The 130455-nt window shown below is 44.7% G+C and overlaps 1 protein-coding gene across 1 annotated transcript; it reads left to right on the forward strand.

The window, feature by feature from the left end:
- The first annotated feature begins 59974 nt into the window (after positions 1-59974).
- ndfip2 (Nedd4 family interacting protein 2) lies at positions 59975-121043 on the forward strand. Its single transcript, XM_084323219.1, is given in 10 exon segments — positions 59975-60204; positions 78807-79023; positions 95986-96003; positions 96006-96037; positions 96039-96116; positions 103442-103529; positions 109021-109145; positions 110574-110640; positions 115834-115939; positions 117221-121043. Coding segments are annotated over 9 exon segments (756 nt in total). The 5' UTR covers positions 59975-60177; the 3' UTR covers positions 115938-115939; positions 117221-121043.
- The last annotated feature ends 9412 nt before the right edge of the window (positions 121044-130455 follow it).

A 130455-nucleotide genomic window follows, 5' to 3' on the forward strand; every position in this document is an offset into this window, starting at 1 on the left:
ATCAGACACATGCCTTTTCATCCATATATACCTATCTCTTTATCAGACACATACATTTTCATTTACGTACACACTATCTATTAGGGAATGTCAATTTCTTTGGTTGAAAATGTTGTTTTACCACGATTTTGAAATGACATTTACTATTCTCCTGCTTAACATGTCTGGGAAGAGAGTTCCATTCCTGCATACCACGGAACAGAGAATCAGACGCATCCTCATCCGGCTCCAGCAACTCACCAAAACCAGGCCGTTCGCGTCTACAAGCCACCATCTTACGACGGGAGCGAGCAGACGCAAAAAGTTTGCGTCTCAAATCCTCCGCCACCAGAGGAGCCGGCCGCCCAACAGCGGACATCTCTCCGGCGGCAAAGGAACCAGAGCAGGAACCAGGCCATCTCACAGGAGACGGCGCTGGTGCACCAGCTCCTTGGAGAGGCAAACTACCTATCGGACGCCTACCGGGCGCGGATGCCGACCACGACAGTGGCCTCAACCCCGCTCCAAGACGCACGACAGAGGAGGAAATGGAGAACCGCTGGTGAAGGGTAACGTTGCTAGCGCGACCCTCCGAGGTAAACATTATGACTTTGGCTTTTTTCTTTGTAAAAGTTTGAGAGAAAGAAAAAAGCAAGAAAAAAATTTAAACACGTAACTCAACTTTCTTCAGCTTAACAACCTCATCAAGTGATGTATATACAGGCACTTCCTTGTGGTGAAAGTGAAGAAGGAGGTGAGTGTGTGGCCACACACCTGCTTATGAAGGTAGCGGATAGGGGTGTGGCCAGACGAATGTTGGTATGTAAAGGTACATTGTGAATTCTTATTCAGTGCAATGCACAAAGTGAGGTTAGTGCAGATGACGCTGAGCGGAAGCTAGTATGATATAGAACTGATGTTAGTACACTAACACTGCCCTCTCGCAACTCTGCTTTCCGGAGTCAGTGAGAGAAAATAGGTGATATAGATAATGGTAATTTCTTATCTATAGAATTTATGGCGCGTTATGCGCACAATTTAAACCATGTACTAAAACATTTACGGATTAGATTCCAATTCCAATGTAACCTGTAGCCTACTCGTACTGGTTATGGCGAATAACACTTTCTATTATTCTAACCTGTCTGGGCGGCTGTAGCGTGGCTGGGGGCCTGGCTGGGCTGTGTGTCTGCTGTCTGCCTGGACTTGGAGCTCACCGGGGGGTTGCTAGCAGGGGCGTCCATTTGGTATGGCAAGGTATGGCACTCGCCATACCTTGGCAAATTAAAATGTTAAAAAAAAAAAAAAAAAAAAAAATTACAATTTTTTATGTTGATTTAGAATTCGAATGTCAACATTATGAACGAAGCTTCGAACTATTCGGTACAGCCCTAGCATGTTTTGATATTGTCAATTATCTCACTTTTACTAGGTGACGTTTGCTGTGACTAACTGAAATATGCCAAAAAAAAGGAAAATGGACATAGGGACGTTTCTTTTTATCAAAGGGCAGCAGAGACAAGTGATACAGGGACACAGGTAAGGTCTGGCTTAGTGATTATAATAGTGCAGTTCAGCATTCAGTAACCCATACTTTTTGTGAATGTGTTTTTGATACTACATTCTGTTGAACACACACCTCAAAACCGTACCTAAGGAAAATTGGCTCAATTGCAAGAAAAGTAATAGACAGTTATGATATTACATTCTGCATAATTCGTATGCAAAATATTGTGGTTCCCTGCTTTAGTCTGTTGACACATTTCTATACTAAAAATGCTTGTGTAGTCCTGTGTCATACCTAAATGTCATATAACTGAATTGTATAGAAACAACTCACCAAAAGTGACTATTGCACCCCCCTCCTCGCCATACCTTGCCTTTTAGTGAAAGGACGCCACTGGTTGCTAGTGGTGGCCGGGCTGGGTGAAGAGCTTACTGCCGATGCATCTTCAGTAACGTTAGAGTCAGTCTACCTTTGCTGCCTGCTGGACCAATGATGTTGTTTTTGGTAGCTTTGCCGTCTCCTGTTCGGCTTTCGCTCTCATCTTGTTTTTCTGAGCACCACTTGGGTATTTGTGCTTAATTTTTACCGGCGCTTCCCGCTTTGTTTTGAACGCTGCCCAGCCTGCCAATGAACATTAGTTATCAGCCGACTAGCCCTATCGCAGGTGAGCAAATAATTATAATGATACACTGTTGTACTACAGCGTACACATGACGGGGACGGGGTGCCTAGCAACATAGCAGGGATGGGGGGGCCCCGCCCTCTGCGCCCTGTTCCCGCGTTACGAAATCTAAGAGGATAGCCTACAGTCGGGGCGGGGCCCCCTAAGCTCCGGGGCTCCCCCGCACCACGGGGGATGCGGGGGCCTCCCCTACGCCACTGTGCATGTTATTTAAGCACTGGGACATGAACATGGAACATCAAACGCCCCCCCCCCCCCCCCCCAATCCCCACAATAAATACATAAATACATACAGGACAGTCACATATAACAAGTGTCAGTTAGTGTCAGTTCAGTTCATGTTCATTTCAGTTCGGATGCTTGCCCGTCTGTGCAAGGGGGGGCAGGCCAGGGTGTTTAGTGTTTGGACTGCTGTGGGGAAAAAGCTGTTTGTGAAGTGTGTGTCTGGTTGAAATTGACCTGTAGCGACCTGAGGGCATGTGCTGGAATAAGTGGTGTGCTGGGTGGGAGGGATCGTTGACTATTTTACCAGAGCGGGTGTGCGTGAGGTGTAGATGGAGTCCAGAGAGGGGGGCAGCCCCCCCCCCCTCGCCTGATGACGAGAGATACCTGATGACTACAACGACCTGATGACTACAACGACCTGATGACTACAACGACCTGATAACGAGAGAGACCTGATGATGAGAGAGACCTGATGAGGAGAGCAACCTGATGAGGAGAGAGACCTGATGAGGGGAGCGGCCTGATGACGAGAGAGACCTGATGAGGAGAGAGACCTGATGAGGGGAGCGGCCTGATGACGAGAGAGACCTGATGAGGAGAGAGACCTGATGAGGGGAGCGGCCTGATGACGAGAGAGACCTGATGACGAGAGAGACCTGATGACTACAACAACCTGATGACTACAACAACCTGATGACTACAACAACCTGATGACTACAACAACCTGATGAAGAGAGAGACCTGAGACTACAACAACCTGATGACTACAACAACCTGATGAAGAGAGAGACCTGAGACTACAACAACCTGATGACTACAACAACCTGATGACTACAACGACCTGATGAAGAGAGCAACCTGATAACTTTAATGACCTGATGACTACAACAACCTGATGACTACAACAACCTGATGACTACAACAACCTGATGACTTTAACGACCTGATGAAGAGAGAGACCTGAGACTACAACAACCTGATGACTACAACAACCTGATGACTACAACAACCTGATGACTTTAACGACCTGATGACTACAACAACCTGATGACTACAACAACCTGATCACTACAACAACCTGATGACTACAACAACCTGATGACTACAACAACCTGATGACTACAACAACCTGATGACTTTAACGACCTGATGACTACAACAACCTGATGACTTTAACGACCTGATGACTACAACAACCTGATGACTTTAATGACCTGATGACTACAACAACCTGATGACTTTAATGACCTGATGACTACAACGACCTGATGACGAGAGAGACCTGATGACGAGAACGACCTGATGACTGCAACAACCTGATGACGAGAACGACCTGATGACTACAACAACCTGATGACGAGAACGACCTGATGACGAGGACGACCTGATGACTACAACAACCTGATGACTACAACAACCTGATGACTTTAACGACCTGATGACTTTAACAACCTGTTGACTACAACAACCTGATGACTTTAACGACCTGATGACTTTAACGACCTGATGACTACAACAACCTGATGACTTTAACGACCTGATGACGAGAACGACCTGATGACTACAACAACCTGATGACTTTAACGACCTGATGACGAGAACGACCTGATGACTACAACAACCTGATGACTACAACAACCTGATGACTTTAACGACCTGATGACTTTAACGACCTGATGACTACAACGACCTGATGACTACAACGACCTGATGACTTTAACAACCTGATGACGAGAACGACCTGATGACTACAACAACCTGATGACTACAACAACCTGATGACTACAACAACCTGATGACTACAACAACCTGATGACGAGAACGACCTGATGACTACAACAACCTGATGACTACAACAACCTGATGACTACAACAACCTGATGACTTTAACGACCTGATGACTACAACAACCTGATGACTTTAACGACCTGATGACTACAACAACCTGATGACTTTAATGACCTGATGACTTTAATGACCTGATGACGAGAACGACCTGATGACTACAACAACCTGATGACTTTAATGACCTGATGACTATAACGACCTGATGACTACAACGACCTGATGACTACAACAACCTGATGACTTTAATGACCTGATGACTACAACAACCTGATGACTTTAATGACCTGATGACTACACCAACCTGATGACTACAATAACCTGATGACTTTAATGACCTGATGACGAAAACTGACAGAATTCCTGGATGCCAAGGGAAGAGTAAAACAATGTTTTCATCTAGTTAGTTCATGTGCCTGGATACAGTACAGTTAGCTTATGTACCAATGCATGCAGCATGACTAAGGCAATTACTAATTTGGCGCTTTCACCTATTTTCTACCCTTGTTCTGTTGTTCTATATTCCTGGAAAGGGGCACAATTTGTCGTTGTTCCGTCCTGCATGCTGGGGTAGACTATAAATTAAATATCCATCCAATAAAATACGATTGTGGTGTGGTGGCCAGGGCAGGGCTAATTGGCAAGTCTCATGGCAAGCACAGAAAAACTCAGAAGAAGCTTCTATCCCCAGGCCATCAGGTTGCTCAACGAACAATAACACTATGCAACAACCATCAAATGTACTCACAGCACACACATCCACAAGCACACACTTACTTTAAACAAACAACACACTGCAGCACCCACTCTCCACACTTTAGAACACCTAGACACACTTTATATTTATTGGCAAAGAATTTGCACTACAACCCATACCTCAGTACACCTTACTGTAAATTGTACCTAAATTGTACCTCATCCCATTTCTGCTTTGCACTATATAGTATATTGTATATTAGTATATTGCATAGTATATTGTATGGTAACTCAGTTACTTCTATTCTGCATTGAACATTGTACATATGTACATACTGAACACTTGTGTCTACGTACGTGACTTCTATTTTTTACATTCTATTTTTTACATGCTATACTTTTATATAATTCATACTTATCTTTTGTCTAGCACAGTCTCTGGAGCGTAACAGAAAGAAGCATTTTGTATAAAAGTATTCTGTACTTCTGTATGACAACTATTAAAGAAACTTGAAACTTGAAACTTGATTTAGGCGGCTATGCCTGCTCTGGGTCAAACCAATGAGTGCCTGGAACAGGGGTGGCTGCACACCATGTAGTGCACATTGAGGTAATCAGAAATTGAAACCACCCCCTTCAATACACTGATCTGCCTGTGTCCCTGTGTCGAAAGGCACTACCGCCAAGTGATGATCATCATCACTTTCTTCCTATTGGTCCTTAACCATAGAATCAATGCTAACCTCACTGTCACTCTCCATTGGGCCTTATCATTGGTCATTGTTCATGAACAGTTCCCTCTCTCCCGGTGTTCAATTCCGCCTGGAACAGCAGGTTTAATTCCGAAGCGCGTCAAATCACGGAAGCAGAACCCGTTCCTAATGCCATTGTTCAGGCACTTTAACTGTCATCGGGGTGACTGGAAGCCCCCTGCCTCACCTTTATATAGATGTAACACTTCTAGAGCCTGGAGAGGCAGGGGTGTGTATATCATCACTAAACATTAATCCTCAGTGATTTTAATGTCCAGGGTCCCCGAAAGGCCACAGCTCAGCCTCTCTGTAACCTACTGATGAGGGATAATGTATCTCGAGGGATGGGAAGACACACAGACACATATGTGCACACAAACACACACACACACACACACACACACACACACACACACACACATACAATATACATACATTACAAACATGCACACAGGCAAGTCTGGACGTGAGTGCTCACAGACTCTCACATTGATAAGCAAGTCTGGACGTGAGTGCTCACAGACTCTCACATAGATAAACATACATCCAAGCACACACACATGCACACAGGCTCATAGACATGCATGCGCACACGTATAATAATAATAATAATAATAATAATAATAATAATAATAATAATAATAATAATAATAATAATAATAATAATAATAATAATAATAATAATAATAATAATAATAATAATAATAATAATAATAATTATAATAATAATAATAATAATAATAATAATAATAATAATAATAATAATAATAATAATAATAATAATAATGAACTTTTTTTGTATAGCACTTTTCATACAGAAATTGCAGTTCAGAGTGCTTCACAGCAGTAAAAAAAAAATACAGGCATAAGCGAGCATAAAAAAGATAAAGAGGTAGCAAGGTAAGGTAAATCACAGTGTTTCACATTAGGATCTAGCATCCCAATAGGCCTCTCTGTTTACGGTTTCATTCTGTAATACAAATAATAAAATAGAATAGACAATAGTTCAATAAAAATAGGCAATACTAAAAATAATAAAATAAAAGACAATAGTTCAATAAAAATGTAACTGTGGCCATTATATGGTTTCATCATTTATATGATATTTCAGTTTGTAAGTGTACTATTTGAGAATGTATTTATGGTTCATTTCTTATTTTCTTTATTATTTAATTTGCTACAATTTATAATATATTCATTTTGACGTCTGGTCATATATGGTGTCCCGTTAGGCTGCTGTTGTGTTTTTATATTTGGGTCTGATTAAAGACACCTGCGAGCAAGCGGCAGGGATGGTCTGAGACTGGGTCTGATTAAGACACCTGCGAGCAAGCAGCAGGAGGACAGAGACGAGTTGTACAGGCTCTCTAGATTCGAAGAGTGTACGACTATGTGTAGTGTACCACTAAGACTGTTACCAAGAACAGAAGAACAAGACCCCTTTTTTATGTAGCATGCAGCCAACGAGGTAATTAATGTTTGTTTGTATTTTGCTTTTCTGATGTATTGTTTTCATATCGTGTATATTATTGTTTGTGTTGACCTGACGCAACGTATATGTTTCTGTTTAAGTTTTCATGGTGGATTGGAGGTGGATTGGAGGACCAAGCCTTTAATAAACCCGTCGAAAGGAAACCACTTGTGTCTGCAGTGCTTGAAGGAGTTATAGTGAAAACTCGACTGTTCATTTACATTTACATTTACATTTAGTCATTTAGCTGACGCTTTTATCCAAAGCGATGCAAGTGGGCGATGAAGCAAGTCCAAGTTTAAGGCCGGCGTCCAGCGGACCTTCCCCGACAATTGTTTGCTGCGCTGCCTGCGCGCCGACATCAAAGGACAGATGAGTCACAAACAATACGCACTACACGCATAAACACAAAGAAGTAAGAAGATGCACACAGTATAATGAGCAGCGTTTCAAGATAAAGCCATAAAGGACTTGGACATTATAAGTTAAGAGTGGTCAGGTCAAGAAGAGTGCTTTGTAAACGTTTCTATAATATATTTGACTGAATTCTAATTACTGTGGTGTGCGTGCTAAAAACGTTTTGACTTATTTGCCTATATAATTTAACTGAAGCTAGCCATTTGTACACATTAAGGTGTCAACGTTAAAGTATAAATATTTTCTGATTGAATTCATTTCTAATTTAAAGTGTGTTTTGGAAATTATAACCTATAAAAGGCACATATAATTTATAGGTGAAGGCTATTATTGGCATCTAATATTTATGTTCCTAAGCGTTCTGAAGCGCTTAATATATATATGTGGAGGTTATTTTGAAAGCCAATTGAATTAAGCAATTTGATTTGCTCGGAGAGTACTGCATTTAATTCAAATTTGAGTACAAAACAGGCTAAAGGTTTAAAGGTGTATTTACTATTTTTTCTTTACAAATGTTGGTCAATTTAAAGTAGTGATTTACAATGACAGAGCCAATTAGGCCTGCAATTGAAGTAGGGGACAGTGTTAGGGATAGTGCAAATTCCCAAGACCGACCTGAAGAAGGTCAGGAAGAAGGTGCTGAAGCCCAGCAAGAGGTACCAAAATGATCTCAAAGAACCAGAACTCTAACAGAGAAGGGTAAAGCAATGCAGGAGGATAAGATCAAAGCGCTTCAACAAAGATTTAATTACATTTACAATAAATGGAGGACACAAGTTAAATCTTCTAAAGGTCCGTTATCACAATCAACAGAACATTTGTCTAATGAGCTGCTTACTGATATCATTACAGATGTCACAGGTCTTTCTAATGATGTGCAGCATATTTATGATGAACTACGTGACATCTCAACTCCAGACCAGGACACGCGTCTAAGAGTGGATCTGTGTGCAGGGATTTCTGAGATAATTGTGTCCAGAGCCACATTTAGACTGGGGGGAAGTGTGTTAGAAGAAGGAGAGAAAGAGTGGCCAGAAGCAGGCTCTCTCTTTGACTCAAGCACCTATAAATCTGGTTCTGCCACTTCTTCCAGGAAAAGTGCTTATAAATCTGGTTCTGCCACTTCTTCCAGAAAAGGCACCTCAGTGCATTCAAGCAGTTCTTCTGTAAAGCGACGAGATGCTGTCGCTGATGCTGCTGCAAGCCAAGCTGTTCTGGAAGTGTTAAAAGAACAAGAAAAAGAACAATTGGAAATGCAGTGCCTAGAAGCAGAAGCTAAAAAGAAGATAGCTGAGCAAGAGGCAGCGGGCATAAAGCGTCGTTTAGAGCGTCGTTTAGAACAAGAGGAAGAGGAAGCTAAAATTAAAGCTCAACTGGAAGAAGAACATGGAGCTATACAAAGGACTCTGGAGGAAAAGCGGAGAAAGATACAGCATTTGGAGGCAGTGAAAGGTCTTAATGCAGCACGAGCAAGAATTCTTGTGTACGATCAAGTGGAGGCCACAGAAGAAGAGCGGAAAGACGTACTAGAACATGAGAGGGTAGCAGACAACAAAGTGCCTGCTCCCACAAGTCCTCTGTCCCTGTATACGTCTCCCGTACCACAAGTTGTGACCACCTCCTCAAATGACAGTACAGCAGAGCTTGTTAAGATGCTGGCAGGTGCTTTGAGTGTCAACAGAATTCCAATTCCTGAACCTTCATCATTCAGTGGGGACCCATTGAAATACAATGACTGGAAACTTTCCTTTGAAATACTGATTGATCAGAAGAGCATTGAAGATAAGGAGAAGATATACTACCTCCGTAGGTATGTAAGTGGACAAGCTAAGAAAGCACTTGATGGCTATTTCTTACTCGGAACCAAATCTGCCTATGTTGCAGCATGGAAGATTTTGGAGGAGAGATATGGTAATCCATTTACAATAGCAAAAGCATACAGAGACAAGCTCCAAGCATGGCCCAAGATGGGATCTAAGGACAGCTTTGAGCTCAGAGAGTTTGCAGACTTTCTCAGAAGTTGCGAGGCTGCCATGGTCAACATCAAGGCATTGGACATTTTAAATGACTGTAATGAAAACAGGAAAATTCTTTTAAAGTTGCCTGATTGGCTAACAGCGAGATGGAACAGGATGGTTATCCAAGAAGAAGAAGAGCGTAACCAATTCCCCTCCTTCAGCCAATTTGTAAAGTTTCTGACAAGAGAAGCAAAAATTGCCTGCAACCCTGTTACATCACTACAGTCACTGAAACAAGGTGAGACTGAAAAACCAAAATGCCCAAGATATCAAAGCTTTGAGTAAAGACACTAACCACAGGTTCCAATGAAAATACTGTTATAACATGCATTTTCTGTGAGAAGTACGGGCATACTTTGCATAAATGCAGGAAGTTCATGGAGAAACCTGTTACAGACAGAATCAAATTTGTTCAAGCTGAAAAGCTATGCTTTGGTTGTCTCAAGTCTGGTCACTACTCAAAGAGCTGCAACAGTAGGAATGTGTGCGACGTGTGCCACAAGCAACATCCTACATGTCTGCATGAGGAGCGAGCCAAAGAAGGACAAAGGCCACCACAAGCTAAGCTAAATGAAGACAAGCCAAGTACAAGTCAACAATGGTACAAAGAAAGACCTCAATCAACACAATGCAAAGAAACAACCACAAACTCTACTTCACATAGAGTAATACTTCATGAAGCTAACACACAAACAACTGCAATAATTCCTGTCTGGCTTTCATCCACGACTCAACCAACACAAGAAGTCCTTGTTTACGCTCTGTTGGATTCTCAAAGCGACACAACCTTTGTTATAAGGGAAGTAGCAGAAGCGTTGGAAGCAACCAAAGTCAAGGTCAAAGTCAAGCTCTCTACTATGACCTCAAGAACCACAGCAGTAAGCTCTGAAAGAATAGACAACTTACAAATCCGTGGCTTTTACTCTGGTAAGAAGATATTGTTACCACCAGTCTATACTCGGGATTTCATTCCAGCCAACAGAACACACATACCAACAGATGGAACTGCAAAAGCGTGGTCCCATCTAGAGCACCTCCAAGGAAAGATTGCACCTATGCAGGACTGTAAAGTAGGTCTGCTCATTGGGTACGACTGCTCACAAGCCCTGCTTCCAAGGGAAGTTGTGTCTGGCGAAGAAAGTCAGCCTTATGCACAGCGTACAGACCTTGGATGGAGTATTGTTGGCCATGGGAATCCCTGCGTAGACTACGGCGACGCCATCGGAATCAGCCATTGCATAGTATTGAGACGAGTAACAGCAGGTGTGAAACGTTCTGTTAATCTCAAAACTGAAGTACACTATGTGAGCCGAACCCAAGTAAAAGGAATGACTCCCTCAGACATAAGAGTTCTTGAATCAGACTTCTCAGAAAAAACTGGAGAACATGACCCTGTGTCTCAAGAACATATCAAGTGCCTGTCGAAGTTGAGAGAGACCATCACGCAAAAGAACAATGGTCACTACGACATACCGTTACCATTCAAAGAAAAGGAAAAGAAAAGAAAAGGGAAAAGAAAAAAGAAGAAAAAACGACCTGTCGGAGAACTCAAGGTGGGAGAAATTAAGGAAGATGATCTTGAACTCCACAAGGCTTTTGTGTGCAACACTAAAGCAAAGGAAAACAGATCATCATTGGATCGCCTACAGAGATTCTCGGAATGTGTCAAGTGTAGAAAGTACAGAAGATGTACTGAAGGACAAAGAGGGGGTGACTTACCACAAGATCGGAAGCAACTCCACCCTTCACTTACGCTGGCATAGACTGCTTGGCATAGACTGCTTTGATCCGATCTATGTAGAAGGTAGGAAGAATCTCAAAATACATGATCTCTTACTTACCTGTCTATGTTTAAGGGCCATACACAGGGTCAGATGGTAGGGTGAGAAAATTTAAATTGCTGGTGAGTGACACCACCTTAAAAGGTAAACCTACAACTAAAAGAGTGTTCCTTGATACCTGAACAGAAGGTTATAACACTACTCGAAGCAGACTAATTTAATGTTTTGCCTAAAACTTATGTTAATAATGATATTTACATTTAGTCATTTAGCTGACGCTTTTATACAGGGCGACTTACAAGTTCTGTACAAGTTCCCAGGAGGGGCACAACTAGCGGCTGAATGACCACAAGATATGTTTAATTTAGAAGATAACCAAATTATGTTCAGAGAAATCCCACGTGTGTGCGATTTGGTGGGAGTGTAACTGTGGCCATTATATGGTTTCATCATTTATATGATATTTCAGTTTGTAAGTGTACTATTTGAGAATGTATTTATGGTTCATTTCTTATTTTCTTTATTATTTAATTTGCTACAATTTATAATATATTCATTTTGACGTCTGGTCATATATGGTGTCCCGTTAGGCTGCTGTTGTGTTTTTATATTTGGGTCTGATTAAAGACACCTGCGAGCAAGCGGCAGGGATGGTCTGAGACTGGGTCTGATTAAGACACCTGCGAGCAAGCAGCAGGAGGACAGAGACGAGTTGTACAGGCTCTCTAGATTCGAAGAGTGTACGACTATGTGTAGTGTACCACTAAGACTGTTACCAAGAACAGAAGAACAAGACCCCTTTTTTATGTAGCATGCAGCCAACGAGGTAATTAATGTTTGTTTGTATTTTGCTTTTCTGATGTATTGTTTTCATATCGTGTATATTATTGTTTGTGTTGACCTGACGCAACGTATATGTTTCTGTTTAAGTTTTCATGGTGGATTGGAGGTGGATTGGAGGACCAAGCCTTTAATAAACCCGTCGAAAGGAAACCACTTGTGTCTGCAGTGCTTGAAGGAGTTATAAAAAATATACAATAACATTTACAACAGAGCATCACTCATTTAATAGAACAATAGAGCAGTGCATCGCTCTTAACACTTTGAGTTTCTTTACAAAGTTCTAACCTACAACAGAGCAGTGCATCGCTCTCAACTTTGAGTTTCTTTACAAAGTTCAGTTTTGAATGACAACAGAGCAGTGCTCTTAAAATTACAGTGCATAAGAGGTAGTGAGATAAAATTAGCATAGAACTGACATGAATTTGATAGGAAGTGTATAAAAGTAGGCAGAATAAGAATAGTGCAGGTAAAGTACAATTGGTGTCAGGATATCCCCCTGAGCAAAGAGATGTATTTTGAAGATATCTAGCGAGTTGGCTTCCCTGATGTTTTTGGGTAGTTTGTTCCATAGTTTTGGGGCGTAGTTGATAAAGGCTGCATGTGCGCACGTATATACACACACATACTTACTTACACATGTACACACACACATGCATACATACATACGTACATGCATACATATGGATGGATACACACATACAGTATATGCAGGGCCGCCTCAGGGGGTGTGCGAGCAGTGCGGTCGCACAGGGCCTCGCGGGAAGGGGGGCCTCGCAAAATAAAATAATTTTTTTTTTTTTTTTTTTTTTGCGAGGCCCCCCTTCCCGCGAGGCCCTTTTTCATCACAGACCTAAAATCTAGTTTTGCTTATATGCTTATATATTTCACATTAGACACGTTTGTAGAATGTGTCTGACTTGTTCCTGCCTCTGCGGCTCTGCAGATTGCAGTTTTCCGGTTTCTGCGGCTTTGCTGCTCTACAGATTTTAGGATAGTGTTTCCGGCCCGGGCTCTTCTCCCGTCCGCCGTAATACCAAATAGAAGAAGAAGAAGACACACGAGGTAGATAATTCAGCGCTATTCAGAGGAGCCAGTGGATGTCTTTTCAAAAGCAGCATGGATCAGAAGAAATTACACCGTGGGCCAAGAAAGTCTCCTTCCAACTTTACCATTGGCATTGATACTGCGTTATGGTGAGTCAAGCTATTATTATATTCCCGCCGTGGACCTATCTCTCTCTCTCTCTCTCTGGAGCCAAACTGGTCGACTAGCTAATAGTACTACTAGTAGCTAACGGTGTGTGCCTGGTGTCAGCACCTGGCTGTATGTAGCCGCATAGCTTGCTTCTGCGTTAGCTAATGGTTAGCACAAGCTAACAGCTAACTCAAGGCTAACTGATAGCATCAAACGAATGTTCCCAGCCGAGCGCAGCCGGCAGTTAACGTCGAAGCTAAACAGCTAACTGGCTAACAGTTAGCTCAATCAGCTGTTAGCTAATTAGCTGTTAGCTTGTGCTAACCATTAGCTAACGCAGAAGCAAGCTATGCGGCTACATACAGCCAGGTGCCTGATTGAGCTAACTGTAACTGAGGGGTACAATTCCCTGACTGTATTGATAAGTATGGTATCATTAAACCACTACCGCTTTATGTACTTTAATTACTGGCCATACAGTACATGATATATAAATATGATGAACACTTCCCACATTGAATCGGTTCCACACAAAGGTATAATCAAGTATTTATTGCAGCAAAAGGTACATAATATACTTCTCTATTATACTTTGGATGCGCTTATAAGGCAAAGGAATGTGCGTAGGCAAATCAATAATGAATGTCCATTCTCTGGTTACGCAGGAGGTAATTATACAACCTGAATCTTAGGGAATTATATCTATGGTACACTAGTAATATATAGCGGGAGATACTGGAAGGGTCCCCCCGGTTGTAAGCCAGCAGGGTAGAGGATCTGTCGGTAGTAGAGAGTCTGGTCAACGATGACTAAGGAGACTCCAAGTACAGGAGACGGTGCAATAGTCTCTTGATCCACAGACGAATACAGCTGTTCTCCGTAGACTGTAGCTCCACAGTGAAGAAAGCTAGCCGGCCTCAGGCTCTCTGAGGCGCCGACTCGACCTGGCTCCTCACAGGGTAAATCCCACACGTGTAGGCGTCGGCGATTCTCCGCTCCATAAATCACAGGACCAAAACAAATATAATCCAGCCGCAAAGGGCTATGTAGTCGTCGGGTAGATTAATCCAGTGTACATGTCCACACGGTTCTCGTCTAGGTCTCCTTGGGTGAAAGCGCCATGAAAGCAGCCCAGCCTGGATAAGCACTCTAGCTGATACGAGGAAGCGTTGGTGATGCTGGTCACTGTAGAACTTTAGCCGCACGATACACTATACACAAATAGACTATTACTGACTTAATAGAAATATGTCGCACTCGACGGTATAGCGCCAAACTCTGACAATTCAGTTATTAATTCGCACGCGGTCTCAATGCTCTATTTTGGGGCCAAACAGGCCATACTTCACCGCACGTTGTATCGTGGGTGAGGCTTCAACTTATTGGGTAACTCGAACTGAACTACTTCTGTATTCACCTGCGCCATATTTATATGTACGGGGAATAATCTAGTGCCAGCCTCATTTCTGTCTCGTAGTCCTGGGCAGAACCGGGCATGTTGAGACAAGCCTTGACGGTAGCTTTGAACTCGACTCTGGGGGTAAGACCCTGGCGCCTGTGGACCGCTGTCCAATAGGAGAATGAAATATTATGGTCTGTACTAGGCTAAAGGGACATTCCGTGTATATGTACAAGGAATATACAAGGGATATCAAACGATATACAAATACTATGCAATATATATCAATCAATAAATATATATATTCGGTTTAATCTGATCCTTTGTAACAGCCGCCTCCTAATTAGTCCCACCTAATTAGCTAAGCAGAGACAGATTAACCGCACTGTCCACTACTCAATGTCTGTTGTGAGGGGTCGGGCAGTTCACAAAGTCATGGGGTCATGGTCGTCATCGATAGTATCGGGGAGCCTTGGCAGTTCTATTAGCCTCGCCACGGGTCGGGTGTAGATCCGTCCTTGGACGAGCACTTCGGCTGCTCGGACCTTTCCGTCGGCACCGGTGATCACTTTGCTTACGCGGCCAGCCGGCCACATAGCTCGGGGTAGTGACTGGTCGATAATCATGACGACTGTTCCTTCTGTCAAATTGTCTCTCTCTTTCACCCATTTCTGGCGGGTCTGTAGAGACAGTAGATAGTGGAGTAGGAAGCTGTTCCAAAACTTGTCAGCCAATACTTGACTGTACCTCCACATTCTTCGGCCGTTCGCTTCTTCAGGCCTGTACATTGTCTGTGGTAGCGCGGGGTCCAGCCGCCCCATCACGAGTGTGTTGGGGGTGACTGGGTCGACATCTGCTACATCACTTGAGACGTAACCGAGGGGCTTTGAGTTCAATACTCCCTCGATCTCCGTGAGGACTGTCATTAGAACTTCTTCCGCCACGGTCTGGGCCCCAAGCACGGCGTACAGGGCTGTCTTTATTGAACGTACTTCTCGTTCCCAAGTTCCACCGAAGTGAGGTGCGTTCGGGGGATTAAACTGGAAGTCAATCTGGGATGGAGCGAGGTGGGTCTTAAGTTCTGGGCCCATAGCTTGGAAGCTCTCTCTCAGCTCTCTTTCTCCGCCTTTGAAGTTTGTCCCGTGATCAGACAATAATATAGACGGTTTGCCTTTCCGCAATGTGAATCTTCGGAAGGCCATAAGGAATGAGTCTGTGCTCATGGTTGGAAGGAGTTCTATATGCATCGCTCGGGTGGTCATGCATTTGAATACAATACCCCACCGCTTCTCGGTTCCTCTTCCTTTCTTTATATACAGCGGGCCGAAACAGTCCATACCGGTGGAGTGAAAAGGCTTGTCGCCGAGTCGGAGGCGACAGGGAGGTAGGTCAGCCATCCGGGGTATACTGGGCTGCGCTCGCCACTTACGACAGTCTAGACAGGTTCGCTGGAAGCGCCGCACTGCTTCTCTCCCTTGCAGTATCCAATAACGACGTCTGATCTCCGCGAAGACTCTCTCTGCCCCGGCGTGATGCACATCCTCGTCGTATTTCTTTATGATCAGCTCTGTGACCTTGTGTCGGCTGTTTAAGACTATCGGGTACTTGACGTCATCCGGTAAGTCTGGAGCTCTCCGCAGACGACCACCCACTCTGATGAGACCATGGGCGTCGCTCTCGGGGGCTAGGTGGAGCAGTCTGCTGTCTGATGAGACGGGCTTTGCTCCCTGTAGACAGTCTAGCTCATCGGGGAACGAGTCTCTCTGGGCTCGTTGTAGTAGAAGAAGTTCTGCTTCTTCGTAGTCAGCTGCTGTAATGTCAGTAGTGAGCTGAACCTCTGGGTGGTGCCACAGGAATGTCTTTAGCTGCGCACTCTCTAGGGTGAGGCAATCGTCTATGTCGGGGTCTGTGGAGACGAGTGTGTTCAATCCACAGAACATAGATTTCTTGTTTTCTGCCTCCTCTTTACTCGCTTCCCGTGGGGTGGGTGTAGGCCACTCTTCTTCCGGGAGCTTGAGGAACTCTGGCCCGTCACTGTATAGGTTGTGACGGGTGAGGTCATCCAGGGACATTCCCCGGGTGATGACGTCAGCTGGGTTGTGTTTTGTGTCCACATACCTCCAGCTTGCTACTTCTGTTAAATCTTGAATCTCTGTGACTCTGACTCCCACGAAGACCTTGTATCTGCACGAATCAGACCGGATCCATGTGAGTACTGTCGTGGAGTCTGACCACAAGATTGTTCTTTGCACCGGAATGGTGAGTTCACGTTGGACGCTCCCTCCTCTCGGGCACGCAAGTAGGCCACCGAACCGTAGGCTACTTCGGAGGCGTCGCTGAAGACGTGCAGGTCCATCTGGCACGTCTCCGACCTCACTGTGGGTGGGAAGTAGCTGCGGCGTATGTTGACACCTGGGAGTGAGCTGAGTTCCGTCTCCCACTCTCTCCATGTGGATGCAAGGTGTTCGGGTATGGGGTCTTCCCAGCCCTGGTCCTTGTCCCATAACGCTCTTACAATCATCTTTGCCCTGGTGGTGTAAGGTAGAATACATCCCAACGGGTCATATTGTCTGGCGAGTGTTCTGTATACACTCCGTCTGGTGGTCGGTAGTGCAGTCGACCTTCCCTGCTCCTTGGTCAGGGGTGTGTGTTTATAATGGAGCGAGTCTGTTTTGAAGCGCCAGACTAGTCCTAATGTCATTTCTTGGGCTTCTCCTGGGATGGTCGCCATCCAGGTCTCGCTGCTTGCTGCCTTGTCCTCGGGGGAGAGGCTGCGCAATACTTGCGGGTCGCTGCTGGCCCACTGCCTGAGATCAAAGCCGCCTTTGATCAGGGAGGCGCGGAGCTTGAGTAGAAGGGCCTCGGCTTCTTCTGGCGTCGAGACGCTTTGCAGACAGTTGTCCACGTAGAAACTATTTCCTACACTTTGTCGGACCTCTTCATCAGCTGCTGGGTCCTCTGCGACGTGTTTTTGCAGTGCAAACGTAGCACAGCATGGGCTGCATGTGGTTCCGAAAGGGAGGACTTCCCATTGATAGATGGCTGGTTGCTCATCCTCGATCCTCTCTCTCCATAGGAACCGCAGCAGGGGCTTGTCCTCCTCCACTAGTCTCACCTGCAGGAACATCCCTTTGATGTCGCCGCTGATGGCCACCTTGTCTTGGCGGAAACGTAGTAACACGCCTAGTAGAGAGGGGCCGAGTGTTGGGCCGGGCAAGAGCTCTTTATTCAGATTTTGTGATCCGATCTGGTAGCTGCAGTTGAACACAATACGATCCTTGCCATTGTGGTGGACTTTGACTCTCTTTGTCCCCTGTTCGAGGAGGGCTATAGCGTAAATGTCTTCCTTGGAACGAATGTCTTTCTTTTCGTTCTTAAAGGGCATTGTCTCTAGTGTCCATAGCCTCTCGACATGCTGTAGGAGGGTGGTGTCTTCTTCTGTCACTCTGGAGTGGAGGCAGTTAGTGGCTGCTGTTCGGTTAAGAGACTTAGCGAGGGGGCCTTGTAATGTCCATCCTAGGCGGGTCTCGACTGCTGCAGGACAGCCTCTGGGCCCTGTGTGGACCCGGTCAATCGGGACGATGAGGTCTGCATGGTCGGAGCCTATCAGCAGGGTCGGGGTGGCACCGTCTATGAGCGGTATAGGTAGTTGACGCAGGTGCACATATTTATCCATCAGCTTGGCGATGGGGTAGGTGTACTGCGACAGGCCTATTTCTTGGCTGGTGAAAGCATTAGTAATCCTATACCGTCTCTCTGGCTGCCCGCTTGCTGCGATAGTGAAGGAGACATTCTCGCCCTTTATCGTCTTTAGATCTCTTCTTATTGTCCGAATCGTCATCTGGTTTTCGCTCCCCCGCAGCCCCAGCTGGGCCGCAGCGGACGCGAGGAGAAGGGTCTTCTCTGACCCGTCGTCAAGGACGGCGTAAGTGTCCATGACCTTATCTTGGTAACTCAGTGTTACGCGGACCACCTTTAAGAGCACCCGGGCGCCCCCGCTGCTGGCGGGGTCAATGTACATAACACTTGCCTTTGTGCTGCTTGACGGTGCAGGCTTTCTTCTGTTACTATCGTGTAGGACATCTAGGTGGGCTCCGTCACACCGACTACACCTCTTCTTTAAGCAGCAATCGGCTGCCATGTGACTGCGCACACATCGGTAACAGCGTCGGTTGGACTTTATCCATTGACTCACCTCGTCGGCGGTCATCTTCTTGAACGTGTCACATTGTGACAACCAGTGTTCCTTTTCGCAGTACGGGCACACCATCTTCCACTTCTCTTTCATCGAGGGGGTACTGTGGTTCTTGCTGCTCGGTACTGATTCTGATTGGTGCATGACGGTCACCAATCTTCGGCCATCGTTTGCTCTCCTAGGTCCCTCTCTGGAGCTTGGGGTGCTCCGCATGAACGTATCCAACCGTAGGCTGTTGACTTCTCTCGCCAGGAAGTCGGCTAGGTCTAGGAGGGATGGCTCGGGACCGTTAGGATCACGGTGGTCTCTTTGCCGCCTGAAGCGCTCTTGTCGGGCGGGCGGAAGCTTCTCTAAAATCCTCTCGACATTAGAGTTTGCGTACAGTTCGTGCATACCCTTTTCTCTTTGCGCCCCCAGCATCCCTACCAGGGATTGTACCTTGATAGACAGGTCATCTAGTGAGCGATTGTCTGTGGCTGGGGGTAGGCGGTCAATATGCCTTATCTCTTGTATTACGTAGTCCCATATGCGTCCATATCTTTGGTCGAGTGCTGCTAGAGCCGCTGTGTATGGGGTAGTAGAGGTGGCATAGGCCAGCGCTATATTGTGCGCTCGGGGCACCTTGAGGTGCTTCAGTAGGATAGCATACTTGTACGGTTCATCAGCTACATCGGACATCATTGTCTCTAAGCACATTCGTAGCTCCGTGTACTGTGCTCTGTTCTCGTGGGTGAAGTCCGGAAACGTCGGTGTGCCAATGTATGATGCCATGGATGGCTGGCACATCGGTGAGCGTTGGAAGAGAGGCCTCCTAGGCGAGTCTCCTCTTACGCCTCTTGGTGGGCTGGTACCATGGCCCGCGTATCCAGGTGCTGTTCCTCGGGGCTGGTCGTGCGTCAAGCTCACCCGTGAATTGAGTCGGGGGTCTGTAGCGCAGAGCCGCGGGGGTAGAGCCTGGGCTGTACTGGACCTCCTGGTCCTGTGGAGTACTGTGCTGCTGTCGGGCTTGATTCTCCTCCTCTCCCTCTTCTTCTTCCTCTGGCAGGTCCTCTAGATCCTGTAGTCGTCTATTTAGCCTCTCCGCGGTGTAGACCGTTTCTTCCTTGTAGCTGGGTCTCGCGTGGACCGGTCGGGGAAGGAGTTCGGAGGGGGGTATAGGCTCTCTCTGGTGGTCGGGCTCAGGGTCGCTTGATCGGGTAGGGGAGGGTGCCCTTGACCCTTGTCTTGACGAGGCCCTGGAACCCCGTGCGGAGGGAGGGGGTGTTGCCCTGTTGATCAGCTGCTCCATTATCTGCGCTTGTAATCGGTCGCGCTCGGCTTCGCGCTTGGTGAGAGCGAGGTCGCGCTCTGCTTCTCTTTGGGCACCGGCGGCGGCGCGCTGGGCTTCGGCCCGGTCCCTTACCATATTCTCTTCCGTCTGAAGGCGTCTAATCTCTAGACGTATACGATCTTCGTCGCTCCGTTGCTGCGCCTGAAGGCGTTCTCTTTCCATGGAAGAATGTTCGCGCTCACTAAGCGTCTGTGCTTGGAGTCGATCGCGCGCTGTTGAGGCTGCTAGGCTGGCGAGGAATGCCTGTGCCAGCATCTTGTCCGCCTCGCTGGGGGAAGACGCTGTAGAGGTGATCCGCTCCTGGCAGTACTCGTTGGAGATCTGTTCTCCTGTGGCGAGTCCTGGAGATCCATCTCCGGGGTGCTCTCCTCTTCTTGTAGCGGGTAGAGTTCCATCCCTGGAGGGCTGTCTTTATCCTGGAGCTCTCCGGGGACTACTTCTTCGGTCTTGGCGGGGGGTAAAGTCATGTCGGGTCCCTCCTGGTCCCTACCGTGAGCTTGGTCAGTTACGTTAGAACCCACTAGGGCCTCTATTGGCGGAGTAGCCTGGTCGATAGGGTCGGACATAATTTTACTATCTACTTTTTCCGCGTTTACCGTCTGTAGAAGGCTAGGTAGTATATTGGCAACGTAATCCTCTAAGTACTGAGGTGTCTGCCGTCTACGCTGCGGGCGATCTACTTTAGGAGAACCGTTTTGTGGAGTGTTCATCATAGGCCATGTCAATATTAATACCACTATATTAATATTACACTAGTTACCCTCCGGCTCGAAGGACCAATTGTAACTGAGGGGTACAATTCCCTGACTGTATTGATAAGTATGGTATCATTAAACCACTACCGCTTTATGTACTTTAATTACTGGCCATACAGTACATGATATATAAATATGATGAACACTTCCCACATTGAATCGGTTCCACACAAAGGTATAATCAAGTATTTATTGCAGCAAAAGGTACATAATATACTTCTCTATTATACTTTGGATGCGCTTATAAGGCAAAGGAATGTGCGTAGGCAAATCAATAATGAATGTCCATTCTCTGGTTACGCAGGAGGTAATTATACAACCTGAATCTTAGGGAATTATATCTATGGTACACTAGTAATATATAGCGGGAGATACTGGAAGGGTCCCCCCGGTTGTAAGCCAGCAGGGTAGAGGATCTGTCGGTAGTAGAGAGTCTGGTCAACGATGACTAAGGAGACTCCAAGTACAGGAGACGGTGCAATAGTCTCTTGATCCACAGACGAATACAGCTGTTCTCCGTAGACTGTAGCTCCACAGTGAAGAAAGCTAGCCGGCTTCAGGCTCTCTGAGGCGCCGACTCGACCTGGCTCCTCACAGGGTAAATCCCACACGTGTAGGCGTCGGCGATTCTCCGCTCCATAAATCACAGGACCAAAACAAATATAATCCAGCCGCAAAGGGCTATGTAGTCGTCGGGTAGATTAATCCAGTGTACATGTCCACACGGTTCTCGTCTAGGTCTCCTCGGGTGAAAGCGCCATGAAAGCAGCCCAGCCTGGATAAGCACTCTAGCTGATACGAGGAAGCGTTGGTGATGCTGGTCACTGTAGAACTTTAGCCGCACGATACACTATACACAAATAGACTATTACTGACTTAATAGAAATATGTCGCACTCGACGGTATAGCGCCAAACTCTGACAATTCAGTTATTAATTCGCACGCGGTCTCAATGCTCTATTTTGGGGCCAAACAGGCCATACTTCACTGCACGTTGTATCGTGGGTGAGGCTTCAACTTATTGGGTAACTCGAACTGAACTACTTCTGTATTCACCTGCGCCATATTTATATGTACGGGGAATAATCTAGTGCCAGCCTCATTTCTGTCTCGTAGTCCTGGGCAGAACCGGGCATGTTGAGACAAGCCTTGACGGTAGCTTTGAACTCGACTCTGGGGGTAAGACCCTGGCGCCTGTGGACCGCTGTCCAATAGGAGAATGAAATATTATGGTCTGTACTAGGCTAAAGGGACATTCCGTGTATATGTACAAGGAATATACAAGGGATATCAAACGATATACAAATACTATGCAATATATATCAATCAATAAATATATATATTCGGTTTAATCTGATCCTTTGTAACACTAACTGTTAGCCAGTTAGCTGTTTAGCTTCGACGTTAACTGCCGGCTGCGCTCGGCTGGGAACGTTCGTTTGATGCTATCAGTTAGCCTTGAGTTAGCTGGTAGCTTGTGCTACGACCATTGACATTAGCTGTGAGAATAGCAGGGGGTTCTGGCACTCTGACTACGACATCATCTTTGACAGAAGATGTAGTCGGGCCTGCACCATGACAAGGCTCTGGCAGCAGCTTATTTTGTCCCGACAGCGAGAGGCCTTTCGTCAACGTGGAGACCTGTGTTACGGCCTTTCGCCCTGCGTTCCTTGGTGCAGGTAAGATTAATGAAAATGTCATGACATTACCCCACTCTTCCTTCCTTCCCCTCCCGAATGTTTTGTTAATAACGATGTTTTTTTCCAGGCAAAACATATGCTACTTCACAACATTTGGAGATACGACATGTGCTGTGTGTGAATGTCTTGATCGTTTGTGTAGCTTGGGTAGCGTTGGGCCGTTGGCCAAAGCTGTGTGTGTCACAGTACCTGGCTAACCTATTTAGCTGATGTCGGCCATTGGCTCCTTGCTGCTTTGGTTTCTCTATAGACCCTCTTCTCTTTGGATTTAAGTGTTGATCTTTGTCCTTTTTGATCTCTCATACATGCTCTCTCTCTAACACACACACATGCTCTCTCTCTCTCTCTCTCTCTCTCTCTCTCTCTCTCATACATGCTCTCTCTCTAACACACATGCTCTCTCTCTCTCTCTCTCTCTCTCTCTCTTTCTAACACACACAGTCTGCCTATGGCGGCCTTTCTCGATGGCTAGGCTGTGCTCGCTGAGTCTGTATATAGTCAAGGATCTTCAGTCACAGTGCTCAGGTATTCTGCCACTGTGTACTCTCTGTTTAGGGCCAAATAGCATTTCAATTTCTTTCCAATGTGTCTCTCTCTCTCTCTCTCTCTGTACACTGTATATTGACTGTAGAACGGGAGCTCTCTCTCGCTCTCTCTTTTGCTATATGTTGACTGTATCATGCCCCGCCTCGGGCAGCGCTATTATTTAAGAATATGTTGACTGTATGGGGGGAAAAAAAAAAAAAAAAATATATATATATATATATATATATATATATATATATATATATAATTTAAAAAAAAAAAATTTAACCTTTTGGGGGGGGGGGGGGGGGGGCTCGCGTTAAATCTCGCGCAGGGCCTCGCATTTCTCCCAGGCGGCCCTGAGTATATGCACACACAGACACATGCATGTATGATCATAGACATAGGCCTACACACACCCACATGCATTTCTGAATGCACACTGGAGCGAGCACACACACACACTCTCTCATTCCCCCTACAACCCCTGTCTCTCTCACTCTCTCTGAGCTGCTTAACTGATACATGCAGTACAGTAATCCCTTCTAAGCAAATGGGATTAATGTTTAATGCAAGAAGAGCTTTTTTTTTATCAATACTTTACTGTGCATCCATTGTTCACAGCTTTTAACCCTTTCACAACCACTACAGAAGGTTAACCTTTCACTAACACTACAGACGGTTAACCGTCTGTAGTGTGGTAGTGAAAGGGTTAACCATTTGTCATGTGGCAGTGAAAGGGTTAACCTTCTGTATTGTCACAGTGAAAGGGTTTAAGATGGCTTTGGCCAACTCTCCAAACTGGGGAATAGTAAGAATGCTGATCTGATAGATGTTAAATAGAATCTCTAATCATACTTATATATACTGTATACTTTGATGTGTTCCAACCCCAGGTCCTGTATTCATTCAAAGCCGAGATGTGATTGGGCAAACACACAAGAGAAGGGAATAACAGAGAAAATTCAGGAATTACCAATGGAGATTTAAGGGGAATGCCAGCTATTTTAATTCATTCTCATGTGTTATTTTGTGCCCCGGGACAGTTCCGACAATATTTGAGTGAAAACCCTAAAATGTGTGGTGTCACCTAGATGTGTTTCATTCTACACAATGAATTTGACGTTGACTCTTTAAACCTGAAGTCCTGAGAAAACCTGAAAAAGACACATTCCTGATAAAGGTTCCATGAACTTGTTGTTTAAATACTGATCCTCTCAACAGCTGATCCTAGCTTACTGACCAGGTCACATGACTGTTTGTACACCTCACTAGCCTAGGTTTCAAATATGTGTGTTTACATGCTCACCAATATCCAGTTTATAATCCGTGACACTGCAGTATTCCGTTTTGGAGTTGGAACATGTAAATATCTCAATTACAATGACCCTGATAATCTCTTATCGTGATTACAAAGCAGGCTATTCTCTGTCCTGGCTCCACGGTGTAACATCCCACCGGACCATGGACTGTTCTCCCCTGCTCAACCTCTCCCCGTCCCTGTATGTGTGTCCCTTGTATTTCTCTCCCTTAGTGTTCTTTCCCTTCTCTCTCTCTTGCTCTCTCTCTCCCCTTCTCTCTCTTGCTCTTTTTCATGTTCCTCTGTTAGTCTAGTGTTACTGTCTTGTATTAGGTTCTGTATCATTAGGGGATCCGCTCGGCATCACTCATGCACTCCCTCGCGTACGTGCACGCGCACTGAATAAATTCCACAAATGTACCTTTAATACCAGTATTCGTCTGACCACACCCCTCGTTAGCTTACCTTCATAAGCAGGTGTGTGGTCACCTGCTCTCCTCCTTCTCGCTTTCACCACAAGGAAGTGCCACGGTAGTACCCCACTTGACGTGTTGTTAGTTGAAAAGAGTTGTGACGAGTTTACATTGTGCTTAGTTTTTTCTTCTCTCATAAATATTCGATAGAAAAAGCTAAGTCATAATGTCTTCTTCGGAGAGTAGACCTACTCTTCACCTGCGGTTCTCCATTCCCGCCTCCGTCGTGCGTTTTGGTGCTGGGCTGCTGCCACTTTCGTGGTTGCCGACCCAGCCCAGGAGGCAGCCGATGGGTAGTTTGCCTCGCCGAGGAGTCGGTGCCGTCGCTCCGGCGATGGCCTGATCTCGACTCTGGTTCCTCTGGTTCCAGGGAATCGTCCGTTGGTGAACGGGCGGTTGTTTTGGAGCCGGAGGATTTGCGACGCAAACTTTTCGCGTCTGCCCGTTCACGTCGCAAGATGGTGGCATGCAGGCGCGAACGGCCTGGGTTTGGGGACTTGCTGGAGACCAGCGAGGATGCGTCCGGCTCTGGATTTCCGATGGAAACTGAGGACTTCATGGAAGAGTCGGACGGATTCTTGTTTGAAGGTCCTGTGGAGGCGAGTATCCCTCCTATCCAGGAAACACCGGAGGGGGGAGAAATGGCTCCTTGGGACGCCTTGTTTGAAGATGTCGAGGAACCACCTTGGCCTCATCAGCAGGATGCCCTACTATCAGCCACATCAGACTGTGGCTCCTTAACCAGTCGCAGCCTGCTGCATGTGAGGGATGCGGGTTCGGTGGAGGAAGGTCAGCAGGGGGAACTGCAGGCTTTGTTTCCCGAGCTCATGGCGGTAGCCGCTGCTGCAAACGGCGTGCCGCTGCCGCTGCCATTGCCTGCTCCTGTCCCTGACGATCTCATAGGTCATCTCTGGCAGCGTCGCCCGGTGAGAGGGGTGGATGTTGTCTACCCATTTTTCCCTTCAATGGGGGCCTATGTTCGTCAGGGTCAGGCGGTGTCTCACATCATGGGACTTACCCCCACCTACGTACCAGTTACGCGGGTGTCGGGGTTAGTCAAAGGTATGAGGGAGGGCGTGCCTCGGCTTGATAGTCCGATGGCCGCTATCCTCTGTCCGGATGTGGTGTGGGAACCATTATGCAAGCCGGTCCTCCATGGAAGATCGGCTAGGCGATTGGCATATTGGGGTGACCAGTCATTTATCGCTGGTACACAATCGCTGGCTGCGGCTTCTAACATCGCCCACCTAGCTAGATTTGTATCGGGGATTATGACGGGCGGCATGGATCTGACCGAGGTAAAATGCGATCAGATTACCCAGGCGGCAGGAGCTGTCCTGCACCTTACCCAGGTGCTGGCCATAGCCTCGGGGAAAGTGCGCGCCCTGGCCACCCCGAGCCAGCGCCACCTTTGGCTGGAGCAGGCCTGTGTGCCAGAGAAGAAGAGAGCCCCTCTTCTGACGGCCACCCTCTCCGATGCTGGTCTGTTCGGGAAGGCCCTGCGGTTGATGACCTCAACATGCAGAGAGATGGCAGAGGAGAGATCCATTCTTCAACCCCATTTTCCGCCTCCCGTCCTTGCCGGTGGAGTCAGAAGGCTTCCACGACGTCGAGCTGCCTCCGTCGTCCCTACCACTGCCTCTACCGCCGCTGCTGGCCCCTCCAAGAAGGCCAGGAGAAGAGACGGCGCTTCTGCTACCGCCGGCCCATCCACGACCGGAGGAGACGGTAGGGAACGTCGAGACCAGCAGACTGTTAACTACCGTCCCTCCGGGGCTCCTCGGGGTGGCAAGACTCGAGCGGCGTGAGGTGGCAGATGCCGCTAAGAGTGACTTTTCCCCCTCTGTGCCCCCTCTCCTCTACACCCTCCCCGGCCCCTTATGATTGTGTTTTTGAGCCGTATAAAATAAAAAAAGTTCCCCGATATAAGGGGAACTATGTTTTTGGCCAAACAAACTGTGTATTTCTTCAACAAATCATATGATGGGGTTGCGTAAATATGAATCTGCACTGTTACGTTGAGAGATGAGTCATGTTGTGTTTACGAGATTAAGCAAGGTCTGCAAGCATACACTCAGTCGTAGGAGGTTCTATTAGCCTGACGCTCCACATGCAGGTAGAAACTGGTGGTGTTCCATTGCTTAAACAAAGTATATGTGTTCCACGACGCTGTTGTGTTAGTTGCAGTAATACTCGTATACACACTTTCCACGGCCTAGCCGTTACTCTCGGTTGTAGGATTCACACACATACGACTTGTTTTGTTGTAAATCCTGTTCACATTTTGTGGGTAGCGGGCATTGTATTAGCTTACGCTATACATTAGCATTCTACCGGAGGTTTCAAAATGCTACAGTTGTTCTGTATCGTTAGTGGCTTAGCTTGGCATCACTACTGCACTATCTCGCGTACGTGCACGCGTACTGAATAAACCACAAATGTACCTCTAATACCAGTATTAGTCTGACCACACCCCTCATCAGCTTACCTTCATAAGCAGGTGTGTGGTCACCTGCTCTCCTCCTTCTCGCTTTCACCACAAGGAAGAAGTGCCTCGGTAGATCCCCACACTTGACACCATGATGGAAGAAATTGGATTAGGAACAGCTTGGGAAACAAGGATACGTTGACATCATATCTTTATTTTCTCTCTCACTATTTTCGAGAAAATACGGCGATATTGTCTTCGTACTGGAGTGTCTAGAAGATGATGATCATTCTAAAAACCCTCCACCGGTTTTCGTATTGGGAGCACGCCGCTGCATGCTTCTCAACTGCAGTTCCTTGCTGTGTTTGTTGGGGTGAAACCTGTCAGGCCACAGCTGAACTGTCGGACATGCCGCTGTTGTGAGGAGCGGTGCGTTCCAGGTTGGGTGAGTAGTGTTTGCTGGCGGGCTCCACTTGTCTGTTAGTGCTATGGGGGCTACTTGACAAAGTTTATGGAAACCGGCCCCAGGCTAGGGTCCTTTGTTTAGCCGCCTAGGCGACAGAAGGCCTTGGTCTGGAGACCATTATAGTTTTAACTAGTGGGCCGCGACCATTGACACTGGTGATCCCTGTGTGTTCTGGACGAGTGGATTCTCTCTGTCACCGTGTTAAGGCCCCATCTTTCATATCCAAATGAGAGTATTCCTTCACGAGGGGATATGTGCATGTAATGTGCGATAGCGGCAGATTCATGTTCAAAGTCAGCTATACAGGCCAGTTGGTACTGTGCTGATTCCGCCGGACGTGGTAATGTCACCGTTGTGAAGCGGTGTTGACGTCTTGTTTTCTCTTTTCTCTTAAAAAGTGAGGAGAGGTTCAGAACGGCGGCCTGTCTGGGTGAGTGTTATGTCATTGTTTACATGTTCATAGCTTACGGTTAGCCGGTCGGTGGCCTGGCGCGGGGTAGCTTAGCTTCTCGCGCGCCGCCGGGAGCTCGCTTCTGATCGCGTGCGTCGTTAGATCGGCGTCTCGCGAGCGGAAGCAATAGCACCCGAACGGTTGGAGCAGCCGTTAGCTTGATGCTATTCTGTTGAACGTGCTTTGATTTTAACATGTTTTACACTCTTGACCACGACGTCATCCTTGACAGGGGATGTTCGTCGACCCTGCCCTGAGCCTGGACGGGGATTGCGTCAACAAAGAGGACTGTAGCGACTGGTTGGAGCGGCGACGCTGCCCGGATCGAACAACACGGGACGGCTGTGTTCTACGGTGTCTTGTGACTGCACTTCGCTGATCTGCGTTCCGGGTAGGTACGGGGTTGGCCAGACCTCATAACACGTCTTCTGGTTTTACTTTGCTAAATGTATTGTGAATAACGGTGTTTTTTCCCAAAACGTGTGTTGTTGCAATGCATTTGGGATACGTTGCGGGTTATGTGTGAGCTGTTTTTGTCACTGGCAGTTAGCTTCTCCGTGCAGATCGTGATGTATTGATCTGGTTGTTGTGTGAGAAACATCATGGTGTTTATGTGTACCGTGTACTCACTACTAAGGCAACTAACCTATGAAGCTATGCTTGGTGACAAGTGAGTAAAAGAATGTTCTTTCTCAGACTGTAATGACAATGAACAGTGAGTTCACACATTAACAGGTTTTCCTGTTTTAACTGGCCGTATTGAGGGTAAAATAGGAGGATTGTGTTTTCCCCCCCGGTTCCCTGGGGACTTTATCACCTCCTATCAGACATGTTGTGCATTAATTGTGTCTTTTGTGTGGTAGGGATACGATGTAACTCTTAGCTTGATTGCTGAGGTTGTGCTAAATCTGCTGGAGAAACTTATTTCCTAAAGGGAAATTGGTTTGGTTGCTGTCATGTGTGCTTAGCAAGGCCTGTGGTCGATACTAATCGAGAATGATGTATTCTCTCATTGTGGAAAAAACGGCGTTCCTCTGTTGAGTGTTTTTGCCATTTTTTGTAGGTGATGATGGGTTGTGTGTGTCATGTGACCTACAACTGGGTTGTACTGGCCACAGAAGCACATGTGTATGTTGGACCGGGGTTCTTGGAGCCCTCTCTATTCTGTGTTTTTTCCTTAGTAAAAATCAGATAGCAGGTTAGCTCATGCGCTGTGTGGAGCTGTCAAACGCTTCATAGAGCTGACTATGACTGTGTCATATTCTCTTTTTGTCATTACATCGTATCATGGGTGTGGGGTCGTAAAGGGGTGAACTGGTAACCTTTCCTCTCCCCCTTGTTTCTGTCGGTCAGGGGTACACCCCCTGTCCTTCAAGGTTCCCGTCACGTGGCGGTTCGGCACGTTGGGGGGGGGGGGGGGGGGAGGGAGTTCCTGGTCCCACGGCCTGGTATATTGGGCGTGTGCACCGCAGGAATTCCCCCGCCATAGAGTACGTCACCGTGCGCGTCTCTGTTGGTAGGACTTCCGTGTGCTGTTCAGGTCCATGTGATGGATCTGTTTCAGGGGGGTGGTCAGGGCTCCTCCTCACGAAGCGCCTATTCGGGCCTTCTGTGAGTTCGGACTCCTTCTTCCATGTGAGGGAGCCTCCATCGGAGTACAGAGCCTTCCTCCTCAGATTGTCAAAGTGAGTGGACCCTCTAGAAGGGTCCTATTCTATTGTATATGTATTCGATTCAATTCGATTATTGAGTGTGTATGGGTTCAGTGCCTCTTCCCCGGAGAGCCCTAAAACCAATTTTTTACATGGCTCAAGGTGCAATATATTCTTTTCAATCTGTACAGCTCGCGTGGGAAGTCTCTCTGGGGATCCCCGTCTCCTTCCTATGGGAGGGTGGTGGGATGTAAAAATGTGAAATTTTTTTACCCCTGGCTGTGTATTCTACACTGTCGTAATGGCTTACGGCCGTGCCAACCTGTACACGCCCGATCTCGTCGGATCTCGGCCGCCACGCAGGTTGGTCTTGGTTAGTACTTGGTTGGGTAACCTCCTGGGAATACCAAGTACGGGGTGTTGGGGCTGGTTTTCCATTCTTGCGCTCTTCTCTTACGCGTCGCGAAGAGGGGTCTGTTGGAGTGGTCTTTTGACCTCCTCGGGGGACCCTGTGCTCCCCGTATCACCGGGCCCGGTCCGAAGTAATGTTTTCGTTGACCCGTAGGCCCGGGATGACCCTGTTGGAAACTGGAACACGGTTACTGCGGCAGTGCCGCAGGTGTGTTTTGGAGTTTTTTCCTGGGGGGTTATGGGACCAACCACTGCATAGGGTAACGACTAGGTGGTTGGTTCTCTGGTGTGTTGGGGCAGTGTCAACTCCCGGGTTAACCGGTTGAGGGTGCCCCTGCACGTTCATGACGTCTGCCAATCGTGTCAGCCTTCTCTGCCTCCACCCTCTGGGTGGGGGTTTTTAAATGGAGGCTTGGTCATGCAACAACGCCAGCATGCGCCCCTTCCGCCGGGGCGGCTGTGTTCAGCTGTCCCCTCTGGCGCCTGTCTCGTCCGCAGTCTCCAGGCTCGGGTTAACAGCCTGTTGCCTGGTTTTTTCCCCGGTGCGCTGCCTGCTTCCGTTGGTTAACCTTTTTTGTGTGCTTAAGGCCATGCTGACTGCCTGTTCTGCAGGGTCAGTGTGCCAGGCGGTGTACTATTGGGGGGACAGGGCCCGCTCGGCTGAGGGGCCTTTGTCCGAATACGCTGGCGATGTGGGGGGCGGGGTCACTAAGTGCCCACCTGGTGGGGTCTTGATGCTGGCATCATGGACTTCCAGGGGGTCCAGTCCTTTTGGTGGGTCTGGGTCTTCCTTCGCGCTCCGCTGCTACGGCCTTGCCATGGGGTTGGGTTTGCCCTTGACCCCGTGATTCTGGGGGCAGTAACGAGGTTGTTCCCTCCGTTCGTTCCCGGGTGGCATGCGGGTTGTGCGTGTGTGTAGTCGTGGGGTCAAGCCACGGTCTGCTCACCCTGTGCGTTGAGTTGCTTGAGTGCCTCTTCGCACGGTCGGGTCCGTCGCCCTCCCGGGAAACCTCTAATAGGGGGGGTGCCCTCCATTAGGGGGGGTCGGGGGGGCTCGGCCCTCCCTGTTCTGATGGTTGTGGGGGGCCTTCAGCGGGGTGTATTTGTCGGCCGGTGGCTCCGCTCGGCCTCCCTATGTGCATGAGTGATGTCGAGCGGATCCCCTAATGATACAGAACGTTAGGTTATGACTATAACCAAGTTCTGTTAATTAGGGGTGACGCTCGGCATCCGACGCCGCTGCAGCCCTTGACCTCACCTTGTGGTGAATGCTTGGTAAGGAGGAGAGCAGGTGACCACACACCTGCTTATGAAGGTAAGCTAACGAGGGGTGTGGTCAGACGAATACTGGTATTAAAGGTACATTTGTGGAATTTATTAAGTGCGCGTGCATGTACGCGAGGGAGTGCATGAGTGATGCCGAGCGTCAACCCTAATTAACAGAACTTGGTTATAGTCATAACCTAACGTTAACTGTTTAGTCTTAGTGTTTGTAGTTATTGTCTGGTATTAGGTTCTCCGTTTTGTGTCTGTAGTCTGCTTGTTCTGTTTCATTAGGGGCTCTGCTTGGCATCACAACTGCACTTCCTCGCGTACGTGCACGCGCACTGAATAAATTCCACAAATGTACCTTTAATACCAGTATTAGTCTGACCACACCCCTCATCAGCTTACCTTCATAAGCAGGTGTGTGGTCACCTGCTCTCCTCCTTCTCGCTTTCACCACAAGAAAGTGCCTCGGTAGTACCCCACTTGACGTGTTGTTAGTGGAGAAAAATTTTGTTTACAAGGAAGGAGATACGTTGACATCATATCTTTATTTTCTCTCTCACTATTTTCGAGAAAATACGGCGATATTGTCTTCGTACTGGAGTGTCTGGAAGATGTTGATCATTCTAAAAATCCTCCACCGGTTTTCGTATTGGGAGCACGCCGCTGCATGCTTCTCAACTGCAGTTCCTTGCTGTGTTTGTTGGGGTGAAACCTGTCAGGCCACAGCTGAACTGTCGGACATGCCGCTGTTGTGAGAAGCGGTGCGTTCCAGGTTGGGTGAGTAGTGTTTTGCTGGCAGGCTCCACTTGTCTGTTAGTGCTATGGGGGCTACTTGACAATATTTATGGAAACCGGCCCCAGGCTAGGGTCCTTTGTTCAGCCACCTAGGTGACAGAAGGCCTTGGTCTGAAGACCATTATAGTTTTAACTAGTGGGCCGCGACCATTAACACTGGTGATCCCTGTGTGTTTTGGACGAGTGGATTCTCTCTGTCACCGTGTTAAGGCCCCATCTTTCATATCCAAATGAGAGTATTCCTTCACGAGGGGATATGTGCATGGATGTGCGATAGCGGCAGATCCATGTTCAAAGTCAGCTACACAGGCCAGTTGGTATTGTGCTGATTCCGTCGGGTGTTGGTAAGATCACCGTTGTGAAGCGGTGTTGACATCTTGTTTTCTCTTTTCTCTTAAAAAGTGAGGAGAGGTTCAGAACGGCGGCCTGTCTGGGTGAGTGTTATGTCATTGTTTACAGGTTCAGTTGATAGCTGCTTAGCTTACGGTTAGCCAGTCAGCTGTTAACTGCTGCGTTAGCCTGCTGGGATCGCTGCATGGCCTGCTCAGGTTGGGCCTACTGTTAGCCAGTCAGCTGTTAGCTGCGGTGCTAGCATGTCGTGATCGCTAGGTAACGTTAGCTTGCTGCTATAGGCCATGGCCTGGCGCGGGGTAGCTTAGCTTCTCGCGCGCCGCCGTGAGCTCGCTTCTGGTCGCGTGCGTCGTTAGCTCGGCGTCTCGCGAGCAGGAGCAGTAGCACCCGAACGGTTGGAGCGGCCGTTAGCTTGATGCTATTCTGTTGAACGTGCTTTGTTTTTAACACTCTTGACTACGACGTCATCCTTGACAGGGGATGTTTCGTCGACCCTGCCCTGAGCCAGGACGGCAAGGTTGCATCAACAAAGGACTGTAGTGCAGGTTGGAGCGGCGACGCTGCCCAGTTCGAACAACACAGGAGCGGCTGTGTTCCTACGGTGTCTGTGACTGCACTTCGCTGATCTACGTTCCGGGTAGGAACAGGTTTGACCAGACCTTATAACACGTTTTCTGGTTTTACTTTTCTAAATGTATTGTGAATAACGATGTTTTTCCCAAAACGTGTGTTGCTGCAATGCATTTGGGATACGGCGCGGGTTATGTGTGAGCTGTTTTTGTCACTGGCAGTTAGCTTCTCCGTGCAAATCGGGATGTAATGATCTGGTTGTTGTGTGAGAAACATCATGGTGTTTATATGTACCGTGTACTCACAACTAAGGTAACTGACCTATGAAGCTATGCTTGGTGACAAGTGAGTAAAAGAATGTTCTTTTCTCAGCCTGTGATGACAATGAACAGTGTGTTCACATATTAACAGGTTTCCTGTTTTTAACTGGCCGTATTGAGGGTAAAATAAGAGGATTGTGTTTCCCCCCGGTTCCCTGGGGACTTTTTCATCCTCCTATCAGACATGTTTGTGCACTATTTGTGTCTTTTGTGTGGTAGGGATGCGATGTAACTCTTAGCTTGATTGCTGAGGTTGTGCTAAAACTGCTGGAGAAACTTTATTTTCCTAAAAGAAAAAATGGTTTGGTCGCTGTCGTGTGTGCTTAGCAAGGCCTGTGGCCGATACTAATCGAGAATGATGTATTCTCTCATTGTGAAAAACGGCGTTCCTCTGTTGAGTGTTTTTTCCATTTTTTGTAGGTGATGATGGGTTGTGTGTGTCATGTCACCTACAACTGGGTTGGACTGGCCACAGAAGCACATGTGTATGTTGGACCGGGGCTCTTAGAGCCCTCTCTATTCTGTGTTTTTTCCTTAGTAAAAATCAGATAGCAGGTTAGCTCATGCGCTGTGTGGAGCTGTCAAACGCTTCATAGAGCTGACTATGACTGTGTCATATTCTCTTTTTGTCATTACATCGTATCATGGGTGTGGGGTCGTAAAGGGGTGAACTGGTAACCTTTCCTCTCCCCCTTGTTTCTGTCGGTCAGGGGTACACCCCCTGTCCTTCAAGGTTCCCGTCACGTGGCGGTTCGGCACGTTACGGGGGGGGGGGGGGGGGGGGGAGGGAGTTCCTGGTCCCACGGCCTGGTATATTGGGCGTGTGCACCGCAGGAATTCCCCCGCCATAGAGTACGTCACCGTGCGCGTCTCTGTTGGTAGGACTTCCGTGTGCTGTTCAGGTCCATGTGATGGATCTGTTTCAGGGGGGTGGTCAGGGCTCCTCCTCACGAAGCGCCTATTCGGGCCTTCTGTGAGTTCGGACTCCTTCTTCCATGTGAGGGAGCCTCCATCGGAGTACAGAGCCTTCCTCCTCAGATTGTCAAAGTGAGTGGACCCTCTAGAAGGGTCCTATTCTATTGTATATGTATTCGATTCAATTCGATTATTGAGTGTGTATGGGTTCAGTGCCTCTTCCCCGGAGAGCCCTAAAACCAATTTTTTACATGGCTCAAGGTGCAATATATTCTTTTCAATCTGTACAGCTCGCGTGGGAAGTCTCTCTGGGGATCCCCGTCTCCTTCCTATGGGAGGGTGGTGGGATGTAAAAATGTGAAAAAAATTTACCCCTGGCTGTGTAGACTGGGATACATACTGTTGATGCTTCCTTCTTTTCTATTCCAGAAGTGTTGGAGTTAGGGAGTGTCACACCCCTCTTGTCGTTCCCCTGGGCGCCTTGGGGATTCAATGACAGGTCTGAATAGCCTGTTCATTGATGGGGGTGTGTCCCGATGCACGTATAGTGCTAGCTCGCTGTAAACAGGCGACTGACTGGCACGCCTTGGTTGCTTGTGGTTGAAACGGCGTTTTTATAAAGCAACTGAGATGGGGGTTTTTCCTCTTCCGACGACCAAGTCCCACGACCTGGGTTGGTTTTTCGACGGATTCTCGTTCATGTCTGGGGGATGATGACGGAATGGATCTGAACATATGTAGAGGGGTCTCACGCCCTTGGGGTGGGCCACCAGGCGCGGTTTGGCCGAACGTCTGGGTGGCGCCTTCTTTTTCATGTTAAGATCGACACGCATATCTGCCCTTTCTCCTGGAGTTGGCATGTCGGCGTGGTTAGGGCACGGGACTGGTTCTGGTCACGCTGGACCGGATCAGTTGGACCCGTTGTCCGCCGGGGATGCAGATCTGCTGTTCTGGTACCCTGAGGGACTTGCGCTTTTTTCAGGGGGAAAAATGCCAGGTCGGTCCGGGTGTCACAGGGTTAGGCGCTATGGAGACCCTGGTTGGGTACGTTTTTACTCAGCACTGTCGTAATGGCTTGCGGCCATGCCAACCTGTACACGCTCGATCTCGTCGGATCTCGGCCGCTACACAGGTTGGTCCTGGTTAGTACTTGGTTGGGAGACCGCCTGGGAATACCAAGTACGGTGTGCTTAGGGGCTGGTTCTCCATTATTTTTCACTCCTCTCTCACGCATGGCGAAGAGGGGCCTGTTGGGGGTGGTCTTTGACCTCCTCTGGTGACCCTGTGCTTCCCGTATCGCCAGGCCCGCTCCGAGGTAATGTTCGTCGACCCGTAGGCCTGGGTTAACCCTTTTTTTGGAAACTGAGACACTTGTACTGCGGTATAGCCGGTGTATACCCGCAGGTGTGTTTTGGAGTTTTTTCTTGAGGGGTTATAGGAACAACCACCGCATTGGGTAACACCGAGGTGGTTGATTCCCTGGTGTGTTGGAGCAGTGTCAACTCCCGGGTTACCCGGTTGAGGGTGCCCCTGCACGTTCATGACGTCTGCCAATTGTGTCAGCCTTCTCTGCCTCAACCCCTCTGGGTGGGGGTTTTTAAATGGAGGCTTGGTCATGCAACAACGCCAGCATACGCCCCTTCCGCCGGGGCAGCTGCCTGGGGCAGGGTTAACAGCCTGTTGCCTGGTTTTTCCCCGGTGCGCTGCCTGCTTCCATTGGTTAACCTTTTTTGTGTGCTTACGGCCATGCTGACTGCCTGTTCTGCAGGGTCAGTGTGCCAGGCGGTGTACTATTGGGGGGACAGGGCCCGCTCGGCTTACGGCCATACCGACCTGAACACGCCCGATCTCGTCCGATCTCGGAAGCTAAGCAGGTTCTGGCCTGGTTAGTACTTGGTTGGGATACCGCCTGGGAATACCAGGTGCAGTAACTGAGGGGCCTTTGTCCGAATACGCTGGCGATGTGGGGGGCGGGGCACTACGTGCCCACCTGGTGGGGTCTTGATGCTGGCATCATGGACTTCTCCGGGCCCCCATTCCAGGGAGTCCAGTCCTTTTGGTGGGTCTGGGTCTTCCTTCGCGCTCCGCTGCTACGGCCTTGCCACGGGGTTGGGTTTGCCCTTGACCCCGTGATTCTGGGGGCAGTAACGAGGTTGTTCCTCCGTTCGTTCCCGGGTGGCATGCGGGTTGTGCGTGTGTGTAGTCGTGGGGTCAAGCCACGGTCTGCTCACCCTGTGCGTTGGGTTGCTTGAGTGCCTCTTCGCACGGTCGGGTCCGTCGCCTTCCCGTGAAGCCCCTAATAGGGGGGATACCCTCCATTAGGGGGGGTCGGGGGGGCTCGGCCCTCCCTGTTCTGATGGTTTTGGGGGGCTGTCAGCGGGGTGTATTTGTCAGCCAGCGGCTCCGCTTGGCCTCCCCTTGTGCAGTTGTGATGCCAAGCAGAGCCCCTAATGAAACAGAACGTTAGGTTATGACTATAACCAAGTTCTGTTAATTAGGGGTGACGCTTGGCATCAGACGGCCGCTGCAGCCCTTGACCTCACCTTGTGGTGAAAGCTTGGGAAGGAGGAGAGCAGGTGACCACACACCTGCTTATGAAGGTAAGCTGATGAGGGGTGTGGTCAGACTAATACTGGTATTAAAGGTACATTTGTGGAATTTATTCAGTGCGCGTGCACGTACGCGAGGAAGTGCAGTTGTGATGCCAAGCGTCACCCCTAATTAACAGAACTTGGTTATAGTCATAACCTAACGTTTTGTCCCAGTGTCTGGTGTGTGTCTTGTCATCCATAGTTGTAGTTCATTGTGTTGTTTCTTGTAGTTCTTTGTCAGTCTGTTTCCCCTCCCAGGTGTCTCCAGTTGTAATCATCCCAGATTGAAACAGTTTGGATTGAAATCTTATTTGAAAGGGCGAAATCAGTACTAGTAGGCACAATCTATAGACCGCCAGAACACAGTGGCTTCTATGACACACTTGATGGCAGGGCCGGACTGGGGAAATAATTCATACCACGAGATATAGCGCGAAATATAGCCCCAATCAGGCCACTTTTTAAGCGGGGGGTCTGGGGGTCCCCCACCCGGAATTTTTTTGTTACAAAGACTTAATTTCCTGCATTCTGGTGAATTTTAGTGCATGTGAATCACTAACTAATGAGCCAACAATTGCTTAGTACAATGTACTGTTATGAACCTCACTAGCAATGGTACTCTCTCCACCTTCAAAAAGAAAAAAGCAAGAGCACAACATATTTTTCTATTTACTATTATAATACAGTTAACCACTCTCTCCACCTATTCAAACAGAGCAAGAGCACAATACCATATTCACTTTACTGATGCACTACCCATCAACAGTTAAAATAGCCCTTTACACAAACATTAAATAACAGACCTTTCATTACAATACTATAATAACAGTAGCCACTGCCAGAATAGTGACACATGTATCGCGTGTGGTGAGCACACGCATGCATGCACAACAAAGACAGAAGATTGCGTTGTCTCAATCATTTTAACTATTAAATGAGCTCAAAGTATGAGCTCACTGACTGAAATTTCCAACAAAAAGCATCAATTGTCAAATAATATTGATCACATTAACTAGACTAGATGTTTTTGAGGAAATTAGAAAGGGAACAACAACTTAACCCTTGTGTCTGATCAGATTCTTATTTCTTCGATAACGTTGCAGTGATTATGTTTGTAGCCAATGTGGCAAAGGTGTGTAATTGCAAAGGTGTGGCAAAGGTGTGAATTATCTCTCTCTTTCATAAATTGTTTATTCAACTTCAGCCCCAATCATAACCACCACATATTGTTTTTTGTAATGTCAGATTTAACAACTCCTTCCAGAAAAGTGGGAGTGTGCATCTGCCATTCCATCAGTTGTATCGCCTGGTCCCGCCTCCACCAATCACAAGCGGCAGCACGGCTCCATTGTGTGTGTGTGTGTCCGCGTGAGGAAGAGAGAGTCAGATAGTTCTCCAACTCTGTCGCAGACAGTGACCTCCTGGTTGTTCCCCACCCATCTAGGTTATCTAAAAACTATCGCGCCGCACTGCCGCCACAACTAGAAACAATGGCCTGGCAAATAAAATTCAAATAAAAAATTCAAATAAAAAAAATTATGAATTCTTCTTTTATATATACATTTTTTTTTTTATATGTGCAGGCCAGGCCACCGGGAAAACTCCCGGTGCTCCCGATGGCCAGTCCGGGCCTGCTTGATGGGTGTTTAGCTGGGGTGGAGGGCATAGAAAAAATTCTTATTGGGGACTGGAACACGGACATGCTACGTAAAGCAGCACCCGTCTTCAAGGCCTTCAGTAGGTTTTGTGATCTACACGGCCTCAGCCAGCTAATCACCCAACCCACAAGGGTGTGTGAATCAACTCAGACTACCATTGACCTCATCCTGACCTCTGACAAGTCCAAGATCTCCAATAAAGGGGTTATATCATGTGGGTTAAGTGATCATTATATGATATTCTGTACCCGAAAAAAGCTAAAGCAAAAGGCTGGCTGTCACAAAACAGTCACATCTAGAGACCTCAAACCCTACTCTAGCGAGGCCTTTAACCTTGAACTGGAGAGCCTGGACTGGTCAGATGAGCTCAATGGTACACTGGTTGAAGAAACATGGCTTGGCTTCAAAACCAAATTTTCAACAATACTAAACAACATGGCCCCCCTAAGAACCACCAGGGTAAAAAATCGCGCTGAGCCGTGGATGCACACTGAAATACTGACCGCTATGAAAGCCAGAGACAAAAGAAATTCAGAGTTTCGTAAAAGTCAGTCAAAGCTTACCAAAAGCACGAGCAGTGAACTCCAAGCCCACGTGACTGAACTCAAACTAGAAAGAAACAGACTAAGAAATGACATAAACTCCATGATCGAAACTGCAAAAAAAAAATGTATCAATGACAAAACTGAGAAACTAAAATAAACCATGTGAACTTTGGAAATTACTCAATAATCAACTAGGCTGCAGAAAAAAACTTAAAACCACGTTCTCAAACATAAACATAAAGACGGACAACACGCTCATCACAGACAAGCTGGATGTAGCCAATTACTTAAACAGTTTCTTCACAAACATAGCCACAACACTGGTAAACAAACTACCCTTCCACTCAGGGCATTATGGGGTAGAACACATAGTAGCATACTACAAGAACCTAGGCGTCCACAAAGACGACTTCAAGCTGGAAATTCAGATTCAGATTCAGATTCAGATTCAGACAACTTTATTGATCCCGCGTGGGGCTATTCATATTTGCAGCTTCACCAACAAGCAACAAGCAACAAAGACAAACAAACAACAAAACATCTCAACGACAGCACGGCAAAAAAAAGAGAAACACTCCATGTGATACACAATCCAGCAAAGTAAAAGTAAAAACAGACAACCAAGTGCAAAAGGCTACTTAAAATGACTACTGTCTGTGTTTAAAAGTCTGATAGCCGAGGCGACAAAAGATTTGGCGTAGCGGTTGGTCCTACTTGGTGGGACGTCATAAGGGTGGCCAGAAGGCAACAGTGAAAACCGCTGAGACAGAGCATGGAGGGGTTGATTAGTGATGCTCGTCCCCTTCTTGACCACCTGGTCCGTCCAGAGAGAACATAGGTCTCTCTGTTTTACTCCAATTATTTTGGAGCACACTTTCACTATGTACTGTAGGCTGTTCCTATCTTTAATAGACAGGCCACTGAACCAGCAGATAAAAGAAAAAGTTAGGAGGCTTTCAATAAAAGAACTATAAAAACCAAATGGTAACTACAGATGAGGTACTCAAAAAACTGAGCGCCCTCCAACCGAACAAGGCCACTGGCCATGACAACATCCCCTCCAAATTCCTCAGAGACTCAGCAGCCGCCATCACCCCAGTCATCACACACATAATAAACCTCTCCATAAAACAGGGACACGTCCCCAAGGACTTCAAAATTGCAACTACCGCACTGTTTCTATCCTTACATCCATCTCGAAAGTCATGGAAAAAATTGTATACGAACAGGTCGAAAAGTACCTGTTGAAGTCCCACAAACAACTAGTGACACTTTTTATTATAACATCCTGTTCTCTCTGTCACTTGTAGGATGTAAAGGATTAAGCATATGTTTATTGTATATATCTGTTTTAAATCTAAGCATATGTTAAGAGATGACTTAAGCGTCAGTGATTATGAAGAATGTCTTTGTGTATTCTTCCTCCTACTTGTGTAAAACTGTAAGAACTATAACTATAGACTCTAAAACAGTAACTTGTGTAAACTACCATATCTTGTGTAGTCCTAGAGAATGGAAAGAGAAGGGGCCTTTTCTCTTACAGTTCTTGAAGCCAGGAATGTGACCTTGATGGTGGGTGAATCGCTGCTGCAGGGTTAACCCTTGCAGTTATGGGGCAGAGAGCTATTATACACTTTAAAAAATTACATATATGATGTGTGAACATATCAATCAGTGTTTAAGTATATGAGTATTGAATTGTACATGTATATATATGCTATATCTGCTTTCTGTAAAATTTAGATCATTGCAAACATACATAAACATGATGTAATAGGGGCTTTCCACAGCCACAAGGAATCTATTACTTTCCCAGTTACTGTAACAACTAGAAGGGGAGGAGAGTTCATCCTTGCTGAATTGTGTGTTGATTGGCTGGTGGAGTAGACAGGAGCCAATGGCAAAGATACAAGTTGGAAGGAGGAGTGTTTTTCTGTGCTTACTATATGACGCTACGGACCTGTGTATATAAGTGACTGCTCCAGTCTCGTCGAGTCAGATTTTAGATTTTTCACTTTGAGAGGAGTTTTTATAGCCCCAGGCAATGTCGAGCGGTGTATGGGACATAGCCTGGGAATTTTTGAGTAAACCTCCCTAGGAAGAATACTCTGAAGAGCTATGCTAAGCTCTTAGCTAAATCTTTTAAATGATAGCACCCAAGAGAGTTTTTGCTATGCTATGCTAGAGAGAGATGTTTTGTTTTATACTTATTTTTACTGGATTGGACATTTCCAATGCAGTTTCTTTGTAACTTACTTTTTCTAATTAAAGCAACTTTGTTAAAATACTATTACCAATTCGTGGACTGCTTTCCTTCGTGCCGTTCTATCACAATGTGTCACGACGCTGGCCTCGCCCTGCTCTCATCTGAGGTAATTCGGTATAGCTATATTCTGGAATCCATGCAGATTGAATCAATTGCTGGTTACTGCTTTTAGCTAAAGTTAAATAAAGGATATAATATATATATATATATATATATATATATATATATATATATATCACTGTTTGTTGTTTGCAAGCGCCGGTAGCCACTGTGTTCGACGGGCTCCATTGGGTTTGTGGGAAACTGAGAGTCTAGCCACTGCAGGGCATGACGATCGGGCCACGGATGGATGGACCTGTCGAACTGATAAGAGGTTATGGGGCTTGCAAATGATTATTAGTGTTAGTGCACTAATATTACACTATTGGCAGTAGTAAATACTTATTAAAAGAGTGGTAATATCATCAGGCTTACAAATGATTAGCATTACAGGCCTTTCCTGAAATTATGATAATGATGATGATAATGATAATGATAATAATATTATTATTATTATTATAGGCAAGGGAGTTCTCCCAGACATACATTTGGTTTATTACAAACAAAGAAGAGATTAACAACTCTTCTACGCTTATATTTCATATCAACTGGATATAACTAACTAGTGACTATGAAGTAAGCGTGATTAGGAATAGTAATTGACCCGAGAACTTAGCGAGTTTAGCACCTCGCTGGGGGATATCGGGCGGCCACATGGGTCTATCTCGAGTAGGTGATTTGAGATAGATAAGAGACACCCGTAGGCTTTCAACAGTACCTCGCGGGAAAAAATCTAATCTACGAATTCCAATCTGGCTTCAGAACATCCCACTCCACTGACACATGCCTTCTCTATTTGAATGACCACATCAAACAAGAGGTGGATGCGGGCAAATACTGCGGCATGGTCATGCTGGACCTACAAAAGGCCTTCGACACTGTCAATCACACCATTCTGATTGACAAACTAAAAGCAATTGGTTTTGATAGTCTATCAGTGAGCTGGATACAATCCTACCTGGAGGGGAGAGAACAGATGGTGGAGGTAAACGGTACCCTATCCCCCCCCCCCCTCAGTGAGCTGTGGTGTTCCACAAGGAAACATACTAGGGCCGCTACTGTTCCTAATTTATGCAAATGACATGTCGTCAGCTTGTGACTGCAACTTGTTCCTGTTTGCGGACGACTCAGCCCTGCTGGTCTCTGACAAGAACAAGTTACAGGTTGAAAAAACCCTCAGCTCGGAACTAGGCAAAATCTGCATATGGCTCGCCGATAACAAACTATCATTACACATGGGCAAAACAGAGTCCATTCTCTTCGGTTCAAATAACAAACTCAGCAAGACCGACGGCTTCTCAGTTACAGTGGGTGACAATATTGTCACAAGGAAAGATGAAATTACCTACCTGGGTTCCATCCTAGAGGCTAATCTTTCCTGTGACAAAATGGCATCCAATGTAATAAAAAAAATTAAGCAACGAACTCGATTCTTGTACCGGATCTCCTCTCTGGTAAACAAGAATACCCTGAAGACTCTGGCAGGAGCACTCATTCAAGGGTGAGTACTACGACTATGCTTGCACCTCATGGTACCAAAGCACCTCAAAGGCACTAAAAACCAAATTACAAACATCTCAAAACAAACTAGTCAGACTACTGCTTGACCTGACTCCTAGACCCCACCTCACCCCTGCCCACTTTGACAACCTAGGATGGCTTAGAGTAGACGACAGAGTACAGCAACTTGCAATGGGCCTGGTCTACAAGATACACTACACGACCAAGGTACCCATGTACATGTCAAAATACTTCCCAAAGGTCAGTGAATACCACGATCACAACACCAGAGGGAGCTCCACAAATCATGTTAAATCCAGATTCGGCTCAAACAAGGGACTAAACACGTTTTGCAATTATGCCACATCAATGTGGAACGCCCTACCCAAAGCTGTAAAGGAATGTGAATCACTACCCACTTTCAAAAACACTCTCAAAGAACACCTACGGGAGACTGCAATTCGAAACTGGCCCCTACAAATGTCCTAACCCAGTTGTACAGTAAATGACCAAATATGGCTTTGTCAGTATTCCAATGTACAGTGTACAGTGTCCCCCACCCACCCCCTACCCAACCCCCCCCCCCCCCCCCCCCCTCCAATGTACAATTTCCCCCACCCACCCAACCCCACCCCACCTACCCAACCTCCTCCAATGTACAGTTTCTACGTCAAATGTATATACACTCTTTTCTGGACACTTTTTTTTATCACAAACAGTACTGTATTTGCAAATCTGGTATGTCATTTAATGTACAGATGTAGCAGTACTGTCTATCTGTATGTCGTGTGTGTCATATATGTTATGATGAATTGAAAATGGGGGACCCTGATGTAAACAAGACGAAAGTCTTTCTCTGGTCTGCATCCCCTTAACAATTGTATGTATTGAGCTGTGCTGTACTGTACCGATTCTGCAATCTGTTAATAAAGTTTTCAATCAATCAATCAATCAGTTGTTTCTCGTTTGTCATTGGTTCCGCTACTATTCCTAATTTATGCAAATGACATGTCGTCAGCTTGTGACTGCAACTTGTTCCTGTTTGCGGACGACTCAGCCCTGCTGGTCTCTGACAAGAACAAGTTACAGGTTGAAAAAGCCCTCAGCTCGGAACTAGGCTAAATCTGCATATGGCTCGCCGACAACAAACTATCATTACACATGGGCAAAACAGAGTCCATTCTCTTCGGTTCAAATAACAAACTCAGCAAGACCGACGGCTTCTCGGTTACAGTGGGTGACAATATTGTCACAAGGAAAGATGAAATTACCTACCTGGGTTCCATCCTAGAGGCTAATCTTTCCTATGACAAAATGGCATCCAATGTAATAAAAAAAAGTCAACCAACGAACTCGATTCTTGTACCGGATCTCCTCTCTGGTAAACAAGAATACCCTGAAGACTCTAGCAGGAGCACTCATTCAAGGGTACTATGACTATGCTTGCACCTCATGGTACCAAAGCACCTCAAAGGCACTAAAAAACAAATTACAAACATCTCAAAACAAGCTAGTCAGACTACTGCTTGACCTGACTCCTAGAACCCACCTCACCCCTGCCCACTTTGACAACCTAGGATGGCTTAGAGTAGACGACAGAGTACAGCAACTTGCAATGGGCCTGGTCTACAAGATACACTACGCGACCAAGGTACCCATGTACATGTCAAAATACTTCCCAAAGGTCAGTGAATACCACGATCACAACACCAGAGGGAGCTCCACAAATCATGTTAAACCCAGATTCGGCTCAAACAAGGGACTAAACACGTTTCGCAATTATGCCACATCAATGTGGAACGCCCTACCCAAAGCTGTAAAGGAATGTGAATCACTACCCACTTTCAAAAACACTTTCAAAAAACACCTACGGGAGACTGCAATTCGAAACTGGCCCCTACAAATGTCCTAACCCAGTTGTACAGTAAATTACCAAGTATGGCTTTGTCAGTATTCCAATGTACAGTGTACAGTGCCCCCCCCCCCTACAATAATAACAATGCATTCATTATTTTTTTAAAGAAAGAACCTTCTTACAGTCTTTTACTATTTACCAGGGTCGTTTCTAGCTTTTTGGGGGCCCTATGCAAAATGTTGTTTGGGGGCCCCTATTTTGTGAAACTATGGTGGGGGGATTCCAAACCCACTAAGGTGCACATGCATTTAACATTTAAGTGCATCAATCTGGTGCACTTTAAGAGTAAAAGAGGCTAGATCTTTTACCGATTTGCCGAATCTGCATTATAACATCTCCCAGAATGGGTACAATACAGTACGGCTCAATACACACAATTGTTAAGGGGATGCAGACCAGAGAAAGACTTTCGTCTTGTTTACATTCAGGGTCCCCCATTTTCAATTCATCATACATACATAAATGATACAGCTACTGCATACATTTTTAAATTTATGACTTACAATATTGAAATTTAAATGGAACTATTTAAGATAAAGTTAAAAAAAAGTTTGAATGATGTAGTGTACACCAACCTATCAATTAAACAATGCAACTTGAAATTTGGCCCTCTTATTACACATGTGATCCGGATATGGTGTGAAACACAATTTTTTTTTACTAACCAACATAAATGGCATAAACACTCTCCCATATTTAATAACAATACACTCCTTATTGCACAACAACCTATTAGATTTCCCAAATGGGAAAAGAATGGCATACATACATTGGGAGATATCTTCAACGAACGGGGTTTCTGTAGCTATCAAGATATATTTAACAAATTTAACCTCACCAGTTCCACATATTATTTCTACAGACAATTATTAGCATGCTTGAAGGCTCATGGAGTCCCATTAAAGACACCACTTGAGTACCACAGATATCACAAGTTCTTTTATGAAAGGGAGACATCGAGAGGATTTGTCACAGACTTTTACCGTCACTTACTTACATCTTCGTATGAAGCCCTTCCCCTAGACTCAGTTTGGAGGATGGATATACCAGACCTGGAAGTAGATTTTGATTGGGCTGAGGTCTGGGCAAACGTTCGGCTATCGTCACGTAACCCGGATCATCAACAGATTAATCTTAATTTTATTCATAGGACTTACCTAACTCCTATTCGATTGAACCGTATGGGGCTTAAACAAGACTCTCGATGTTCCTTATGTACAAACGGTGATGATGGTACATTTATGCATATGTATTGGGAATGTCCGCCTGTTAAGATATTTTGGGAAGAAGTAACCACACTATTATCAGGATTTTTGTATTTGACAATACCTGTAATGCCTTCTGTATTGCTGCTGAATGATGTCTCTCAGGTATCACACTCTGTACACATAAAGAGGCTAATCTTGTCCGGTACTACGGCTGCCAAAAAGCTAATAGCATCACGCTGGATTCAAGCTGATAAAATGTGCCGGAGGGTATGTATTCTTACATATCTTGATGTGATTTACCTGGAGATATCTACCGCACAAATTCTAGGTATTAATGAAGCCAGCATAGAAATCTGGTTAGGGGTGGTGGAGAGGATAAAACATTATATGAACTATTAATCCTTGGTATCAAACGGAATAATGGATGTATTCAAGGGGGGTCCGGTGGGGGGGGGAAGAACGAGTAAGAGCATATGTGTTTTCTAGTGGATTTTCTACTGTAAAGGTTTGTATGTCATGTAAAAAAAAGAAAGAAAAAAAAACATTTGTTCAAAAAGAAATTTGATTTTTTTTTCAGTAAGCTACATGTATTATTATTATTTATTTTTGTTGACAAAGAAACGCCCACTTGCAGTCATAAGCAGTAGCCTGTCATTTTTATTTAGGAACAGTGAAAGAAAAAGGCTAAAATGGCAGCTTAGGGGGCCCCCTGGTGGCTTCGGGGGCCCTATGCAACCGCATAGTTTGCATGATTGATTGATTGATTGATTGATTGATTGATTGATTGATTGAACATTTTATTAACAGATTGCAGAATGGGTACAATACAGTACAGCTCAATACACACAATTGTTAAGGGGATGCAGACCAGAGAAAGACTTTCGTCTTGTTTACATCAGGGTCCCACATTTTCAATTCATCATAACATGACATACAGATACAGTACTGCTACATCTATACATTTATGATATACCAGATTTACAAATACAGTACTGTTTGTTATACAAAAATAGTCTAAAAAAGAGAGTATATACATTTGACGAATAAACTGTACATTGGAGGAGGTTGGTAGGTAGGTGGGGTGGAGGGGGGTGGGTAGGTGGGGTGGGGTGGTGGGGGGGACACTGTACATTGGATTAACGACAAAACCTTACTTGGTCCCAAGAAGAGGGTCTCGTGTATTATTGGGTTTAATAGGACATTTATTGTACATTGGAGGGGGTTGCGTTAGGACATTTACAGGGGCCAGTTTAGAATTGCAGTCTCTCGTAGGTGCTCTTTCAGAGTGGTTTTGAAAGTGGGTAGTGATTCACATTCCTTTACAGCTGTGGGTAGGGCGTTCCACATTGTTATGGCATAATTGCTAAACATGTTTAGTCCCTTGTTTGAGCCGAATCTGGGTTTAACATGATTTGTGGAGCTCCCTCTGGTGTTGTGGTCGTGGTATTCACTGACCTTTGGGAAGTATTTTGACATGTACATGGGTACCTTAGTCGTGTAGTGTATCTTGCAGACCAGGCCCATTGCAAGTTTCTGTACTCTGTCGTCTACTCTAAGCCATCATAGGTTGTCAAAGTGGGCAGGGGTGAGGTGGGTTCAAGGAGTAAGGTCAAGCAGTAGTCTGACCAGTTTGTTTTGTGATGTTTGTAATTTTGTTTTTAGCGCCTTTGAGGTGCTTTGGTACCATGAGGTGCAAGCATAGTCGTAGTACCCTTGAATGAGTGCTCCTGCCAGAGTCTTCAGGGTATTCTTGTTTACCAGAGAGGAGATCCGGTAGCCTGAATTCTTTCCCCAATACATTTCCAGTTCCGCGTTCGCCTTCTGCGCTCTGATTGGCCACTGACGTTTCTGGTCGCGCGGCTCACGCCAATCGTGTGACGGCAAGTTCTTTCGCCAGTTAAGCTTAGGCACTCTTTCGAAGTTGGTTACGGTTAGAGTTTGTCTTAGAGCAGGGCGATAGAACGCCAGCCCTGATTCCAAACTCTAACCGTAACCAACTTCGAAAGAGTCGCCTAAGCTTAACCAGTGATAAACTAGGCGTTAGGTAGTTTGCAGGCTGTTAGACCCGGAAATGGGCAAAGACACAGCTCGTCACGCGATAGGGCGCACATGTCACATGACCAGAAACGTCAGTGGCCAATCAGATCGCACCAGCAACGTCAGTGGCCAATCAGATCGCAGAACGCGAATGCGGAACTGGAAATGTATTGGGGAAAGAATAGACGCGATCCGGTACAAGAATCTTGTTCGTTGGTTGACTTTTTTTTTATTACATTGGATGCCATTTTGTCACAGGAAAGATTTGCCTCTAGGATGGAACCTAGGTATGTAATTTCATCTTTCCTTGTGACAATATTGTCACCCATTGTAACTGAGAAGCCGTTGGTCTTGCTGAGTTTGTTATTTGAACCGAAGAGAATGGACTCTGTTTGCAGGTGTAATGAGTTTGTTATCAGCGCATATGGCAAGAAACGGCCCTGATATGTACTATGCTAATATGTCTATACTACTATCTAATGTATATGCACTGTACCTATACTACTACCTACATGTAGTATGCTAATATGAAGAAAGACATAAATATAGATAATACAATTTGATCTATAGTTATATACAGTATGTGTGTACCTCCCCCTTAGGCCACATGATATACCCAACAGCACTCAAAGAACCACAACATTTAAATTTTTAGTTGGTATTATACTAATACTATATATACTATTAGTATTACACATGTGCTACTAAAATAAACATGATACTCTGGATATACTGTATACAAATTAAATTGTAACTTTGAATTCCTGGTGTCTATTGTTTGTTGTTGACCTATAAAAGAACCTCCTCTTTTAAAGTATATAGAATTCGGCGCTCCCTAAGCTATTGGAATAAACCTAGGGTGGCATAGTCCTCTGCCTTGCTACACAAGCATGCAAATCGCCTATGAAGTCCATCATCGAACACAGCAAATGCTCCAAAATGAGTCTGTTAAGGCGACTGATATGTTACAGAGACCCTCCATGCTAGCTTTGTTGAATGTATCTGGCTCTCAGACGGAAAGCGTGTCGGACGTAGCAACAGTAACCAAGGGGGGCAAGGCTTTGCGATAGATCAATTCTTATGAGCCTAAATACATTTGAACCCAAATTGCAAAGGGATAATTCCCCAACACTTTACTGGGTGAGAGTATTGTACCACTGTTGATGCCCATCTAGCCTATTCATGTGTATATAAGTGCAGTTTTTTTTAAGAGCTCAGTGGGTCTAATGAATGCAGAAGGATATGTAGTAAAGAAAGAAGTTTAAATATAAAGCTCCAGCTGATTGGAACAAACTGCCTAGTTCACTCAGATCTCTCACTTCTTACCAGTTATTTAAAGGGGAACTCCACTATTTTGGGAAATTAGCTTATTTAACATCTTCCCTGGAGTTAGACAAGAAGATACATACCTTTTTTGTCTCTGTGCGTGCATTTTAGCTTTGGGAATAGACGCTCCGTTAGCATAGCTTAGCTTCATCACTGGAAGTGAGGCAGGACAGTAGCCTTACAGTGCCTTACAGTGTATTGCAAGGTCTGACATTGACCAAATTTGATATGCATGACCTTGGTGGGCTCTAGGTCAACTCCTGAAAAGGGGGTCAATGTCAGACCTTGCAATCAAAAGTTAGGGGGCGCACTGAAATTATGGCAAGGGTTATTAGCCCCCTAACTTTTGATTGCAAAGTCTGACATTGACCCCCTTTGCAGGAGTTGACCTAGAGCCCACCAAGGTCATGCATATCAAGTTTGGTCAATGACAGACCTTGCAATACACTGTAAGGCACTGTAAGGCTACTGTCCTGCCTCACTTCCAGTGATGAAGCTAAGCTATGCTAACGGAGCGTCTATTCCCAAAGCTAAAATGCACGCACAGAGACAAAAAAGGTATGTATCTTCTTGTCTAACTCCAGGGAAGATGTTAAATAAGCTAATTTCCCAAAATAGTGGAGTTATCCTTTAAGACATCTTTGTTTACTCATCTGCAGACTACTTGCACTTGTTACTAATTGCATCTGATTTACTGTGTTATGGTTTACATGTTTACAGATCAAACTGTATTTTTTTATGTACACTTATATGGGAAGTTGGGAACATACATATATTGACGGTCCTTTTGGGAGGAATCAGTGTGGACTGTGGGGGTGAGCTTGGGAGATGTCAGTGTATAAGTGTATTTTGTTGTCCAGTGTTTTGTTTTGTATGTTTTGTATTTTATGTTAAGAACCCCCACGAAAACGAGATAGCATAGCTCAAGGGCAGGGAGGGGCAACTGGCGGCCCGCGGGCCGCATGCGGCCCTCACCGACATTCCATGCGGCCCCAGGCCAATATATAAAAAAAAAATATTATAATATTTTTTTATTTTTTTATTTTTTTTATTTTTTTTATTTTTTTGTATTGTATTCGACTAAGAAGAGTTGGCAGTCGACTATGGCTCCTTTCGATCGATTAGTCGACTATTTGACTAATAGGGGTCAGCCCTAGTGTGGACATTATGAAACGCTGTTGAAAGTGCCGTGCAGCAATATGGGGGTTTTGATAAACTGTCGGCTGTTGTTACCGATGGAGCACCGGCAATGAAAGGAAAACACACAGGATTCGCCGGGCTTCTATGGCAGAGTGGCGTTGAGTGTCCAATGCTGCACTGCATTATACATCAGGTAAGTTCGCTAACATAATTTCCATCTATTGTGGGTCACTATAATGACCAATGCGAGTCGAGTGTAGTCAAATTATATGCGAGAGTCGTTAAATCGTTTTTCTTTTTTTTCATCTGATATAGGAGGCTCTCTGTGCCAAGAAGCTTGACTACTACAGCCATGTTATGGATTTGGTTACCAAGGTTACCAATCTAATTCGTGGAGGCAACAGGTCACTAAACCATAGAAAGTTTGTCTCCTTTTTGGAACAGATGGACACTGATTATGGCGACTTGCAGCTACACACAGAAATCCAATGGCTGAGCCGTCGGAAAGTACAGGAGCGACATTGAAACACTGCAAATGCAATTCAATGATCGGTTTGAAGATTTCAACGGCATGCAGTCACGGATAGCGCTGTTTGCCGGCCCCCTCACCGCTACGGTGTCAGAGCAGCCCCCATCGTTGCAGCTTGAACTGTGCGAGCTACAGTCAGATCCTTTTTTTCAAGCAAAGAGAAATGAGAGGGGAATTTCGTTTTGGAACCTGCTACCTGAGCCCCGCTTCCCACTCCTCAGGGACTTTGCCCTCTCTATGGCCAGTATGTTTGGGAGCACATACATATGTGAGAGCAATTTCTCAAACATGAAGCACATCAAGTCAAAGTAGAGAAACAGGCTGATGCAGATTATTATTATTATTATTATTATTATTATTATTATTATTATTATTATTATTATTATTATTATTATTATTATTATTATTATTATTATTATTATTATTATTATAACCATTATTGACCCACTGTGGGGCGAGGGTGAATGTCATGCCAGTTTGATAAAGGGTCAATGGGAGGCATGTAGTATTGCACTTTACTTTACTTGCACTTTACTTGTTTACTTTTGTAGTGTTCAGATAACACTAATAACACAAACACAAAGCAGCATTCCTGCTGCATTTCACTACAACAGTAAATCAAAAGTGCAATAATAAATGATTTTGTTAAATGTATACACTTTTATCCTGCTACTAAACAAAACATTCCTGAGTGCTTCATATCCATAACATGCATTTCAGTGTTATAATGTTTTGTTTAGTAGCAGGATAAAAGTTTATACATTTAACAAAATCATTTATTATTGCACTTTTGATTTACTGTTGTAGTGAAATGCAGCAGGAATGCTGCTTTGTGTTTGTTGAGCAGTGGGCTTTAAGTTCATACATTTATTTTATTAGAAGCCTTGATTATAATAGATATTTTTTGTATATATATGGGGTTACACAGCAATACTTTTAAATTCAGCTGTTTATAAATTCATAAAGTTGAAATTGCATTACTAAATGCATTTGAAATGGAATAAAAACAAAGTTACAACAAATTATAATTGTTTATATACCTTGTGACTATTAGGGCTATTTGAGTGATGGGGTACTACTGGCAGGACTGCCGATAAACAATGCGGCCCCCCAGATTGATTGTGGACATTTTGTGGCCCTCACCATATACAAAGTTGCCCACCCCTGCTCAAGGGGTTTATCCTTCAAATACATTTCAAATAAGTGTTTTCTGATAACTCGACTGTATTTCTTTGCGACAGAGAACAAGTATCACAGTCTGCCTTGAATCTCTGTTGAACTTGCAATACACCCTCAATGATGTTTTACAATAACCTCATACATACTGTATAAATCAAAATGATTCTTGAGGGAGGGGGGTTAGGTCCTGAGACATTGTCTTTTATGCTATTGATAAACCATGTTGACAAGATCACTCGTCCTGTTGAACCTCTGTTATGGCGTCGTTAGCACTGGGCTTCCGGGGCTTTAGCCCCGGATGTTTTTCTCCTAGCCCCGGACCTTAAAAAAAAAAATAAAAAATAAAAAAAAAAAAAAATTTTTTTTTGTCAGCATCCCCATTGTCTGTGCTGAATGTTTGTTAGTGTTTGGTATTTTTTGTTGGTTTTTAGTACTTTTAATCCATTTTTAGTAAGTAGTTTTCATTTGATCCTATCATTCTTTCATTCACCGATTTGTGGACTTGAAGATGTGCACTTTAACACAGCAGCACCTGGAGCCATCCATACCCATGTCCAGTGTCCACTGACAAAGACATGCTCATGATACTGTGATAAACTATAATAAGCTTTAATCGAACCCTGGTTCATTTCCTCGGATAGGCCGGTTGGTTTGGGGTGGTGTGAAAGCTCATTCACTCTTGCAAGTGAACCCTGCTACGGTTCATTTGAGATGTGAATGCAAAGCGGACCAAAGGCAGGAAAAGACCCAAAAATCTAATTTTTTTTTATGAGAAGACTGAAACATAATTATAATGAAACACACAATAGTTTTTTTTTTCGATTGCTTAAGCATGATTTTGAAAACGGGGCCCGGTGTTTCAAAACACACAATTAGCACAACCACACACACAATTATCAGAACACCTCAGATCCTTTGCTAAATTAAACACTTGTCAAAACCATACACTAATTTATAAAAACTACATTTTGTTACCATATGAAACACACGTTTCATATGACTCAATTCTGTTTGAACCAGTTACACACACTGCTGTGCTTAACCTAAAACACATTTAGCAATTCTACTTCTCAGTGATTAGAGTACTGTAAGTGAAGTACGCAGAGAATGTGCAAATATACAATAAATTCACCAAACACTACACAAGACCAATGCTGTAGAGTAGACTGATGAAAATATAATTTATTTATCTACATATACCCAAATCAATGATGCAGACTGCTAAAAAAAACATTTTCTCTCCATATACCCAAATCAATGATGCAGACTGATGAAAATATAAATGATCTCTCCATATAACCAAATCAGTCAATATTTCAACATGGAGAATCACAACAAAACATGTCCCAGTTTTCATGCTACTATGTGCATAACACTGTAAGCTCAGCAAATATCAGACAAACATAAAATACTGTATCCAGTACAGGTTAAAATTACAGTAAAACAAAAACAATTTTGAAAATGTTTAAATAGAGTACAGAAAATACTAGACATTATCTCTTTGCCTATGGATCTGGCAAGATCATTTTTTGTTGTGATTCTCCATGTTGACATGTTGACTGATTTGGGAAAATGGGAGAAAATGTATATTTTCATCAGTCTGCATCATTGGTTGTCTTGTCTAGTGTTTGGTGAATGTATTGTATATTTTCACGTTCTCTGTGTACAGTACTTCACTCTCTTTCCATTTTGGTTGAAGACAGGTGAACTCACCTGCTGCATTTTTATAGTGCTTAAACCTGATTGGTGTATCTACAATTAAGCAATGGTGTGTTTGTGCATCTGATGGCTGTGTTTAACCAATTGGCTCATATGTGTGGTAATTTGACATTCTGTGTCTAATGTAATGGAAGTGTGTTTAGTGTTTTGCAAATCACTGTGTATTGTTTTGCAAAAAGTGTGAGGCTGACATTGTAGGGGTGCAAATCTGGGCCTACGTTTTGCTCCTTGAGTGTAAGGTTTTGATAATTGTGTAATACTTTTGATTTGAGTGTTTATGCAATTGAAGAAAACTGTAAAGACTAGAGATGAACTGTTTATTTCTTTTGTACATAGGCTGTGCATAATGTTTGTTTGTTTATTTGCTTATGTGTATGATTCTTAATTGTTTTTATTTTGTTATTGGTGTATATGTGTGTGTGTATGTATGTACAGTATATGTATATATATTATATATATGTATATATAAGGGTATATATGTATATTTGTACTCCTGTTGGGGCCTCTTGGACCAGATCAATGTTTTATCTGGCAAAATAAAGGTTAAATAAATAAATAAGAAACTGATGATTTGGTCCTGTTAACTTTGAATTTTCTATGGGAACTGCCCAGATCCCTCTCATGGACATGGACCTCACTTTGAGAACCTCTAATGATTCGAGTTCTTCAGTATTCATCTCTAATTACTCTAAAATTGCGTATTTCTGTGTTTAAAAAAAAAAAAAAAAAAAAAGGGGGGGGGGGGGGAGCCCCCCTCCACCCCCCCGGGCTGAAGCCCCCAATGTTTTCTAACCCTAAAAACGCCCCTGGTCCACAACTCACTGGTTGATATTCACGGTTAAAGGTTGGCCCCTCCATTGGTCCATGCCGCAAAGACAATGAGACCTAAATATTAAAATAAATAAAATAAGAGTGGTGGACAAAGTACTTTAACGCAAGTACTGCCAGAAATCCATATGAGAAAATTATATTTAACTAATAATCAAAGGAGCACTTCACCAAAAAACAATGCTGATTTATTTTGCACACAATCTCACACGCACACATTAATTTAGTTTGACGGCTATTGAGAGTGAATGAGTTTGAATATGACCAGACCTCTCCTAGAGACCAGACTGCAGACACTACTTCCTCAACCATTCTTTCAACTTCCCTCAACTCGCCTGCTACGGTTGAAAACGGTTGAGGAAGCGGTGTCTGCAGTTCCCTAGAGATCTGCTCTCTGCTGGGTTTCTTGGGGTGCCGATGCATCGGAGGCTCTCAGGACACAGAAGATGTTGGTATGATGTCCAATTATCACACCTCTCGAGTCCTCCTCACAACAGAACCGATAGCATTCAGGCTAAAAAATCTCCTAAATGACAATTCAATACTTTTATTTGTGTAGATTTGGAATGAACGTTTACTTTTACATATTTACCAGAGTGCGAAGTATACTTGTATTATATTGTACCATTTGTCCTGGCTGGGAGAAGGACAAACAATAATTATCTTTTTGGATAACTTTATGGTTCCCCCAATTCAACCAATTACATTGAAGTTATCAAATATATTCTCTATTTTAAAATTCTATTCTCAACCCAGGTGAAATGGTAAATGGATAAAAAAAAAAATTAAAGACTGGATGAGGATGAAACACGCTCTCCTCTCCTCACACCATTGAATAAAAACTGACAAACTGACAATATGGTCAAGGAAGTGTGGGTCCAGAAGATGCACTCGACTTCTTTATTGTGGGTCACCTCGGTTTTTATGTGAAAATGTTATTTGTAAAAATCTCAAGATATCTAATAACTATGCCAAACCACCACACATGGATTGATTGATTGATTGATTGATTGATTGATTGAAAACTTTATTAACAGATTGCAGAATGGGTACAGTACAGTACAGCACAATACATACAATTGTTAAGGGGATGCAGACCAGAGAAAGACTTTCGTCTTGTTTATATCAGGGTCCCCCATTTTCAATTCATCATAACATATATGACACACACAGCATATATAGACAGCATATATTGGACACACACAATGTGGAACGCTCTCTCGTTTTGGGGGAGGGGAGTGCACGTGGGGGTGTCATTTATTATTATTGAATATAGCATTATCCTATGCCAATGTCCAAATGACATGGGATCATATGCCACATAGCTACCGTGTTTTGATGTGAGCATTTCTAAATAGATACTCAAATGGAAAGCGAAAACAGAGGGGCTGATATAATCTTTCCTGTGACAAAATGGCATCCAATGTAATAAAAAAAGTCAACCAACGAACTAGATTCTTGTACCGGATCTCCTCTCTGGTAAACAAGAATACCCTGAAGACTCTGGCAGGAGCACTCATTCAAGGGTACTACAACTATGCTTGCATCTCATGGTACCAAAGCACCTCAAAGGTGCTAAAAACAAGATTACAAACATCACAAAACAAACTGGTCAGACTACTACTTGACCTTACTCCTAGAACCCACCTCACCCCTGCCCACTTTGACTACCTAGGATGGCTTAGAGTAGACAACAGAGTATAGCAACTTGCAATGGGCCTGGTCTACAAGATACACTACACCACACATGTACGTCAAAATACTTCCCAAAGGTCAGTGAATACCACTCACCACAACACCAGAGGGAGTTCCACAAATCATGTGCAACCCGGATTCGGCACAAACAAGGGACTTGTTTCGCAATTATGCCACAACAATGTGGAACGCCCTACCCACAGCCGTAAAAATATGTGAATCCCTACCCACATTCAAAATCGCTCTTAAAGAGCACCTACGGGAGGCTGCAATTCGAAACTGGCCACCATAAAAGGTAGGTGGGGTGGGAACTGTATACATTGGAGGTGGGTGGGGTGGGGTGGGGGGGGGGGGGGGTAACTGTACATTGGATTATCGACGAAACCTTACTTGGTCCCAAGAAGAGGGTCTCGTGTATTATTGGGTTAGGACATTTACTGTACATTGGAGGGGGTTGGGTTAGGACATTTACATCATATGTATATATTATCTGTTAGGATCTCTGGGTAACAGTACTGTATATTTGCATATCGTATGTCACAAATGTAACAGTACTATATACCTGTATGTCCCTATGCCACAAATGTCATGTATGTTGTGTATGTCATAAATGTCACTATGAATTGAAAATGGAGGACCCTGATGTAAACAAGACAAACGTCTTTCTCTGGTCTGCATCCCCTTAACAATTGTGTATATTGAGCCGTACTGTATTGTACCCATTAAATAAAGTTTTCATTCATTCATTAATTTTTCATTCATTCTGTCTCTTGCTGTCTGAGCCAAGGGCCCATGAAAACCATCAGAGAGAGAGAGAGAGATAGAGATTGATTGAACACTTTATTAACAGATTGCAGAATGGGTACAATACAGTACAGCTCAATACACACAATTGTTAATTAAGGGGATGCAGACCAGAGAAAGACTTTCATCTTGTTTACATCAGGGTCCCCCATTTTCAATTAATCAGGACATATGACATACATGACATACAGATAGACAGTACTGCTACATCTATACATTTATGACATACCAGATTTGCAAATACAGTACTGTTTGTGATACAAAAAGAGTCCAGAAAAGGGAGTATATACATTTGACGTAAAAACTGTACATTGGAGGTTGGGTGGGGTTGTGTGGGGGGGGGGGGGGGGGGGGGGGGGGGGGTAGGGAGGGGTTGGGGGGGGAAACAGTGTACAACTGTACAAGCAAAACTGTACATTGGGATATTGACAACCATTCTAGGTAATTTACATTGGAGGGGGGGGGGGGCACTGTACAAACAAGCAAAACTGTATATTGGAATATTGACAAAACCATGAATGAATGAATGAATGAAAACTTTATTTAACAGATTGCAGAATGGGTACAATACAGTACGGCTCAATACATACAATTGTTAAGGGGATGCAGACCTGAGAAAGACGTTTGTCTTGTTTCCATCAGGGTCCCCCATTTTCAATTCATATAGACATATATGACATACATGACATACAGATAGTCAGTACTGCTACATCTATACATTTATGACATACCAGATTTGCAAATACAGTACTGTTTGTGATACAGAAGGAGTCAAGAAAAGGGAGTATATACATTTGACGTAGAAACTGTACATTGGAGGTTGGGTGGGGGGGGTTGGGTACATTGGGATATTGACAACCATACTGGGTAATTTACATTGGAGGTGGTTGGGGGGGGGGGGGGGGGCGGGGGGCATACTGTATAAACAAGTAACACTGTTCATTGAGGGGGGGGGGGAGGAGACACTGTACAAACAAACACAATTGTACATTGAACTATTGACAAAACCATACTAGGTAAATGACTGTACATTGGAGGGGGTTGGAATGATTGGGTTAGGATATTTACAGGGGCCAGTGTTGAATTGCAGTCTCCCGTAGGTGTCCCTTGAGAGAGGTTTTGAAAGTGGGTAGTGATCCACATTCCTTTACAGCTTTGGGTAGGGCGTTCCACATTGATGTGGCATAATTGCGAAACGTGTTTAGTCCCTTATTTGAGCCGAATCTGGGTTTGACATGATTTGTGGAGCTCCCTCTGGTGTTGTGATCGTGGTATTCACTGACCTTTGGGAAGTATTTTGACATGTACATGGGTACCTTGGTCGTGTAGTGTATCTTGTAGACCAGGCCCATTGCAAGTTGTTGTACTCTGTCGTCTACTCTAAGCCATCCTAGGTTGTCGAAGTGGGCAGGGGTGAGGTGGGTTCTAGGAGTAAGGTCAAGCAGTAGTCTGACCAGTTTGTTTTGAGATGTTTGTAATTTTGTTTTTAGCGCCTTTGAGGTGCTTTGGTACCATGAGGTGCAAGCATAGTCGTAGTACCCCTGAATGAGTGCTCCTGCCAGAGTCTTCAGGGTGTTCTTGTTTACCAGAGAGGAGATCCGGTACAAGAATCGAGTTCGTTGGTTGACTTTTTTTATTACATTGGATGCCATTTTGTCACAGGAGAGATTAGCCTCTAGGATGGACCCCAGGTAGGTAATTTCATCTTTCCTTGTGACAATATTGTCACCCACTGTAACTGAGAAGCCGTCGGTCTTGCTGAGTTTGTTATTTGAACCGAAGAGAATGGACTCTGTTTTGCCCATGTGTAATGATAGTTTGTTATCAGCGAGCCATATGCAGATTCTGCCTAGTTCCGAGCTGAGGGTTTTTTCAACCTGTAACTTGTTCTTGTCAGAGACCAGCAGGGCTGAGTCGTCCGCAAACAGGAACAAGTTGCAGTCACAAGCTGACGACATGTCATTTGCATAAATTAGGAACAGTAGCGGTCCTAGTATGCTTCCTTGTGGAACACCATACTAGGTCCTAGTATGCTTCCTTGTGGAACACCATACTAGGTAAATTACTGTACATTGGAGGGGGTTGGGTGTGTTATTAAATAAAAGTTCTGTGTGAGATCTTCAAAGGGGGATCCAAAGACTTATGGTATGTGTATGTTATGTGTCTTTTGCGCCACCCTATGGTTCAATTCATTTCCACCAGCAGGGTCACGTTGCATCACAAGAGAAACACACACGACGTTTTGCTCCAGCAGTGGGAGCGTTCTGTTCGGATGGACTGTGGACCTCGACTCTCAGTCATTTATTTCACAACTCAACTAAAAGTTCCAGGGTGCGTGCGTTGTTGTTGCCACAAGCTAGATCTCCCCCCACGGTTTGTCGGCTGGCTTGCTTGCCAGCTGAGAGGATCTTCTCGACGAGATGGACCCAGCCAGCAGATACCAAGTGGTGAGTATGAAGTCAAAACATCACGTCTGCCTGCTACTGCTGCACTTTGGCCTCCTGCACGTATACACACACCTTACAAACAATCCGGCTTACGACACGGTCAAGAAATAGCATCAATCAATACAAGTATATGTATCGACTATAATTGAGAGCAACTATCACATGAAAATGGCACTATTCGTTTGGAATATAGAACACTATTGCTAGTCAGCTAACTGCTTGCCACCCTAGTAAAAACACTTCCGCATTAGCTAGGCTTACGTTAGCATGCTAATGCTATAGCTGTACTACTAGGCCTGGCTGGCTGTTTGTTTACTTTTGCTTGGGCCAACGTGATGATTACTTGTTATTAATAATAGTCAACGTCGTTGGGCTCAAATCTAGCTACGTGATTGTGAAATATAACGTTAACTACAACTGTGTTTAAAACGTTAACGTCTCAAGTTAACGCGAGCTAGCTGGCGAGCTCCTTTAGCTAACGTTGTGATTAAACAGCTTAACATAATAATAACACATCGGTCCACTAACCTCGGGGAGCTTATTCGCAGGAAACGTATTTCAGCAAAACGTTACAGAGACATTAACTACATTCGATGTGTGACCAATATATATTAGATGGAATGCATTTCCATGAAGTATCATGGGATCAGGTAAGATTTTCATAGTTTCATTATGTTGTTGTCGCACTCAGTGGAGACGTGCCTCGGTCAAGTTGACCTATAAACAATAATGGCCATGTAGGGATGAGTCCTACTCATTTGTAAAGGGCTAGTGTGAATCACCGTAATGTGAATGAATGATTGATTGAAAACTTTATTTAACAGATTGCAGAATGGGTACAATACAGTACGACTCAATACACACAATTGTTAAGGGGATGCAGAGCAGAGAAAGACGTTTGTCTTGTTTACATCAGGGCCCCCCATTTTCAATTCATAGTGACATTTATGACATACACAACATACATGACATTTATGGCATAGGGACATACATGACATACAGGTATATAGTACTGTTACACTTGTGACATATACGATATGCAAATATACAGTACTGTGTTACCCATAGATCCTGACAGAGTATGATGGGGAGGGGACTGTACATTAGGAGGGGGTGGGTGGGAGAGAAATATACATACAGTGCGGAGAGAATATATACATACAGTGGGGAGGATACTGTACATAGGAGGGGGTGGGTGGGTGGGAGAGAAATATACATACGGTGGGGAGAGAATATATACACGGTGGGGAGGATGTAACAATAGAGCCATCGCTCTTTTCATGAAACTGTCTTATCAATATGAACACTGGGGCTAAATACAATTGCCTAGTCTTTGTGTGGTTATGAGTCATGACATGTGGTCGTTCACCCCTGTTCCGATATTTGTGTAAGCTATGGTAACTCGACTTTGCCTGTATGTCAGTGTTGCACCACATAGCCTACATTTATCCTGGTTCTTACCCACTCTTATTTTACGAACGTCTGACCAGAAAAGAGACAGACCAGAATTACAATTATACACAAGGTTGGCATGAGACAAAGACAAAAACAAGAAGAAGTTCTCATGGGGTGTGCAGTCCGAAGATGAGCTGCACCTGTGCCCAGGCAGACATCTATCTTGTTGTGAGAGAAATGGATTGTTAAAATGATGCATCTGGGCCTAAGCAGAATCTAACACAGTTTTGTTATGAGAGAATATGTAGTTAAAATGGTTTTCAGACAAACAGGCTGTCTGTACACTAGGTGAAACATACTGACTGATCAAAGCTGTACAGAGAATATGTAATAACAGAAAACTCACAATATTTTCCATAACCTACATTCCTAATCTGCCACCACACACACGATAAGAACACGTTGGAAACACATCCAACCTCTGTGATGCGTCAAATACGATTTTAAATCTCTCCACTAGTTTCTACGCCACAACTGGAATGGATAGAACAGTCAGTTTCGGGTGTACCGCGGTAATCTCGTTTGGTACGCCCCGATGGCTGCCATATAATTTGAATAATGATGTTATATGGGAACGACTGTATGGTTTCATGTGTGATGGACAGTTTCAGACGTTTTCAATGTTCCAACACAAACGCTACTGCGATGTTGCCTTCGCTGCGGTCGCACTCATGCATCTGACCTCTGAGTTTAATGCACTAAACCACAGGTAATTTTATTTAAAACAGGGGTGCCCAACCTTTTTTTAACCAAGATCTACTTTTTAATTTACCACCTAGCCGAGAGCTACCAGCCCAAATTGTATATTGTAAGCCGTCATTTGAGGCTTTATAAAAGCAGCATAATGAACACAAATCTGTCAGTGCCGAGTCCGACCTCATCTTAAATAACAAACAGCATTGCTTGTTGTAGTTAACAAGGAGAGGCAGAGTTGATTTTGCACAAAAAAATAATTGATTTTTATTAATCGAGATCTACTTGAAATCAGCCCGCGATCTACCTGTCGATCGCGATCGACTGGTTGGGCACCACTGGGCTAGATAAACACCATCTTAAAGGAACAGCAATAGGATATGTGCTCTTCTCCAGAGTCTGACAAAAATGTGGATACTCTTCTTGTGTGTTCAGTAGAAAGCTATCCGGCTGCAGCTAGCCTAGCTTAACATAAATGAATGGAAGCGGATACAGTTTTAAGCTAGTGGTCTGTATGCCGCTTCCATTCATCTGCTAAACTGAGCTAGCTTGCAGCTGGATATCTTTCTACTGAACACACCAAGACGCAATTGGTCTATCTTCTTGACAGTAAGAGAAGACTGTAAGCAACATTTACCATAATGTTGGCGTGTTCCTTTTTTATGGTGTACCAGCCAAATGACCATTTGGGGACTTAGATTTCTGTCAATTCAAGTCATGAGTCATGCGTTTACACTTATAACAAAAAAAACTGTTGTCACTGTAAAGGTATATATAAATCCCCTCTGCTCTCTCCTCCCATTCCCCTTGACATCCTCCTGTGTGTGTCAGCCCATAGAAATAGGCCTAATCATTATTCTATATCTGACTACGTGTCAGCCCCAAAGCTAGCAGCAATTTCCATCTCTCCAGCTCATTGAGGTTTGGTCGCTAGGCAACTGAGTGTAGTGTTAACCACCAGTGTGTCATCAGTTGTTCTGAGAGGGCTTTTCTGTTTTGAGGTTATTATGTGTAGGCCAGGGCTAGAAGCACTAATAACAATTTCTTTAACCCTTTATTTAGATGGGTCACATTGACCACAAAGAACACTTTAGGCACAGAGCACTTGGGGTAGTGGAGGAGTAGGCTAATTGCAGGGGATGGGAGGGATATAAATTACACACACAGAGAGAGAGAGAGAGCTGTACAACCACAGTATTGTACTATTTGCCACAGAGAAGCTCCACTGGATTCAAGTGGCTTCTTTTTACACTTTGAGGGTCGATGTTAAGTGGGGAACGTTGTCTGTCGAAATTCCACACCTAGATTTTCCCAGGCATTCAAGGGAACCATAACGGTGCCATAGCCTCACATTCACAAGCTAACTCTGCAGCTTGCTGCCTGCCCAGCTCGGTCAAACTTAGCTTGAAGATGTTCCACGTGCCATTTAAGCTCTAATGTCTTTCTTTTTGGTGCTATTTTATGTCTCATAAAGGGATCAACACACGATTTTATAAAAAAGTATATCCGCCTATATTATTCCTATGACCTAGGACGGCACCTGTGAATATTTATGAATATGAGCCACTCTCTTCCAAAGCCAGGATCCAGAGAGCTAAGACTCAAACATGTGATGTCATCTGCAGGTCCTGAAGTCAGGGCCCTGTTCCTCGTACCTGGCTAACTGAGTTAGCCGGATAATTTTCAGGATAACTTGACTTAAACTAGACCTTTCGGTTCCCCAACGTGCAATTTTCGAAATCACTATGGCAACTAGGGATGCACGATAATTATCAGGCCGATTATTATCGGGCCGATATCAGCAATTATGACGTCATCCCGATAAACCCGATAACGTTATTGATAGCTCCGATAATATAATATATTTTTTGGTAAAAAAAAAATGCGGTGTGGGTGAATTGGGATGAAGGGCGTTTGTTTTGACTGTAGGCTCCTCCCGTTTTGCCAGTACTGTGGTACGACTGATAGCGTGTGGTTTAGGAAGAGGGCGTTTTACACAAATCCAGCGCTCCCTTTCTTGGCTGTGATGTAGCCACGTAAGTTTCAGAGGCAGCGCGGATGTAAACAAAGATGGCGTCAGTAGTGTGGGAATAGTTTCAGAGGAAAAAAGTTTGCTTGCTATTTGTAACAAATGCAATGCAGAAGTTCCACGAGGAGGGAAAAGGGCAACAACTTATAATACATCCAACCTAACAAGTCACCTGCAACATCACGACCGCTACGTTGGTGTGTTAAACGACGACGCGCGAGCAGCTAAAGCTGCTGCAAATCTAGCCCCTTTCATGACTGTGATGCAACCCTTGGTTGAATACGTAGTCACTTATTGCTCCGTAGTAGCCAGGTTAATTTGCACCACCAAGCACTGCTTAAAAGCTAGCGGCTTGAGCCCTTGGGTCATTTCTGTCAAACTTCTTTAATTTAGCAAACGCCTCGTCAATAGGTACAAGCGCTGCGGGTTCCTTTGTAGCTGGCTTTGGATTCACAGCAGCTTTAGCTACTCGCGCGTCGTTGTATGCTTTTAACACACCATCGTAGCGGTGGTGATGTTGCAGGTGACTTGTTAGGTTGGATGTATTATAAGTTATTGACGGATTGTGAATTTTCTGAGTTCAAATTATATTTATTTGGAAAAATAAATATGGTCACTTTATCAGTCAAAACTGTATCTTGGCTTTGTTTTGTTCATAGTAGTAACGCTCATGTCATGATAAATCTGGTTAGGTCAAAACTACAGGAATATACATTCAAAAAAAATAAATGTATAATACAATAAATATCGGTATCGGCCTTGAGGAGCAGAAAGTTATCGGTATCTGGGTCAAAAAAATCAATATCGTGCACCCCTAGCAACAGATCAAAAAGTTTGAACCTGGTCGAGGGCAGGGTTTAGTTCAGTTAGCTCGATAACCTGCATGGCCACGCCCTCGCAAAGAAATGCCAGCTCCCTTCCTGAAATACTTCTCACAGTCTAGATCCCATTATACCATTCTGAATTATGTTTTTGTGCTTAGTTTTTCTGGAGGGGGCTTTTGAAATGTAAATTAATATACCTAAAATGCTCATAATAAATCACATTCAGCCTATGGAATGACATTTTCCTAAATAATGCACGTCATACGGCGCCCGCGAGGTGCGATACACTATGTGGTTATTTTAATAACGGCGCATTGCAAATGTGAATCCCGCAGGGATGTTTTTGGGCGTTTGGCTCTGTTTAGTTTCATATTCTCGGCTGTGGATGTATTTGCGCCCGGATTGTGTTTCATTCAAGCATAAATTGAAGCGTCTTCATGCGTGGATTGTGGATAGGAATTACGACGAATCTGAATATGTGGATTGTTGAATTGTATCACTGTCACACTCACGTTATTGTGATATTGTAACTGGGATTAAAATGTTTGAGGAGATGCGCTGTTTGACGGATTTGTGGACGTGACTTGAGAAAATGAATGAGAAATTGCAAGCCTTTGATGTTTTGATGAATGAATTTGAGAAAATGCATTTATCTGTTCAAGTTTGTGTTATCTGATGTGTTATCTGATGATGAACAAGAAGGTGATTAACATGACTGGTGTCACTGGTATAAACCAAAGGTTAATCAATTCAATGCATGTATGGATGATGTCCGAAACAGATTAAAACCTGATTAATATGAAACTGTATAGCCTCCAAGCCTCTCTGACAACGTTATTTCGGGGGTCGCGCCTTGAAAACTTTGGGAACCATGTATTTATATAGTACATGATACCTAAGCACAGTACAGATATCCTCATAAGTATCTATTAATTCGTATCAATTAGATCATCTTTGGGCTTGTTTTTGTCTACTTATTCTGAACGAGTTTAACTAATTATTTTCGCTAGCAAGATCTCATTTGATTATTCATTCCATTAACACATTGTCCGCCATGCATTGTACCCATCCTTGGGCCCAGTCGCCTATTGCTTAATAACAGCGGAGCAGTGCTGCCTTTCCTTCCGCGTTTTCCCTGATTGGCTGCGACACGCCCCGCGGCAGGCGCGGCAACCGCAGAGCGGAGCGGCAGAGCGGAGCGGCAGAGCTTGCGGAATTATGTAACCGCCCTAATCCGCCATGATTTTCATTCGGCGCTTCAGCTCACCTGGCAGAGCAGCGGTCCTGCCGTCCTGCAGTCCGTTGTTGACGAGTTCGAATCCCATCAATTTTTTTTTTTTAACATGATTTTTTTTTTAACATGTATTCTTTCGCCGGTTAAGGTTAGGCATGGTTAAGTTTAAGGTTAGGCATTGTTTCGGAGTTGGTTAAGGTTAGAACGGTTAAGTTTAGGCGCTGTTAAGGAGCTGGTTAAGGTTAGAGTTTGTCTTAGAGAATGGCAATATTCTTTCTAAGGTTAGGCATGGTTAAGGTTAAGGTTAGGCATTGTTTCGGAGTTGGTTAAGGTTAGAACGGTTAAGTTTAGGCGCTGTTAAGGAGCTGGTTAAGGTTAGAGTTTGTCTTAGAGACAGCCTATTTCCGCACTGCCGCTCTCCCGCGTTGCCGCGGTCACATGGTCAAATTGTCACATTCTTGCACTGCTCCACTGTTAAAAAGCAACACGCGGCCCAGTCTGCCAGTGCTGTAACCCTATGGAGATGTTTACCTTCTTTGCAGGGCTATAACCTTTTAAATATTTTAGCTATATCGACATTACTATGGCCCATTCAACATCGCGTATCTATCGTTCCGGATGTGGGAACTAGGGATGGGTACCTTTCACATTTGAACCGATACCGGTACCTGTGAATCGATACCGGTACCCAACGGTACCTTTTTTCTGTACTTTAGTCTCAAGAAATTAAATTTACCTACCTCAGTCGTAAAAAAAAAAAAATCCAAACATCAAATAACTACAATTTCGACAGTTTTCGGCTTGTCATTGCTCCGACTGCTTTGTTGTTGAATCAAGTCAAATCCTAGGTAAGCATATATTGTGCGTGTGAACGTTGACATGAAAAGAAAAAAGTTTAAAAAAAAAGTATTTTTTTATTTTTATTTTTATATTTTTTTTCGGTATCTCACTTGATTCGATACTCGGTAGTACCGACGTGTTTCGGTTCGGTACCTCAAAAGTACCGAATTCGGTACCCATCCCTAGTGGGAACGTTATATTTTTTCATTCATACATTGTCGTGTTAATAAATACCGTCGTGAATATAAGTGTTTTTAAGGTTTTCTGCAGTAATTCCTAAAACGCGAGTTATAGGCCCTGACGCATATGATAGATTATCGATTGGCGTTTCTTTCCTATACACGCTATATTAAAAAATTCAAATGTATATGATCGGTATACATTATGCTTCATCATACGTGAAGGAAAGGGGGGGGGGGGGGGTCGTTTATAATTCCTTGATCGTCAGTAGCATCTTTTTTTACTATGGGTTGATATGTTGATCAGATGGATTGCCGTGAAATAAATAACCAATCGGGCTGAAAATAACGTTATTTCTCTTACCGTTCGCAGATGAGACTGGAGGAAAAATATTCCAATTATTTGACGTCGATCTGCTAGATCCATTTCCCGTTTGTATGACGCAATAAATGCCGAAATCATATTGATTATTGCGTTTCGAAAGCGATCCCAATGCACTCAAGTGTGTATCTAGATCCACGCTACAAGATATTACTGCCGGAGGTTTCTCCCAGATGCACAGAGTGCCACTTCCGGTTTGGCTTGGAGTGTAACTCGCCCCGATATCCACCAGGCGGCGGCAGGGCTCTACAGTGCGACCAAATTGCTTGCATATGCCCCTAAAAATATTTGTATGCGAACCGTAAAAATCAATTACGCGCACGGCGCACGCTGTGCGAATACAGATTATAGCCTCTCTCGTCTTTTTTTTCCTCCGCTGCGAGATCGTTAAAAAACTACAAGTTCCACATTGCACTCAAGCCAACGGTCCAATCACAGTAGAGTGAAGTGACTGGTTTCATGGGAAATAAAGCAAATGACCAATCGGAAGCTCTCATTTAGCTTGTTTACTTCCTGAAACTCCGCGATCAGGGCTCTCGTTTTCCGAGACACCAACTTATTATAGTCTCTCTCTTACCAATAGCAATAGATTTTAGAACACCTAGATTTATCGATAGCAATAGTAATATAACGTTAATGCAACAAAACAAATGCCTCCCTTTGTTAATCATAACGTTGATGCAGTAGCGTTTGTCGGTGTGTTGGCTGTAACGGACATGACGATAACATAACGTGTACACATTAAAATTGCGATAATCTATTCTAACATTTTCAAATCGATGCAGTTGAATTTCCCCCTTAGGATCGATGCATTGTTACACCCCTACACCAAAGTCACTGGCCCACTGTGTATCTGTGTGTATAATAACTTGGCTAGCGTTATCAACAGCAGAGGTGGGCAATGGGTCCAGCTGCAGCGCCGGAGTGCAAGCGATGTGATGTAATTGGCAGACTCGACTGTCAATCAATGGTCTACCTGACACGCAAACTCAAACAATGTTTCTGTACTGGAGGTGTGATTGATTGATTGATTGATTGATTGAAAACTTTATTAACAGATTGCAGAATGGGTACAATACAGTACAGCTCAATACACACAATTGTTAAGGGGATGCAGACCAGAGAAAGACTTTCGTCTTGTTTACATCAGGGTCCCCCATTTTCAATTAATCAGGAAAGTGTACAGTAGGAAAGTGTACAGTATTTCAATAGGCAACCCTGAAAGGATTATTTTTCTAGAAGAGCAACACAGCCAAAACATAAGCATTGTATGCATAAAAGGGGCTAAAGTTAAGTGACTGAACCTTTTGTAGCAGTAGTTTGATTTGATAGTTTATTTGATAGGGACAGCACATGTTAATGAACATCAAGTACAAAATACAAAATGTAAACATGCAGGGTTGTAGCAAGAGCTAATTCACACACATGCACGCTAAGGCTGAGCCCGAACCCTGTTTTTAGGGTTCGAACGTTCGCCAGGGTTTAACGTTCGAACGTTCGTTTTTTGTAAATTTTTTAATAAATTTTTTCTTTTTTTATATACCTTTTTCTTTTTTTTGTATTATAGATCCTACGGAGGGCGGCATTGCATAATCTATTGGTGAAAAAACATGTTTACAGTGGTGGCTGTTCATGTAAACATGTAATTAAACAAAGCACTCAGAAGAAAATAAACAAAAGCTACTGAGTACTGCATCAAAGTTCTTACTTATGATAAACAATAGCCCTTGCACACCGCAGTCACGTAAGGGGCTAGATAAACAAAAGCATTCGTTTTGTGGCATTAACGTTATATAGTTAGTGTTACACGTTCAATAACAGGTATTCACTCTTGGTCGACGGGAAGGAGAGAGGCGCGCGCCTCGGCTCCTTCCACCGTCTATCGGAACGGGGGACGGCAGAGAGACACCGGCGCGGGGGTCCCGCCGGGCTCCCAACACGCCTGCCGCCTCGGCCAGAGTTGTTTCCAACGCAACCACCTCCCGCCATGAAGCTCGCGCTCCGTGGCCGAAAAAGGCTGGTATTCATTAATGATCCTTCCGCAGGTTCACCTATGGAAACCTTGTTACGACTTTTACTTCCTCGGCGGGGAGCTAACGCTACGTTAATGCTTCTCGCAAGCAGTTCAATGGCGGCATTGCCGGAAGTAAAAAAAATAATAAACGCTTGCCGATTGGTGGTAACAGCAGAGGCGGGTGCAAGCGGTGTGACGTAATTGGCAGAATTGCCTGTCATTCAATCAAAATTGTTCTATTGCATTGGTTGAGACTAGAGCTCTGGTTGAGTATCCAGCAACAGCCCGGCAGAGACCATACTGGTTGAGCCGAGCGACTCGGGGGACGCGCCGCTTCACATCGCCTCACCGTCGCTGCGCCTGCTTTTTTTTTTCCACCGAACGTTCGAACCCATTAATTAAAGTCCGAATGTCAGCTTAACGAACGAACGTTCGAACGTTCGGGCTCAGCCTTAATGCACGCACAGTACAAATATACATTTATTTTTGAAAAAAAAATAAACTCCGTTACTTGAAATATTTTCACTGTGCTCCTAAATATTTTTGGGTGCTCCTAAATTTCTTTGTGTGCTCCTAAATTTTTTCATTTAGGAGCACCTGTGCCCCTAGTGAAAAAGGTTAGCGTAGAGCCCTGGGCGGTATTGAGGCGTTGCAATATTAGAACAGGGTCCAGCTGCGTCCCGGAGGGAGGCTGGATGAATTATGAATGCCATGGTGAAAAAATTTAATATTGATCCCAAAAACGAGTTAACTCGTTTCTGGCGCACAACGCATGGCGGGCAATAACGAGTATACTCGTTTTTTGGCGCACAATGTGTTAAGCCTACTGCCAGCAGGCACATTTAAAGAAATATAATTGATTGATTGGGGTAATGAGGGACTTAAAATTTGCCTATAGATTATGCATTTAACTTGTCGGCGAGGCTATTGAGTCGTACTGTATTGTACCCATTCTGCAATCTTTTAATAAAGTCCTGAGTATCAAGTCTCGTTCGAATTAACGAGAGTGAATCCACCTTCGAGGAACAGGGAAAGCCTGGATTCAAACACCGGGTTAATTGAATCTGGATAATGGGACTTTTGATCGACTTAGGCCATGGTTAGACTAGGTGTTTTTGTTTTGAATACGTTTGCTGTCCCTGTTAGATAGAAATGCCGTTTTGGCAGGAAACGTTTTGGCCCTACTGAAAACGCTGAAATAGTGTTTTCGTTTTGGATACTCTCCAAAACTCGCCGACAACGTGTCGTGTAATCTGCGCGGAGCCGTTGTTGCTCAACGCCCATGCGCAGTAGATACCCACATCTGCGTGCCCTCACCAATGTCCGGTGACAACAGAGCTATAGCTGCAGCTACCATGTGTTGTCAAGTTATTGTTATAAGGACCCCAGTCCAAGCTACAACAGTCTGCATTCCCTTAACAATTGTTTGTATTGAGCCGTATTGTATTGTACCCATTCTGCGATATGTTAAATAAAGTTTACATCCATTCATTCTGCTAGCATTAACGATTGCATGAGCAGCTGGCTAACGTTAGCTACCTACCGTAGCTACCAGACCCTGTTAGCTCAGAGCTCATCTTTCAACATAACAAGCATTAAACTAAATGGCCCAGTCATCTATTCACCTTTGTTTAATACACAAGGCGTTGTCTCTAATGTTATCTAGCTACTGATGGCTCCCGATATCATCAGTTTGGTGCTGGCTGGCTAACGTGAGCTAACGTTAGCTTCTAGCCACAATGCTATACTGTTATAATGGCATATTCCTATCGCGTTAGCATGTAAGCATGTAAGCTAACAAAATCAGCGCAGATGAGACTAAACTCCGCTCTTGGTGGTCAATTGTGTTGATGATAGTTTTGTTTCATCAACAAATGAGAGGCAGAACACAGTGAATGTATCCGTTTTGTTTATTGCACTTTTATTACACTTTGCTGAAAAATAAGTGCTGCATTGGCTAAATAGCCGAGGCATTTAAAGATGGCGGCGTGTTGAAATTTTTTTGCAGGAAGTGTATTGGCACATTCAAGTTCTGATTGGTTGAAAATTGCCTTCATGTTCGCCACCTACTGCCACCTACTGCTTTGGCAGTGTACTACATCACTGTGCTCAGGTGACCAAACGAAAGTTCTCAGGTTGCAAAACGAATGTCTGACTCGCCTACGTTGCGACCTGGAAAAGCTAAACTCATCTTCAAAACGAAACGAAAACATCAGTCAGTCTAACCGCAGCCTTAGTTGAACCAGGTACCGGGAATAGGGCCCAGGAGAAGGAAAGATAGCGAAGGTGGTATACATCACACATAATCTATCTCACACAACCAGTCTTTCATTTCCCTGCAATCCCCCTTCTGTATGCCCCCCCCCATGTCCCAAGTGATCCAACTGACTCACGCAGTTCTCCTACAATGGCTGTTATTATGAGTAGTCGTCGTCGTCGTCGTACCCCCCCCCCCCCCCCCCCCCCCCCAGGCCTGGCTACATTTTGACCAAAGAGGTGGCTTGTGGCTATTTTGTGGTTAAGCGCTTACACAATCCTCTGTGCAGCCTTGAGCCCTCCCCTTGTCATCAGCCACTCAATGCGGTCGCCACCTTGCTGCACATTGACCCCTGAACACAGTGGGCGGGTGGTGTGCAGCTTGGGAAAACGGTTTAATTCACGATAGACTTCTTGTTACAATGTACACTAAACCAGAGGTGGGCAACCATGTCTTTTCGATCTGCCAATCAATCTCAAAGGGCCTTTGTTGAGTCGACCGCTGGATGAGCTGGAACACCCAGACAAAGACGTCTGTCATTTCATCAGTCATCCAGTCACACTCAGGCTTGCTGGTTTAAACTTTAATGTCAGACTGAAACCATAATTAGGCTAGGTTAGGCTATAGGACGAGACACCCAAGAGACGGGCAACCTACACAGAATGGCAGAGGATATTTCTTTTTCGTATAAACCATGTAAACTCTTAATTCAAGTGAAAGAAATATGAAATTAGACCAAAGATCTGAGATGCCCCCCCCCCCCCCCCCCCCCCCCCCGACACAGCAGCGATACATCTGATCAGGACAACTATAGACATCACAGTATTTCTCATGTATATTTAGCCTATTTATGTTCCATATCATGACAATATCTAAACCGACAACAACAACAACATTATTAGTGCTTCTTGTGATGCATTTTATCTAAATGGTGCAGCAGCATAATCACACCACCAACTCCACCAGTGCTAGAAATAACCAAGCTGTGGTTAAGCACCGATCTGGCCAAGCGGACAAACATCTACATTATCTAACGCCAGCCACGACAGAGATTAGAGCCTTTTCAGCGGAAGCCTGACAGTTCCTCGCCTAATCGTCTCATCTCTCTCCTATACACTTTCTCTTATGTAGCATTTTCTAGACAAATGCGTTCCGTGTGGCTCGACGAGTAAAACCTGTTGGAGGTGTGGAAAAGCTTCACCCGTCTAGAGGCCATATGTAGATATGAGGAGAAGTGGCCGTTGAGTTGCGACAGTGGCTCAGGAGGTAGAGCAGTCGTCTGGTAATCGGAAGGGTCCCTGTTCGACACTTAACCCCAAACAGTAGGATGGCACCTTGCACGGTTGCCTCTGCTGTCTGTGTGTGAATGTGAGCCATAAGGTGTAAAGCACTTTGGATAAAAGAGCTACAGTATATAAATGCAGTCCATTTACCTTTTTTATAGCGCTTTATCCAAAACGCTTTACAATTTTTGTTCCTCACATTTGACCCCTTCACTCACACATTCACACACCCAATGGCGGAGGGAACCATGCAAGACACCAACCTGCACATCGGGAGCAATTAGGGGTTAAGTGTCTTGCTCAAGGACACTTCGACACACTGCCCAGGAGGAATGGGAATCGAACCGGGAACCTTCCGACTACCAGACGACTGCTCTACCTCCTGAGCCACTGTCGACCCTCTCCGTGTGTCAATGTGAGGCATAAGGTGTAATAAAGCACTTTGGATAAAAGAGCTTACAGTATATAAATGCAGTCCATTTTTACCACTTGTTGTGACTATCGCTACAGTCATCCTTTTTTACAGCACTTCACTGGATAATACCGCCAGGTATCATGTTACATGTCAGGCTACTTCACTAAGCCTACTTTCAGAGGGTTTCAATTGGAGCAACACTAGCAGGAAAAACAACACGTCCAAAGAAGTGAAAACGACTATAATTATTCTGACAAATTGTCCTAGAAGTGTAAAAAAGTATTGTGATCAGGGGATTTTATAGTGCATCATATTGTTGCCTAAATTGATTTGAAACGCTGTTGAATCGTCAACCTGACCACCGCTTTGGTTCTTGGGGGGACTTGGTGTCCCACAGAGACCATCATCACCATCCCTCTCACATTTCCAGGGGCCCGTTGCACATTCCAAGGCTCTTATCTGGATGTTATTAGCTATGGGGACTCCGTCTAACTACCGTTGTGTAGACTGTATTTGTTTTATGAGGGTCAAGAGAAGTCTGAACGCTGCTTTTGATGTTGTTTCAGTGGGGAACTAGTACTACTACTAGTTGATTTGAGTACGTACAGGAAACACAGTTTATGCTGCTTTTTAGAGAACTTGATTTACTGGTGCGCTGCCTGTAGGCTATTCAGGTTTCTGATGGTCCGTCGGAGCTATATTTTTCCATCTCGAGGAGTATTCTGTTCACACTCTTGTAGGGCTGAGCCCAAACGTTCAAACCTTCGAACCTTTTTTCGTTACGTTGGCATTCGAATTCTAAAACAACATTTGAATTATTTATATTAAAAAAACGTTTTCTTTTCTTTTTAAATATTTTTTTCTATTCATTCCGTTTAAACCAATGGGGTTTTTCTTCACAGTTGCAGATAAAGATTAGGCTACACTAATATTATAGTATTAAAATAAACTGATTAGTTATATTCATTAGAAAGAACGTTGATTTAGTTGGGCTGGGGCTTCTCCCTGGGCTGGGTCTGGGGCTGGAAAGTTGATTTAATAAAAGAAAAAAGACTCATTTAATCAGATTAATCACTTTATTCAAATTGAGGATTTAGTTTGAGGATAAAAAAATGTATATATATATATATATATATATATATATATATATAATAATTTTAACATTTTATTTTATTAAAAAACGAAGGTTCGAACGTCTGTTCGGAAAAACCCTGACCAAGTTCGAATCTCAAAAACAGGCTTCGGGGACAGCCTTACCAAACATATTATTTATATTATTCAAACATGTTCCATTGAGATGTCACAGTATGATGTCATAATAGAACATTCTAGAACATTTGTGTATCTATTCAAAATTCTCTCAGAAGATATCATAAGCCCAGAAATAAATATCATGGTAAAGGAGAGGGTGAGTAATAAATTGTCTGTGTACACGGGTGAGTTGATGGCTATTTTGTTAGCTAACCAAGTCAAACAAGGTGTTAATAGCGTCAGATTCAAGTAGTGCATTAATTAGTATAAAACATACACAGTCAGAAATAGGGATGCCCCGATCGATCGGCCACCGATCGCTATCGGCCAATAATCAGTATAAATATGCGATCTGTGAATTCCGATAATGAGTCATATTCGCCGATCGCGGAAACCGATCAAGCGGAGATCTCACTCGCTGTCTGTCTCAGACACACAGGACCTGCAAACTGCCGCTGCATAAATAGGCTAAATATACATGAGAAACACTGTCCTGATCAGATATATCGCTGATGTGGGGGGGGCTACTAATACTCTTAATTCAAGTGAAATAAATATGAAATTAGACCAAAGATCTGAGAATTTCATTTACATGGTTCTCTTGTTTTCATTTAGTTCAAAGATCCTAGGAACCCATGGAATCCTGTTGTAAACAGAATTTGTAACTTCAAAAGTCTAAGCCTAAACCTGTAGAAGCATCACATTACCATCACTTCTCTTCTCTGGCATGTGGTCGGTCAATTGGTGTCGATCATGATTTGGTAAAATGGTATGCAATACCAGTAGAGCTAGAGAGACCAGTAGGGCTAGAGCAGGGGTGGCCAACCAGTCAGAGACTAAGAGCCACAAAAAAATGACTGTGGTACCACAAAGAGCCACACCATATACCAGCGTTTCTCAACCTTTTTTTTCAGTCACGGCACCCTTCATGTGTTTATAGGTCTCACCCTCTGGCCTCTGAAGTTGCTAATGTCTTTTTTATTTGGGCCTCACAGGGTTAAAAGTACCCTGTGAGACCCACGGTTGCAAAATTACAAAATCACTTTTAGCCATTTAAAAAAATAATGTTTATTTAAAAAATGTTAAAGGGGAACTATTTTACTATTTCTTTCACTATTTGGGCACTTTTACACAATTCCTGTGAGTCTATGGAACACCTAGGTTTTTTTCCAAAAAAATTCATTGTTTTGTATTTCTAATCAAGTACTAAAAACCGCATTTTTCTACCTCAAGATCTTAAGCCGTTTTGAGGCTGGGCTCCAACCACTGTGTGGCCTGGTGCCAACTGCCACATCAACTGCCACATTATTATGCAGCTGAGAAATCTCTGACATCACAGATATGCACATTTTCAGATGACTCAGTTCAGTGAGGGTGAATATTGTGAGAGGAGAATTGGAAGAATTCGCCAATATGAGAATTAGAGACATATATCCTATTAATATAAGTCCACATAGCTAAGAAACAATGGTACACACTGAAAAAAGCCATTTATAAGATAGTTCCCCTTTAAGCACATGTATAGTCAATTGGTCCTGTTGTTCAGCCTCACAATGCTATTTGATAGTAAATGTGTTTATATGTCCCACCCTCTGGCCTCTGAAGTTGCTAATTTCTTTTTAATTTGGGCCTCACAGGGTTAACCTCTTAAGCCCGAGATATACAGTAAAAGTGTATATTTTCAGCATTATGTTTGTTTACCAATTATTTTAACTGTTATTAGTGAAATATAAGATTATAGAAATCTCAGGGCATTGAGTCGGAAACCGGCGCATATTGACAGGAGGAAGTGGCACAGCCAAAAGTGAGTGTAGTCTTTTGAAGGAAGAGACTCAGGGCTTTCAAATTTCGAAAAACTACCCTACCCAGCTCACACCAGCCCCTGTCAATCATCTGACTTCTGGATTTACTTTTTAATTTCTCTTATTTTTTGGGATTATCTCCCACAAACCTGAACGTTATTGCCATAAAACAGAACGCAGTTAGTTTCTCTACCTTTCTGTGAACGTCTTGCAAAAAACGGTGTTGCAATATGATGAAGAATGGTGGAGAAATTTACATTATAAAAAAGATGGCAGAATTCAGTACTGTATCTACAAAACCTTCTGTTTAATCATCTTCCCTTTATTCATTTGCTTAGATTTTTCAGGTCTGGTCAATTTTAGCATGGTGTTATTTACAGTCAAAGATAATTTTTTTTTAAATAGAATTGATATTCTCCTTTGGTTCATTACAATTTACTCAAGCCTAGTAACAGACACACTATTTCTGACACTGATCCATATATGTCCCTAGATTCAGATACCAAGAACATGCAAATGGACCATTTAAAAAAAAATTGTAAATGTTTATTCTACGTCCTTATGGAATGAGTGACATAAAAAAAAAAATAATAATTTCTTTTTTTTTTTTTTTTTTTTTTATGGATGGAAGAGCCGCACATTGACGGGCAAAGAGCCGCATGCGGCTCGCGAGCCGCGGGTTGGCCACCCCTGGGCTAGAGAGACCAGTAGGGCTAGACTAATGCTGATTGGCCCGGGTGCAAATATTGTCTTGGGGCCCCTATCCCCACCATGCAAGTTATCACACATGACAACATTGGACAAATTAGCATATTTCCCAGCACGCCATCTTCCTTCATAATGTTTTGACAAATAAAAAAACAGATAATCTTTTTAAATGGTGCATTTATATAGCAGCCTTTAACTCATTCAGCGCCACCGGTTATTTCACGAGATGGCGCTAGTGCGCCACCGCTGTAAGTCAATGGGGGGGACTGCAAGATTTGCGAGTCCTTAAAATATATCTTAACGTATAGCTATGGGTCTAATACACCCGTCGATTATCAGTTAGTTGCATCCAGTCAACATGTACAAAACGGATTGTTTTTTCATCGGTACATTTCCGTTTTATAGCCTTTTGAATATGAGTATAACTTTGGGTGCCTCTGAGTAATTCCAGAGGAAGACGGATAATAGCGTTTTAGTGGAATACACTAAACACGTAATTTGTCAGGCTGGATGGATGAAAATGAATGGATATCGCTAATAAAAGAAATAACGATTAAAACCCGACTATACTCGGGTCTGGCGCTCAAGCGATGGCGAGTTAACCCGACTATCATCGTGACTGGCGCTGAATGAGTTAACCAAAGCGCTTTACAATTTGTTCCTCACATTTTACCCATTCACTCACACATTCACACACCGACAGTGGAGGCGACCGTGCAGGGTTCCAACCTGCTCATCGGGAGCAATTGGGGCTTAAGTATCTCGCTCAAGGACACAAGGTGGGAATCGAGCCGGGGACCTCTGGATTACCAGACGACTGTTCTACCTCCTGAGCCACTGCCCCCCCCCCCCCTACATAACATATGACTCAAAAACCACAAGTGTTGCACGAGGTGAAGATGGTATATATATAGCTGTTACAATTAGTGGAATTGTTACTGACTGCTACTGTGAAATGGTCAATGTGTGACCGGGCCCCACCTACACTGGTAAGTGTCTTCTTACATGGGCCCATGGAAGCTTCTGGGCCCGGGTGCACAGTCGATATGTACACCAGTGGGGCTAGATGTTATTTTCATGTCAATATCTTGATTTCACACTATTGGTTGATTTTAAATTTGATTTGGGCTACTTGCTGTCTCACATCCGTAATCCCTCCTCCTCATCTTCTCTCTCCTTTCCTTTCCTCTCCTCATCTCCCCATCTTTCCCCTCCTCTCGTCTGGTCTCTCTCCAGCTGCATAATGACGAGGACGACTCCTCGGAGGCCTCCGCCAGCGACCCGCAGCCCTCCACCTCAGCCCAGGCCGGTGCGTCGCTGCCCCAGGCCGACCTCCAGGCCAACCTCCATGCCGACCCGGCCGTAGCCTCTGGGTCGGGGTCGCAGGGGGACGCCGAGGCCCCTCCACCCCCCTACGCCTCCATCGACCTGGGAGCGTGCGCCTCTGCGCCCGGTACGACCCACACCTCTTTTCTTGATCCTCCATTCGCGGAAGCAACGTTTGTGATTGGAGGATCAAGAAAATAATATAATAATAATAATAATAATAATAATAATAATAATAACTGGACTTTGAAGAAGTCTTTAATCATCATGCAGTGACACACGCATGCGATGGGCGGCATACACAGGAACACACGCATGCAATTTTTCTTTGGGTCGCCAATGAAATCGAGTCTGCGCTTGATTCATCCCGTCGTCCTCCCCCCCCCCCCCCAAGGGCAGCCGGGAGCAGATGGGGGCCGCGTTCCGGGGAAAAGAGGGTGAGGTTTGAGATGGGTCAATGCCATTCACTTGTTTCTTTTGCTGAGCAATATAGACAATCTTTAAAACCATTGAGAAGAACCATACATTCTGGATTGTGGAGTGGGTCACTGCTCTCTGCTTCTAAATGTATTTATTTATATTATGAATTTATATATTATATACATTTATAAAACATTTAGAGAAATGTATCAAATACTTTTATTTATTTTATATTTTGCACATAAAACAGGGAAAACACAACACAGCAACAATTAAAATAACAAGACACCACAATACCACAACAACAATAATAACAATAATAATGACATTAGCAATCATAAAAATAATAAATACAGAACATAGAAACATAAAAATCAACTTAAACTATTACAGACACCACAAAAGACATTTCCTCCCCCACTCCCACCAACCCCCCCCCCCCCCCCCACCACCACCACAGGACCCCCCAGGACCAACACCCCAAACCCGACATTTATTAAAATGTACAGTCATGATACACCAGCAACATTTTGAGTCAATGGAGACGGACTATATTGCTTTCAGCAGACGATTGATAAAAAAAAGGGACAAATTCAATGTAGATAAAACATAGAACTTGGAACATTAGTTAGCAATTAGCCCGTTCCCACATGACGTGAAATAATCACACGTGCAACACTGACTTTAGGGCCTAATTGTGAAAACAAAGCCTTTCTTTTCCTACTGGACCCAATACATGGCCAAGATCTCACAATCTGACATCCACCTCTCCGCAGACTGGGCCGCCTGTACGTTAATGCCAAGCAAGCAGTGCAAAAATGCTTCCGCATTCGTCACCGCACGCTAGTGCGGTAAAGCGCCCTTCTTTTCAGACAAATGCTACCGTGCGTGCACCGGCGGCGGCGTGCTCGCTCAGGTGCGTGCGTGCGCCGGCGTGCTCGCGCGAGGTGCCCGCGCATGCGACACGAGCGGAGCTCAATATATATAAGTCACCGCCCCTTATTCAGCATCTCAGCAATAGCTCAATTGGCAAGGACACATGGCTGTGGATCCTATGGCTTGTTTGCTGGCGAGTTCGAATCCCATCGAAAATATTTTTTAACGTGATTTTTTTTTAACGTGTATTCTTTCGCCGATTAAGGTTAGGCATTGTTTCGGAGTTGGTTAAGGTTAGAACGGTTAAGTTTAGGCGCTGTTAAGGAGCTGGTTAAGGTTAGAGTTTGTCAAAGAGAATGGCAATATAATTTCTAAGGTTAAGGTTAAGGTTAGGCATTGTTTCGGAGTTGGTTAAGGTTAGAACGGTTAAGTTTAGGCGTTGTTAAGGAGCTGGTTAAGGTTAGAGTTTGTCAAAGAGAATGGCAATAGACAGCCTATTTCCGCGCGACCTGGGCGCTGGGCGGCGGAAAATGAAAGGCGCATTACTGCATGCCACTACGGTAAATTTTTGCACTGCTTGCTTGGCATAAAGCTACACGCGACTGGGCCTACATTCTGTTCTCCAGCGGCACCTGTTCTGGTTTCACTTAGCTGGAATCCAATGCACGGGATATCATCCATACTTCCTGTGACCTGATTGATTGATTGATTGAAAAGTTTATTAACAGATTGCAGAATGGGTACAGTACAGCTCAATACATACAATTGTTAAGGGGATGCAGACCAGAGAAAGACTTTCGTCTTGTTTACATCAGGGTCCCCCATTTTCAATTCATCATAACATATATGACATACAGATAGACAGTACTGCTACATCTATACATTTATGACATATCAGATTTGCAAATACAGTACTGTTTGTGATACAAAAGTGTCCAGAAAAAGAGTGTATATACATTTGACGTAGAAACTGTACATTGGAGGAGGTTGGGTGGGTGGGGTGGGGGTGGGTGGGGGCTGTACATTGGAGGTGGGGGGGGGGGGGGTTGGATAGGGGGGGACACACACATTTTACACTGTACATTGGAATACTGACAAAGCCTTACTTGGTAATTTACTGTACAACTAGGTTAGGACATTTGTAGGGGCCAGTTTCGAATTGCTGTCTCACGTAGGTGTTTTTTGAGAGTGTTTTTGAAAGTGGGTAGTGATTCACATTCCTTTACAGCTTTGGGTAGGGCGTTCCACATTGATGTGGCATAATTCCCTTGTTTGAGCCGAATCTGGGTTTAACATGATTTGTGGAGCTCCCTCTGGTGTTGTGATCGTGGTATTCACTGACCTTTGGGAAGTATTTTGACATGTACATGGGTACCTTGGTCGCGTAGTGTATCTTGTAGACCAGGCCCATTGCAAGTTGCTGTACTCTGTCGTCTACTCTAAGCCATCCTAGGTTGTAGGGGTGGACGGTATGGTCTAAAATTTATATCACGGTATAATTTGAAGCATAGACGGTAACGGTATATATCACGGTATCAGTGTTTCTGTTAGAATAATTTTTTTTGCCTGATAGGCAGGCTATATAAAGAATGACATCCTCAAGGCATGTAGATTTATAATATTTTAACTTAAAACTAGGCTACTTTTGCGTATAAAGTCATTATATTCCATATAAAATAAGTCCCGAGTCGAGACTCCTGCTCCCATTGCAAACAGCGGGGCTGGATTTTGCTAGAAGCATATGTAGCTGCAGAGCCGCAGAGCCAGGGGCTCTTTCAGGTCATTAATTTCAGCCATTGGCAATTCAGCCGTTGGGTGGGGGGGCGCTGTTTGACGGTGTGACCAGACCTGAAAGAGCCCCTGGCTCTGCGGCTCTGCAGCTGCATGCTATTCGCAAATCCACTGCTGCACGCCGTCCTCCCGGCTCCCGCTGCTGCCGTCGTTATCATAACACTACACACATATCGTAATGTTTACAGCAAACTGTAGTTGATCACCAGGTATGTTTTATTAACGTAGAATAATTCATATAAGAAAAACGATAGGGAAATATCTTACCTTTCTCCACTGGTTAAAAATGCCAGGAACTGAAATTGAAACTTGCTGTGCGCCGCGGTGATATGTGTTTATTATGAAATGACAATTGCGTGTTGACACGCCCACTGCGCGAAGCCTCCTAAATAACTTTTTCCAGTTTGCACATATCTATTATCTATGACTAATTCTATCTATTTTTAGGGGCAAATGCGATTGAAATAGTCGCGCTGTGGTTACATGACGTCATTGCTATTTTAGAGCTGCTCTACCGGTTAAACGGTATAGTCAAAATCCATACCGTAGAGCAAATTAATACCGTTTATACCGTTTATACCGTCCACCCCTACTAGGTTGTCAAAGTGGGCAGGGGTGAGGTGGGTTCTAGGAGTCAGGTCAAGCAGTAGTCTGACTAGCTTGTTTTGAGATGTTTGTAATTTGTTTTTTAGTGCCTTTGAGGTGCTTTGGTACCATGAGGTGCAAGCATAGTCGTAGTACCCTTGAATGAGTGCTCCTGCTAGAGTCTTCAGGGTATTCTTGTTTACCAGGGAGGAGATCCGGTACAAGAATGTACCTACTGTGGGTTATTCTCAAGTCAAGTGTTTCTTTATTAATCCCCTTGGGGGAAATTCAAGTCTCATAGCAGCATGAGGGGCGGGGGGCGTACAGGTAGGATAGGTACATACATAGGTAATAGAACAAAGTGCAAGTAATAAGGACAATAGTGATAACAGTAGTTGTAGTGAACAGTAATGGGCGGCAGGATTTGATTATTTCTTTTTTTCTTTTTCAATTCAGGATTCAATCGGACAGTAGTAATAGTGATGATGGTATAACGTTACATGGTCCAAAAACCGGAGTCCATGCAGTGTTCATTATTAAGAGTTAGACAGTCCTCCTAACAGTTCTGAAGTTCACCAGCCGTTAGTTCTCCAGCAATTGGCAGCACTCCGTGCCCACAGCTGTGTGGCCTGATGGCTACTGGCACGAAGGACTGGCAGAGGCAGTTTGTGGTGTGTCGTGGCTGAATGTGGTCCACGTCTTGGCTAGCTCCTCATAGGGGCGGATGGGAGGGGCTTTCCAGTATAGCATCCAGCTTTTATGTATTCTACCGACCACCTGGTAGAATACCTGGGAACAGGGGTTGGGAACACAGCATTTTGACTGATGTAAAACTTGGCATGCTCTTGACGAATGTCTCCTAGCCCGAAACGTTAGCATGTTTTAGTTTGATGGCCAAAATAAATCTGTGGCACTGTCCTTGTCCTTGTAATATGTTTTTTGGTTTAGCGCCACAGTAAGAGGTTCTTGTAGGGCTGGGCGAGATAACGATAATTATCGCAATATATTTTAATAATTGATATCGAAAGGGAAAAAAATCGACCTGCAACATTTGTATATGTGACCTGCAACAGGGCAGTTTTAAAATCAGAGACAGTGGACAGACTTGTCTTTCTTGCCTGCAACTTAAAGTAATGGCTTTGCTTGTCCAAATGACAATACTGACCAAATTGAGATTTATTTGTCTCTTGTCCATTTATTTTGTTTGGTTTCTAATTTAAAATACAGTTTGAAACCGTCTGTACACAGTAGGCTATGTGTGCTAGCAGTAGGGATGCACGATATTGCTTTTTTGACACCGATACCGATAACTTTATGCTCCTCAAGCCGATAACCGATATCGATAACCGATATTTATTGTATTATAATTTTTTTTTTAATGTATACATTTTTTTCAACATGAAACAAAACATATCACAATACAATAATAATACATAAAAAGACTTCCCAGGACAATAACTTAACACCAACTTAACACTTTAACTGCCGGAAAACGCTTTACAGCGTCATTCCCGGCCATGCTCAAGTTGCCGAAGGACGCTTTACAGCGTCTTTAATATCAATATTTCAAAAATCTGCGATCTGATTCATATTTCCCCTCCGCTGGCCTGAGATCCACCAGGAGGACCCACTGAGCTCTCTGGCGGTTCAGGAGCGCCATCTGGTGGCCGATCGGCGCAATCGCCAAACAGGAAGTGCTATGGAGGTTGTGCTGGTCGGCCATATTACTTCCGGGCACTCGGTACATGTCCCAGGACTCTGGCTCGTCACAATATAATAGCAATCCATTGCCAATAACTCGATAAACAACATGATTTGGACGTATATAGTATTATACAAGCTGGAAATGGTTCATCAGGATAAACATCCCATAATCGAAAACGGTCTGATCGTCCAACGGCGCGAGGAAGATCCGGTAAGATCCAGCGTTATTTTCTAACGTATTCCATATAAACTGTTATGATGAACATATGACCCACACTAGATGAATGATATAACGCTGCCCACGGAATTATAAACGATCCCCCGCCCATCCGGTCATCATCAGATCATACGTAGATCATTCTAGAAGTACGTCCAATTGAAATTTTTTATATCGCCCCGATTGCCATCAAACAGTATTTCATCATCAATATAATGCATTTGGGGCTATAGATCACGTTCTGGAGAAAGCTGCAGAAAGAGATGAAAACATACTTATACATTAGACCATACTTTACTATGAATATGTGAATGAAAAAGTTTAACGTTGCTACACAATGAACAATACATATAGGACTTTGAATGGGCCCTAATAATGGCAATGTAGCGATAGAATTTAAAAAGTTATAGCCATGCAAATAAGGGGTACTTATCCATAGACAAATAGAGCTGGCAACCCATGGTATAGCATGAATTTAACCTCCGGCACCCATAGTGTTAAATGTGACCTAACCAGACAACAGAAACAAAAGCAGTTTTGACTGATAAAGTGACCATATTTATTTTTCCAAATGAAAATTCACAATCCGTCAACAGCTTGTGGTGCATCCAACCTAAGACGCTTGAAGCTTTTTGTTCTTCTTTTTTCAAAGCGGAGCCTTGAAAAAGAGGCTTTGAGTGGACACATCACCACCTCACATCACCACCACAACAACGGGTCACCTGCGGCACCGCCACAGTGTTGGGGGCCCGCGACGACGGCGCGAGCACGCTTGTACCTATTGACGAGTCGTTTGCTAAATTAAAGTAGTTTGACAGAAATGACCCAAGGGCTCAAGCCGCTAGCTTTTAAGCAGTCCTTGGTGGTGCAAATTAACCTGGCTACGGAGCAATAAGTGACTGCGTATTCAACCAAGGGTTGCATCACAGCCACGAAAGGGGCTAGCTTTGCTTAGCTCCTCGCGTCGTCGTGGGCTTCTAAGTTAACACAATAACACACCGTCGTGGCGGTGGTGATGCCGCAGATGACCCGTAGGCCTGGATGTATTGCAAGTTGTTGCCCTTTTCCCTCCTTGTGGAACTTCTGCATTGCATTTATTACAAATAGCAAGCAATCTTTTTCCTCTGAAACTCCGAGTACCGACGCGGCCATCTTTGTTGTTAACGTTAACTTGCGTGGCTACGTCACAGCCAAGAAAGGGAGCGCTGGATTTGTGTAAAACGCCCTGTTCCTAAACCACACGCTGTCAGTCGTAGCACAGTACTGACAAAACGGGAGGAGCCTACAGTCAAAACAAACGCACTTCATTCCAATTCACCCACACCGCATTTTTTTTTACCAAAAAATATATTATATTATTGGAGCTATTAATAACGTTATCGGGTTTATCGGCATGACGTCATAATTGCTGATATCGGCCCGATAATTATCGTGCATCCCTAGCTAGCAGAGCTAGTCTCCAGTTGGTTTGTCCACCAAAAAAGCGCCAAAAGATAGAAAAGAAATGGAGGGTTATGTATATAACCCAGTTCTATGAGTTATGGTGCGCTCAGCACCTGTCTGCACTGTACTTCACTTCGTGCACGAGCACTGAATAAAAAATGGAGGATACCCCCCCTATTGGATGTTCACGGGAGGGCGACGGATCCGACCGTGCGAAGAGGCACTCAAGCAACCCAACGCTCAGGGTGAGCAGACCGTGGCTTGACCCCACGACTACACACACGCACAACCCGCATGCCACCCGTGAACGAACGAAGGAACAACCTCGTTACTGCCCCCAAAATCACGGGGTCAAGAGCAAACCCAACCCCGTGGCAAGGCCGTAGCAGCGGAGCGCGAAGGAAGACCCAGACCCACTGAAGGGACTGGATCCCCTGGAAAAGGGGGCCCGGAGAGGTCAATGATGCCAGGCATCAAGACCCCACCAGGTGGTCACCTAGTGACACCGCCCCCCACATCGCCAGCTTATTCAGATAAGGCCCCACCAAGAGCAGGCCCTTTCCCCCCAATAGCACACCGCCTGGCATACTGACCCTGCAACACAGGCAGTCAGCATGTCCGTAAACACTCAAGGTTAACCAACGGAAGCAGGCAGCGTACCGGGGAAACCAGGCAACAGGCTGTAACCTGAGCCTGGAGCACTGCGGACGAGACGGGCGCCAAAGGAGTCAGCTGAAACAGCCCTCCCGGCGGAAGGGGCGGATGCTGGCGTTGTTGACCACCATGACGAAGCCTCCATAAAAAAAAACCCACCCAGAGGGGTCAAGGCAGAGAAGGCTGACGTGCAGGGGCACACTCAACCGGACAACCCGGGAGTTGACACTGCTCCAACACACCAGGGAATCAACCACCCTGTCGTTACCATATGCGGTGGTTGTTCCTAGGGGAAAAAAAGGGTTATCCCAGGTCTACGGTATCAACGAAACTTTACTTCGGACCGGGCCCGGCGGCTCGGGAAGCACACAGGGTTACCAGAGGAGGTCCAGAAGACCACCCCAACAGCCCCCTCTCCGCCACGCGTGAGAGAGGTGCGGAGAAGAGAACCAGCCCCTTATGATAGTGCCAGGTACAAAAAAGTACCCAACAAGGATCTCTATAACGCCTAACCTTGTGACGCCCCAGGCCGACCCGGCCTTTTTCCCCCTGGAAAAAGCCCAAGTCCCTCAGGGTACCAGAACAGCAGATCTCCATCCCCGGCGGACAAACGGGTTAACTGACCTGGACCAGCGTGACCAGAACCAGTCCCGTGCCCTAACCACGCCGACATGCCTACTCCAGGAGAAGGGGCAGATATGCGTGTTGATCTAAAAACATGAAAAGAGGGCGCCACCCAGACGGGCCGGTGTGAACCGCGCTCGGTGGCCCACCCCAAGGGCGTGAGACCCCTCTACTACCTATGTTCAGATCCATTCCGTTATCATCCCCCAGATATGAACGAGAATCCGTCGAGAACCAGTAACAGGTTCTCGGAAGAGGACAAACCTCCATCCCAGTTGCTTTATAAAAACGCCGTTTTAACCACAAGCAACCAAGGCATACTAGCTACCCGTATGATTCTTAACAGAACACCCCGAGCTAGCACTATGCATGCGTCGGGACACAACCACATCAATGAATAAGCTATTTAGACCTTTCATTGAATCCCCAAGGCGCCTGGGGGAACGACAAGAAGGGTGCGGTGCCTCCTATACCCCACACTCTTTTTATTTAAAAGAAGGAAGCACCAACAGACATGAATCCCATTTGACACAACTGAGGGTAAAAACTGTTTACATTTTTACATCCAGTCACCCCTATCGCAGAGGACTTTAGACTGAAAATTCCCCAGAGAGCCTTCCCACGTGAGTCGTAGAATGAAAAAGCCATGGTAACTCCGAGTCATGTGACCAACCGACTCAAGTTACACATAAAATCGAGCGTAGTGGACCCGTAAGTCCTACGCTCTATCCCGACACTTTGACAACAGATCGTACGTACAGATCTAACTCACGGAAGCCATCGTCAAATAGCAACGTGCGTAGTGACGTATGCTATGACGGGGGGAAACCCAACACTCAACGCCTGTTAATAGGAGCAGAGTCAGGGCAACCCTTCCCCCCCCCCCCCCCCCCCCCCCCCCCCCTCCCTGCCAAGTCGCCTGACGGCTTGGCCCCGACTGGCCTAACAGGAGATGAGTAAACCCCCCTGACCAATCAGAAGAGGGAAGGAGGGGTTTATTCGGTACCCCCTCACAAGCCCTTCCCCCTGCACACAATAACAACTTTAGCATATGATACCTTTGGTAGAATGCTAATGAAATAGCGCAAGCTAATACAATGCACGCCACCCACAGATAACTGTGAACAGGGTTTACAACAAAACCAAGTCGCGTGTGTGTGTGAATCCTACACCTGCATCCTATGTTGTACACAGAAAAAACACTGATGGAGAGAGCGAACGGCTGGGCCGTGGTACGTGTTCATACGAGCATTACTGCAACTAACACAACAGTGTTGTAGCTCAACATTACTTGTGTAAGCAACAGACCATACAACTAGCCTCTACCTGCATGTGGAGTCTCAGGCCGAGGTAGAAAACCTTCCTATAACCGAGTGTAGGCTGCAGACCTTGCTTAAGCTCATAACACAACGTAACCCTCCTATCAATGCATACAATTGAAGATTCACACTTTGCAACCTCATCATATGTTTTGGTGAAGAAACACACAGTTTGTTAACAAAAAATACAGTCTCCCTTTTAGAGGGGACTTTTTATTTTTGAATCAAATTATACGAGAGGGCCTGGGAGGGGTAAGCAGAGGGGACCACAGGGGAAAAAAGTCACTGCCTAGCGGCGCCTGCCGCCTCGAGCCGCTCGGGTTTTGCCACCCGGGAAGCCCCGGAGGGATGGTAGACAATCGGTGGCTGGTCACGGCGATCCCTACCGTCTCCTCCAGGCGCAGATGGGCCGGCTGCAGCGGCGGCGCCCTCTCTCCTCCTGGCCTTCTTCGAAGGGCCAGCAGTGGCGGTGGTAGCAGCAGCAGCCACGGCGGAGGAAGCTCGACGACGTGGTAGCCGTCTGACTCCACCAGCGATGCCGGGAGGGGGAAAATGGGGTTGTGGCACGGAGCGCTCCTCTGCCATTTCTCTGCACGTCGAGGTCATCAATCGCAGGGCCGTCCCGAACAGTCCAGCATCGGAGAGGGGTGCCGTCAGAAGAGGACTTCTCTTCTTCTCCGGTACACGGGCCTGCTCCAGCCAAAGGTGGCGCTGGTTCAGAGTCGCCAGGGCATGCACTTTCCCAGCGGCTATGGCCTGCAGCTGAGTCAGATGCAGGACAGCTCCTGCCGACTGGGTGAGCTGGTCATCACTCAGCTCCATGCCGCCCGTCAATACCTCGGACATGAATCTTGCCAGCTGTGCGATGTTAGACGCAGCAGCCAGAGATTGTGTTCCGGCGATAAATGACTGGTCGCTCCAGTAAGCCAACCGCCTCGCCGATTTCCCTTGAGGAACCGGCTTGCATAACGGCTCCCACACCACCTCCCGACAGAGGAGCGCGGCCATCGGCCTATCAAGCCGTGGCACGCCCTCTCTCATACCTTCGACCAAACCCGCCACCCAGCGTAACTTGTACGTAGGCGGGGGTGAGGCCCATGATGTGGGACACCACCTGGCCCCGACGAACATAGGCCCCCATTGAGGGGAAAAATGGGTAGACAACGTCCACCCCTCTCACCGGGCGACGTTGCCAGAGATGACCTATTAGATCATCAGGGACAGGAACAGGCAGTGGCAGCGGCACGCCGTTTGCAGCGGCCGCCACCGCCATAAGCTCGGGAAACAAAGCCCGCAGTTCCCCCTGCAGACTTTCCTCCACCGAGCCCGCATCCCTCACATACAGCAGGCTTCGACTGGTCAAGGAGCCACACTCCGATGTGGCTGATAGTAGGGCATCCTGCCGACGAGTCTGAGGGTCTTCCCCGACATCTTCAAACAAGGCGCCCCAAGGAGACATTTCACCCCCCTCCAGTGTTACCTGGACGGGCGGAATACATGTCTCCATGGGCCTTCAAATAAGAACCCGTCCGCCTCTACCATGTAATCCTCTGTTTCCATCGGGCAGGTAGAGACCGACGCATCCTCACTGGGCTCCAGCAACTCACCAAACCCAGGCCGTTCGCGTCTGCAAGCCACCATCTTGCGACGGGAGCGAGCAGACGCAAAAAGTTTGCGTCTCAAATCCTCTGGAACCAAAGGAACTGGCCGCTCAACAGCGGACGATTCCCCGGAAGCAGAGGAACCAGAGCCAGGACCAGGCCATCGCAGAGGCGACAGCACCGGTGCACCAGCTCCTTGGAGAGGCAAACTACCCATCAAACGCCTACCGGGCGTGGCTGTCAACCACGAGAGAGGCAACAGCCCTGCACCAGAACGCACGACGGAGGCGGAAATGGAGAACCGCTGGTGGAGAGTGGCTCTGCGACTCTCCGAAGTAGACATTATGACTTAGATTTTTCTATCGAATATTTATGAGAGAAGAAAAAAATAAGCACAATGTAAACATGTCTCAACTTTCTTCAGCTAACAACCTCGTCAAGTGGGGATCTACCGAAGGCACTTCCTTGTGGTGAAAGTGAAGGAGGCGAGTAGGTGACCACACACCTGCTTATGAAGGTAAGCGGAAGGGGGTGTGGTCAGACGGATGTTGGGATGTAAAGGTACATGGTGGAATTTTTTATTCAGTGCTCGTGCACGAAGTGAAGTACAGTGCAGACAGGTGCTGAGCAAGCCATAAACTACATAGAACTAGCAGAGCTAGAACTGTTCAACTCCCCTGGAGCCACAGCCAGCAGAGAAGCCGGTTTACTTTCGCTTTCAAACCAGCTGCAGCCTGAGAACTGGAGTGTGAGGTGATGTAACACTAAAGATGGCGGCAACGACAAAGAATTACTGCAAAATAAACATACCGGTACATCTGTTGTTAAAAAGAAGATTTTTTATATATATATATATATATATATATATATATATATATATATATATATATATATATACTTATAACATTATCAATATTGTTATCGATATCGTTATCGCGATATCATTTTTGGCCATATCGCCCAGACCTAGCTTCTTGCTTGGAAGGTGCGTCCAACACCTCCACTGTAAAACTTAAGATGTTTTCAAATCTCATTATCTGAATGATGGGAGATGGGAGACATAAATTAATGGAGGCTGTGTACCTGGATGATTTTAAAACATCATGGAATGTTTATATACAAGTGTAGGTCAGTCGGCAGAATCTCAGCATTCCAGTGCTGATATGCAGAAGAACGAGGCTGCTTTTGATTGGCTGCGCAAGGTGCATGTGTCACAGTGACGGGGTGTAACGGTACGCGAATACGTACTGTATCGCCTCAATGTGGTCCTCCGGTACAGTATGCGCTGTGCACCGAACGATTGCAACGGTACGGAACCTTTTTTTCCGGAACTTAAATCCCCCCGGCCCTAATATAACGTGCACAACTAACCGGATGTTGTTTGTTCATCCCACGCAGCGCGCAGCTACACTGAACCAGAGCTGTAATTCAGCATAGCGTATTAGCCTTAGTATGGCGAGTCAATACTAACTGACAAGCCAGAGCTAGAAGATGCTCCCACAACATTCAAGTTTCCCGTTTGGGATCATTTCGGATTCCCAGTTAACCACAGTAATGGACAAAGACGAGTGGATCGCACTAAAGCTACGTGCCGGATAGCCCCTTTCGTGACTGTGATGCACACTTGTGATGCAAGCCTTGCATCAGTCACGAAAGGGGCTACGTGCCGGCATTGTTCAACTTTATTGCGAACTTTATCACGCATTTGAAACGGCATCACCCGAATGTGAATATCACTGGTACACGGAAGAAGCAAACCCAGCTCCCTGTGGCATTCAAGCAGCATCTCGCTATTAATTCAGACCGGGCCAAAGCAATAACAAATGCCATATGTGTGTTTATAGCAGCAGATCTGCGACCATACTCCGTTGTCGAGAACACTGGGTTTAAGCACATAGAGCATAGAGAGTAATAGAGCCCCGCTACCTAGTTCCCTCTTGTCCGTATTTCAGCCAGCAAGTCATACCACCAGCTCTGTCATACCATTACCACCAGCTCTGTATAAACAAGCACACGCTACAGTTGTCCAAGGCATCTGCTATATAATAATCTTCAGATTTACCTTAAGTGATATTAGTAGGTTACAGCAGTAAGCATTAGTTTGCTCAATTAGTTTGCCCCCCCCCCCCCCCCCCCGAGGTACGGGGTACGTACCGAACCGTGGATTTTGTGTACCGTTACACCCCTAAGTGACATACTGTATCGCAGTGTAGTCCGTGTTTGGAAAATGAAACCGGTGTAAGTCATGAAATCATGGCTTCAAGGTCGAGTTTCTTTATTGGACACGTGTGTTAACACAAGGTCAGCGGTGCTGTGAAACGTGTTGGATGAGAGAAACATGTCAGCTCAGCAGTAGGAGCACTAGATGCACTTGAGCACTAGTCATATAAAGATTAAAAAGTTCATAAACATGGAATAACATCATTCAGATTCCTTTATTGTCACGTATTTCAGTACCTTACAGCAAAGAAAGAGTGAAATAAAATGTGTTGTGGTCCCTCGACCATAGCAGCTTCCAATAATATAAATACAATCAAATTAGCATAGAATAAAATAAGATAAAATATGACTAAAATAAAGATGACTATATACAGTTCTAAAAAGTGTGCAGTGCAGATAACCGGATGTAGATATAAAGTAGAATATTTTAGGTTTATGAGTCGAGTGGCCTGGTGGTAAAGGCTGTCCTCGAGTCTGCTGGTACCCTGCTCCTGTGTCTTCTGCCAGGCGGTAACGGGGAGAACAGTCTGCGTGCCGGCACTGCCGGGTGGCTGTGGTCCTTCATGATGCTGTGTGCCTTCCACAGGTCCCGCTGCTGAAAGATACCCTGGATGGCCGGGAGTCTGTTAATAATAATAATTAATTGTAGGCGGCTGGGTGGCGTAGCGGAGATTGCGCTCGTCACCAATGCAAGAGACTCTAATCCCGGTGTCAGCATTGCCTGCGGCTTGGGCCAGTCGTCATACTATCTCAATTGGCAGAGGTAGCGGGTGGAAGTCAATGGGTGGGGATTGGACATTGTGGACAGCGACTCCTACAGGTCGGTTGGGTGACGCCTGCACGGCAGAGACAGGAAGTATCGGGGGCAGCGTGAGCCTCCCACGCGTTACTCCTCGCCACTGAGAGTCCACGCTGTCTGGTGAAAAGATGCGACAGGCTGCCTCCTCGTGTACCGGAGGGGACACGTGATGCAAGGCTTCTATCCTCGCTACAACCGACCAGTGGGGGGCATAGTCTAGCAACGTTCAAGACCGGGGAGGGGAGAATTGGCTATACGAAATTGGGATGGGAGAAAAATAGAAAAAATAAGGAGAAAAAGTGGATACAAAAAATAAATTATAATTAATTTGCATTTATATAGCGCTTTTCTAGACATTCAAATCGCCTCCTTCACCACCACTGGTAGCACCCAAACTTGGGCTATGCAGGCTCAATGGCTACCATACAATGGCACCCGGTACAATGGCACCCGGCACACATCACACTACACAATGGCTGAACGGCTCAGGAGACAGGGATTGATATCGGTCAATGTTGCCAGTGCTGTGCTGCACCGCCTCCACTGCTCTCTATAGTGATTTGAGGCCGTGGGCGGGACGGTTCCTGTACCCGGCCGTGATGCAGCCTGTTTGGTACTAGTTAAGCCTCGACACCAAAGGCTTTTTCAATATTTGAATGTGAAACGAATCTCCTCAGAATTGATTGTTTTGTAAATGGATTGGCCCGGTTGAGGACACAGCACAAGCCATTGTCTTTTGTTGCACAATAGGCCTTTTCTTTTTGGACTCCCTCTATTTCCAGAGGGCGGTTGCCCATCATTTCTGAGTCTGGCACAGGAATAGTCTCCCTCTGACGATCAAGGTAGCGTCGTCTCGACATGTTTTTACTGGTCAGGTCAGGGTACGTCTCTGGAAGAAATCCAGTTCTCTATAGGCTCTAGGTTTGGAAGGTTTACACACACACACACACTATCCTCTAACACACTATACACACTATCATAACATGTAATACACAACTATACAATAAATACATACACCTGTCATATGCGCGCACACACTCACACACACCTAATAGGTTGCACCTTTTCTGTAGTAAATGTCGAATTGTATTTCTATTAGAGCTGGGCCGTTAACGGCGTTAACGTGCTGCGTTAACGCTATACTAGTATCGCGTAGGGGTGGGACGATACATCGATCCAGATCGATACATCGATGTAATTATCAACAATCGAATCGGATCGATGCGATGTAATAAGATCGATTCATATCGATACTCTTATTTTGAAAATCCTGTGGCGAGTCTCATATCCGCCCAAGAACAACAGCAGTAGCTCCGTGTGTGTAGATGTTACAGCATAGCATTCTCCCTTTCTGTGTGTGTGCGCGCGTCTTTGGAAAGACCAGAGGAGTTTGATGTTTAAATGTTATTTAAACATAAACAATATAATACATAATAAATGTAGGCCTATACATGATCATGCAACATCAACAAATTGTTGTAGGAACGGTTTGGGAGAGGGAGGTTGTGAGTTTTGAGTTCCAAAAAATGTAGCTTAAAGTTTAAAGCTCAATATATAAAAACGTGGCACTTTACAGTGAACAGGAGGTCTATTTGTATTAAAAACAATAGATTGATTTTCCTTTAAATGTCTGGAAGAGCTCAAAAATACAAATGTCAAATTATATTTTCATTACCTTTTTTTGTTGATCTAAATGTTACTAATTGTGTTAAATGGGCATATGATATCATCTCATATCGATCGCAGGCACCTGAATCTAATCGTATCGTATTGTATCGTGAGAGACTTTGTGATATCGGCAAATATCGTATCGTTGTCCAAAGAATCGATATCGTATCGTATCATGATGAAACTGGTGATTCCCACCCCTAGTACTATCGCGCGATAATATAATTAACGCATTAATCTTTTTTTTTTTTTTTTTTTTTTTTAATTTTTTTTTTTTTTTTTTACCTTTTATTTACCCAGGGTAGGTTCGCTGAGCACAGATGCTCTTTTTCAGGAACGCCCTGCTTCACATTCACACAGTTCCATTCACACCTGGGAGCTGCCCAGTACAACCACAGTTGACACCATTGGCCACTGAGCAACTCCACTGGAGCAGTTGATTCAAGCCATGTCACATAGTTCAAGTTTGAAATGATTCTTTCTGTTTTGCTCCTGAGAGTGCTAGATACTGTACTGTACTGGTAATATTATTTATTTGTGTTAACTTCTGAATAAAACAACTTATTAAACACAAGTACATCTTATTGAACATTATTTTGATATTTCATTACCAATTATCATAGCAAAACAGCTTTTTCAAACAGTCTGTAATGCATTTTGGAAACGGGAGATGGGCTCATGTTGTAATGGGCCACCTGGCCTGAGAAACATAAGGAGGAAAGAAAAAGTAAGGACTTACTAAGGTCATTATTTGGGTAGAACACACATATTTTGAATGCCTTCGGCAGGTTTTTTTTTTTTTTTTTTTGAGCCATTTTAATCTAAAATCCAGGATTGCAGATAGATTAATCTAGATTAAAAAAATGTATCTATGCCCACCTCTAATTTCTATACATGTTTCTTGTATGTTTTTGTGTATCATCTCCTTGTTTTGTCCACCAACGAGGACCGTGTTGAAAACAAAGTGTTTAAGAGGCTTTTACACATCATCCTCTGGGATGTACGCGTGTCTGTCCTTTTTACTCAATAAGATCAATCGCACACAGTCCACACTCGACGCGAGGCTGGCGTCTAGAGATGCGATACTTGGGCTAAACCTAGGACCAAACACACAGATCTCTAACCTGTTCCAATCTCCTGTGCCTCCTCTTCCCCGTTCGCTCCACAGAGAGCAGTTTCCGGCCTGACTTCCGGTACCGCCCCCTTACAGCGTCGCCACCCTCGCTGCCCACGTACGATGAGGCGGAGAAGGCCAAAGCTGCCTCCATGGCTGTGTCCACGGTGGAGGTCGTGCCGAGGGTAAGGAGAAGCGGACGCAACCGCTCCCACGTGGATACTGTGTGCACTGTGGGGGGGGGGGGGGGGGGGGGGGGGGGGGGGGGGGGGGGGGGGGGGGGGGGGGGGGGGGGGGGGTGTAATGAACAGAATAGAATAGAAATCCTTTTAATGATGCAGATTCTATATGAATTTCAATGTTTGTTGTCACGATTCCATTGAACTTTCCATTCTTCATGTGTTTATACTACAGAGCTCTAATTATAGATTATATTAAATACCACACAGATTGGTTTGGCTCCGAAAAATACATAAACAATGAAAACGGAGACCGAAACAACAATGCTAATAGCAGTATTGATTCTGTATTGTGATTGAGATACGCTGCACACACTCACTCACTCACTCACTCACTCACTCACTCACTCACTCACTCACTCACTCACTCACTCACTCACTCACTCACTCACTCACTCACTCACTCACTCACTCACTCACTCACTCAAAACAAGTTAAAACAAATACACACAAATGTCTATTTGTATAGCCAAATATCACAATACATGTCACCTGACCTTAACCCTCAATGAAGACGAGGAAAAATTCCCACAAACACTTTAACAGGAGAAAGAAAAGGAATAATAACAATTTTAGTGTCCTCAGATGACATCACAGGAGGAGACATTCAAACTCATTAACTCTAAATAACTGGAACTAAATGAATGTGCTCAATAATAATAATTGATAAAGTAATAGAAGGCAATTATATATATATATATATTAGAGGTGGGCATAGATATTTTTTTTTAATCTAGATTAATCTATCTGCAATCCTGGAGTTAATCTAGATTAAAATGGCTCATTTGAAGTCTGCCGAAGGCATTCAAAATATGTGTGTTCTACCTAGGGATGGGTATCGTTAGGATTTTATCGATACTACTACTCTTATCGATACTGCTTAACGGTTCGGTACTTTATCGACATTGCTTTATTATTTATAACTTTATAAATAAATACTTTCTTCAGCAACAGCAGCAGCAATGTTCTTTTATATAACTTTATAAATACATATTATTTCTTCAGCAACAGCAGCAACAATGTTTTAAATGTGTCTGAATTATAGACTTTTTATAATAAACAACAAATGTAAGATAAAAAAAAAACTATACACTGAATGATTAGTTGTTACCTAAAGCCCTTGGACTCCACTGTAGAGAAGGGGTGTAGGCCTTTGACAACAAACTGGGTCACAGCCCTGTGACACTCGTTCCCCCTATCCTCTGTCATCCTTCCTAGCTGCTAGGGTGAAGGGACTTTGATTTGATTTGATTTTATTAGGGATCCCCATTAGCTGGTGCCATAGCAACCAGCTAGTCTTCCTGGGGTCTACACACAAAAAAACATACAAAAACAATTATTATTGCAAAAACAAAATTATTAAAAGTCAGTACACGCAATGCATAATGAAACTACTGTAAAAACGTCTTTGGATAGCTTCTTTACAACGGGGAAATACCAACTGAGGAGCCAGAAGAGGAGCCTACGACCTCCAAGACACATAAAGCTTCTTTTAACCCTCTAATCGCCAAGGATGACTTTAGACGTCATTCCTCGCCATGCGTGATCTGCCAATGACGTCGCACAGTGTCTTTGAGATCAATATTTCAAAAATCTGTCATGGCAATCATATTTCACCCACGGAGACTTGAGACTTGCTGTTGATCTCCTCTCAACTCTCCAACGGTTTAAGACCGCGACTCGCCAAAACCGGAAGTGACACGCCGGAAGTGGTGCTCACCCATATTTCGTCCGGCCACTCGCTATCGCTAGCGGGACTCCAGCTTGATACACTGGATAGCGATCCGTTGCCAATAACTCGATAAACAACATGATTTGGACGTATATAGTATTATACAACCTGGAACTGGACCAACTAGATCGACATCCCATAATAGCGAACTTTCTGCTCCACGCTGATCGCCCAACGCTACGAGGAAGCTGTGGTGAGTTTCAGCGTGTTTGATTATTATTATACATACACACTGCTCCGATCAACATATCACCCATACTACATTAATCATTTAACGTCGGCCACGGACTTATAAACCCCCCCCCCCCTCCGGTCACCAGCAGATGATGAGGCATGACTGTTAGGACCTTGTACAATTGACATTTTTTATCTGACGTCAATCGGTATCAAACTACATTTGATGATCTAATATATGTATTTGTGGCTATAACTCACGTTCTATGGAATGCTGCAGAAAACGATAAAAACATATTTATACTTTAGACCATATTTTAGTATGAATGTGTGAATGAAAAAGTAGAACGTTGCTACATCCTAAACGATAGATACTTGATGTTGAATGGGCCATAGTAATGTCAATTTAGCAATACAATTTAAAAAGTTATAGCCCTGCAAAGAAGGGGAACATCTCCATAGACAAATAGAGCTGGCAGAGGACGGTATAAGGATGGATATAAGCGTGGCAGAGAAAGGGTTAATAAACAGGAGTCATACTTAAAATACGGGTTTATCGCAACAGGTCGGTGATACTTGCGTGCCGACGTCCTCTCTGCATAATATGTGGCGACAAGATAGCAAACGACTCGAGGCAATGATGACAACTGTGTTCAAGTTGGCAGATAAAGTAGCTGTATTCAACGCCAATCTGGAATTGGAGGGCGGCGAGTGGATATTTGACATGTTTCAAACATTAGCAGGGATTTTGGAGGAATGAACAAGCCCAGGGCAGTCGTGTTTTCATGCATTCTGACCTGCTGTTCATGTGTTACTTATGCACCAGCCGCGGTGATCTGCAACAGCTGATCTGCTGTTCATGAATGAATGAAAACTTTATTTAACAGATTGCAGAATGGGTACAATACAGTACGGCTCAATACACACAATTGTTAAGGGGATGCAGACCAGAGAAAAACGTTTGTCTTGTTTACATCAGGGTCCCCCATTTGTGAGTGCATCATGCTCGCTTATGCCTGTATTTTTTACTGTTGTGAAGCACTTTGAACTGCAACCTCTGTATGAAAAGTGCCATACAAATAAAGTTATTATTATTATTATTATTATTATTATTATTATTATTATTATTATTATTATTATTATTATTATTATTATTATTATTATTATTATTATTATTTATGATTATTATTTATTATTATTATTATTATTATTATTATTATTATTATTATTATTATTATTATTATTATTATTATTATTATTATTATTATTATTATTATTATTATTATTATTATTATTATTTATTATTTATTATTATTATTATTATGTGTATGCACCCGCCGCGGTGCTGCATTTTTCACTATCATTATATTAAATTAGCCATTGTTTTTGGTCCTGGCCCGCCATTCAATGGCTTGGGGAAAATTTGGCCCGTGGCCAGACCTAATTGCCGACCCCTGCTCTAGTGTAATGCTCGTGCACAGTATTACTAAAAACAATCTGATTATGTATAAAAACAGGAGTTTACTGCTCATGACCAACTTGAACAGCACAAGTATATTAAAAGACAATCTATTTTCAACGTTAAAGGGGAGATGAAGCATTGAACAATGTGATCCTAGTTTGTTTGTTGTGTACCTTGTGTAAGACAGGGTCTTATAATCAAATGTGAAATCCTGCTTATTTGTCTGAAAAACCAAATATAATTTCCCTGTTTTCCCCATGGGCGCCGCCATTTTGTTGCTGACGTCACAGTGTTGGTTTGGTCTGGCTCCTGCTGGGTAGCTGCCTAGTAAACATGAGTGTCAGTAAATGCAACATTGCCTACCAAACAACGGGACCGCGGTGGTTCTTTTTGTATTGCTCCTGGCTGTTCAAACAAATTTTACCGTGTGAAAGAGAGGAAAGTTGGTTCATTTCCACAAACTACCAGTGAAAAAAACAGTGTTGTTCAACCACCGTTGCAGGGCATTTAGCTACCTGGCTACCTAGCTCCAGTTCAACCACCGTCGCGGGGCATTTAGCTACCTGGCTACCTAGCTCCAGTTCAACCACCGTCGCGGGTCATTTAGCTACCTGGTTACCTAGCTCCAGTTCAACCACCGTCGCGGGGCATTTAGCTACCTGGCTACCTAGCTGCAGCCGGGATTAAAAGCCAACTAGCCGGCTAACCCAGCTCGCTAAATGCTGCATGTAGCTAGTTAGCTGAACTGGAGCTAGCACTACCATAGCACAGACGATACATATAATAACTCATGAAGATATACTAAAAAGCTATTCATAATTTTTGGCCCGTAAGAAATCTCTCTGGCTGGTAGCTTTTTAAATCTAAATCTAATTTTGTTCCCTGTTTTTCAGCATTTAGCTACAAGCATAGATCAATTGTATGTGATGATAAACAATGTCATAGTAACTGGTGGGTGTTATTTCAAGATAATAAAGTACCTATAATGAGTCAATAAAGCAGTAATGGCATGTAGGTTACTCACCCTACTCATGTACAGTAGACATCCACACTACACAGCATTTATAGACATAAATAAACTTCATGGCTCATCTCCTACTCTGGGTATTCAGTAGGTAGTGTCAAAGAGGCAATTACCCATGTGACCTAAAGATGGTAGTACCTCACTTGAACAACATGTCAATGTTTTTTTGTTTGTTAATTGTTTAGATTAATCGATAAAATAATCGACAGATTAATCGATAACAAAATCATCGTTAGTTGCAGACCTAGTAAAAATCCATACCTTTGTGGGATATTTGTAGATATCCTGATGAAGAATGTCTCAGTCAACCGAGGCTTGGATAATAACAAGGGTTTATTAACCAAACAGATAGAATTACATAGAGAGAATGGCTGAGGGTTTCCCCCCAGGTGATCAGCTGAAATCCCCCAGGTAAGAAGCCCCGGATAGATCTCAAGAGGAGATCTATATAGTTAACAGGAGGGGGTGTGGTCCCATTTGATAGGTCAGATGGGGGGGGGGGGGGGGTACAGGTAATGGGGACACAGGGGAGGGGAGTGTCTTATTCCACAGAGAGGGGGGGGGCACAGGTATGGGGATATAGGGGAGGGGACTATATTTACATGAGAACATTAGATATTATACCACACCTTCATGTTTGGTCTACCTCCCAGCCCTAGTGACTTCCCTCTTGAGGATGAGTTCACATGTTTGGTCTACCTCCCAGCCCTAGTGACTTCCCTCTTGAGAGCGGCTGAGAGGAAGTATAGAAAGTCACGCCTCACTGCTGACATCGCCACATATCACAACCTCTTGTTAACATTCTCCATAACCATTACTACTACCAAAGCTTCTTTCTTTCACCATAGGATCGAGGCCTCTCCCAAGAACCTTCGCAAACTGCATGCTACCATTTCCTCCCTCCTCACTCCCCCCCCCCCCCCCCCCCCTCATCTCTCTGTCGAAGACTTTGCGATCTTTGAAGAAAAGTGGAGAACTCTCCCAACCCCCACCCATTCCAAATACTGAATCGAGAACCTCGTCCTTCACTCTTGTCATCTTTCTCTCCCATTACAGACACAGAGACCCTGAAACTGGTAACGTCGAACCGTCCCACTACATGCCAGCTGGATCAATTACCCTCCCCACTCCTCCAGACCATAGCACCAGACATCCTCCCATTCCTAACTGCAACCATCAACTCCTCTCTCAACTCGGGGGTGGTCCCCAACTCCCTAAAACAAGCCAGAGTCACCGCTCATAAAAAAACCAACCTTGAACCCCACCATCATAGGCAACTATCGTCCTGTCTCTCTTCTCCTTCATTTCTAAAACACTTGAATGTGCTGTATCCAACCAACTCACTGATTATCTCTTACAGAATGACCTCCTAAACCCTAACCAGTCAGGATTCAGGACTGGTCACTCCACAGAAACGGCCCTCATTGCGGTCACAGAGGCACTTCACTTGGCAAAAGCGAAAGGCCTCTCCTCTGTCCTGATTCTCCTAGACCTATCTGCAGCCTTCGACACAGTCAACAATCAGATCCTCCTTGCGTCCCTCGCAGGAATGGGAGTGGCTGGCTCTGCGCTGGCATGGCTGACATCATACCTCAATGAACGCTCCTACCAAGTGTCATGGAGAGGGACCCTGTCTGCCACCCGCCCCCTGCGGACTGGTGTCCCCCAGGGCTCGGTCCTTGGACCCCTTCTCTTCTCCCTCTACACTAAATCTCTGGGTAACATTATCACGTCTCATGCCTTCTCGTATCATTGCTATGCCGATGATACTCAACTCTTCCTCTCCCCCCCTCAGATATCCACGTCTCTGAGCGGATCTCGGCCTGTGTCTGACATCTCCGCCTGGATGACGTCCAACCACCTCAAACTGAACCTAAGCAAAACAGAATTGCTTCACCTGCCGGCCAAATCCTCCCCCCTGACCGACCTTTCCATTACAGTTGAGAATTCAACTGTGACCGTGTCGCTGACCGCCAAGAACCTTGGTGTTGTCCTTGACGACCAGTTGAACTTCTCCGCTCACATTGCAGCGACAACCAGAACCTGCAGATTCCTCCTGAGCAACGTCAGAAGGATCCGCCCCTTCCTGACAAAAGAAGCCACCCAACTCCTTGTCTAATCAACAGTCATCTCCCGCCTCGACTACTGCAATGCACTGCTTGCTGGCCTTCCGACCACTGCCACCAAGCCTCTTCAACTCATTCAGAACGCAGCGGCCCGCCTGATCTCAAACCTACCAAAGTCAGCCCATGTCTGCTCTGGCTCCCCATGGCTGCACGAATCCGCTTCAAGGCCCTCGACCTGGCATATCGTGTGGCGAAGGGAACGGCTCCCGCCTTCCTCCGGTCAATGGTCTCTAATTACACACCCTCAAGACCCCTACGCTCAGCATCTTCTGGCCGCCTCAGACCTACTATCCGAGCTCCGGGAGGGTCATCAAAGAGAAGTCGCCTATGCTCGGTCCTTGCCCCACAATGGTGGAACGAACTTCCCACCACAGTTAGGACAGCCGAAACCCGTCCAATCTTTTGCCGTCGACTAAAGACGCACTTCTTCAATCATTATCTGAAATTAAATGAAAAAAATATATAATAAAAAAATAACTAACCTTACTGTCATGCACTTGTCCTAATATACTAACCTACACTAGTCTATAGCACTCAACACTTTGATGAACATTGTTACTCAGCTGATTGAGTTGTACCCTTCTTGCTGTCTTGTTGTACAATGTAACAATTACATGTAAATGTTGCAATGTAAATGAGGATGATTTCACATGTTTGGTCTACCTCCCAGCCCTAGTGACTTCCCTCTTGAGGATGAGTTCACATGTTTACAAACTAATATACGAGTTTGTTTTTGTGATGTGTGTTTGTCAGGACGAGGATTTCCCTGCCAGGGATGACTTCAGCGACGCCGATCAGCTGAGAGTGGGCAACGACGGGATCTTCATGCTGGCTTTTTTCAGTAAGTAACGTTCTACTAATGGAACACCAGCAGGGAAGAGTCTCGTTATCTACTAATTAGGGATGTCCGATATTATCGGCCTACCGATATTATCGGCGGTATTGGCATAAAAATGTGATATCGGAAAATATCGGTATCTGTTTTCAATTTTGTTTTTTTTTAAACATTTCTATAACCTTTATTTACCCAGGCAAGCAAGTAAGAACAAATTCTGATTTTATTTATTGTCAAAGATATGCATAATGTTGTGTTAATTCCACAGCAAGAGATATGTATTGTTAATTACCTGAAATTATTCCGTTTTTTGGGGGGGGAAACCCTGCATATATCGGTATCGGTTGATATCGGTTGATATCAGTATCGGAAATTAAGAGTTGGACAATATCGGTATATCGGTATCGGTAAAAAAGCCAATATCGAGCATCCCTACTACTAATGAAACGCCAGCAGGGATGAGTCTCGTTCTCTACTAATGGAACGCCAGCAGGGATGAGTCTCGTTATTTACTAATGAAATGCCAGCAGGGATGAGTCTCGTTCTCTACTAATGAAACACCAGCAGGGATGAGTCTCGTTCTCTACTAATGAAACGCCAGCAGGGATGAGTCTCGTTCTCTACTAATGAAACACCAGCAGGGATGAGTCTCGTTATTTACTAATGAAACACCAGCAGGGATGAGTCTCGTTATTTACTAATGAAACACCAGCAGGGATGAGTCTTGTTCTCTACTAATAGAATACCAGTAGGGATGAGTCTCGTTCTCTACTAATGAAACACCAGCAGGGATGAGTCTCGTTCTCTACTAATAGAACACCAGTAGGGATGAGTCTCGTTCTCTACTAATGAAACATCAGCAGGGATGAGTCTCGTTCTCTACTAATGAAACACCAGTAGGGATGAGTCTCGTTCTCTACTAATGAAACACCAGTAGGGATGAGTCTCGTTCTCTACTAATGGAACACCAGCAGGGATGAGTCTCGTTCTCTACTAATGAAACACCAGCAGGGATGAGTCTCGTTCTCTACTAATGGAACGCCAGCAGGGATGAGTCTCGTTCTCTACTAATGGAACGCCAGCAGGGATGAGTCTCGTTCTCTACTAATATAACTGTCCAATAACATTTTATTCTGAACTTCTCCCTCCATTGTGTGGATAGGTACTTTAGGATGTCAATCAAACATCAATCAAATCGACCTCCCGCCCCACCGGTCTGTTGCGTTCGGAAATGTGTCAAAACGTGTTGATTCACGATTCTATCTCCTACAGATTCACAATTTATTCACAATTAGGTATGTCCGATATTATCGGCCGATATCGGCATTAAAATGTGATATTGGAAAATATCTGTCTGTTTTCAAAAAAAAATATATATATATATATTTATCTTTTTTTTTTACATTTCTATAACCCAGGCAAGCAAGTAAGAACAAATTCTGATTTTATTTATTGTCAAAAGTATTCATAATGTTGTGTTAATTCCACAACAAGAGATATGTAATGTTAATTACCTGAAATAATTCCATTTTTGGGGGGGGAAACCCTGCATATATCGGTATCGCTTGATATCGGTATCGGAAATTAAGAGTTGGACAATATCGGTATATCGGTATCGGTAAAAAAGCCAATATCGAGCATCCCTATTCACAATATCAATTTTGTAAAAAAAACTCAAAAGTAGGGATGTCCGATATTATCGGCCGATATCGGCATTAAAATGTGATATCGGAAAATATCGGTTTTCAATTTTCCTTTTCTTTTTTTTTACATTTCTATAACCTTTATTTGCCCAGGCAAGCAAGTAAGAACAAATTCTGATTTAATTTATTGTCAAAATTATGCATAATGTTGTGTTAATTCCACAACAAGAGATATGTAATGTTAATTACCTGAAATTATAAAAAATTTGGGGGGGGAACCCTGCATATATCGGTATCGGTTGATATCGGTTCATATCGGTATCGGACATTAAGAGTTGGACTATATCGGTATCGGTAAAAAAGCCAATATCGAGCATCCCTACTCAAAAGTACAAATAGTTTTTAGACCTATTATACTGTCTACTGCAGTCAAATGGAACAAGTTACTGAAAACGGCGATGTAGAATCAAGTCAATGCATGTATTGAACCAAGAACCGATTATGAATTGAGTTTGAATCTAATCGTGACCCCAGGAATCAAATTCCCAAATCGCTGCACCTCTAGTAAATACAGTCTTGTCTGGTCATGAGTGCCTAGCTCATCCATTATTACCTCTACTGAACAATGGAGACCTAGATTTGTTTGGGGTCATTGGCCGGGTAAAATGTGAGGAACAAGTTTTAAAGCGATTTGGATTAATCCCTGAAGTAGAAGTATTTCACAAACATAAAAAAAAAATGCTACAGTGCATAAAAGAGCTCAGTGCTCCATTTTAAAGTGCATATTGCCTTAAAGTGCCTGTCTGCTAGTGCTAGCCCTTCTAGTACAAAGTGCCTGTCCATTAGGGCTTGAGTTCAGGTGACGGACAACCTCGGGATATGTGCTATTCTTAAAACGAGATGTCCTACACCTGAGACTTTGGAGTCTTCTACCAGAGGGAAGGGGGTTAAAGAGTTAGTAAGCAGGGTGAGAGGGGTTCACCGAACACCCTCTCCCCTTTCCGCCTGATGTGTGTGGCATATATAGAGGCCACAGAAGGAAGATCACAGCCAATGATTTGTTGACTCCTTGCAGTCAGAATCATGGTGTAGAAATCTGCATTCACACTGAATTTGGGGGCGTGTTAAGATGCTCTGCTGGTTTTTCTCTAGAATGTACGTAGGTGATGACTGAGGTGGTGCTATGGGGCAGCGGGTGCCTCGCGAGGCCTTGCCAAACGTGCGTCACAGCAAAGGAATGAAAATGTACTTTTGTAGGGCTGTTTTGTCTGCTGTGATTCTACCACCGGGTGGCAGCATTGAGGCGGCTCAGAATTCCAGTAGTCTTTAACTATGAAGCAGGGCTGTTTGGGCAAATTGTAATACGGCGAGTAGACGCCGATTTGTTTTAGAAAAGTAAATGAATCCGAGCGGCTGGGTGGCGCAGCAGACATTGCGCTCGTCACCAACGCAAGAGACACTGGGTTCGACTCCGGCTGTCGGCGTTGCCTCCGGTTTGGGCTGGCAGTCATACCAACTCAATTGGCAGAGTTGGCGGGTGGAAGTCGATGGGTGGTAATCTGGACGTTGTGGACAGCGACTCCTACAGGTCGGTTGGGGGACGCCTGCACAGCAGAGACAGGAAATGGCGGGGGTAGTGTGAGCCTCCCACACGTTACACCTTGCCACTGAGAGTCCGCGCTGGCAGGTGAAAAGATGTGACAGGCTGCCTCAAATTGTATCGGAGGGGACATGTGATGCAAGGATTCTATCCTCCCTACAACCGACCAGTGGGGGGCATATGCGAGCAACGGTCAAGACAGGGGAGGGGGAATTAGCACAGCGAAATTGGGATGGGAGAAAGTGGATAAAAAAAAAGTAAATTAATCCTTATCTGCCATGTCATCGTGTCATTTGTTAATATCTCTAAGACCTTCATGGTCCATGAATGGAAATGGTGTTGTCGACCACAAACCAATAAAGATTTGTATCTTTTCTGCCGTACCTTCTAATAAGCAGGATATCTCAAAATCATCCTTGTATATAAATAAATTGCGTCAATATAACTCTTATCATTCCTTCGAGAACCCTCTGGCCCGCAGGCCCTCCTTTGGATGTCCTTGATACTGTGTGTGTCTGTGTGTATTTCAAGTCCTTAAGTCTAGACTTTATCTTATTTAAAGGCACAGCAAGGTCTCAACCCTTCAGAATCTGTATTTGTGTGTTTGGCCTTCTCTTTAAACTAGATGGAGGCATGTCATGGTTGCTATCTTGGAAGAGACCGTGGTTGCTATGCACTTGATGACACTTAATAACCCCAAAAGAGATATATAAAAAATAATCTAATAATATTAAGGTAATATCAAGCTTTTCCCACATTATTTCATTTTAACGCTCTACCACTCCATTGAAATGGGCCACTTACTCACGAAGTGCACAGCCCTGTTTCAATCAATCGGGTGTGTGTCTGTCCGTAACCTTGGTGGATTGATTGATAGTTAAGGGCCTGCACTATTAAAAGTTTTCTAAATTGGATCAACGGCATGGATAATAAAAAAAAAAAAAAAAAGATATATATATATATTTTAGCCATTGGTGTATATAGGACTAAGAACTGAGATGGCTGATGACGAGATATACAGGGGGGGCGACAGTGGCTCAGGAGGTAGAGCGGTTGTCTGGTAATCGGAAGGTTCCTTCCGAACGCTTTACCTCCTGAGCCACTGTCGCCCTGTCTACCTGGTATCCTTCCTAATCTCTACAAACAGACATCTGCATGAATGCACAATCTGTAGGCAACTTAAGGCAAGGGACAATACTTTGATATCGGAAGCGTTCTGGTTTCTGTTTGTAGTCTGGAGTTGTATTGATCGAACATGTTTGAGCGAGGATGGTAAAACTGCCTGCGTGGGGAGCGAAAGAGGCAGGACACATTGGCCAAAATGTTGCTCCGATCTAAAACGCCTACAAGACATATTGATGTTTGTGTGGAGAAACGTTCAAAGAAACAAAACTCTTTCAAAGTCTGATTTGCCTTTAAAAAAAAATAATAATAATGTAATATTCCAAGAGTTGCTCGCTTATCGGACTGTAAACAATTACCGGCGCAAGTAAGAGGAAGTCTTGGCCCCGATTGGAAGCCAACAAGGAATTGGAAGCCAGCAGCTACACCAGAAGCGCTGCAACATTGGGCGTTGCCACAAAATGTTATATCCATGACTGGAGGGAGGTTTCACAGGTGGATGTGTGCTGTGCTGCAGTACTGCTGTCTTGAGTGTCATTCTGGGTTCAGTTGTCATTCGTCCAACATGGCTTCAGATAACCATTCTTAACCACTTGTTATCTATCAAAACTGCCAGATTTATTACTGATGGATATAATACCCACCACTGTGTCCTTTTTATGAAAAGGTTGGATAGCCTTCTCTGGTTGAAAGGTGTAACTATCATTTGTTTATTTTTAAAGCCCTTATTGCTGAACATTACATCACAACACTGGAATCTCTGAACTTATTCCACACGTTCCAAATGTTGGTTCTTAGGGTTCCTCGAGTTTGCTCTGAACTAGCTTCCAATACCTGGAATGCCCTCCAACTGACTTTGAAGCTGAAGGTTCTTCCTCCTTTTGCTGCATTTAAAAGTATGGTCCTGTTCAACTGGATCTGGTTCTGTCTGACTGTCTCTCTCTCCCTGCAGTGGCCTTCCTCTTCAACTGGATCTGGTTCTGTCTGTCTGACTGTGTCTCTCTCTCCCTGCAGTGGTCTTCCTCTTCAACTGGATCTGGTTCTGTCTGACTGTCTCTCTCTCCCTGCAGTGGTCTTCCTTTTCAACTGGATCGGGTTCTGTCTGTCTGACTGTGTCTCTCTCTCCCTGCAGTGGCCTTCCTCTTCAACTGGATCGGGTTCTGTCTGTCGTTCTGTCTGACCAACACCATCGCCGGACGCTACGGGGCCATCTGCGGCTTCGGCCTGTCTCTCATCAAGTGGATCCTCATCGTCAGGGTACGTCGGGTCAGGGACTAACCGATTTGCGACCGTCTCTCAAGATGACTAATCGGTCGTTGGCATCTGACTAAAAACCTTTTTGCAGGCGTGTATATTAAAAGAACACGCCAACATTTTGGGAAATTAGCTTACCGTCTTCTCCAGAGAGAGACAAGAAGATGGATACCAGTTTCCTCTCTGTGCGTTCAGTAGAAAGCTATCTGGCTGCACGTTAGCCTAGCTTAGCACAATGAATGGAAGCGGACATGGCCCGTTAGCCTTCGGGAGAGGTGTTAGTTGGACAATGCCTAAGCTAACCGGCCATGTTCCCCCAGCCACATTTGTGTGTATATTTTTTTTGGGGGAATTAACTGATAGAAAATTTACACTTTGAGTGCCAGCAGGGGGCGCATGCTCTATTCAATGAGAGGGCGAGCACATTTGCGAAAAATTATGGCTATGTGTCTAATACGCCCGTCGCTTATCAATGACTTGCTTGCAGTCAACATTGTCGAAACGGATAGTTTTTTCATCTGTACATTTCCGTTTTATACCATTTTGAAAAACGCTAGTTTTTGGAAATTTCCACACACAAAAAAGAGATTCTCTGATAAACGGCCTTTACTGGAATACACAAAACGTTGTAATTTTTCGGCCTATTTATGAATCGTTTTCAAATAAACACTAGATTATTGATAGTATATGTGTACTTATGCACGCTAGAGAAGCGGGCTGAAAAATCGATTATCTTATTTCCTGATCAGCACACACACACACACACACACATACACATATAGGGCCCACGTTGATATATCTGTGAAAAAAGCTCTGATTACCCCAATACTGGTAAAAATAGATTCCTTACCTCAGATCAGATGTTCTCCAAAAAGATTATTCCAATTCCTGATCACCATTCCAAATATCGATCGCGTTTATTGATCCAACGCTGGGTGCTCGAAACACGTATTCCATGCTGTTCTGAGGGACCACAAAGACTGCAATCGGCTCGGATTACATGCCTGACAAGTAAAATGTGGATTCTGGATTTTCTTTCCCCCGTGCGTTTTCATTCAGTCCAATCCAATGGGTGCATTATCATCCGGGAGACGATAGGGGGCGGTATTTTCCCTGTTCGAGCTCAGAGAGAGTCCCAGTGGTAACGTGAGGCTAGATTGATGAAAAATTTATGGAAATCGCTAATAAAAAAAATAACGATTAACGAGATTTCTCGTCATTGGCACTGAACGGTTGGCGTGAAATAACGAGAATTCTCGTTGTTGGCGCTCAGTGTTAATCGAAAATCAATAGAAAATTAATCTAATCGAATCGTGGTCAAATGAAGAGATTTCATGATGCATTGAATCGTTGCCTGAAGAATCGTAGAATCGCTGTGAGGTCGCATCGTTACACCCCTAACATGCAGTCATGATTCTTCCTCTCTTTCAGTTCTCGGACTATTTCACCGGCTACTTCAATGGACAGTACTGGCTCTGGTGGATCTTCCTGTTGCTCGGTGAGTATTTTAATTTAAATTAGCTGTTTCAACGGTTCCAGAGGTCTGCTCCGCTGTGCGCTGCTCCAGGGTTAGTTTAACCGCTTCGGGGCTCAGTTAGCAGCTAGTTCAGGTTCTTACTGTGACGTGGGCATACAGGTATTAAGATTAAACTGGACTTGAAGAAGTCTTCTTTATTCGCAGCACACATTGCCACGTAGTTATGCGGCGAACACACGCATAAGATGGGCACCTAGGAACACAAATGAAATGTTTTTGGGGGGTCGCCGATTAAATTTCTTCTCTGCGCTTGACCCATCCCGTCATCCCAGCCAGGAGCAGACATTCCCGATCCAAGTGCTCCTGTCCGTCTTAATCAGGGACGTGTGACGGCATTAGCGATCTGTTCTGCATGTTTTCCATTGGGTTTGATCTTTTTTTCTGGAGGGGAAACCCTTGTGAGCACGGGGAGAACATGCAAACTCAACACAGAAAGGCCTGGGGTACCTGGCAGCCTCGTCCCCAAGCGTGAATCGAACCCAGGACGGTGTTTAACCACTACACCACTGTTTTAAATGCATTGGACCTGTTCGCAGTCACTTTTCATCGGATATTCGTCTTCACCAATCTCTTGGTAATTTCTTTTAGATATCCAAAATGCTCCCACACTACCGATTTTAATGTGCTTTTTTGGCGGAGATGAGGCTGGGATGTTAGTTCCTTCTGCTGTTTTCACAGCATGTCTCCTCTCTGTAAACTAACGCTGTTGGTGGGAGTGACTCATAAACACCACACGGAAACGGAGAGAGGAGTTTTCACAGGGCCAATGTCTAACGCAGGGCTGATGGATGGCTAGATATCATAGCTTCTAAAATTCATACGGTTTGGAAACTGTTTTCGAAAAGATAAGCAGCGGGCTCGATAAAAGATTACGATGCGTTGTAATCATTACTCACTCACTGCTCGTACATAATCTTTTCACTTCACACATATCCATCTTTAGTTTCACATTTGAGTGAAACACTTGCACTGTCGAGCCCCATAACATTGGCCATGGGTAGGCCTGTTGTAATAAGCAATAAATCAATTTATCGCGCAATAATGAAAATGAATGCAATGATTTTGACGGGCGCAATTAATTGCTATTTGCGTGTTTGTTTTAATGAGGCGGGAACCAGTACCTCTCCGTGTGGGGAGGCGGGCCGCTGGCTTTACTACAGAGTACAGCACGGGAGCTCCTGTGAGCACCATGCGTATGTTGGGCAGTAGCAACGCTACATAGCTTAACTACATTTCTCAGTAGCGTGATGGTAGCGTCGCTCCTTTTGAACCAAGTAGCGTTCTTTGTAGTGTAGCTATTTTTAGACCAAAGTAGTGATGTAGCGTGAACAAACGCTATACGCTACTGCCCGGAGAAACTGGACTGCTAAATAAAGATTAAAGATCTAGCGTTGATGCTATGACGCTTCCTCCTCATCGTTGATTGCCTGTAGTAGCTGCATCTAACGTTAGTAGCTAACATTAAAACGAACCTAAAGTTAGTTGTTCACCAACAATCTCAACATTTGTTTTATCATTAGCTCAAAAACACAGAACCGGACGACACAAGTTGTCCGCTCATAGGTTCTGCTAGGATAATAACAACAATACTTCCGGTCGGTGGGTTTCAAAATAAAAGAGCAAAGTCTAAAACACCGGAAAAGACATTTATTTTGTACAGCGTTTTCCTCCACGAGTACTCCAGTACATCATGTGATCAATCGATCTGTTTTTTTTTGCCCATCCCTAGTTTATCCTGTGCTGAAAAGTCTCCATTCCAATAGAGATAGTATATATTTGTGTTTATTTGATTATTGTTGAGCTATATTTTAATCGAGAGTAACTGGTAGTGTAGCTTACTACATTTTCCAAGTAGCTTGCCCATCACATAATCCGCGAGCCACAGTAAACAAACGCGAGCCACAGTTAGGGTGACCAGGTGTCCCGCTTTTGGTTGTATACTGCACAGCCATTTTACCTAATGTCCCACGTCCCGCATATTGAGAGGATGTCCCTCTTTTCGAAGCAAAAAATAAAAACATGGGTCTAAAAGCCCCTTCCTACAGTAAACGTAGCAACCCGCCTCTTGTCCACACACATTGCTCTGCTCGTTTTATCATTGCTCTCACGGAGATAAAACTGGGAACGAGGTTACTCTGCTTCTGACGCTACCTCATATCTGATTGGTTGGTTAGGTAGTAATTTAGGATATTTAAAATGTCTTCCAATGTTAAATAAAGGTTTATTGCACTTTGAAACGGTTTCCTTGCATTATTATGCTATTATCATTATATTAGTAAAAAAAAAAGTTGATTGAAAACTTTTGGGAAATACATTTCTCAAAAAAATGATTTCTCTCAAAACCGCAATAATATCACTTATCGCAATAATTTCTGGGACAATTAATCGCCCAGCTAAATGTGTTATCGTGACAGGCCTAGCCATGGGAGACGTGTACAATACCGGTCCTAGTAGCAGTGGCCCCCACAGTCTCACTTTCAAGGTAACTTAATTTGTCCAGATCTAATAATACGGTAGATTATAGTGCTGGTGCTTTTTATTCAGCCACTCTGGTCTTATCCCTGTATCAGTTCCACCAGCTGTTGCTGTCTATAAGTGGCGTTTATTTGGAATAACTATATTGGGACAATTTCATAATTCTCATTTCTGTGCATGAGCAATGAGGCCAGATGACCAAATCTTCTTCAAGGGAATTACATCATTAATTATGGAGGGAATAATCAGTTACTGTGATGATGAGGCAGGAATAGGCAACACCCTTTATCTGTATTTACACCTACTACCTAAACGCACCGCGGTCCACCAGGGCGTCCAGTACTGAGTTCTGCCGTGCCGAACTGTAGATACGTCTGTTGTGTTGTCAGTCACTAATAACTGTTGTGGTGTCAGTCACTAATAACTGTGTTGTGTTGTCAGTCACTAATAACTCTGTTGTGTTGTCAGTCACTAATAACTGTCTGTTGTGGTGTCAGTCACTAATAACTGTGTTGTGTTGTCAGTCACTAATAACTGTGTTGTGTTGTCGATCACTAATAACTGTGTTGTGTTGTCAGTCACTAATAACTGTGTTGTGTTGTCAGTCACTAATAACTGTGTTGTGTTGTCAGTCACTAATAACTGTGTTGTGTTGTCGGTCACTAATAACTGTGTTGTGTTGTCAGTCACTAATAACTGTGTTGTGTTTTCGGTCACTAATAACAAACTGTGTTGTGGTGTCGGTCACTAATAACTGTTGTGTTGTCGGTCACTAATAACTGTGTTGTGTTAGGGCTGGGCGATATGACCAAAAACGCTATCGCGATAAAATTATAAAATTATTTTCATATAATTCGATATCGATAATTATCGTCGATATAATGTATGTCAAGTTTAATTAACTTCTTATGCTGCTGCGAATCGAGTTGATGTCGTCATCAGTCCGCGCACGTTAGCAGTTAGCCGACAAGCGGAATATCTCATGACAATGTAATACATATGACACTAAAATACTCTCTTCCGCCACAATATATTGAAACGACGTCCACTGTATACCACACACTACTATGAACGTGGCCTCAGAATTCACGCCGCACACATACTCTGCACGTAAATATATAAAACATCGCCGTGCAAGCTAGTTATCCTAGCCAGCCTGTTGTTCCTAAGCGGTGTATTCCATGACGATGTGCTCAATATGACCCTAAAATACTCTCTTCCGCCACAATATATTGAAACGACGTCCACTGTATACCACACACTACTATGAACGTGGCCTCAGAATTCACGCCGCACACATACTCGGCACGTAAATATATAAAACATCGCCGTGCAAGCTAATTAGCCTAGCAAGCCTTGTTGTTGAGTGAGTGCTACCTCTGGGTCTCCTTCCTGGTCTCCTTCGCTCTCGGCCATCTCCTTCACCAATTGGTTGTTAGTGCGTGCTCATATCCAAGCTTGGAAAATCGATATATCGATTGTTTATTTCGAGGAAATAATTTATCGCGATAGTTATCGTTATCGTTTTATCGCCCAGCCCTATGTTGTGTTGTCAGTCACTAATAACTGTTGTGTTGTCGGTCACTAATAACTGTGTTGTGTTGTCAGTCACTAATAACTGTGTTGTGTTGTCAGTCACTAATAACTGTCTGTTGTGTTGTCAGTCACTAATAACTGTGTTGTGTTGTCAGTCACTAATAACTCTGTTGTGTTGTCAGTCACTAATAACTGTGTTGTGTTGTCAGTCACTAATAACTTTCTGTTGTGTTGTCAGTCACTAATAACTGTGTTGTGTTGTCAGTCACTAATAACTGTCTGTTGTGTTGTCGGTCACTAATAACTAACTGTGTTGTGGTGTCAGTCACTAATAACTAACTGTGTTGTGTTGTCAGTAGGTAGGTAGGTAGGTTTATTTTAGACTCCACAACATAAACAGATCATTACTCCAGCTTACATTGCTGTCAAGGAAAGAAACGTAAAAGCCTCTTGACTTATTTCCATCGTTGTCCTTGACTGTTGTCAACTGTTGTGTTGTCGGTCACTAATAACTGTGTTGTGTTGTCAGTCACTAATAACTGTTGTGTTGTCAGTCACTAATAACTGTTGTGTTGTCGGTCACTAATAACTGTGTTGTGTTGTCAGTCACTAATAACTGTGTTGTGTTGTCAGTCACTAATAACTGTCTGTTGTGTTGTCAGTCACTAATAACTGTCTGTTGTTGTGTCAGTCACTAATAACTGTTGTGTTGTCAGTCACTAATAACTGTGTTGTGTTGTCAGTCACTAATAACTGTTGTGTTGTCAGTCACTAATAACTGTTGTGTTGTCGGTCACTAATAACTGTGTTGTGTTGTCAGTCACTAATAACTGTGTTGTGTTGTCAGTCACTAATAACTGTCTGTTGTGTTGTCAGTCACTAATAACTGTCTGTTGTTGTGTCAGTCACTAATAACTGTTGTGTTGTCAGTCACTAATAACTGTGTTGTGTTGTCGGTCACTAATAACTTTCTGTTGTGTTGTCAGTCACTAATAACTGTGTTGTGTTGTCAGTCACTAATAACTGTCTGTTGTTGTGTCAGTCACTAATAACTGCCTGTTGTGTTGTCGGTCACTAATAACTGTTGTGTTGTCGGTCACTAATAACAGTCCCATCTTCCTCGCTGCTTCTCCCTGTTCCCAGGTCTGCTCCTGTTCTTCAGAGGCTTCGTACACTATCTGAAAGTCCGCAACATGTCTGAGACCATGGCCACCTCGCACAGAACGCGCTTCTTCTTCCTCTACTGAAGGTAAGGGACCCTTCTCTGTCTGACTCTCTCTCTCTCTCTGTCTGACTCTCTCTCTCTCTCTCTCTGTCTGACTCTCTCTCTATCTCTCTGTCTGACTCTCTCTCTATCTCTTTTTTTGTTAATCAAGCAAACCAAGCAAATGTACAACGCATTTGCCAAACAATATAGACATGGACTGTAATTGAACAAAGAATAATATTCTAATATAGATGGGGTTTCTCTTTGTAATTAAACACTGTGCTTGAGCCAATCGGCTCTACAAAAAATGCGGCACACAAAAATAAGAATGGGGCTCTATGGAGAAACATTGGCACTCCACTGACAAGAATAATAATAATGGGGCTCTATGGAGAAACATTGGCACTCCACTGACAAGAATAATAATAATAATGGGGCTCTATGGAGAAACCATGGCACTCCACTCACAAAAATTTTAATGAGGCTCTATGGCGAAACCATGGCACTCCCCTGACAAAAAAGATAATAGGCCATTATGGAGAAACCTTGGGCACTCCACTGACGAAAAGGAGAATAGGCCATTATGGAGAAACCTTGGCACTCCCCTGAGAAAAAGGATAATGGGCAATCTATGGAAAAACCTTGGGCACTCCACTGACGAAAAGGATAATTGGCCTGTATTAAGAAACCTTGGGACTCCCATGACAAAAAGTCGTTTAAAATAGGGCTGTATTCTGGCACTCATTACCCAATCCATTTAAATTCACAAGGTCCCGATTCAATTAACTGGATTTGATTGGATACGGACTCAGTCAGGCTCGACGGCGCTGGTTTCAGGGGTTCAGCAGCATCCGTCATTATTGTCAAAAGACTTTGCTTATTGAACCGAGTTTCTGTCGTCGTCCAGCAGAAACCTGGTGCAAGGAAACCTAGTGACGTCTGCAGAACGGCTAGAAATAACCACGGTCTTCACACATCCACTGACAAAAGGCATGAATTAAAAGATTGATATTGGGATTTTAATAATCGCTTTTTACATGTGAAAAGTGGAACAAAATATCAAATTATGTTGATTTGATATGTGATGCATGTACAAATGTTTGTGTTGTATGTATTTCTCTGATACCAACAACAAAGTGTCCTGTAGTGCGTCCTCTTTCCTAATTGCTCGACGGCGGGACCCGTCGATTACAACCGCTCGTCCGAGGGAAGCAACAGTTGTGATTGGGAGGATCAAGAAAAGAGGGCGGGTCTAGAGATGGGTCAATTCTCATTTCCCTTGTTTGTGTTCTTCTTTGTGTCCGTCACGTGGTTCCTCTGCAGGGCACCCCCGCGCCGGGCCGCCCCATCTCCTCCAGATGTGAGTCGTTCCTCCATGATCTTCTTATGCCCCTCGAATGACCTGCACCTAAAACGCCACCCTGCTACTGTGAAGAGAGGAGGTAGAGGAGTAAGCAAGGAAGGAAGGAAGGAAGACAGGAATGGTGGGGGAGGAAGAAAAGGAGACAAAGGAGCAAAAAAGAAGCCTCACTCTAAAGTCTATAGTTTTTAACCAAGCCGAATCATCCTCTCCTGAGAAAGTGTGTATGTGTGTGTGTGCGTGTGTGTGATGATGATGATGATCTGAATCTGTATCGCTGGCTTTTTTTTTTATCTCCTTTTTGATTCTAATGTTTTTAGTTTTTTTTTCTCTGATTTTCTTTTCCATTCTTTTTGATGATCTTGCAATTGGGCTACGCTCGCAGAGTATAGAAAATAATATGATATATAAAGTATGCATATGGTGAACATCTAATCTTTTCATCGCTGGCTTCAGCGTGGTGAAACTGTCCGGGCCACCGTAGGGTTAAAAACGATACGTTGACATTTTGGAACAATATATTTATTTTCTTCTTTACTGGGTCGTTGTCCCACATGGGTGAAAAAGTCTCCTGTTTTGTTTGCCACTTTCCTGTAAAATGCCTCGTTAGCATCGCTACCATCTCTCAGTGGCTGCTAGACAATATATATATATATAATGTAATATTATCTATTCCTATCTTAATCTGGCGTAAGACAAGGGTCTCTGTATATGCATTGTGTCTGGGGTGCTCCTCTGTAATGGCTTTCACACCGTGAGGTTTGGGCAGTGGTCATAAGTCTGTACTAGTCTTTACTCCTAGAAGCTTTGATGTTTTATTTATATATATATATATAAAAAGTTCAAGGAAAGGTGACTAGGAACTTTTTTTTTTCTCCATTCTTTTCCTCTGGTTCCTAGTTCTACGCCGGTCTGCCAGGAATGGAACCAGTCCTGATTAAAGAGTGGAGACACTCTGAATCGGTAATGCGACCGGCGTTGCAGTCCCTGCCAAGTTTTATACATTTATCTACAGTACATTCGACACAAGAAGATTCAATAAAATCATGTGAAAACAAACTGGAGGAGTCCAAGGAACCAACGGTGGCTTTTATTGACTTATTCTGGGAAAAGAAAGCTCATCAGAAGAAGTTATTATTACTATGACATGATCTGAGAAGATGATTTTCCTTTCGATTTTTGATTTGTGGGCCCACGATTGGATTCAAAATCTGGTTGGGGGGGGGGGTGCTATGCAGCCTTGCAGGGCCAGTGGTCTTATGCAATTGTGTCCTTCCTTAAAGATCACATACTATCAAAAAATACTTTATTTAGTGCTTGTGCACAACCATTTGTGTGTGATGGGTGTGTCCGATCTCTTCTGGGCTGCCTAGGTCAGAAATCACGTGCTTCAACAAGCCATTCGGATGCCTCCATCATACGTCAATCGGGGATTATAGACACACAGTCCTTGACTCGTGTGTACAAAATGGTGGCTTGCTCCCCCCCCCCCCCCCTCCAAACGGTTATCTAAAACATGTTTGTGACAACATTTTAGATGAGAAGTAAAGCATTGATTTGCTGGATATTACCTCCATCTGCAACACCTAGTTTGACAGTTTGATCTGAATTTCATGAGCCTGCCACGCCGGAGTTCACACACGGACTGCATAATCTGAATGGTATTTTATATAACCTCAAAGACATGTTTTGCAGACCTCAGAGACCTATATTCACTTGTCGCAAAGCAGTATAATATGTGACCTTTATAGTGGGTGTCCAATCCTGTGATGATGAATTGGCCAGTCGGTTTGCTTTTAAACGGTTGAAGGAGTATTTGAAGAGGTTTGACTTGCTGTTGTTGGCTGAGCAGTCGGTGAGCCCACCACACTTCTGTCTCATCATTTTAAACGGGAAGAAAGTCGATTTAGACGTACGGAGACTGCGGTACAGAACATTTTAATAACCACATACAGATGCAGCCATTGGCGGAAGACCACTTTTTTTTTTTAAAGCTGCGCTGTTCCGGGGGGAATTGTTTGGAAAATGCACCGATGCAGGATGGGTGTGGTGTCACTAATGTATATCTTGTCACCAGTACTTTTGGTCTACTTGGAAATGTCATAGACCCGCTACAACACCTATACTACTGTATCCAGTAGTAATAAGTGACAGGCGCCAAGTTGAGGGGCTTCCGCAGTGGCTGTGGGTTGATGTGTTTTGAGAATCGGTCACCCTGGTGGTCGCAGTCTTTTCCTGAGATACGTCGGGTGTTAAAGATCCAGTACAATGATGTTTTAATTCAGTCGAAAATGTTCCGGAATGTCGATGCCATAAGTAAAAAGGATTTTAAGCAAAGTGTTGGGTCACTCTCAGCACAGCCAACTCTGTTCACTAGACACTATAGACTGTCCTCTCGCTCAATTAGATGTGAGTGATGGCCGGGGCCAATCAGAGCAGCTAGATCTGATTGACGGGCCAATCGGAGTAACCCGTGTATATTATGCAACATTTCAGAGGAAGTGGATTGGATATCTGAAATGGCTTGATTTTGTTGATATGAAAGCGATCAGAATGTTCACAACGGTTCGAACGGTTTTTCATCAACATACCTTCTGTTAAAAAATGCAACAGGATTGAAAAACTAGATTTTCATTGTACTGACTCTTTAAGCCGCCTAGATAAACTGTCTTAAAATAGCGTCATTCAGAGTGAATACAATACTTAGTACAATACAGAGTGAATATCAAGCAAAGACGATGCAAAACCACAATAAATGTCTTGGTTTGGTTTGTTTTGTTTTTCTTCAAGCAGTCTAAAGTACCATTTGAAATGAGTCCAGGTCTGCATGTTATTATGCATGATTTAGTGAAACCAATGAGCCCACGGTAATTTCATAATGTGGTTCTCCATTTTATTTCGGGGTGGGGGGGTTTGATGATACCTATAGCTCCCGTTAGATTCCATTAGGTTTTAAATGTGTTTTTATCCTACAGCACCTACCCAGATTCACCTGCGTCAGGTAGAATACAGTTTCATGGAGCAATGCAAAAAGAAGTGGTTGTTGGATAGAACCTGGTTGCTATAATAACAGTGTCAGGGTCGTTTCCTCAGTCAGAACTCTACCGTAGAATACTAGAACTCTATACTCGCCATTGTGACATTAGTGTGACGTAGAATGTTCAGGTCTCAAAGGGTCGGGTTTGCTGTACGGTTCGCGCCATGAGAGTGGAGCCCTTACCGGAGCGTAGGAGGAACCCTCTGATTTTCTTTCTCTATCATGTTTTCATCCCGAGAATGACATGTTGTATATCCCAGCTTATGCCAATTCACGATATTTGCACTTTTTTAATACGTTTCTGTGTACGATTTGTGAATCTGCTTAAAATCGTTGTCGTAGTCAATAGATGAAATTATCTTTGCCAATTTTTAAGTTTTACTTTTCTTTTCTTTTTTTCGTTCTCAACTGGAATTCTTAATCATCCCAAATGGATATTTTTGCCTTTTGCCTCTTTTTTTTTCCTTTGGAAAAGATAAACAATGTTATTGTGCATCATGTTTTCATTGCTGTTAGTTTAAACGGTGACAAGTTAAGCATTGCCATGCTGTTTTTTGTTTAATAATTACGATTTTAAGGAATCATGAGTGACATCTAACTAAATCCTGTTTCAGCAATATCAAGATCTTTTAATGAACTAAAGCTCTGATGCATGATTTGTCCACGTAAAAAAAAAAGTTTATAATTATTATATATGTTTGTAAAAAAAAGAAAAATTAATAAAACGAATTTCTTTTTGTCGAGATAAATCTTGTAACATCTTTCTGCAGCGGAGGTGGTTGAATTGCTTGTTTTAACTGGGGGTAAAAATGCCAATAAAGTTGAAAATGCAGTCGGCCAATCGGGTGTTGGATGTTTGATTATCCTCTGGTTGAGTATTGCGAGCATAGATATCTATATAGACCATATAGATATCTCCTGAATACTTTCGACAACAAATGTTTGTTTCCGCGTCTCTGATTGTCTACGCGCATTTCTGGTCATTTGACATGTGCGCCAATCGTGGGACCGCAAGTTTTACACTGGTTAAGCTTAGGCGCTCTTTCGAAGTTGGTTAAGGTTATAGTTTGTCTTGGAGCATGGCGATAGAACGCCTGCCCTTCTTTCGACGGTTAAGCTTAGGCACTCTTTTGAAGTTGGTTAAGGTTAGAGTTTGTCTTAGAGCATGGCGATAGAATGCCAGGTAGTTTGCAGGCTGTTAGACCCGGAAATAGGCGCAGAACTTGCTGTCCCACGATTGGCGCACATGTCACATGACCAGAAATGCGCGTGGCCAATCAGAGACGCGGAAACAAACATTTGTTGTCGAAAGTCTTCAGGCATCCTGGAGGTGAGGTGTAGACGGGCCAGGGTTCATACAAGGTCCTGGAAGTGCTTAACCCTTTCACTACCACACTACAGAAGGTTAACCTACCACACTACAGATGGTTAACCGTCTGTAGTGTGGTAGGGAAAGGCTTTGTTGTGGTAGTGAAAGGGTTAACCCTTTGTCGTATGGCAGTGAAAGGGTTAACTTTCTGTTGTGTCGCAGTGAAAGGCTTAACCTTCTGTAGTGGTAGAGCAAGGGTTAACCTGTAGTGAAAGGGTCAACTCTTTGTGGCAGTGAAAGTGTTAACTATAGGTTATGAATATAACCGTAGTTCTATGAATACTAGTGACGCTCAGCGTCATCTGCACTAACCTCACTTCGTGCATATGCACTGACTAAAAACTCACAATGTACCTTTACATACCAACATTTGTCTGGCCACACCCCTATCCGCTACCAGGTGTGTGGCCCCACACTCGCCTCCTTCCCAATCTTTCACCACAAGGCAAGATCAAAGGCCGCAGTGGCGTCCAGACGCTGAGCGTCACTAGTATTCATAGAACTAGCAACTCAACGCACAGGGTGAGCAGACCGTGGCTTGACCCCACGACTACGCACACGCACAACCCGCATGCCACCAGGGAAGGAACGGAAGGAACAAACCTCGTTACCGCCCCCAAAATCACGGGGTCAAGAGCAAACTCAACCCTGTGGCAAGGCCGTAGCAGCGGAGCGCGAAGGAAGACCCAGACCCACTGAAGGGACTGGATCCCCCCGAAAAAGGGGGCCCGGAGAGGTCAACGACGCCACAGCATCAAGACCTCACCAGGCGGTCACTAGTGACACCGCCCCCCACATCGCCAGCGTATTTGGACAGGGCCCATCCAAGAGCGGGCCCTTCCCCCCACTAGCACGCCGCCTGGCACGCTGACCATGGCACACTCAGGCAGTCAGCATGGCTGTAACTCGAAGCACTCAAGAGGCTACACTACAGCGGGAGCAGGCAGCGCACCGGGGAGACGACCTCCAGAAGGGGTCGATCCCTCAATCCAGGCAGCAGGCATTTGACCCGAGCCTGGAGCACTGCGGACGAGACAGGCGCCAAAGGAGTCAACTGAAAACAGCACCCCGGCGGAAGGGGCGTATGCTGGCATTGTTGCGCACCATGACAAAGCCTCCACCAAAAAATCCCGACCCAGAGGGGCCGAGGCAGAGAAGGCTGACACGATTGGCAGACGTCATGAACGTGCAGGGGCACACTCAACCGGGTAACCCGGGAGTTGACTCCGCTCCAACACACCAGGGAATCAACCACCCTCTTGGTACCACATGCGGTGGTTGTTCCTATAACCCCTCAAGAAAAAACTCCAAAACACACCTGCGGGTATACACTGGCTATACTGCAGTACAAGTGTTTCAGTTTTCAAAACGGGGTTATCCCAGCCCTACGGGTCGACGAAACACAACTTCGGACCGGGCCCGGCGGACCGGGAAGCACACAGGGATGCCAGAGGAGGTCCATAAGACCACCCCAACAGCCCCCTCTTCGCCATGCGTAAGAGAGGGGCGAAAATAATGGAGAACCAGCCCCTTCATGATAGCGCAGGGTACAACATGTACCCAACAAAGGGTCTCCATAACGCCCAACCCTGTGACACCCGGGCCGACCCGGCATTTTTCCCCCTGAAAAAAGCACAAGTCCCTCAGGGTACCAGAACAGCAGATCTGCGTCCCCGGCGGACAACAGGTTAACTGACCTGGACCAGCGTGACCAGAACCAGTCCCGTGCCCTAATCACGCCGACATCCCCACTCCAAGAGAGGGGGTAGGTACGCGTGTCGATCTAAAACATGAAAAGAGGGCGCCACCCAGACGGTCCCATTCGTACCGCGCTCAGTGGCCCACCCCAAGGGCGTGAGACTCCTCTACCTATGTTTTGATCTATTCCGTTAACATCCCCCAGATATGAACCAGAATTCGTCGAGACCTAGCAACAGGCGCTCGGAAGAGAAAACCTCCATCCCAGTTGCCCTATAAAAACGCCATTTTAATAACGAGTAACCAAGGCGTACCACGTGATTCTTATCAGAAACACCCCGAGCCAGCACTATGTACGCGTCGAGACCCAAACACATCAATGGATAGTCTAACAAGACACCAGACATTGTTCCTCCAAGTCGCCTGGGAGAACGACAAGGAGCCGTCGTGCTTCACGTTCGTTCCTCTTTTTATTAAAAAAGAAAGAAACACAGACTGACATGAATCCCACGTGACGCGGCTGAGGGTAAATTTTTTTTCATTTTTACATCCCGCCACCCTCACCACAGGGAGCAGACTGGAATCCTCAGAGAGACTTCCCACGTGAGCCATGAATTGAAAAGTCACAGTAACATTGAGCCATGTGACCAACAGACTCAAGTTACACGTATATCGAGCGTAGCAGAACACCAAGTTCCTACGCTCTGCCCCGACAACTTGACAATGACAGAACCACACATAGGTCTGAAAAAACTCACGGAAGCCGTCGTCCAATAGAAACGTGCCCAGTGACGTATTCTATGATGGGGGGAAACCCATGACTCAACTGCCCGTGATAGGTGCGGAGTCAGGGAACCCCCCCCCTCCAAACCTCCATCCCAGTTGCCCTATAAAAACGCCGTTTTAATAACGAGCAACCAAGTCGTACCACGTGATTCTTATCAGAAACACCCCGAGCCAGCACTATGTACTCGTCGAGACCCAAACACATCAATGGATAGTCTAACAAGACACCAGACATTGTTCCTCCAAGTCGCCTGGGAGAACGACAAGGAGCCGTCGTGCTTCACGTTCTTTCCTCTTTTTATTAAAAAAGAAAGAAACACAGACTGACATGAATCCCACGTGACGCGGCTGAGGGTACATTTTCTTTCATTTTTACATCCCGCCACCCTCACCACAGGGAGGAGACTGGAATCCTCAGAGAGACTTCCCACGTGAGCCATGAATTGAAAAGTCACGGTAACATTGAGCCATGTGACCAACAGACTCAAGTTACACGTATATCGAGCGTAGTAGAACACCAAGTTCCTACGCTCTGCCCCGACAACTTGACAATGACAGAACCACACATGGGTCTGAAAAAACTCACGGAAGCCGCCGTCCAATAGAAACGTGCCCAGTGACGTATTCTATGATGGGGGGAAACCCATGACTCAACTGCCCGTGATAGGTGCGGAGTCAGGGAAACCCTCTCCCAATCAGAAGAGGGAAGGAGGGGTTTATCCGGTACCCCCTCGCAAGCCCAACCCTCGAATACGACAACAACAAATAGCCATATGATACCTTAAGTAGCCAGTATGCTAATGAACAGCGCAAAGCTAACTCAATGCACGCTAGCCACAGACAAGTCTGTGAACAGGGTTTATAACAAGGCCAAAGTTATATATGTGTGAACCCGACACCCGTGTTTATGTTGCAAGACACAGAAGATTTGATAGAGAGAGAGAGCGGCCTGAAAAACCGCGGTACCTTTACACACACGAGCATTACTGCAGACCAACACAACATGTTGCGGCTCAATATCACTGTTTAAGCAACAGAGCACACAACTAACCTCTACCTTTATGTGAAGACCTAATCTTCAGGTCGAGGCAGAAAAAAAACCTTTTTCAACCGAGTGTAAGCTGCAGGCCTTGCTTAAGCTCTATAACATGAAAATGTAGCGACCAACAAGACTATAAGTCTAGCCCTCCTATCAAACCCACACTAGCGAAAGGTTCACACATCGTATCCCCATCATATGTAGTGAATAAACACACAGTTTGTAACAAAAACAGTCCCTCCCAGGAGGGACCTTTTATTTAACAAAAATCATATGGTGGGCCGGGAAGGGAACATGGGGGACCAACAGAGGGAAAAAGTCACTAGCGACGCCTGCCACGAGCCGCTCGGGACTTGCCACCCCGGGGAGCCCCGGAGGGACGGTAAAGGACTGGAGGCTGGTCATGACGATCCCTACCGTCACCTCCGAGCGTGGATGGGCCGGCTGCAGTGGCCGAGGCGCCCTCTCTCCTCCTGGCCTTCTTCGCTGAAGGGCCAGCAGTGGCGGTGGTAGCAGCGGCGGCTTCGGCGACGGAACCTCGACGACGAGCCTTCCGTCTGACTCCACCGGCGACATCGGGCGGGGGGAAATGAGGCTGGAGCACGGAACGCTCCTCCTGCATTTCCCTGCAGGTTGAGGTCATCAGCTGCAACGCCGACCCGAAGAGCCCAGCATCGGAGAGGGGTGCCGTCAGAAGTGGAGTCCTCTTCCTCTCCGGCACACGCGCCTGCTCCAGCCAAAGGTGGCGCTGGGCTAGAGTGGCCAGGGTGCGTACTTTCCCAGCGGCGACGGCCTGCAGCTGGATCAGATGCAGGATGGCTCCTGCCGCCTGGGCGAGCTGATCACGTTGCACTTCGGTCAGCTCCGCACCGCCCGTCATTATCCCGGACATGAATCTTGCCAGCTGCGCAATGTTAGACGTGGCAGCCAGAGATTGAGTCGCGGAGATGAATGACTGGTCACTCCAGTAAGCCAACCGCCTCGCCGATTTCCCGTGGGGAACCGGCTCCCACACCACCTCAGGACAAAGGAGAGCTGCCATCGGTCTATCAAGCCGAGGCACCCCCTCCTTCATACCTTCTACCAAACCCACCACTCTCGTGACTCGCACGTAGGCGGGGGTGAGGCCCGTGATGTGGGAGACCACCTGTCCCTGACGGACGTAGGCCTCCATCGAGGGGAAAAATGGGCAGACAACGCCCGTCTCTCTCACAGGACGACGTTGCCATAGATGACCTATGAGATCATCAGGGACAGGAACAGGCAGTGGCTGCGGCAGCGGCACGCCGTTTGCGACCTTCCGCCGCCGCCATGAGCTCGGGGAACAAAGCACGCAGTTCCCCCTGCATACTTTCCCCCACCGAGCTCGCGTCCCTCACATGCGGCAGACTACTGGTTGCAGAGCCACATTCCGATGTGGCTGATAGCAGGGCATCCCGCCGCTGAGTCGGAGGTTCTAACCCAACATCAGCGTACGAGGGACCCCAAGGAGACCTATCACCCCCCGCCAGTGTAACCTGGACGGGAGGCGGACATGTCTCCACCGGGGCGTCAAACAAGAACCCGTCTGCCTCTACCATGTAGTCCTCAGTTTCCATCGGCCACGGAGAAGCAGACGCATCCTCATCCGGCTCCAGCAACTCCCCAAAACCAGGCCGTTCGCGTCTACAAGCCACCATCTTACGATGGGAGCGAGCAGACGCAAAAAGTTTGCGTCTCAAATCCTCCGCCACCAGAGGAGCCGGCCGCCCAACAGCGGACGACTCTCCGGCGGCAAAGGAACCAGAGCAGGAACCAGGCCATCTCACAGGAGACGGCGCTGGTGCACCAGCTCCTTGGAGAGGCAAACTACCTACCGACAGTGGCGTCAACCCCGCTCCAAGACGTACGGCAGAGGAGGAAATGAAGAACCGCTGGTGAAGGGTAACGTTGCTAGCGCGACCCTCCGAGGTAAACATTATGACTTAGCTTTTTTCTTTGTAAAAGTATGAGAGAAAGAAAAAAGCAAGAAAAAATTTAAACACGTAACTCAACTTTCTTCAGCTTAATACCCTTGTCAAGTGATTGGTATACAGGCACTTTCTTGTGGTGAAAGTGAAGAAGGAGGCGAGTGTGGGGCCACACACCCATAGATATCTATATAGAACATTAGATAGCTTAAGGCGGAGTCACCAGCATCACTGAACCGCCGCCATCTTGCTCGAGTCAGCCTTGAGTGAGGGTGAGTGAGCTGTACAGACAAAAATACTCATAACTCGCTGAAATATTGACGGATTTACAAACGGGTTGGTTTATTACAAGCATTATTAACGTGGCTATTATTCAAGTGGTTTGTAATTTTTTTTTGAAAAAAACTGCCTTTAAGTAAAAAAGTAGACATGAATGTTATCAGTAGCTGAGCTGCCTCGAGCAAGATGGCCGCCCTACGACGACGACGCTCTACATTGGCCGGCAGCGCGGGTAAGCTATCTAGTGTTCTATATAGATATCTATGCACACACCTGCTTATGAAGGTAGCGGATAGGGGTGTGGCCAGACGAATGTTGGTATGTAAAGGTACATTGTGAGTTTTTATTCAGTGCATATGCACAAAGTGAGGTTAGTGCAGATGACGCTGAGCGGAAGCTAGTATGATATAGAACCTGCCGTGTCGCAGTGAAAGGGTTAACCCATTTGTAGTGGTAGTGAAAGGGTTAAGTCCTTTTACAATGTTTTAGCACTGAGGTACTGAATATATGTGGAATATCAGCCTATTGTGTGTGTGGGATATTGCTTAAATAGCTTAAAGGGGCACTTGACCAAAATATGCTGAATTATTTTGAAATACACATCCAAAATCTCTGAATGCACACATTCATTTAGTTTAACAGTTATTGAGAGTAAATTAGTTTGAATATGGCCACCAGTGATGTCATCGGGGACATTGAATCCCTGTGTTAATTACAGCTCAATAAAATGACACGGTAGCAGTCCCTCTATAAGACGAGGTGTTGCTATTTCTTCATCTACATAATTTCATGGAGCTGTAATTAAGAGGGATTCAATGTCCTGGTCGCACAAGAAAACCATTTGAAATGATTATCCATTCAAAAACGAGATGCACTGAGGAGCAATGATTTGTTATCATTGAATCATTTGAATGACCCGCAATTTACCCATCTCAAGCCCGCCCAATCATTTTACAGAAAACATGTTTAGAAAACATTTTTAGAAAACATTTAATGGACATCCAAATACCCAATAGGATGGATGCTGGATCATTAACACGCCAAAATTTTGGGAAATTAGCTTACCAACTTCTCCAGAGAGCCTAGGCATTGTTCAACTAACACCTCTCCCAAAGGCTAACCGGCACAGTCCGCTTCCATTCATTGTGCTAAGCTAGGCTAACGTGCAGCCAGATAGCTCTCTACTGAACGCACAGAGGAAACTGGTATACCGGTATATCTTCTTGAGACACCACAGCATTGTAGCCGTGTCCTGGTTATCAGTGAGCTGGATGCAATCCTACCTTGAGGGGAGAGAACAGATGGTGGAGGTAAACGGTACTCTACCCCCCCCTCCTTTCACAGTGAGCTGTGGTGTTCCACAAGGAAGCATACTAGGACCTCTACTGTTCCTAATTTATGCAAATGACATGTCGTCAGCTTGTGACTGCAACTTGTTCTTGTTCGCGGACGACTCAGCCCTGCTGGTCTCTGACAAGAACAAGTTACAGGTTGAAAAAACCCTCAGCTCAGAACTCGGCAGAATCTGCACCTGGCTCGCTGATAACAAACTATCATTACACCTGGGTAAAACAGAGTCCATTCTCTTCGGATCAAATAACAAACTCAGCAAGACCGACGGCTTCTCAGTTACAGTGGGTGACAATATTGTCACAAGGAAAGATGAAATTACATACCTAGGGTCCATCCTTGAGGCAAATCTTTCCTGTGACAAAATGGCATCCAAGGTAATAAAAAAAGTCAATCAACGAACTAGATTCTTGTACCGGATCTCCTCTCTGGTAAACAAGAATACCCTGAAGACTCTGGCAGGAGCACTCATTCAAGGGTACTACGACTATGCTTGCACCTCATGGTACCAAAGCACCTCAAAGGCGCTAAAAACAAGATTACAAACATCACAAAACAAACTGGTCAGACTACTACTTGACCTTACTCCTAGAACCCACCTCACCGCTGCCCACTTTGACTACCTAGGATGGCTTAGAGTAGACGACAGAGTACAGCAACTTGCAATGGGCCTGGTCTACAAGATACTATACGACTAAGGTACCCATGTACATGTCAAAATACTTCCCAAAGGTCAGTGAATACCACGACCACAACACCAGAGGAAGCTCAACAAATCATGTTAAACCCAGATTCGGCTCAAACAAGGGACTAAACATGTTTCGCAATTATGCCACATCAATGTGGAACGCCCTACCCAAAGCTGTAAAGGAATGTGAATCCCTACCCACATTCAAAACCGCTCTAAAAGAGCACCTACGGGAGGCTGCAATTTGAAACTGGCCACCGTAAATGTCCAAACCCCCCCACCCCCTTCTAATAGACAGTCTCCTCCCCTCCATATGTATATATTCTCTCCCCACCGTATGCATATTTCTCTCCCACCCACCCACCCCCTCCTAATGTACAGTCTCCTCCCCATCATATGTATATACTCTCTGTCAGGATCTATGGGTAACAGTACTGTATATTTGCATATCATATGTCACAAATGTAACAGTACTATATACCTGTATGTCATGTATGTCCCTATGCCATAAATGTCATGATGTCATATATGTTGTGTATGTCATAAATGTCACTATGAATTGAAAATGGGGGACCCAGATGTAAACAAGACAAACGTCTTTCTCTGGTCTGCATGTATTGAGCCGTACTGTATTGTACCCATTCTGCAATCTGTTAAATAAAGTTCATTCATTCATTCATTCATTCATTCATTCATTCATTCATTCATTCATTCATTCATTCATTCATTAATTCATTCATTCGATATTTATTGTATGTGCCTGTCAAGAAGAGCACATGTTATGTCTGGTTCAACCACACGGTGGCATCATTGAGGTGGTTTATAGTCCCAGCATTCTCTGCTTTAGTTTAGAGTGTGTGTGTGTGTGTGTGTGTGTGTGTGTGTGTGTGTGTGTGTGTGTGTGTGTGTGTGTGTGTGTGTGTGTGTGTGTGTGTGTGTGTGTGTGTGTGTGTGTGTGTGTGTGTGTGTGTGTGTGTGTGTGTGTGTGTGTGTGTGTGTGTGT

This window comes from Notolepis coatsorum, assembly GCF_963971535.1.
Source record: "Notolepis coatsorum genome assembly, chromosome: 1".
Lineage (NCBI taxonomy): Eukaryota > Metazoa > Chordata > Actinopteri > Aulopiformes > Paralepididae > Notolepis > Notolepis coatsorum.